At 38.4% G+C, this 144179-nt stretch overlaps 4 protein-coding genes across 7 annotated transcripts; 2 read left to right on the plus strand and 2 right to left on the minus strand.

The window, feature by feature from the left end:
• Window positions 1-3617: 3617 nt before the first annotated feature.
• Window positions 3618-35120, minus strand: txndc11.L (thioredoxin domain containing 11 L homeolog). 2 transcript variants are annotated; one of them, XM_018236305.2, is made up of 12 exons: window positions 34484-35120; window positions 31427-31643; window positions 30577-30674; window positions 27752-27881; window positions 24931-25024; window positions 19390-19502; window positions 18799-18999; window positions 14612-15362; window positions 12920-13065; window positions 11742-11851; window positions 9409-9489; window positions 3618-4289 (listed from the first exon to the last, which is right to left on the minus strand). In XM_018236305.2, exons 1-12 carry the CDS (start codon window positions 34606-34608, stop codon window positions 3680-3682), a joined length of 2676 nt encoding a protein of 891 aa, XP_018091794.1. In that variant the 5' UTR covers window positions 34609-35120; the 3' UTR covers window positions 3618-3679. The 2 variants fall into 2 exon arrangements, with proteins under 2 accessions (XP_018091794.1, XP_041431961.1); XM_041576027.1 differs by lacking the exons at window positions 30577-30674; window positions 34484-35120 and having other exon boundaries at window positions 31427-31561.
• Window positions 35121-43294: 8174 nt separating this feature from the next.
• Window positions 43295-89817, minus strand: zc3h7a.L (zinc finger CCCH-type containing 7A L homeolog). Its single transcript, NM_001093252.1, is given in 24 exon segments — window positions 43295-45734; window positions 47376-47539; window positions 49531-49652; window positions 50630-50738; window positions 52502-52604; window positions 53052-53185; window positions 60800-60873; window positions 61772-61953; window positions 62610-62710; window positions 64238-64431; window positions 66385-66540; window positions 68226-68415; window positions 70009-70076; window positions 71642-71813; window positions 72736-73010; window positions 75867-75900; window positions 79368-79406; window positions 79487-79567; window positions 80561-80719; window positions 85482-85671; window positions 85674-85679; window positions 85776-85815; window positions 86512-86609; window positions 89754-89817. Coding segments are annotated over 22 exon segments (2748 nt in total). The 5' UTR covers window positions 85781-85815; window positions 86512-86609; window positions 89754-89817; the 3' UTR covers window positions 43295-45544.
• A 2812-nt stretch (window positions 89818-92629) lies between these two features.
• On the plus strand, window positions 92630-113159 carry naga.L (N-acetylgalactosaminidase, alpha- L homeolog). 3 transcript variants are annotated; one of them, XM_018234292.2, is made up of 9 exons: window positions 92630-92720; window positions 98024-98061; window positions 102384-102554; window positions 106899-107073; window positions 107322-107499; window positions 108538-108632; window positions 108763-108924; window positions 110004-110201; window positions 112228-113159. In XM_018234292.2, exons 3-9 carry the CDS (start codon window positions 102400-102402, stop codon window positions 112501-112503), a joined length of 1239 nt encoding a protein of 412 aa, XP_018089781.1. In that variant the 5' UTR covers window positions 92630-92720; window positions 98024-98061; window positions 102384-102399; the 3' UTR covers window positions 112504-113159.
• An 11575-nt stretch (window positions 113160-124734) lies between these two features.
• On the plus strand, window positions 124735-136511 carry LOC121398146 (phospholipase A2-like). Its single transcript, XM_041576817.1, has 4 exons — window positions 124735-125042; window positions 131124-131289; window positions 134087-134193; window positions 136144-136511. The coding sequence occupies exons 1-4, from the start codon at window positions 125003-125005 to the stop codon at window positions 136314-136316; spliced, it is 486 nt and encodes a 161-aa protein (XP_041432751.1). The 5' UTR covers window positions 124735-125002; the 3' UTR covers window positions 136317-136511.
• The last annotated feature ends 7668 nt before the right edge of the window (window positions 136512-144179 follow it).

The raw sequence follows: 144179 nt of genomic DNA on the forward strand, positions 1-144179 counted from the left end.
ACCAGTAGCCTGTGCCTTTTAGGTCATAACAAGGTTACAGATATTTCTCAGTGAAAATTTCAAAAATATCTAGAGCAGAAAATGTAACTGATGATCAAGCTGGACTTACTAGGGGAACTAGTAGGCATCTTTCTAGGTGGCAACCTAACTGCCATTCAAGCTGATCCCCTGCCTCATCCCCTCCCCCAATGGGAACCTCTGCCCTGGACTTATAATATTTACCCAAAAACGAGTATCAATACATCACCAGGTGATCCTGCTTAATTTAACTAAGCTACAACCCACATTACTGCTAAATGTATCAGTGTGCCACAACCCTTTAATATCTAGGGACTCTCAAAGCAATTCAGTTTTTAGAAAAGAAAAGTTTGTAACCCCCTACAAACACACAGCATCAATCCTTGTATGACAATGAAGATTCAGGTATGGGAGAGGCCATCTCCCCTAGACTCCATTTAAAAAAAAGAATTCACACTTTTATAATGATTTCCTTTTTCCCTGTAGTAATAAAACAGTGCCTTGTACTTGATTCCAACTAAGATATCATTAATCCTATTGGGTTTAATTAATGTTTAAATCATTTTTATAGTTGACTTAAGGTATGGAGATCCAAATTACAGAAAGATCCCATATCTGGAAAACCCCAAGTCCCTTACCTGTCTACAGATTCAGGAGGTGCCTGTCTGAGCATATATTCACTAAGAAAAGACTGCAATAGGCAGCAACAGCAAAGGAGTTAACCCTTTCACAGTTTAGCTTCATCTTATGGCTTTTCAGCTGCTGAGTTCTGTTTGAAATAACAGAAAGGCAGAAGTTATCAGTAAGACCATGAAGATAAACAAACATGGTTTTCTACACGGTGATGTAATTTATTTATTGGGACAAAAAGATGCCCAGTTCCTGTGGGTTTTCTACCCAACGCTATTCACCTTAAGTCTGTTATATCTATTTCATATCTATTCAAAGAAGGTCATCACATGGTGGATTCTGCAATATAGGCTGAAGTTTGTAATCCAAGGTTAATATGTCTTGTGTTAAAGCTTAAATATATACAGTGGAGTAAATCACTGTGTTAATTTAAAGGGGAGGGTCACCTTTAAGGTAACTCTTACTATGTTATAGAATGGCCCATTCTATCATTTGGTCTTCATTATTTATTTGTCTTTGAGTTTTTGAACTATTTGCCCTTTTCTTCTGACCCTTTCCATATCAGAATACCACTCTCTACATCGTACTAAGGGGCAGATTTATTAAGGGTGGAATTGAAAATAGGAATTCGAATTTTCAATTTTTTTTTTTAATGTTCAAAACTGTCAATTTCGATGACATTCAAGGTTTTTTTTGGAGAAAAGACTTGAATCTAGTAGGATCGAATTCGATTAAAATTTTCGTTTGTTTAAATACGTCCAAGATTTGAAAATTCGATTTTATTAATACATTTAGACTAGTCTAATTTTGAATTTATGGGAGTTTTAAAAAAAAAATTCAAATTGGACCCTTGATAAATGTGTCTCCCAAAGTTAATTCAGAGGTGAAGAACCCCATAAACTGCTCCCCCTCCTGTGTTTCACAATAATCTTACAGCCAGAGCTCTGCTATACAGAAAGTGAAAATATTTGCTACATGATATCAGTGTTGGAATTCCACACCAGGAAAACACCCGGTGGGATGTTGAGTCAGTGGGTCTTTCTATTCTTAACCTTTTGGATTATTTCATAGTCATTAACGATTATTAGAATGGAACAAAGAGAAGAAATAGAGGAAATGATTCTTAAAAAAATAAAATAAGGTTAAATGAGGACAGGAGGAAACATATCTTGGAGACTGAGCCAAGGCTTTCCCCTGGCATCCCAGTCCTATACTGCTTAATACATAGCCTTCATTTCATAAATGGAGAAATTACTTTTTTTTTTTTACTAAAAAAAAAGAAATTCTTGGTAATTTGCGAATGTCACAAAATATTATATGTTTTTCACCAAGTGGCACAGATTATCATTTTAAAGGTACAGTTCACCATCCTACCATATGTTGTTTTCAAATAGATCAAAATTAATAACTTTTTTTCATGCCATTCATCAAAAATGTGTTTTTTACTTGTGTACAGGGAAGACAAAAGCAAATGATTTTCGAACGTATGCTTCACCATAGCAGCTCGGTAAGCCAGTTTACTGACATTTTGATACATTAGTTGCTGGCATATGCAGCAGTAGCTACAGACCCTACTGAGCATGCTCCCTGACTTACTTTAGTCCGTTACAATGAGATGAATTAGTGTCATTTACTGAATATGAGAATGAGAATGCTCCGTAGGACTGAAGCTGCTTAAAAATCCAATCAACTCGTGTATGGACTTGTAATAGTTTAGAGAGAGCTGATATGGAACGGATATTAAAGCAGACATTCTGGAAAAATGGTGAAAAAAAAAATCGAAAAGGAAAATGTATTACAGGTATGGGATCTGTTATCCAGAAAGCTCAAAATTATGGAAAGGCCACAGACTCCATTTTATCCAAATAATCCAGTTTTTTAAAAATGATTTCCTTTGATTTCTCTGTAATAATAAAACAGTAGCTTGTACTTGATCCAAACTAAAATATAATTAATTAATTTATTTAATATTTACATGATTTTCTAGTAGACTTAAGGTATGAAATTACGAAAATCATCCGTTATCTGGAAAACCCCAGGTCCCATACCTGTATTTGTGATGAACTATGTAAAAGCATCCCCCTTAAAGGAGAACTAAACCCTAAAAATCAATGTGGCTAAAAATGGCATATTTTATATACTGCACTTATTGCACCAGCCTAAAGTTTCAGATTTAAAAATACAAAGAAGGGAGGTAGTCCTTTAAGTTTAAATATTACCTCGTGGAGAATCGGAGGCGTGAATTACTGTTAACAACTATTTGAAAATGAGATCTTTTTCTCATTTTCAAATAAAGTTTCAGCTTGTCATTAGCAGCAATGATCCAGGACTTCAAACTTGTCACAGGGGGTCACCATCTTGGAAAGTGTCTGTGACACTCACATGCTCAGTGGGCTCTGAGCAGCTGTTGAGAAGCTAAGCTTAGGGGTCGTCACTAATTATCAAGCAGAAAATGAGGTTGGCCTGTAACATAAACTGATGCTACAGGACTGATTATTAAATTCTGATGCTAATTGTGCTGATTTCTGTGCTTCCATCTAGTAATTATCTGTATTAATTACTAATCAGCCTTATATTGTGACATTTATATTCTATGTGTACTGTATATTGTGAGTGGGACCATAAGCTCAGTAAGTGACATCAACTCAGAGCATGTGCAGGGAATCAGCAGAAAAGAAGATGGGGAGCTACTGGGGCATCTTTGGAGACACAGATCTTTACGGCTAAAGGGCTGTGGTTGCCTCGGGCTGGTACAGAAGCCCAATACATAATGTACAACATTTCTAGCCTACTTCTTTAATTAAGCTTTAGTTTTCCTTTAAATATTTAAGATTCAAATAATATTTTCCACTGAGAGCTGTAGACATAACACTGTTATTTTCTGGGGAAAGGGAAATAATGTGTCTGTGTAGAGTTTGAAGATTTTACCGTTTCCTCCCTTCTATAAAAATAGAGATTTGATTATCAAACCCCTTGCAAAAGCCCTTTATTTACAATATTAATAAAAATTTTTATAAATAAATGTCTGTTTTTACTCTGTTGTGTTTTCCTTAGTGAGTTCTGATGACAATGTGCCTGTTACGCTATCAGAATCAGAGAGATCTGTGTTTTTTGGGGCAGAACTGTTTTCTTCATCGGCATTGGCGCCCCCTTCGATCTCCGGCTTGGATTTGCTCTTAGACTCCAGTGATATCATGAGGAATTTGAGCATGGCATTTTCTGCCAGGAGACTTTGGGAAGCAGCTGCCAGTTCTGTCAGTTTATCTGCCATGGTCCCCACCTCCCTTTGCTTTTGTTCATACAATACTTGTAAGTGCTCTTTGTGTAACTCGAGGGCCTTGTTATGTTGTTCCAGTTTTTCCTTTTGTACTTTGAGGTCTTGCGTATTCTTCCTGGCATTTGAAATGTGACTTCGCAAGACATCCTGGGCCTGGTGTAGGACCTCGATTTCAGCCCGAAGCCTTTGCATTTGTCGCTCCAAATAGGACACGTGATGTTCTCTGTACTGAAAGAAATGCTCGGGGCAGGAGGATGGAGGGTCAGATGCAGTCGATGGCAGAGAGGCATGTTTTAGGATAAATTTTAGGAGGTTTGGAAGAGTGATTTGCTGATCTTCTGGGTATTTAACACTATGGTCCTTCCTGCAGGAAATGCAAAATAGACTAATCAAACACAATGAATCCGTTGGTAATAATTCTTAGTAATTATGCAATTATTCCTACTACTGGACAAAATCTGACTATTCTTAGTAAAGATTAATTTTGATAAGTGTTATGGTTACAGTGAGTCTCAAACATACAATAAAGGAACAGTACAGTGTAATAATTAAACTGGATAAATAGGTTCTGTAAAATAAAAACAGTATATATATATATATAGCCAAAAACCTAGTCTGTAAAGGCTGGAATGAAAGGATATTGAACATCATAGCCAGAACACAATTCCTTCTTTTTATCTCTCTTAGCTGTTAGTCAGTGGCTTGACAGTGGGCCACATGGGACAGAAATGTTCCGTTAGTTTGCGTCTGATCCTTAGCATGCAGGTGAAGATCAATATACAGTGTGTATACTGTATAAATGGCATATAACATCAGGTCTGGACTGGGACTCAAAAAAGGCCTTGGCATTTTGAGTACAAAGAAGCCTAACCAGTCCCCCCCCACCAGCCCACTCCACAGTGACTGTCTATGGCATCTTACAGCAGCCCCTCTAGCATTGGCCAGAACTCACAGATTGCCAGTCCAGGAGATGGATTCACTTTCTGCTAATGTTTTAATTGCCAGCCCAGAGCTCACTAACCATTGGCAGTTTCCCTTATGTTCAAAACATGGGCCAACAAGATCCAAGATGGGGAGCTGTTGAAGAGAACTTGTTACGGTTACAGGTCTGCTTAAACTCTAAATTGGCACATTAAGTTTAGTAATAAAATACAGCATTATTAGCCATATTCTCCTTTAACTAAATATTGGGCAGACAGCTTTAACAGTATAAAACATGAAAGCAGTTTGTCATTCCCATGTTGAATCTAATCTGTACCTATATGTAGGCGACATCCTACTGTGAGAACTCCCTGGCTCTGGGGCTCAGTATCCTCAGGCTTATGTCCCAGCTTCCCAACACACTGGCCGTGGAGTGGAAAAATACACAGTAGGAACTAGGAATGCACCAAATCCACTATTTTGGATTCGGCCAAATCCCAGAATGCTTGATGAAGGATTCGGGCGAATACTGAAACAAATCGAAATCCTAATTTGCATATGCAAATACGGGACAGGAAGAGAACAAGGGGGAAAAACCATTTCTTACTTACTTGTTTTGTGACAAAAAATCACGTGATTTCCCTTCCCACCCCTGATTTACATATGCAAATTAGGATTCGGCCATGCACATAGATTCTGCCAAATCTGAATCCTGCTGAAAAAGGCCAAATTCGAAAACTGCTGAAAAAAAGCAGAATCTTGAACTAAATCTTGAACTGACTACCTCCTCTCTAGTGCAGGCTGACAACTAGTAGCTCCAGTAATGGAGACAGGTGCATTAGCTAAACAGCCAATCCCAAAAATGAGAAGGGATGTCCGGATACTTATGGACACAGGGTGCAATCCAGACACATTTTTCAGTACCTACTGGGGCTGTTAATCACAAGGAGGATTGCTGGAGATTGCCTAACAAACATCAAGACTTTAAACATATTTGAAGACAAGGCTTTCCTTATAGTAGTGAGTTTGCTAAAATAAGGCTGATGTTAGACTTGAGTGAAACCTGTTGTTGCAAAGACATCTTCCTGTCAAAGCGTACTTGAGAGAGGAAATACCATCAGCTGTAGATTTTACTGTAAATGGTGTGCTGTAAAAGCAGAATATATGTATAGATTTTGTGACTGCCCAGTTTCCATTGCCAGCTGATTAGTATTTGGTTTATGGGCAGCTGATTACAAAATACATATATTACTACACTATTCAAGACAAGCTCTTCTTTATTTGGCTCAGTAACAACAGCTTTGCAGAATACAGTGCACAACATAGGGAGCTTGGAAACTAGACCTGGCTAGCACCTAATGTATCAATCATGAGTCGCATCCATTAATGCAAGCAAAACCCACAAGCAACTCGTTCACAAATTACCAATGTATGCAAATAAGTCACATTCCCATTAGTAATTAGCATATGTTGCAGGACGCAATGTTTAGCAAGCTTCAACTATTGTCCTCGGAATTTTAGGGAGAAGTGTCGCATTGTGGGCTAAAAAACATGGTGTTGTAAAGCTTTGTACCCATGTTCAAAAATGAGTTCTATGAGAAGTTCATATCACAGTGGTGCTTACTGTTGGCATGATATAATATGAAATTAGATACAAATTACAAGGGTGGTACACCTTTAAGTTAATGTTTAGTAACTTTTCAACTGACCTTCATTTTTTATATATATATATATATATATATATATATATATATATATATATATATATATATATATATATATATATATATATATATATATATATATATTTTTTTTTTTATAGTTTTTTAAATTATTTGTCTTGTTCTTCTGGCTCTTTCCAGCTTTCAAATAAGGGCCACTGACTCCATCTACAAACAAATGCTCAGTAAGGCTACAAATGTATTGTTATTTTTATTACTCATCATTCTATCTAGGCCCTCCCTTATTCATATTCCAGTCTCTTATTCAAATCATGGCATGGTACCAGAGTGCTGAAATTGCAAACTGGAAAGATGTTGAATAAAAAGTTAAATAACTGAAAAACCAAAAGTAATAAAAAATGAAAACCAATTGCACATTGTCTCAGAATATCACACTCTACATCATACTAAACATTAACTCAAAGGTGAACAACCCCCTTTACAGTTATGGTGATCCAAATTATGGAAAACTACAGGTCCCGATTATTCTGGATAACAGAGCCTATACCTTACCTGTAGGACTAGTATATGGTTGAAAACTAGTAGTTGGCTAGTATACGGCTGACAGAAAACGGATAATGACTTGAAGGGGTTGATCACCTTCCAAACATGTTTTCAGTTTAGTTGTTTTCTGATTATTCACCAGAAAGACTTTTTTCCCCAATTGTTTTCCATTTTTTATTGGGTTGCCTTTTTTTTTCCAAAATTGAAGTGCAAAGTTGAATGTACGTGTCTCTGGTGGTTTAATCTGGCAGCTCAGTAATTCAGGTGCAGATTCTTAACAGTTACCTAATATCTAATTGTAACAATTCTTATATTTTGCTACATTAGTTGATACATTTCTCAGCAGCATTTGTGGAGTATTAGCAACTATTGTATCAATTCTAACAGCTGCCTGTAATGAAACTAAGGGATTCTGCTAGCAGGGACAAATAAGAAAAGAAATGTGTCAACTAAAGTATCCGTTTAAAACAGTTTACAGGGTCAATGACCCCCCCCCCCACAGAGCTGCTTCAGAAGGTGAAGAGTTAATCTTTAGTAAAACGGTTGCAAATAGAAAATAGAAGGTCATTGAAAAAAAGTCTTTATTCTGGTGAACAATCTGAAATCAAAAAAATGTTGGAAGGTGATGAAACCCTTTAATATTCCCAAATCTCAGCAGAGTAGGTACGTAAGCATGTGAATAAACATAAAAGGACTATTAATGGCTGTACCATATGGACTAACTGGCCACATTATTAGGATAGTTATATGTGAATAAGAATAGATGTAATGTAATATACTTTCAGCCTTATCAAGGGGAAACACGGTTATCTGATAAAGAGTTTAGATAGAACACAAGACTTTCCAGAGTGAGCATTTTCTTTTCAGTTATTTTTTCACCTCCAGGCTGAACAATCTCTGGCAAATAATTAGAGATACTGTATTGCATTATTTATCTTCGGGCCAATGTCACTCACAGCTCGCTCTCACTAGCAATCGTTATATATCATCGCTCAAAGTAAAGTCATGGCATGACAGATAGGTCTCATAGAACAAGATCAGTTATTTATCCTTTCTGCCTTGGAGCCTTTAGATTTAGATGGAAGTGAAAGCTGCAGTGGGGGGAGGTTCAGCTTGTGAGACTTGTTGGCTTCTAAGGGAATTTTGACATTTACATAGAGGTTCCTGTAGGGTAAGTACAGTGGAATGTGTCACAGCTACAGAGTAGAGGCTATTTTGATTACTTTTGAATTATTAGTGGAAAAAATGCATATTTTTCCCTTTGCATTCAAAAGTTTGATGCACTTACAGCACAGGGTGTCAAGCTTGCAAACAATGGAGTGATAATGTCATGTGGCCTCTAGGGTGACCACCTTTTTTCTTGCCTAAAACCATCTTTTTCGTCTGGGAAGTAGGCGGTGATGTCATATGGGGTGGGGCTATAACATCACTGGGCAGAGTAGGTGGAGAAATGGGTGTGGAAGTGGGTGGGAAAATATGTAGGGAATAGGTGGGCCTCTCCATATAAGGGGTTATCTGACAGCCAGGGGCGCTTCGCCAATGAGGCGAGTTGAGAAACTTCCCTCGGGTGGCAGCGCTCCACTAGGTACCAGGGGCGGCAAAAATTACACTCCTGGTACTTTAAGAGCAGAATTTCCATTTTTCAAACCAGAAAATCGGTTCTTCTAGCACAGAGAGTGCAATTATGCTCCCTGTGCTAGCGTCCTGGCCCTCTCCACCACCCTCAGGTGGCGGAGGGGCCAGGATTGCCCCTGCTGACAATAGAGAAGGTCAGGGGAGAGAGAGATGCAACTCATATACAAGCAAATACATTGCGGGCAAATTTGTCATTCTGGCCCTAGCTGGTGAAAAGTACCAGCTGGGTGCCAACCATAATGGCCAAACATGGCGGATTTCACCTACCGATTTGAGCCCTTTAGACCGACTCCGACAAAAGTTATATATATATATATATATATATATATATATATATATATATATGGATTGAACATGCTAATCTTTACCCAGAATATGAGCAGAAGTAGGGCCAGACTGGGATTCAAAATAGGCCCTAGTATTTTATGTACACAGAGGCCCAAATAGCCCCCCACCAGCTCAATAAATAGTCCATCTATGCCCCTCCTGGCATTGGCCATAATCCACAGATAGCCCAGGCCTGAGTATTTGTGAATTGAATCTGTATTTTACTGCAGCCTACTAAGCCATTCCTACAAAGTAAATAAACTACACCCAGGTCCGGTTACCAGTTGAAGACAGGAGCCAACAACTCACACAGTGAGCTAGGGACTTCATCGACCTTCCTACCACCAAAATAGGTCTGCAAAATGCCAGAATTACCTGTTCTGCGGGAATAACAAGATTGTGGGAACACGATCCACCATAAACTGCCAAGGAAGGTCATTATGAGCGATATTGATCCTTTTAAAACAGAAAAGAAACAACATTTACACAGTGCATGTTGTAGGTTTCATATACAGCTTCCAATTACTGTACACTCGCACACGGTTATAGGAGGGAAATGACAATACTATAGGAATAAATAAAATATTTCATGAGGCCACTATGAATATGCAAGGCAGTCTAGCATAAGCATTCACATTGTCGCTGGATGAATGAGCAATTTCTGGTGCACGGAGGGGTGATTAAACTTGCTGTTAAACAATTGTATAAGAAAAGAAAACAGCAATAAAATGTCAAATTAGAATGTGCTTGGAAACCTATTAAGGTAACAGTAAAGAGGCGGATAATAATCCTAAACATACATTTCAGCTCTGGCTGAACTACTGGAGAAGAAGGAAGTTGAAACCAGACACTGATGACCCTAAAGGGATTCTGTCATGATTTTTATGGCGTTGTTTTTGTTTCTAAATTACACTGTTTACACTGCAAATAATTCACTCTACCATATAACATGTAATTCCTGATCCAATAAGTATATTTTTTAGTTGTAATATTGTTGTGTAGGCAGCCATCTCAGGTCATTTTGCCTGGTCATGTGCTTTCAGAAAGAGCCAGCACTCCATGATGGAACTGCTTTCAAGCAGGCTGTTGTTTCTCCAACTCAATGTACCTACATAATAATGCATTGGCCAGATTTTGTTTTCCTGAATATTTCACTTTTTTTTCTGGAGCCCTGAAAAATGTAAAATTGGGGTGCTACTGCATAAAAATTGATGACAGGAATGAACAGCTGGGGGTGTGTTAAAGCTTGCCAAAAATAAATACTTTTCATTTGTTCCCCAGACTTTTTGTCCAGGTGCAGATTCTGCACTTACAATTTGCTACATTAGTTGATACATTTCTCAGCAGCATCTGTGGAATATTAGCACCTATTGTATCAATTATAACCGCTGTCTTCAAAGGGGTGGCTCACCTTTAAGATAACTTTTAGTATGTTATAGAATGGCAAAGTCTAATCAACTTTCAAAATTGTCTTCATTATTTATCTATTCAGGCCTCTCCTGTTCATATTCCAGTCTCTTATTCAAAGCAATGCCTGGTTGCTAGGGCAATTTGGAGCCTAGCAACCAGAATGCTGAAATTGCAAACTGCAGAGCTGCTGAATAGAAAGCTAAATAACACAAAAAACACAAATAATAGAAAAACTCAAGGGCAAACAACCCCTTTAATGAAACTCAGGTTTTTTTTCTGCTCTGCAGGGACAAAGATAAACGTATAAACTAAAGAACCCCTTTAGAACAGTTTACAGAGTTGGAGCCCCTCCAGTTGCTTCAAAAAGAAACCTAAATAAGAAAAAACAGACAAATAGAAAGTAATTGAAAAAAGTCTCTTTTTCTCGAGAACTCTCTGAAAACAACTGAACTGAAAAAAGTGTTGGAAAAGTGAACAAACACTTTAATATATTTGGGAAAATTACTATAAATAGCTAAGCTAACAAATAATCCCAGAAGTTTGGAACTGTATTTAGCATGATACGCCAAAAATAGGCAGGGCCAGGATAGGCTGCACGACTTAAGTGATTACAATTGGATCTGTGTGTCCGTCCGTCTATCACATCATGCCTAAATGTATTTTTGCTCTTTCCCTTTTTTAAATTCTTTTAAATAAAATTTAGATTTATCCTATACAAAGGGGTATAAATAAGAAATATCTATATTTCTGCATAACGTTGACTTGAATGGAGTAGAGGAAAAAGATGAAATTATTCAAAAAAAAAAAAAAAAAAAAAAGAACCAAATCAAAGCCTATTTGAAGTTTGGCTAAAGCTCAGCAAAGAATTAGGATAGAAATGCTGCACATTCCGTTTCTGGCTTCTGTACCAGCCGGAAGCCACCACAGCTTTAGTAGTGATCCATACCTGAGCAGTAGCTCCACCACCTTTCTTTCTACTGATGCACTGCACATGCTCTAAGCTTAAAGACAGACTCACAGTACATATCATATACACTAAATAACATTCACAATTCAGACTAGTATTTTCTGAATTGTTAACTAATCAGCTTCTGTGTTCTAATTTATGAGGATTTTTTGATGATTACAAGCCCTAAGCTTAGCTTAGCCCAGGGCCTGCTAAATATGTGCCTGACACTTAACAAAATCCAAGATGGTTGTCTGCTGTGGACAACACTGAAGGCACGGATCATTACTGGTACAGAGATACTGAACCTCTGCACTGGGACAGAACATACTGGAACAAAATGCAGTCTTACCTTGTCACAATGAGGCTATCGGTAGCCAGAAGCTGAGCGAGACGGATGAAAACATGATTCAAAGCAGCACAAAAACCACACCAGGTTGTATAATACACCAACAATACATCCTGTGATAGAAACAAGATTACAGTATCACTCAATTGCAAAACTAGTGTGTGTGATCTTTAAGATATGGTCATAAACTGGTGAGGGAAATGTTCAATACCATTCAAGACTAACGGATTGATTTCCTGTATACTAACACTGTCACACCTTGCTGTTTGATTTTTGCTTTTTGGCCTGTTTAAGAATGCAAAGACAAGCTAAATTGCATAAACGGATTTCGGCTCAAAAAATGCAAGAATCTCTGTTCTCTAGAGACATACACAGGATGAGCAATTGTTGCTCCACATGCTGGACCAAATCGGGAAGATCCAATCGTTGCCTCGGGGGCCGACAGAGACTTGTCCTTGAATAAAGATGTCTACCAAATTCTACTCAAAAGCCTACACAAGTCTGCACATGTCTTTTAAGACTGTGATAGTGCAATTAGACTGTAAGCTCCAGCAGGACAGAAACAAACAGGATTAAGGAAAATTATTATTAAGTGCTTTGTAATATGTAGGCTCAGTGTAAAAAAAATAAGAATTCTTTGTAGAGGAATGAACTCTGGTTGGTTCTGTTAGTAACTGGATTCTGGGACTTCCAGCATATCTTACTTTTTGTGATTACAGATTAAATCTATTGGTATTTATCCTTAATAGGAAATGTTCGTAATTGTGCGAAATACATGCTGCAATGCATGCAGTCCCTTTTGCACTGTTGGTTCTGACTCTTCAAACAATGTAGCAGAAGCCAATTCTACTCCAGACAAGACTTTAGTTATCACAATTCCTTGCTTGCTTCTTCTCGGTCTGTTAATCAACGGGCTTCTGCTACACTGCTGCAAGAGTGAGAGGCAACAGTGCAGAGAATAGAAATCAACAGATACTGCTTTCAGTAGCAATTACCCACTGACATTTTCTAATGAATGTATAAGGAGTTGCTTAGAATTAAATGTTGTTTATTTATGCAGAACGTTTAATGGGTACAGTTACTCGTTAACATTTGCTTTAATTTGAAATACATGTTGCAAAGATGAATTGCCAATTAAAAAAGGTCACAGAAATAGTGATTATCAAGAAAGAACAATGCACCTTTTTGCTTTCCAGCACAACAGGATAAAATGTGCTTGATGTTACTTCAGTGATTAATTGCTGGCTGGATACATGGGGAGGAGAGTCCCCCACCAGATGCCTTTGTAAGGGGCTGTAAACTTTGCTGTAGTTCTGAATAAAAGCCTCTGCAAATAAAAGGAGGATATATATTCAGTGGAAATAAGCTTATAAAGGCAATAAAATAATCTAAAACAAGTAAAAGTGATTAAAACGTTAAGGGAAACTAAACCTCCTCCTGTATAAATTTTTAAAACTTCATGCCCCTGTACAGGCTACACTGGAACCATGTCGAATGGACTGCCAAATGGAACACAACTATTTTCAGATGCCTTCATTGTGGTCGGTTCAGGGGCACAAATGGTTAAACAACGATACAGTGGATTTAGTTCCCCTGTAAGATCTCTAAAATAGACCCACTTCTGAGAAACTCTTGCATTTGCATGACTCTATTTCAGTGCACATCCTGCCAATATCCCCTGTAAGCTGTGGGGTTCAGCAGGTGGGTACAACATACAAAAAAATCAGTGAGGCATACAGAACATTTTGCAGACATAGAACTTATAATCAGCTTTCCAAATAACATAATAAAACATGTATATGTATAACCCTGAACATCGCAGGTCACTATAAAAAAAGACCACATAAAAAAGTCGACATGTAAAACACGGTTTCCTATAAATAAAGCCTTTTCGTAAAAAATATGCTTTTCTAGCATTGTGCGTTACTGCATAATACCACATAGCAAAGCTACAATTTTTGGTACTAAAGTCTGTTTTCTGACCTGTATGAGGCACAGTGATGAGCAAAATTTTTTTGAAACAAAAAAAGTCCACAGATTCCGATGCATTTGCATAAAAAAAATGTTAATTAGCCGTTTTATAACATACAAAAAGTTAACATAAAGGTGAACCAACCCTTTAATGATTTAATTTCCTCTTTATATACTATAGAGGAGTCAGCTTTATATAGTGCTTAAACATTTTATAGTTTTTTGTATAATGAAAGTATAAGAAACTTTCCAATATAAAGTAATCATTTTCCCCAAGCGTCCACAATGACACTGGAATTCTGGGAAAAAAACACTGCATTGTAAAACATGCAGATTATGCTTGAAATTGGACTTGTTAGACAAAATGCTCACGATCTGGGCTTTTCCCAGATAATGGATCTTTCCATAATGAAGATCTTCATACCTTAAGACTACCAAAAAATCATGTATCAAGTACAAGTTACAGTTTTATTATCACAAGAAAAAAGGAAATAATTTATAAAAAAAAAAAATCTATCATTTGGATAAAATACAGTCTTTGTGAAACTTCCTTCCCATAATTTGAGCTTTGCGGATAACGGATCCCATACCTGCGTTAAAAATCATGGAAAAGAGAAGGCGGAATTGGAACAATAAAATCATTCAAAACTGTCATCAATAAGTACTCGTAATCTGGTTAGAATTACATTTTCTTTTATTATGCAAAAATGTTTTCCTCATTATTTTAAAGTGGTCATTACTGAATAAATCAGCATCTTATGCCTCTTTAACAATTAACATAGAGGTAAAGAAACCTGATGATATGAGGTATAAACAGGGAACAATGCATTTATAGATAATGAAGCCTAAAAACATTATTATATTAAATGAGGATAAAATCTACATGTTAATTTTTTTCCTACCTAGATTTGGTTTAATGAGGGGTTGCCAGTGGTTAAGGATGTAGTGCACTTCTTCTTTCAAGTCTACAATGGCAGCAAACTCTTTTCCAGAAGCTGATCCAGCGGCTCCGAGTCTTTCAGCGTATATCCAAGACAAGTTGGAATCCAGAAGATATAGATTTAAAGTCTTGTTGGTCCTACAGCTGAGGCCAGTAATACTATTACCGCTGATATGATAGCTAGGACTTAAAAGTGTCTTCTCCTCAATATGAGGCACTAAATGTGTTAGCTCTTCTTTGAAGTTCTTCCCATTGGAAGAAGGTAGAACGCGAGTGTTCTGAAGGAAGCTACTGGAAGCAATGAGTTCCCTGCTTAAAGTCTGACAACATGCGGTATAGTGATTATAGGGACTGTAAAAACTTGGGAAATTGCTGCACTCTCTAAATTTAGAAAGGAAGCCCATAAAGGAATGTTCTTTGAGGTAGAACGAGTCTAAAGCAGCTTCGATATCAAGAAAGTTGCAGCGGTGCATGTAGACCTTACTTGGCCTGATACCGGCAGATTGATTGACACACAGTTCACAAATATTGTGAATCCTTGACATTAAGTGCCATTGAGGGAGAACTACGGTATTACAACAGGAAAATCTTCCGGTATTATGGGAATCTGTATCTGATGAAGTCTTTCTATCTTGAACTTGTTTTTGATCATGGTCATCATTAACAGGAAGGCTTTTAGAACAACTGTTGTACTGCAGGGCAACTTCGGCAATCTAGAAGACAGAAAACAAAATTGTGAGCTACTTCACTGAGAATATTCAAATTGCAAGCAATCTTTCCTATAATACATAGCCGTCTGCTGCCTTCCGTTTCTTGATATTTATTAAACAAGTCATGCTGCCATTAGATTAGATTTTGCTAAATCTACAAAAAGCAGTGCTGAGATTTGTATATACAGTACATAGTATTAGAACATGGTCCTCTTTTGTCCTCACCTTTCAATATATTTACAAGTATAAGATACATTATTCGGAAACCTGTTATACAGAAAGCTCGGAATTGCGTTAAGGTAATTCCCCATAGACGAATAATTCAAATTTTGAATAATGATTTCCTTTTTCTCTGTAACAATAATGTTTAAATAATTTCTTAGTAGCCTTAAAGGGCACCTGTTGGGTGAATATATTTTCCCCAACCAAAGGTGTGGGCTAATCGAGCTCTATTTGGGAGTAACAGTAGTTTGTTTTTTTTAAATGGCCCGCCAGCGTTAGGACACCCGCACCAGGAGCTCCCAATGGCCATGTTGGGGCACACGCATGCACATAATGAGCTAATGACGCAACTTGCTCCTTATGTGCATGCACGTGGCATCAGAAGTTCATTATGCGCATGTGCTCTGCACAACATGGCTGCTCGCACTGGCAGTTCCCTCCTGGTGTGAATGTCCTAGCACTAATACTGTTACCCCCAACCAGAGTGCGGGCTCTATTAACCCGTACCTTTGGTTGGGGAAAATATTTTTTCTAGATTATTATTATTATTATTATTGCCGACTGATCCAAAATACATTGGTTCCCAAAAAAGGAGGTATAGGGGCCCCATGATGCCCTAATTAATGAGCAATTTAACATATATTGGTAAAACAGGTCAACCCCTGCATATGTTGGGGCCCTAAAATTAATTTGCTATGGGGCCCGGTAACATCTAGTTACCTAATCATTCTCCTCCTAGTGCTGATCCCCGAATAATCAACACAATAAAGTAACAAGCAGGGCCTTTTCTGGCTTTTATATTGGTTTCAATAAGGATATGGCAAACCTTTAAAATATTATTAATTTATACTGAACCTGATCCTGTTGAAAAATTGTGGTTACAGATAGTTCTGAGACTTACTGAATTCCATCCATTTGCATGTGTGAAGACTTAAATTCTAATGTAAATCGAGCATGGTGTTTATATTAGCATAAAGGCTAAAGGCAGACCAGGCTGTTTCCAGTAACTCAAGAACCTCTGCTGCACACGGAGTAGATTTCTGTGCCGAAATGCATACTTGATCCCTGAAGCCAGTGGAGGGGCTGATTCTCAGTCTGCATTTATATGCCGGCCCAGAATCAGACCATGTGGCATTAGCCTTAGTCTATGAACATCACAACTGATTTTATTTGTTTAATTTTAAGTAAAGAATTGCAATACTGTTGTAAAAGCTCTGAACAGCTGGCTTTCATGGGGAACAATATACCCTCCTTTTATGCTTCCCTCTTAGATGAATCTTATGAGCATAGTATAATGCTTAATGTTTCATAGACCAATAATTTCAACTACCGGTAGTTTGCAGGCAAATGCTGTCAGTTATAATAAGAGTTCAATGACCCAACAATTAAATTAGCTTGTAAACAAGCTCTGTAATCAGATGATAGATGTGTTACTTGCATATACAACGATATGCATTGAAATTCAACTCCACTTTCATCTTAAGGTTATATTTGGACATCTTATGCACCATTAATTCTAGTTGCTCATGATATAGGGTATAAAAAAAAATAATTTTACAAATTAGGATTTATGAAACAAAAGCTAGTTAGGACTGATATTCCTGCTTTTTCCCTGCCTTCAGGGAATGCTGCAATAGCCAAGTACAGGAGTTCAATAACACAAGATAGATCTTTTGATCATGCCTAAACCAAGTTTCAGTTAAGTACTAATGTCAAGATAAGATTCTGCTGCTAAACAAGTTCTTTGTGATTCTTGCTTCAAAGGTTGGGTTAAATCAGCACACTTAAAATAAAAAGTCTACATGCAGCCATGCAGACTTACTGCCCTTTAGTTTCCTCAGTACCCTGAACAATAGTTGCTGGAGGGTCATGAATTAAAAAAACAAAACAAAAAAAAAAACCTGTTCTAGCATTTCATTTATTTGATCATAAAATCAAAAATCACTGATTAAAACCACAATATGGACTGAACTGAACCGCTAGTTGTAATTTATTCACCTGCAATACATCTTCGTTACTGCTGGTGATTAATCTCCCCAAAATACCTTCCAACCGGCAAGAATGTGAATCGCCTGCGGGGTGGCATAAGCATCGTTTTCCGAAATCACCTAAAATTGCCTCACAAGTAAACTTCAGAAAACCAAAGCAATGCTTATGCCATCCTGCTGGAGAGTCACATTATTGACGGTGGAAAGGCATTTTGGGGAGGTTAATCGCCTGTTGAAGCAAAGATGTACTGTAGGCAACCCTAAAAGCAAACCAGAGATGGTAATTTGGAAGGTAATTTGGTTGATGTGGCAGATATTTCCCATCATTCTCTATGCAAATCACATTGCTTATGGCTTTAAAGATATATGGGAATGAGCTGAAGTGGTCGTTTTGCAATTCAACCAATTGGTTTCTTCGGAAGCCACGCTGCTTAATGATCCTTGGTCAAATAAACATGATTTACAAAAAGTTAAATTAGATGTTAACCTTCTAGTTAAGTCTGACTCTCGACCAGGCAGAAGCTGCAGTTCCTACAGGACAAGTTTTATTATAAGTAGACTGCTGAAACTGATAGATGGGTGCTCCACACCTCATTTATGGATTCTTTACATGTTCACGTATGTAGTATATGCAGTGAAGAATCCCTATATGAAGTTATACATGGTCTTGCTTTCCTGTGGAGAAAAACTCATGGTGCTTGCTAATCATGTGAAAGGAAAACAACTCATGTTAGGTAGCAGAGGTTTATAGAGCACAACAAGCAGTTATAATGAATCACTATTTGTGCCACAGCACTGAATAAAAACCATGACCTGCAATGAGAAACACTACAAATATTTGGAAGCAGTATATGTATGAGATACATTTTCTGAAAACCCATTATCCAGAAACCTCCGAATTGTGGGAAGTCCATCTCCCATAATTAAAAATGAACTCCTTTTTGTAATAATAAAACAGTGCATTATACCTGTACTTGAGCCCAACGAAGATATAATTAATCCTCATAGGAAGCAAAACAATCCTATTGGGTATTATTGGAGATCCAATTTACAGAAAGCCCCCTAACCTGTATTACAGATCCCATACCTGCATATATAGTATACTAATTTAGGATATATAAAAATATATATCCTATACTATTTATGTCAATTTGTTTCTCTTGCTGAAAGAGAAAAAAAAAGCATTACTCTCTTACTGCAATGCAAGTTACACCTATGTGTCCACTAACCTCATGCAAGAGGGGCTGTTTTTCAGCTAAAGGGTTGTATGGAATAAACATGAAGAGAGCGGGTCCTTTCTTCAGCTCATTGTGCAGCAGAAGGCTTTTGCCACCATGAGGTCGCAGCCAGTAAATAAGATTTTCCCTGTTGTCTAGTGCCCACTTGCAAATATTTGCAGCTGTGAAGTTCATCTCTTTATCCGGGTAGACCTGTTTCATACAAAAACTGTAGTCAGATTTATGTTTTTCAAGCATAAGATATCTTGACAGAATTTATAAGATCAGAGAAAACTATTCTAATGCTTGCCCTCTATTGAAAATGGAGATGAAATATTGTAGACTATGTATAGATCTTGCTCTTATAACCTGTCACAATACAGCAAAGGAACTGTAACAATACCTTTTCTAAAGCTTCTAAGATGGGAGTGGAGAAAGAAATGAATGTCAGTTACAGGAGGAGAAGAACTTGTGATGGATTAAATGAAGGAATAGAGGGGAAGAAAGAAGGCAAAGCACTAATACTGGCTACCAATTACAAACCTACTTCCCCTAAAAAGTCTATTCAAATTAAATGAATTCATTAAAAATGAAAGAACTCACTAAAGAAGAATTCAGGTTTCTGTGCAGGTAAATACTCCCTGGATTGCCGAGTGAGATTTCCTTTGCAACTTTTCTGTCAGTGATTACTCCGAATCGGATCGTTCCCAGATAATCTGCAAAGAGCACCACAAAATTGTCAGCTACATTATCTGGCCTTACAGCAGCTTGTTAAAGATGAACTTGGACCTAGAGGTTCTATCATCATTTATTAGCCTTCTTTTAAAACACAGTCATGTCATGTGTATCGTTCCTACTGGTTGCTTGCTAGCGAAGAGAAAAAAAAAATGCAATTGTAGAGGAAAGTGCACTTAAAGTGAAAATAAAAAATAAATATGTTATATACATTAGAATATTCAAAAGGTAGTTCACCTTTAAATTAACAATTAGTATGAGGCATGTAGGGATATACTGAAACCAATCTGCAATTAGTCTTCATTTTTTATTTGTGGTTGTTTTTTTTTAAATATTTAGCATTTCGATCAGCAGCTCTCCAGTTTGGAATCAGGCAGTGATTTGAATGAGAGACTGGAAGATGGCCTGAGTAGAAATAAAAAGTAAGCTATAGCATCAGAGTAGCATTTTTTCAGCTGCAGGGGTCAGTTGTAAAGAGGAGGAAGAGGGCCACAAATAATTGATAAACTATAAGAAATAAAAGACATAGGCCAATTGAATAGTTGTTAAGAACAGGCCATTCTATAACATATTAAAATTAACCTGAAGATGAACCAGCCCTTTAATGATTTAACATTTTCTATCTTTATAATGGAATGAAATAAAAAGAAAAATCATGACATGTCAGCATTTACAACATAGTATTTTTTAACAATAGCTCCCCTTCAATTTATATGCAGGGAAATAAAAGTAGCGACAGCCATTAACCATCATCCTTGAAAAAGCCACCAGGAATGTGTCATACAGTATTGTAGTCCAATACTACATATAGGGTACATATACATATATAGGGTTTTTAATACTGATATAGACATGGATTTATAAAGCGGCGCTGTACAATAAATGGGTATATACAGAAAACATACAAAAACACAATGGATACAAGAGGGCCCTTGCTTAGAGCTTACAATTTATATATGGCTAGGATAAGCCTTGTTTTTTTCTTTAACAAAATGCTGGGTTTTGGGTAATTATTGCATGAGGATTGAAAATGCACACGCTGCAAATTACAAAGGAAAGGGGGTTTTTAATAGACACTTAGAAAGAAACTTAACAGAACATTGTGTAGTCCAAAATTTGCAGTGCTGAGTATTTACATATTTCATGCATTTGCAAATCATTTACTGGATGCTAGCGAAGGGGGATTCTATTTAGGGAGAAAGCGGTGTGGGTGTTCTTGTTTTTTTAGTATGTCCTTCATTACAAATACAAAGTGTGAATTATTTATTTTTTAGCACCCTAACTTGTATAGTCACAAATCAAAGTTTGATTTTGAGATTTGCTTTAGACAAATCCCAAATAATTCTTGGCCTTAACTTTAAAATACTGTATGCAGCAAAAAAATATTTAAATTAAAAAGGATATTTATAAATAAAAACGCCAACCAACTACACCCAAAGGCAAAGGATCAGTAATGAATTTGTCTGATTTTAATAGCCTAAATCAGAATGTTAAAACCCAAACAAAAATGTATTTTTACATTTCTGTACCACCTTTATAAACTAATGGTTACCATAGGCACTGAAAAAAATAGTTATAAACCTTTGCTCCACAGTCTATGAACAGATAGTACAAATATCCAGTACACATAAAGCTTTGTTAAATCCTAAGTGCACCATAGAAGAAGTGGTTCCTCACCCCCTGCTGTTAAAGGATAAGTAAACCTTTACAATAAGTGAATGTAAAATTGATGAGGGTGCTATTCTACGCACTTTTTTAATTTACATTCATTATTTATTTATTTTTAATTACAAGATATTAAGGGATACATGTACTGTTAATATGAATTAATTTTGTTACAACAGCGCCACCTGCTGATCAGTTTCTGACCATTTTGACCACCAAGCAGTCAAGGAAGTTGTCAGGAGAAAGGAAGAGTCTGCTCTGATGTTCTTCTGCTTAGGAAAAAAATTAGAAACTGTTCTCACATCTTTCCTAAAATAGCATAGCACCCTCATCAATTTTACATTCACTTATTTAAAAGGTTTACGTATCCTTTAACGCCTGTTGAATGATTCCTGGAGGGACTGTAATACCCTTAGAGAAAGATGACTAGCTACCACCTGCTGATCAACTCCAATAACCTTTTCTACAGGAGGCTTATTATCTTGGATAGCCAGGCATTTTAAATTAATAAATATTCTACATGCTGTGAACTAAGGAACACTCCGCTAGTCTGTCAGAGGGAAAGGAAATCAATCAATTCTAAAAAAGGGACACAGACATTTTCTACAAAACTTGCCACAGCATTCAGCACAACATCACTTTCAAACAAGCTTGAAAAGTAAAGAAAAAATCCCCCGATATAATACCATTTATTTTCCACTCTAAATATGCCCAACAAATAAATACTATGGCAAAATATAAAAAAAGTTTGAATAGCATGAATCTTAACACGAACAACGTGATATTAATATTGCGTATTAAGGTCTCCCCGCACAGCATATCATTCCAGTACTAATGAGAACATGGTGTAAAAGCAGCAGTGAATAAATTGCACACATAAATGAGGAAAGGCTTGGATATTACATTTAAAATGTGTTTCTATGGTTACAGAAGATGCGGGGTCAGAGAGCAGCATACAAGAGGTTAATGGTGATCAGTGGTTCCACTTTGGTTCCCATATAAATTGTAAATGTAGCTCACACATTATTATAAAAAATAAATGTTAATGATGTGAAAAATCACTTATTTTTCCCTTTCTTTATTAAAACTTGGGTTCAGAGAGATGAATAACCCTGGATATACTTCTGCTGATTTATGATCAAAAACAGTGCTCCATTAGTACCAGCTTGAAACAGATACATAGGGGTTATTTTATATATAATATTTTCTGATACCAATTCCAATCAAATCCACTCTGGTTTTTTACGCTTATTTATTATTACATTTTCCTGAAAATTTTCATCTGATTTTCGCAATTCTTTTGGAATTTTCATCCGAAAACTTTGTGGTATTGCACTAAACCCAGCACACATCAAAAAATCATTGGGACTTCTCCCATTGACTTATATGCAACCTCGACAGGTCTGAGATGTCTGATTTTCAGATTCAGACTTTTCCATCCTTTTTTTCGCAAAAAAAAAAATCTTGATTTTTTTTATAAGTCAGATTTTATAAGAAAATCACGAATTTTTTGTGATTTTTGCATTCAGAGTTTAGTAAATAACCCCCTAAGCCTGTGTATTACAAATAATATTCTGGCCATATGCAGGAGGAAGCAGTTAACATACGGGTATGGAAGCTTTTATCCAGAATGCTGGGACCTGTGATTTTCTGGATAAGGGATCTTTCTGTCACTTGGATCTCCATAATTTAAGCCTACTAAGGAATCATTTAAATATTAATTAAACCCAATAGTTAGTACTGTACCTAAAAAAGATTAATTATACATTAGTTTGGAGTACAAGGTACTGTTTTATTATTACAGAGAAAAAAGGAAATTATTTTTAAGAATGTGAATTATTTTATTAAAATGGAGTCTATGGGAGACAGCCTAACTGTAATTTGGAGCTTTCTGGATAAAAGTGGTAGGAACAAGGCAATTTATCAGCCTCAAATGTCAGATATAAGAAGTAGAACGCTCAGTTTTGATTGTGAATGGCCCCATGTTTATTGAGGTGCCACAGACCCAGCTAAAACACTTCTGTCCATACAAAAGCCCTTTGCCAAGTGATAGTTTAGCCGCAAGGAAACTATTTCATACATGCATGCATGATGCCATCATGTGGATGATTTCAGTACTACAGGTGCACACAATAAAAGCATATTACAGTAGTTGTTTCATGCACAGAAGTGAAATAAATGATATTAATCTATAAATGATATAAATGATATGAAGATTACACTGACTTGAATTGGCTGAAGCAAAGATGTTAAGCATACGGCATATGCAGGCCTATAAGTAAATGTGCCCAGTCTACACAACACTCTATTTATATGTGTCTATGTCAGACACTAAATTTTGCAGGAGAAAAATGTACAATTGAATTCAATGTTAAAGGATAAACTGAAAGGTGCTTTTCTAAGCACTTTTGCAATGTACATTAATTGCTAAATTACAAAATAATTTTTTTTAGTTTCAGAGCTATTTACATTTTTATTTAATATCAATGTAATAAATGTAACAACAGCGCCACCTGCTGGTCATGTATAACTGTACAGTAAAAAAAAAAAGGAAGGACCTGAGCACAGCAAGAACACTACTCTGTTTTCCTTTTAAAGGTATCTCTCTTTGATTGTCTGTTGTTACAATATTCATTATATTGGCAGTTAATAAAAATATAAATATCTCTAAAACCTAAAAAATGATTAATGTAACTTACGGAAGTGCTTAGAAAAGCATCCTGAGCAATTTTACATTTAGTTGTTTTTTTTTTTAATGTTCACTTATCCTTTAAATCTGAGTGAGTTATACACTGTGTTATGGATATAGAATGAATCTGTGCCAAACACAGTTGGCCTGCCAGAGTACCAAAAGTTATCCTAGGAAGCTCAGGCCAACAGACTTGGAAAATTTCAATTAGATCTTTGTTAATGGAATCATAAGCCTATATAACTCTATACAATTTGGCAATGTCTCCCTCTAATTGTTGTGAGCTTGGGCCCTAGAATTCATATTCTGTGATAGGCTTAGCTAGATATTGGTTTCCAATTATTACGGATATGATACAATGCTGATATGATACAATGCTGATTTTGATTCATAAAGCAATAACTTGTGTAAATAAGGAATCTCTCAAACATATGGTAGCTTAGTGCTTAGTGCTTGCAGCACTGGAGTCCTAGATTCTTCTCCATTCAGGGCTCTATCTGTAAAATCTAATCTCTGACTGGTTGCTATAGATTACCACCCAGGTGCATATTGTTTAGCACTGATAAACTACCCTGCATATATCATTATACAAAAATAAAGTAACATTCAAAAATCAGTACAGGCAACTGTAGAAAACATTTTCACTTTAAGTTGTAATAAAAATGATTATTATTTGTAATGTTAAAAGGTAGGGATGCACCGAATCCACTATTTTGGATTTGGCCAAACCCCCGAATCTTTTGCGAAAGATACGGACTAATACTGAATCGGATCTTTGCATATGCAATTTAGGGGTGGGAAGGGAAAATATTTTGTTACTTCCTTGTTTTGTGACAAAAAGTCACACAATTTCCCTCCCCATCCCTAATTTGCATATGCAAATTAGGAATCGGATTCGGTTCTGCCGGGCAGAAGGATTCGGCCGAATCCTGCTGAAAAAGGCCGAATCCCGAACCGAATCCTGGATTCGTTGTATCCCTAGTTAAAAGCCATTCAACTATAAAAAAGTTTTCGAGTCAACCCTATTAAAAAGGTTAATAGTAAAAGCTACTTACCGTTCTGTAATGAATGCAATGCGGACTTAAAATATGTCATATAACCAGGAGGCTGAGGTGAGGCATTGAACTCAAAGAAGCCCAGAACACCAGGCTGGTGGAAAAACAAATGTATCAGATTATAGCCCACCTGGATAACCAGTGCAGCACTTAATATGCACACCATGCATAAAAATACAAGCTATAAAAGGTCTGCAAAGTGCAATGTTAGTTAAATTTACATTTTTTTGTTAGAGGCAGAAGTGGGAAATTAAAGCGAGAAGTGTTTTATTATTATGTGATACAAAATGGTTCTTCTCAGACCCATAAACTATTAATTGTAAATATCCCCAGCCCCAAAAATCCAGTTGCTAAAAGCCTGGGGATGTTTCCTTCCATACCACACCAATTCTTTCTTGTTTTCATCAGCCTCAAGCTGGACCAAAACACTTATACATACTGTGGATTGCTTTCTAGTGCCAGGAACATCACAGGTTACCTAGTGTCCTTTGCTGCCAACTGAATAAATATGTTATTCTCTGTCACCAGAGTGCTGCCTTCATATGTGTCTTTGAATTGAATGTAATCTGTGGCAGGTAGGTGTGTTTTGTTTGTCATTTCAAGGATTAAGAATTAGCCTCCCGGATACCTTCATCCGACACTGTATTATTTACCATCTTGTAGCTACGATGGATTTGTGTGAAGGGTCACAAGGAAGGTGTTTGTTTTTTTTCCCATAAGACAAAAAAAGATAAAATAATACTTTCTAGTTTTCTTTCTATAGGGTCCAGGTTTATGATATCTGGAAAGCGTTATCCAGAAAGCTCAGAATTACGGGAAGGCCGTCTCCCATAGACATTTTAATTGAATGATTCAAAATTTTAAAACAAATTTCCTTTTTCTCTGTAATAACAAAACAGTACCTTATACTTGAGCCCAACTGAAATGTTATTAATTCTTATTGGTGTTGAAACCATTCTATTGGTCTTTTTTTAATGTTTAATTGATTTTTAGCAGACGTAGGGTGTTATTTAGTAAACTCCGAATTTATCTGGTCAGGCTTTTTGGGGCAAAACTTAAATTTTTTATTTATTTATTTTTAAAAATTCAAATTTTTTGAGATTTAGTAAAGCCCAATGTTGCAAAAAGCCAAAATCCAAAAATCTGCCCTTTCTTAGACCTGCTTATATTATTTGGAAGTTTCTGTGGTCTGTGCTGGAATTAGCCCCAAAATCCAACCATTTTGGGCTTTTTAGGCAAAGATCTGAAAAATTCTGGCTTTTCTGAAAAAAATGGAGCAATTCAGGAAAACCCCTGAATAATTAGTACGATTCGTGTATTTGCTTGATTTTATCGGGTTTTTACCCGCACTGATTAAATCAAGCTTTTTTAATAATAAATAAGGCAAAATCAGGTATGGGAGTTTGTGGTTTTTCTTTATTTAAATAATGAGATACAAATTAGAATTTCAGTAAATAACCCCCTTAATGTGTAAAGTTCCAAATTACGGAAAGACCCCTTATCTGGAAAACCCCAGGTCCCAAAGGTCTCATGCCTGTACTATATTTAAGAAAAGGCAAGAATTCTTATTGTTTTTATCTTTATTTTTTTTTTAGTACTATTACCAGTATACAATGTTGTCACTGATTCAGGCACTTTGAGTACCTGACTCATAGAAACTACTGTCCAAGTCTTAGATGTCCGAGGATCTGTGAGATAAAAGATGGCCATACACACCAATCAAACCCAGGTAAGAGCTCAGAATTGTTAATTAAATTGAACACCAAACTGAAAGATAATTTTAGATAATTTCCACATTGATCCTATCGATCAGCCCATAGAGAAAATGGGCAGATAACTGCTGTTTGGACATCCAAAAGCCATAAAATTCTACACAGCTGCAGATCAGTATATTGAATAATCCTTAAGTATACTTATACGAATATACATGGTAAATTAAGTGCCTTTCCCAACAAGGAGTGAACACAAGACACCATCAGGAGGAATAAAACTCAGTCCTCCCAGTCTGTCAAAAAAACAATCCTTTTATTAATGAGATTTTTTTTACACACTCCTTTGCTCAACTTATTTCATAACTTGGATGATTTGAGTTCAACCTAAAATGTACTTTTACATTACGGATGCTCTCATTTATTTTTAAACTACCGACATGGGATCCGTTATCCAGAATGCTCCAAATTAAGGGAAGGACATCCCCCATAGACTCCATTATAAGCAAATAATTCTAATTTTTAAAAATTATTTCTTTTTTCTCTGTACAGGTATGGGACCTGTTCTCCAGAATGCTCGGGATCTGGGGTTTTTAACGGATCATAGATCTTTCTGTAATTTGGATCTTCATACCTTAAGTTAAATTAAATAAAACCAATAGGCTGGTTCTGCTTCCAATAAGGATTAATTATATCTTAGTTTGGATCATGTACAAGGTGCTGTTTTGTTGTTACAGAGAAAAAGGAAATCATTTTAAAAAATCTGGATTATTTGGATAAAATGGAGTCTATAGGAGGCAGCCTTTCTGTAATTTGGAGCTTTCTGGATAACAGGTTTCTGGATAATGGATCCCATACCTGTAATAATAAAATAATAGCTTGTACTGTATCCACACAAAGATCTAATTCATCCTCATCGGAAGCAAAACAATCCTACTGAGTTTATTTAATGTTTAAATTATTTTTTTTAATGGACTTTGAATATGAAGATCCAAATTACGGAAAGATCCCCTATCTGGAAACCCCCAGGTCCCGAGCATTCTACATAATAGGTCCCACACCTGTACCAGAATACTATACTGCCAACTATATTTCTGATTACATAAACATACCTCATAGTTTGATAAAAATTCCTGCAGTCGTTCCCGAGAGGAGATGTACAAAAGGGGACTCATCACTCGCCGAACAAACTTCTCAATGTATGCAGCCATTATTGGGCCTTTGTACTCAATAGGACCAAAGCTAAAAGAGAAAATATCACAGGCTAAAAACATGTTCATTTGACAATGTTGTTATTTATTTAAAGGCAGTAAATATGGCTGTATTTAAATATGTTTAAATATGGCTCACTAAAAGCAACTGTGGGCAAATTTTGGAGAGAAAATTATGCAGCTGAAGTTCACAGGTACAGGTTTTCCAAATATCTACTACAACTAGCAAGTCGAATCGAATTAAACCTGGTGCAAATTTTTAGTTTAGCAAAGTTCGGACCCAGAAATATATTGATCTAGCTCAGAATCTTGGATCTGTCGCTTGTAAGAAAAATCCAGTTAACTCTAGTAACTGCATTGGACGTTCAATAAAGCAGTTTGACAAACCGTTTACTAGTTTTTTTCATAGTTGATACATTTATTAATTTATTTGTGAGTTATTTCTGTATGATTTCCTCAAAATCAACATTTTTTTGCAGCTGCAAAATTCTGTCCCTGACAAATTTCACCTGGTCTAACCAGCCGATTCCAGCAAAAGTCAGCAATCTGCACTGCACAACTGAACTATTTGTTAAATTTTTGTAGGCATCCAGTATATATCCATTACAAAATTGCTTGCATTGCACATTTTTCTTCTTTAACAAGTTTTATTATATTGTTATTCACTTCTGCTTTTGTATGAAGACAGATGTTAAGACATTTTCACAATATGATACGGATGTTTTAAAATGAGGGTAAATTTACGGTAAGTGATATTGACACGTTCTCATAAAAATCCATAGGAATGCGTCAATACAGGTATAGGACCAGTTATCCAGAATGCTCGGGACCTGGTGTTTTCCTGATAACGGATCTTTTTGTAATTTGGATCTTAATACCTCGAGTCTACTAGAAAATCATGTAAACCTTAAAGGAAAACTATACCCCCAAAATGAATACTTAAGCAACAGATAGTTTATATCAAATTGAATGACATATTAAAGAATCTTATCAAACTGGAATATATATTTACATAAATATTGCCCTTTTACATCTCTACCATTTCGTGACTATCTGTGCTGACTCAGAGATCACCTGACCAGAAATACTACAACACTAACTGTAACAGGAAGAAGTGAGGAAGCAAAAGGCAGAACTCTGTCTGTTAATTGGCTCATGTGACCTTACATGTGGTTTGTATGTGTGCACAGTGAATCTTACGATCCCAGGGGGCGGCCCTTATTTTTTAAAATGGAAATTTTCTATTTATGATTAACCAATGGCACATACTACTAAAAAAGTATATTATTATGATAATGGTTCATTTACATGAAGCAGGGTTTTACACATGAGCTGTTTTACTCAGTATCTTTTAATAGAGACCTACATTGTTTGGGAGGTATAGTTTTCCTTTAAACAAACCCAATAAGCTGGTTTTGCTTCCAATAAGGATTAATTATATCTTAGTTTTGATCAAGAACAAAGTACTGTTTTATTATTACAGATAAAAAGTAAATTTTTAATAATTAGGATTATTTGATTTTAATAAAGTCTATGGGAGACTGCCTTTCTGTAATTTGGAGCTTTCTGGATAATGGATTTCCGGATAACGTATCCCATACCTGTATCTTCGTTTGAATCAAGTACAAGGTACTGTTTTATTATTACAAAGAAAAAGTAAATAATTTTTAAAAATTTGGATTAATCGGATTAAAATGGAGCACGTAATTCAGAGCTTTCTAGTTTTCGGATTTCCAGATAACAGATTCCATACCTGTATTACTAGAGGAGTTTCCGGATAACAGATTCCATACCTGTGTTACTAGAGAAGTAGAGGCATGACATTCTTTCCATACACAAGTCCCACCAAACCCCTCCAAAACAGCAGAACTATTGCTGGTGAAATGGTTTAAAGGATAAGTAAGCCTTATTTTTTAAAGTAAAATTCCCTAAAGACTCCTCCAGAATAATATACCTTTTCCCCTGCATTCAGTCTCACAAACAGATCAACTGCAGCTCATTTCACCAAATTCCTGGTCTAGCGTGAACCCCCGCCATTTTTCTTTCCTGAGCTCTTCTTCACTCTGACTGTTAAGACAGTAAAAGAGGTGTCTGCTGAGCATGCTTGCTGCCTCTGCCCCAATAGAAACCAATCAGTCATGCGCAGCAGGTACCTGTACTGTTTCGTTTTGCGGTCAGAATGAAGCTCGTGCCTCTACTTAAAGGAGAAGGAAAGCTACAAAGGCATTTTATTGCCAATAGAATGTTTTACCATACCGGAGTAAAAAGCTCTAAAAGTTCTCTGTTTGTTTAGGAAAGCAGCTGCAGTATTAGCTTGGTGTGATATCACTTACTGTCTGAGTCTCTCTCTGCTCACTTATAACTCTGGGCTCAGATTACAGCAGAGAAGGAGGAGGGGAAGAGGAGCAAACTGAGCTGGCTAACGCCTGGGGCAAGGAGGTTTAAGCTGAAGGCAGGAAGTCTGATACAGAAGCCCATGTGTACACAATAGAAGGAAAGAAATGCAGTGTTTCTTTTGACAGAGGACTCAGAGCAGCACTTCTTTGAGGGTTTACTGGTATATTTAGGATCTTTCTGACAAGGCTTACTTAGATTAAACCTTTCCATCTCCTTTAACGACATGTACCTATAGATTTTTTTTATAGGAACATGCCAGTATCAGTTCAAATATTCACACACATGCATGCATAATGCGAATACCAAGTATCAGTCTCAAGTACACATACTTCTTATGGTATAGATTAATCACGGGAAAATAGTAGAAAGTTTTCTGCTTCTTGCACTTTCCCTGGTGCCACCAGCAGTTGACAGCTACAAAGAGCACCTACACAAAAAAATAAATGAGGCATGAGGCTTGATTTCACAACATTATATCTAATTAGTGACAGTTGTACTGTGCATTGCTAAACATGTCTTGGTTTCATAAGGCAGTGTGTCTTGAATTCACATCCAGCCATGAACATAGGGTAAGGCTTGCACATTTGTAGCTTTGCAATGGAAGAGATTATCTACAGTGCAGGAAACAAGAAGCTTGTCATCTTGGGAATACTTAAATGTTGTGGGAGATGCTTGTCACTCAGTATGACTTTAAATTAATACTAACACGGTGGCATTAGAGCTGTACACCAGTTGGCTGCAGGCATCTAGGTGTCTGTGCAATATTTGAGAAAAGTACAAAGTCACATATGAATTCCAAACAATGCATAGTTTAAGTTTTCATCAATATTTGTCCTACCTAAGTAATGTACTTCCACTATCTACAACATAAAATAATAGTTCACATGTCTACAAAGCCGCAAAAATGAATATGAGCAATCAGATGAACACAAACACCAAATTTATATGTACACTTACATTTTTGCATGTTCTGGCCTCTTGCTCGTGTCTCCTTCTGATGCTAAGCTAATGTCTCCTCCATATTTTTATGGAAACTGGTGGAGCGACTAACTTCTTCCCAATCTATCAATACATCACTCTTTGCTCAACAAAACACTCACTAATATTGGTTTTAGGCATAAATACATGTAGGCAAGTACACAGTTTCCACATTCTTGTGGTTGTAGCTCTCTCTCATACCTGGTCAGACAGTTTGCTTGCCACTTGTTCTATTTCTGCCCTTGCAGTGATAGACTGTCCACACCATGGAGCATACAGGAAGAACATGGTTATCTCAGAATCCTGGCGAATATATTCTGCGTAATCAAGCTGCCCAAGAAATAGATCAATCACCGGAGAATGGGTAGAGAAGAAGTGCACAGGGGTTTTTGCTGGCATGACGACATCTTTGGCTCGGCTGTAAAAAAGAAACGACAAGAAATTATACTAGAGGTATAGAATGCATTATCCGGAAACCCGTTACCCAGAAAGCTCCAAATTATGGAAAGGCTGTTTCCCATTGACTCCATTTTAATCAAATAATTAAAATTTTTCAAAATGATTTCCTTTGTCTTTGTAATAATGAAACAGTACCTTTTACATGATCCCAGCTAACATATAATGATTCCTTATGGGAGCCAAAACAATCCTATTGCATTTAATGTTTAAATGATTTTTTAGTAGACTTAAAGGAACAGTAACATCAAAATATGAAAGTGTTTTAAAGTTGTGCTGTACTGGTATAACTGGTGTGCTTGCTTCAGAAATACTACTATATTTATATAAACATGCTGCCGCATAGCCAAGGGGGCAGCCATTCAAAGCTTAAAAAGGATATAGTAGATAACAGATAAGTAGTATACAGTATATAGTACAGTAGTATAAAATAGTATTCTTCAGAACTTATCTGTTATCTACTGTGCATCCTGTGCTCAAATGGCTGCCCCCATGGCTAAACAGCAGCTTGTTTGTCTTAACTATAGTTGCGTTTCTGAAGGAAGCACGTCATTTTTAACAGTGCAGGTCAATAGTACATTATATTGTCATTCCACTAAAACACTTTCATTTTTTGGTGTTACTGTTCCTTTACGATATGGAAGTCCAATTAATGCAAAGATCCCTTATCCAGAAGGCTCGGGACCTGGGGCTTTTCAGATAACAGGTCCCATATCTGTACTATTATATTAGAACAGTTCCTAAACAGTTACTAAACTTTAAAAAAATGGAGGCAATTAAGAGCATAGTCACCATGTACTGAGTTAGAAATGGCTGGAAAGACAAAAACTCTGAACTGTCCCATTGCCCCAAAGTTGATTGCTAATTAGCTGGATGAAGTGCATTCAGCTCAAAACTGCAACCTTGTTTAATGTCTAGGGAAGAAATACAAAACAAATTGTGGCAACATATGCCAAACAAGAACAGACTTCACCGCAAAGGGAAACAGTGACTGGAATCTCACTAACATAGAAAGGCTGCAACTTAACAGGATAGTTGCTAAACACCACAAAACTTCTACTTGATAAATTGCACTTCTGTGACCCAGTCTCAACACACCCTGCACATAGTGACATTTAGAGACCTGGAATTTATACCAGGGCTGCCATTAATAAACAGCTTATACCCAAGGCCAATCTACAGACACAAAACCTTGCAGAATGAGCACTAAATGTAGGTCCCCAATTAATTAAAGTTATATGTGAATATTAAGTAATATGGACTAATGAATCATCTTACTCCTTTTCCCCCCACCAGATGTGTGTGAGATTGAAAAAATCTAAAAGACGTCTACAACACAAATATAATGTGACTGTGTGTTGTCTAACTAGAAAGGTGAGCCTGTATTGTTTTAGCCTTAGCTCACAATTCCCTCCATATTTGAGGGGTGAAATTCCTTCCAAAACCATAAATTTCAATTGGTCTGCATTATGACCCATATTCAAAATATGTTTTGAAACATTGTATATAATGTGCCTGTGGCTTTATTTGTGTTTCACTGTATACAGAGCACTTGGCATAGCAGGACTCACTGTCCCTTTTTGTATAGCTTTATTTGGAGGAAGAATATTGCTGTATTTAATGAACCTGGAGGCCCAGTATCCACTACTGTTCACTGTATGTACATATAATACACAAAAGCCATGAATATCTTGTAAATGATTTCCTTATAAACAGTGAGCAGTGATTTTTTTGTCACATGACTCACTGAAACTTGTGTATTATAATAAATAAAGTACCCCCTGTTACAAAATATGAGGATATTAGAAGTTACCTCGGAGTTCCATGACCTGTATAAAAACACTCACCCTTGTCTTTTTATATGGTCATGAAACTCCTCGGTAATTTACAATGTCCTTATAATTTACACGAGGGGGTACTCACTTACTGGAGAAAAAGCCTGGGTGCACACTGCAGAAAAGTCATATATAATATCTTGTAAAGCAAGGCACTTACAGGTCTTATAATATGGTGAAAAAAAGATAAAGTTTATTTGTTATTCCAAAGTTTCTGCCTTTGGTCTTCTCAAGGAAGACCCAAACGTTTAAATAACAAATAAACTGTATCTCTTTTTCACCATATTTTAAAACCTGTGAGTGCCTTGCTTTACATGATAATATATATATATATATATATATATATATATATATATATATATATATATATATATATATATTATCAGTGCTCTTAACAACAAGAACAATGAATTAGGTTTAAGAGAATCAGAACTTGGGGGTGATGTTTGTTGTCCTTTACTTGATGGTACCACATAAGGTGCCACAAACAATAGGAGGTCTCACTAAAAACAGATTAGAATCAGCACTATAATTGCTACGACTGCTCTGGATTAGATCTGACTGGAAGTATATCCCATAATGCTAAAGAGCTTATGTGTATGACAGGGGAAACCTCCCATAAAGCAAGCCTGTGTAGTCGTAGGCTGAGCTCAGAACATGTGTATCTCCCACACTGCAATAATGGAAGCAGTTCTATCCGCAAGCTCAGCCCTGATAGATGAGTAACAGTGGCAGGCAGTGTATGTGTATAATTGTAAGCTGTAACTGCTGGCCAATAAACAAAAGGTGTATCCCATAGAGCAGACTGTTATTAGCTCTGTGTCCCATAGTGCTAACATGAGACTCTACTGACAGCCAGGAATGCCCGCGGAGTCGCAGACCCTCTATCCCGATTCCCTGTGGCAGAGAGATGTGTGCGTCCCTAGCAGCCGAATCGGTGCCTGACAGAAGCCCAAGGGAGAGTTACCTGCATGTAAACCTGAGAGCAACGAGGAGGGCGAAGCTCAGAGCTATGGCCCCGCACAGCAGCTCCGGCCTGCGGCCCATCACTCCCAGCAGCCGCTTAACGTCAAGCCGGCCCGGCCTCTGCATTCCGCTTATACAGCTGAGGGGCGGCACCAGCCGGGAAGGGCAGGACGGAACTTCTCATCACACCCCGGACCTGTCAGTAGCACAAACCGAGCGCCGCCACGTCTGTTCCACTACTTCCGCGAAGCAGCCACTGGGGGATTGGGGAACGTCTGCAAAGCGCACGTCGCAGCCTGACACGCAGCCAGGCACCATGGTCAAATTTGCATCCTGAACAAGAGACGAAGAAGTAGGGCGCCGCCCTCAGGAGGAATGAGTAAGTGTTACGCTATAACAAGCGCACACACGTGGCCAATTTATGCACTTTGCTCCTATAACGCGTCCAGTCTATTGTACTTTTCCACAGCTGCGGGCGTACTACTGACAGATATGTAACACACGAGGCGTTCTTTATGGCTCTTCCTGCAAAGGATCACGGGAGGATGGCACTGCTTCCTCTCTGGCATTCTGAATAATACAGCATTGTCATTGGAAATAACTTAAAAAAGGCAAACTTCCAGTGAGTCAAATGCTATAATGGTTTATACAGACTGTAATGGTTTTGTATAACGCTAGGAGGTCTGTCCTGGCAGCTAGAGAATGTGGCCAATGCTGCTCCAGGTCCATACCTCCCAACTGTCCCTTTTTCGGAGGGACAGTCCCTCTTTTGACAGCTCAACCCGCAGTCCCTCATTTGTACTGGAAAGTCCCTCTTTTCTCTGCACTGAACAGCCAGAAAAAGAAACAACGTTTCTCACTTAATTGGCTTTTAGCAGAGAGCCCAGAACAGCCACAGGTGCAAATAAGATACTTTGTAACAATTTTAAGACACAAAAACACAGTTTAGATAAGGAGAAATATTTTCAAACTTTCATAGCCTGCCAAATTTTGTAAAACAAACATGGTAATTAGGGGGTGTGGCCACAGGCATAGTCAAAAAAATTGCTGCGCTACGTGCGGAAAAAAATTTTTTGTCCCTCTTTTTACTTCCAAAATGTTGGGAGGTCTGCAGGTCTGCAAAAGTGAAGCAGGGACTGAGTCTAGTTACAGCATACAGAGAAGGGCTTCTGATGTACAGGACAGGTATTCTACAGCATAGCTTAGCAGAGCCAGCGACCTTAGGGTTGCCTCCTGTTCAGCTTTGACCCAAACAGTTCGGTTTTTCTAAGGCCTGTTCTGGTCTCAACTTTCTGTTGGGTTTTCAGCTTTATGAAACCCGAACAACAATCTGGCCAATAAATAAAAACATTTAAATGGCCTATTTATTATCAAGTACACTTAATTTCCTATTTCAGAAAAAAAAGCAAATCAAAGTTAAGCTGGGTTGGAAAAAGACCAATGCCCAATCAATCAAAAATAAGCAATTGATTTTCTAAATTAGCATTTCTGTATTTCAGAACTTTCTTGATAACCAATTTCTGTATAATGTATCCCAAAACATTCTGAAAACGGAACAGAAATCGAACCATTTGCATCTAAGTGATGCACTAACCCCACCCCGGCGTCAGAACACCACTGACATCATTGTGCCTTCCGCTGATGTCATCATGCCCACCCCAACATCACTGCACCACCCCCAAAGCTATCTGCCCCGCCCCCTGTTCGGGTTTAGCCTCTGGCAAAGGTGACAACCCTAAGGAACCCGCTGCACTAAATAACACAAGTTACCTATTCTGATCATTTGTTTAGGGAACACAGAAAGTGTTAGAAGCATATTAGTGCACTTGGAACAGGGGTCCCACACTGAACACCTCTTATTACATATGTTTCACAGATGTTTTCATAGGTGTGGTGTAGTTGTTCTGGGCACCCAGGTCTGGATGGGAGTATAAAAAAAAAAGCTCTTGCATTCCAAGTACACAGTCTGTGGTACAGTTGCCACCTGTCCATTTTTGACCCAAGTTGTCTGCCCAAATTAGGAAAACCAGGCAGGATTCCCTAAAATTGACACAGTGATTGGCCATACGCCGGTTGCCACATCATAGCCCCGCCCCTGACATTACAACCCAACCCACAGCATCAGAGCACCGCCCCATTGTGTCACATCTCTGCCCCCAAAAGGTGGCAACCCTATTAACACAAATAGGCCCCCACCAGCCCACTTAGTAGTGACTGTCTATGAGAGCAGCCCATCTGGTACTGCCAGAACCTACAGATTGTTGGTCTGGGCCTGTGGGCATCCATTATTGACCAGAATAAAGGTCCTGCTGAACTGGACACACCGCAATGGCACATGAGGAGAAGACCATGTTCATATCATATAAGTGCAGTAAAGTAGTCCCACAGAGACTACTATGTAACCTTCAACACATCGTTCAACAGACCTGACCCAGTGGCTGAAACAAGAGGACTATGATGCCTGCAACACAATACTGACTAACTACCCAATCATGAGGACTTGGTAAAACACAGACCCCTGCAGCATAATAGCCAGCCAACTCTACAATGACTAATTCTAAACAACTTTTCAATCGGCCTTCATTTTTTCATTTATATAGTTTTTGAATCATTTCCCTTTTTCTTCTGACTCTTTTCAGTTTTTAAATGAGGGTCACTACCTCATCTAAAAACAAAAGCTCTGTAAGGCTAAATATGTGTTGTTATTGCTACTTTTTATTACTCATCTTTCTGTTCAGCGCCCCCCCCCCTTACTATTCCTATGCCAGCCTCCTATTCAAATCAATGAATGATTGCTAGGGTAATTTGGACCCTAGCAACCAGATTGCTGAAATGACAAACTGGAGAGCTGCTGAATAAAAAGCTAAATAAATACATCATACTAAAAGTTAATCTAAAGGCGAACAACACCTTTCGACTCTCACAGATTATGAAGTGAATATAATAATTAATTTCGATTGAGTGCAAATGATGACTGCACATTCCAACCATTGTCATGGTATCCACAGTATAGAAACAGTAGTAAAATGAACTATAATGTTACTAAAAACTAACAAGACATTTTTTTCACATAGAGCTGCCCAAAAATACAATCAAAATGCATATTTTGACCCTGAAAGTACAACTCTACAGAACAACAGTAGTGTGTAACTTTGCTTCTCATGAGCCTGGAGTGAATACCCATGGAAACACCTTTGGTAGAAATAAACGTACACGTTTACAATTAGGATCCTATCTCCAGAGCTCTTCTTGGTGGGACAATTGTAGCTCCATGTTCTTAGCAGAATAGTTCAAGTTGTACCTTATAGTGGCAGGGATATTTGATGGCTGTAGGTCTGGCTAAGGAAGGGACATGCAAGGACATCTACAATGTTGTTGCTGAGTTACACCACTGTTGCTTCACATTTGTGTGTTTGATTTATGGGCCGTGGAAAGATGGTTATTTGTAGTGATGGGTGGGCCGGTCCGATACCCGTGGGTCAGGCTGACCCTGCACTCCCATTTGCGGGTGGGTCCGGGTTGAGCTCTTCTTCCTGCTTTCCCTGCCTGCCACCTTGAACTGCCAGCTTTACACTTTCAGCTTTATTTTTTAAAGACGCGTGCGTGCTCGCCCTGCCCCTTTTGTGAGGTCATCTGCGGGGCGCGGGTCTAAAAATGGAAACCAGGCAGGTGGTGGGAGGGCGGGTTAGGGTCGGGTTTTACCCGACCATCACTATTTATTTGGTCTTCAGAAAGTTTTTTTTTTTTTGGATGACATTTAAAATATTTTCCATTTCCTTCACAAGGCATCCAAATCCCTGCAGTAGCAAACTATACCAAAATCACAATGCCACTAAAAAAGGGTAGTTCACCTTTAAGTTAACTTTTATTATGTTATCGCATGGCTAATTTTAACCAACTTTTAAATTGGCCTTCACTTTTTCTATTCTATAGTTTTAATTATTTGCTTTCTAATTCTGACTCTCTACCACTTTCAAAAGGGGGTCACTGACTCCATCTAAAAGACAAATACTCTGTGAGGCTACACATTTAGGGGGTTATTAAAACTCATTTTTTCTGGTTGGGCTTGTTGGGGCAAAAACTAGAATGCTGGAAAAAAAACCAGGATCTGAAAATGGCAGCTATCCCAATATGAAGATGGTGTGGGTGCTGGGTTAAGCCAAATAATCTGAAAAATATGGAGTTTACAGGCAACCCCCCCCAAAAAAACCTGAGAAATACAGTAGAAAAGTCAGAAAAAAATCGTATGATTCGGGTTTTCACTTGATTTATTCGAGTTGTTTTAATGATAAATAATGCAAAATCTAGAAATGGGAGTTTGTTAGAGCTCTTTTTTTTTAAAATTAGATAAAATCGGATTTTAGTAAATAACCCCCCATTGTTATTGCTACTTTTGATTTCTCATCATTCTATTCAGACCATATTGTTGAAATCGCAAACTGGAGAGCTGCTGAATATAAAGCTAAATAACTCAAAAACCACAAATAATAAAAAATGAAAACTAATTGCAATTGGTTACTCTCTACATCAAACTAAAAGTTAATTTAAAGGTGCACAACCCCTTTAAGGCAATTGTGCAATATCAGCAACAGGCAGGGTCGGACTGGGGGGCCCGGGGCCCACCGGGACTGCTGGTCCAGGGCCCCCCGCCCCCTACTGCGCCGCACCGAATTCGGCCGCTGGAACGCCGCCATGCGCATGCGCGATCGGCGCTTCTCTTGCGCATGCGCGAGCGGCGCTTCTTGTGCGCATGCGCGAGCGGCGATGCGCATCGGCGAAAACTTTTTTTTCCCGAAAATTTCTATATGTACGGGGGTCTGGCCCGGCGGGGGCCCACGAGGTTCGGGGCCCACCGGGTTTTTTCCCGGTGTCCCGCCGGGCCAGTCCGACACTGGCAACAGGGATTGGAATCAGATAAGCTGGAAGGCAGGTGTCATACAAACACAAAAATGGAAAAACAGTTAACGATTTGTTCGTTATTTACAGCTCTTACTGCATGGCACTCTAGCAGATGATTTTCGGTATAACCAAATGTAACCAAAACTCTGGAAAATAAAATGTTAGAGAGCAAGGCAGGCTTGTTCCGTTAAATCCATGCAGAACAAAAGTTCATAACAGCCAGTCCTGAAAAGGGTTGTTCACCTTTGAGTTAACTGTTAGTAAGATGTAGAGAGTGATATTCTGAGACAATTTGCAATCGGTTTTCATTTTTTATTATTTGTGGTTTTTGAGTTATTTCGCTTTTTATTCAGCAGCTCTCCAGTTTGCAATTTCACCAATCTCATTGCTAGGGTCCAAATTACCTTAGCAACCATGCATTGATTTAAATGAGAGACTGGAATATGAATAATAGAGGGCCTGAATAGAAAGACGAGTAATAAAACGCAGCAATAAAAATAAATTTGTAGCCTAACAGAGCATTTATTTTTAGATGGAGTCAGTGACCCCCATTTGAAAGCTGGCAGAAGAAGAAGGCGAAGAATTAAAAAACTAATAATGAAGACCAGTTGAAAAGCTGCTTAGAATTGGGCAATCTATAACATACTAAAAGTCAACTTGAAGGTGAACCACCCCTTTAATCATTGTGGCCATCATAGTGTAAACCCCGTGGGCGCCATTAATGAAACAATCTATCCAAAATTCCAAAAAAAAAAAATGAAGGATCAGGAGACATGGTTGATATCGGAAGATATAAAATACAAAATTTATTGCAGGCATATCAGGATAACAATGCACATTTTTAATGATCCACACAACACTATCAATACAGATTCAACAAAACGATTACAAAGATTATTTATTTCACAGAACGTTAAACATTTAAACTGGAAAAGAAAACATTTTTTCCCTCTCTCCGTGTTGCACGTGCAGTACTGAGGTTTAGGTTCATCTTTAAATCACGAATTTTCAGTACAAATGAGAAGTAACCCTTTACAAGCAGTTTTATACCACCATGTTTAGCACTGTGACAGTACTGGTTTAAAGGAGAAGGAAACCCGTTTGGCTTACACCTACAGGGGGGGAGGGGTTTTGCACCAAAAGGGTTTCCTTCACCTTTAAAATGGGTTTCTTTCATTGCTTTTTAAAAACACTGACCAATCTCCGTCACATGACATGTTCATTAGTATGTAGATACACATTCGGCATTAAGATTTAGTTCACACCAATTTAAACAGCACGTACAAGCAAGCAGTTCTAGTAAGATTTATAGAAACACCACGAACTGTCTCACAAAACAACATTGCTGCAGCGGGGCTAGGGACATAGTGGGTTTGTTATTTGTCGTCCTACAGGTGGGATCTATTATCCAGAAACCGGTCCCTTTCTAAATAAGGAGTCTCTTCAAAATGTGATTCATCTTTCCTCAAGTCTAAAACCAATGATGGATTTATAATAGCTGAGTAACAAGTGTCAATTTAAAAAGCATTAAAAAAAGAGAGCATTAGTGAACAGGATTCTATAGAATTTAGCCTTGCCGCATGTCAGAGCTCTGCAGATAATAGATCCCACCATTGCATTTATGTTTTCTCAGTGTACTCCAATTCCTATGCTGCTTTCATAGAAGAGGTGCAAAGAAAGTGTGGCTTGATTCTCAAAAACATTCAAAAGCATGCTTTTGTATTAAAAATATATTTTATTGCATCGTCTTAAAATATCAACACAACCCCGCATGGAGCCTAACGCGTTTCATGCTTACCTGGCACTTAGTCATAGGCAATCCATTGGCATGAAACGCGTTAAGCTCCATGCGGGGTTGTGTTGATATTTTAAGATGATGCAATAAAATATATTTTTAATACAAAACCATGCTTTTGAATGTTTTTGAGAATTCAGCCATACCTCGGTTTGGTAACTAGAGGTCTACAGCATGCCACAAATTGAGATTTACTTTATTTTTGTATCCAAGGTTTTTGTATATATCAAAGAAAGTGTCGACTTACTGTTTGAAACGACAACAAATTATCCTTCAACGTTACGTTGTCTGCTTGTTACTACAGAATTTACAGTTTATTTATGACTACTCTACACAGCAAAACACTGCTTCAGACTGGGGGGGTTAAAAAGAAAACCTGCATCTACCACTTATATTTCAAAGTAAACCCTCAAATGTTAAAAGGTGAACTATTGCAAAAATGAACTAAAACTTTCTTAATACAGTCAATTAAATATTCTGTATCGTCTCGGAAATATTCAGGTTCAGCATCTGTTTCTCTTCATGCAGGAGTTGGGTGTCATATATTCATTGACAGTTAGATCCAATATATCTTATAGGGGGGTTCCTTTTGCCTAGAAGATGTATTAGAGCTCACTCTATTAAAATAACCAGACATCATGTCTCTCTACATGCAGAATTTGTGCAAAAGGCAGTTATTTTGTTACATTTTGTTTGTACTGGAATCAGTTATTTGAGTGAGCTCTAATTCATCTGCTAGGAAAAGGAAAGATGTATTGGATCTAACTATCAATGAATATCTGACACCCAACTGCTGCATGAAGACAGAATGAGGAGAAACAGATACTGAGAGGGGGACAGTGAATATAAACTTGAAACAGTAAAGAATATTTAATTGCCTGCATTTAGAAAGTTTCTTATTTCAGTATGCTGAAGCTTATATTTCTTTTTCGCGATAGTTCCCCTTTAATATAACATTGTAGCATCTTTAAAAAAAACCATTTCCTAAGAGTTCCTTACACATTAAATATATCCCAGAAAGTACATTTTCGCTAGCATGACACTATAAGGCCATTATCAAAACATTTAGCTTAACAGCTATGGGGCAGATTTATGAAAATGCTTTGAGCAGTTGAACACTATTGTGTTCAGTGGAGTGCTAGCGCTCAATGAACACCGGCACCCATCTTAAGCCTTACTCCCTGATGCATACTGTATGCAGAGACAAAGGGTCACGACAATTATTGAAGTGGGTATAAATAAACTGTTCAATCTTAAAGGAGGGGTTAACCTTAAAATTGCTTTTCCATTTTAGAGCCAATTAACGGGGTGGTTCACCTTAAAGTTCATTTCTAGCATGTTATATATTGGCCAAATCCAAGCAACTTTTCTTCATTATTTAATTTTTATAGTATTTGAATTGTTTGCCTTCTTTTTCTGACTCTTTCCAGCTTTCAAATGGGGGTCACTGACCCCATCTAAAAAACAAATTCTGTGTAAGGCTACAAATGTATTGTTATTGCTACTTTTTATTACTCATCTTTCTATTCAGGTCCTCTCCTATTCATATTCATATTCCAGTCTCTTATTCAAATCAATGTATGGTTGCTAGGGTAATTGGGCCCCTAACAACCAGATTGCTGAAATTGCAAACTGGAGAGCTGCTGAATAAAAAGCTAAATAACTCAAAAACCACAAATAATAAAAAATTAAACCCAATTGCAAATTGTCTCAGAATATCACTCTCTACATCATATTAAAAGCTGACGCAAAGGTGAACAACCCCTTTAAGTTTTTATTGACTACTGATATAATGAAGTATGTATCAGCGCCACCTGCTGGTCAGTTCCTGTAACTGAACAGTCAAAGTGATCTATCTTTAGAAACAAAACAGAGAAGTGTTCTGATGTTACTCTTCTCTTTTCTGAGCCGAGAAACATCAAAACACTTGTTTTCTATATCTCATTGACTGTATTACAGGAACCAGCAGGTGTTGCCTTTGTTAAAAGTTTGAATATATATGTTGCACCCTAAACAATTTTACACCAATTCTTTTTTTTGGAAGGTCTACTTCTGCTTTAAATGCCTGGAAATGTTTATCTGACCAGTAATAAATGGGCCCCTATTACTACAGTGATCTTTTTTTTTTTTAAGTAGCAAAGCAGTTGGTACCTAAGGTATTTGCACAAATTGTGTTTTTATGACTGAGAAAACACTGATTTGGCCCACATCTGGCCTGTCCGTAGCAGAAAATGCACGCATGAGGACCCAGATAGAGCCAAGCTTGTTGGATCAGTGTTTTCTATGCCAGTGCAGAAAATGCAACATGTGCAACAGGCCTAAAACATGTGAATTAAACCAATTTCAACTCACGTCATACTATGTTAATATCTGACCGGTGGACAAAGGTTTATTTTTAGAACTACAAATGAAAACTTGTTGGCACAAAAAACTTGTGGTTCAGTATGCTGGTGAAAGGTAAATGCTGGAATGATTATATTGTACCCAAGGGTTACATCTCAAGCGCATACATCTCACTGTAGATGTTTATATCCACCACACCCTACTCAAAATGCATAGACACCATAATAGCTGGATATCTAACCTGGATTTGGAGGCAAGGTATGTTGTGAAAAACCCTCATTTCTTTGTATTGCTGTACATTGTAACAAGGTTTACAGTGCTATGGTATTGACTCCATTATATAGAATGAACACTAAAAAAACAAAAGCTACGCAAAAGTCCATCTGATTAATCATCTGTATTAAAGCATACTGAAACCAAGTGTGTTTATGTTTTTACAGGTTGAGCACTCCATTATCGTGCATCTGTTTTTTACAGTTGTGACTTTCAAACGGTGTGGTTAACAACAGTGGTTTATGACAAAGATTAGGGAATGATACAGAGGACTTAGACAGAACTAGGGATGCAGTGAATCCAGGATTTGGTTCGGGATTCGGCCTTTTTCAGCAGGATTCTGATTCGGCTGAATCCTTCTGCCCGGCCGAACCGAATTTGCATATGCAAATTAGGGATGGGGAGGGAAATCGCATGACTTTTTGTCACAAAACAAGGAAGTAAAAGATATTTTCCCTGCAATGCAAATTAGGATTAGGTTCGGTATTCGTCCGAATCTTCCGAATCTTTCGAATCTTTTGGCCGAATCCAAAATAGTGGATTTGGCACATCCCTAGACAGAACCGGAAAGGAAAGAGACTCTCCTCTAATAACATTGCATCCAAAATAATAAAAATTATGTTTTGTTCTAAAACGCAATAAAAACAAGTTAACGAACAAGTGTATAAATGTAAGAAGACTAAATGACATAAAGCACGTATAATGTTATTTTTTTAGGAAAGGACACTTAAAAAGTAAAGTGATATATACAAACGTGAACAAAAAGTGACCTTATAACAACTAACAGTAGGAAAAGCACACGCCTAAATCACAATTTGGTTCTCCTGCATTTTTTCAGGATGTAGTTGTAAGAATAAACTTATAATTGTTTAACAATTTAAGGAATATTAAGGAAAATTAAAAAAAAAGTTCAAAGAACCTAGTTACCCACAGAAACCAATGAGCAGGTCAAGTCAAGGCAAACATCTGATTGGTTGCTGTGGGTTACTATACCTTGAACATTTTTTCCATCTGTTATCAATTTACCCCAAACGATTGTATCAGCAGGAGGAAAAACAGCAAATAAGATGCTACGGTGCATTCCTGAGGCCTTGGAATATTCAAATGTTCTTCTCAATAGGGTGCAGCGTCATAGCACAAGGGCTTATTAGAAATATTTCTTAAGAATATATATATATAATTTTCTGCTTTGTGTATCAAGGATAGCACATATAAAATTTGCCCACGTTTGGCAAATTAGATTTTTGATTTATTGCTGCCTCCACAAATAAGAGAAAAAAATGAAATGAAAAGAATTGCGCTGCAAAATAACAAACAATATTATGGATCATGCATCCACGCTAAACACATGGTTGAAAAATATTACATAGAACTTTCAGATTTCTTGACTAACTCGGGAGTCTTCTCACAACCAAAGTGCTTTTATGGCAATTTATAAATATATAAACATAAACTTTAAATGTGATTGGTGGGTGATTATATTCACTTTTTTCCCTACAAAATCTGGTAATGATGGTGATATTAGGCCTGTACCTTTATTGTCCCTTTGGTCTCTTAACTGCCAAGCAGACTAAATGTCATACAGTAAAGATTCTCTGTGGTACTTTCCAAATCTGCCCAGTTCTGCTTAGCATGGCCCATAATATCAAGAGAATCAAAAACATCTTTTCTGACACAGCTAGATGTGTCTCAGGTCTATGGGATTTTAATCCATCAGGTCATTTTTATCCATCATTTGTTATTTTCTGCCATTTAGTTTAAATCATTAATCAGAAAACTATATTTTCCAAAGTCATTATCATCTGGGCTAATGAGCTTATCTTTGCGTGCTTTGAGGAGTTTTTGCCGTAGAACTTGAGTTCGTTCCATCCATTCTTCGAGTTCGGCATTTCCATGGGCAAAACTGCAATCTTCTCCTTCAGGACATTTGCCAGATAAGAACCTAGTTTGAGGGAAGTTGAACTTGTTTAAGCAGGTTTTAACACACTATGCCACTCAACTATAAATATATTAAGCCTAGGTCTGTTTGTTGTGAAGTCTCCCATCATGCAAAAGTGAGAACGATCACCTGCCACAATATACTCTAACTGCTAGAATAGTGGCTGCAAAAATTCAGTAACCCAGAAAGGTACTTCAATGTCACCGGCAGTTCAATAGCAGCTAAAGCAATACTAAGAGCTTAAAGGAACAGTTTGGTGTAAAAATAGAAAACTGGGTAAATAGATGTGGCTGTGCAAAATAAAAAATGTTTCTAATATAGTTAATTAGCCAAAAATGTAATGTATAAAGGCTGGAGTGACTGGATGTGTAACATAATAGCTAGAACACTACTTCCTGCTTTTCAGCTCTCTTGGTTTCCACTGATTGGTTACCAGGCAGTAACAAGTCAGTGACTTGACGGGGACAACATGAGTCATAACTGTTGCTTTTGAATCTGTTAGAGAGCTGAAAAGCAGGAAGTCGTATTCTGTTTTCTGTTATGTTATGTTAGACACCTGAGGAAGGGGTTTTGACCCCGAAAGCTTGTGCACTCAATAAATCTGCATATGAATTAAGGCATTGCCTGGACATTTTAGTGTGCTCCTTCCCACTTCATATATATGTTAGACACCCACTCACTCCAGCCTTTATCCATTACATTTTTGGCTAACTAACTATACTAGAAACATTTTTTATTTTGCACAGCCTATTTACCCAGTTTTTATTTTTACAAGGAACTGTTCATTTAATATTGACTTTGTAACAAATGCAACAGTGTCCTAAAAATCCAATATCCTGGAAATGTCATTTAGTTTTCCTTAAGCACAGAATTGAAGACTACAACAGCCCAAAAATAGACCTGATGTTTTACAGAGCACCCAGACTGCTGCTCATGCAAAAACCCAACTGCCTAGAGCATTCCATAAACAGTCAAGTCTATTTTTTGTAGTTTTTGTAGTGCTTTGGACAAAACGATCATCCCCAGAATAGTGGATACAGGTGGTGGCACTTAATTCATTACAAATTTGATATCGAGCGGTCAGTATCACATAAAGAATTATCATAAGCATTATGTATAGTAATGGCCCAGATACTACCTTAACTAGTCTTCGACTATTATCCAGTGATATAATAATCTTTGCTATAAAATCTTTGGGGTGTTGAGCAATTACCCAAATACCCTATATGTACACCAGATGCTTGGAGGTGGAATGTCCAGATGAAGGATCAAAACTACACACGTTTTTAAAAAAAAATTGAACATCAGTTGAAAATGGGCAGCTATATAGCAGCTTTCTCTCATGAGCAGTCATCAGTAAGTAGCAATGCTCTGATACACAGCAGCTAATGTGCTTGATTCACTCACAAGTTCCAGTATTACTTAGGTAAACCTTTCTCTCTTATTTACTGAAATACTGTCCCATAAATTGTCACATCACATCTAGGGATCAAAGATTGTGCCAACGTTGCTGATTATATCCAAATACAATGGTAGATAAACTCTGCTTCTAAGCATCATGCATTTGCCTTTAGAAGCAGAACAAAAACAGAGGTAAGAGAACTTTCCCAATACACCTACACAAACGTGAAAATATATTCCTACCTTTTGCATACAGTAAATTTCCCAGTTGGGAAGCGATGCTGCCAAATATTCTGATCCTCTTCACAGTGAAATACTTTTTCTTTATGCTTCTCTGAAGAAATATGCATGTTCCATTGGCGCTCGCTATTGCAGTTTTTACCACACAACCAGCAATGAAAATCAACCTAAAGAAGTAGTATTTTTCTAATTAGTTTTAGCATGCTTTTTTTTTTTTTTAAACGGATTCGTTTTAGCATGCTATTATTTAAACTGAATGTATAAGAAAACTATGTAACAAGGAACATACAGCCAGACCAACCCCACTGCAAAAAAAAATTCAGTGGAATCAGAAAAACCTATACCCAAAGGCTTGTGTGTGTGTGTGTATATATATATATACATACATATATATACATACATATATATATATACATATATACATATATACATATATATACACATATATATATATATATACACATATATATATATATATATATATATATATATATATATACATATATACATATACATATATATATATGTATAAAATTATGACTTTGTAATAAAATGCTTGGAACTAGCCATGTACTAAAAGTTAACGAAAGTGAACCACCCCTTTTATCAGCACCATAAGAAATATTTCTTATGGAAAACCCTTACCTTGAGGAAGGCACAAAAGGTCTGTATTGAAATATTTTGTAAATAAATAGTAAATAAAGGACTTTGTAATTGTTTTTGAATTTGAAAAATGTATTTTATGTATCTTGCTTTGTTTTTAATATATTTAGAAAGTATCTAAGTGATATTGCTCTCCCTGGATCTTTCAGGCTTATAGTATGCATCTTTTTTTCTGTGCCAATTCAAACCTCTCCCATACTATAGGCGTGCAAATACTGGACTGGAATCGGACAGTCAACATTCACACCAAGCAGATTGTGGCCAGAAAAAGCCCAAGTGTGCATTTTCTAGTTCAATCGGGTGTGCCAAATCTGTATTTTAACTCTGGAAAATAAGTTGTGCCATAAGCTTTAGGAAATAAGTCAGCAGATAATTGTAGAATAATTCTTGCATGACTGGTATTTCTTTGAGTAGTTAGCACTACAGGGGGATCAAAAGTAGGGGAACTAGTCACAAAATGGAAAACTTTGCCATCCATGTCAGATATGTAATTATAACATTTCTGTTGACATCTTTGCTGCTGGCATCGCTGCTGGGCTGATTCTCCGGTTAGCAAAACTGCACTGGCACGCAGTAGAAGCTTGGTGTTGTGCTCTTCCTTCCTCTGCTCTCTACTTTTCCCCAGGCACAGGCAGATGCATGCACAGTAGCTTAAAAAAAATAACTTTTTGTGACTACATATGACTTTTACTCTATTGGCTATGTGCCTGCCCAGACCAGAAGGTCAAGAAGAAGAAAAAAAACAAAGTCGATGGCAATGAGGATCTTCTATAGAAATAACCCAGGTGGTGCAGTTTTAGCAAACAGGGGCACTGGCCTGGGGTATCAGGACAATGATTCAAATCACTGTGGGGTGACATTTTGGCACTAGTGATTTAAACATTATTTCTCCTTTAAAGAGAAACATAACTTAAGCTTTTTGAAAACTAGACAATATCAAACAACTTTGTAATATACATTAATTAAAAAATATGCAGACTTTTCATGATTTTTAAAGGTTTGGAACAGTTCTCTAAGCCTAGTCCCCTGCTCTCCTGCTGATCTGTCTGACTACAGTTAATTTGTATCGGCAGCCATCTGTCCTTAGTCTTCATCCTCCAAACCCCACAATTCCTTGCATACGTGATTTCAATAAGAAACAGAACATCACAGTGCAATGCATTGTGGGTTATGTAGTTCCTGTATGCTGTCTGTAAGCTGTGGAGAAGTTGTTACAATTTACAACATCAGTGTTTAGTCCCTCCTTCCCTGCAAGGATTTCAAATGATGCAGAAGGAGAACTACTGTTAAACAGCTGGATTTCAGCATAGAAAATTACATTTATTCATACTTTTTGAAGAAACCATTAAGTGTGATGGTATATTAGGGTTTTTTGTGTTATGTGGGCCTCTTTATCAAATTTTGGTTAGGAAGCCAGAGTTCCCCTTTAAAGAACTTCAATGATTTCTTTACATTTTGGTCAATGCAAGAAATAGCAAGGCATGGCTATACTTACGGTTGTTTCTGCATAGTCAGTAGGAAGATGAATTTGTTTGTTTACTTGAGCTGAGGCTCCATCCCATTTTTCAACTGTATCTTTTTTCATCAGTTTTTCATATAGTTGCTCCATGTCCTGAACTATTTAGAAATACAAAAAATGTAAATGAAAGAGCCATCAGAGATTTTCAACTGAAATATACTTTCGTGGAGAGACTATACTTTTGAGGAGGACTGTGAGGACCAATCACCTCCAAAAGAAGACACTTTAACAAAAGACTTGCTGAATCATACCTGAACCTTAAAGGAAAACGAATATTTAAGCAACAGTTTATATCATATTACCGTAAGTGGCATATTAACGATTACCAAACTGGTTTATATATTTAAGTAAATCTTGCCATTTTACATCTCTTGCCTTGAACACCCATTTTGTGATGGTCTGTGTGCTGTCTCAGAGATCACCTGACCAGAAATACTACAACTGTAAAAGGAAGAAGTGTGGAAGCAAAAGACAGAACTCTGTCTGTTGATTGGCTCATGTGACCTAACATGTATGGTTTGTTTGTGTGCACAGTGAATCCTAGGATCCCAGGGGGCGGCACTTATTTTTTAAAATGGCAGTTTTCTATTTATGAATACCCAATGGCACATACTACTAAAAAAGTATATTATGAAAATGGTTTATTAACATGAAGCAGGGGTTTACAAATAATCTGTTTTATGCAATATCTTTTTAGAGATCTAGATTGTTAAGGGGGTATAGTTTTCCTTGAAAAGCAACAGACTACTAGAAAAGAAAAATGTTGTTCCAGCTAATGCAATTTTTGGGGACATACATCCTAATATTAAATTGTGCAAATTAGGTCAGGTCTCATATTTAATTTTTGCCCAAATTCAAAAGTTCAGCATTCAATTCCCATATGTCCTCTGGACCCTACTGAGTTGACTGATGCCGTGGGAATGATATGTGACTGACCGCTAACCCCATCAACACTGATTTCTTGGAGGCCCCTGTAAACTTTTCAGGGACTAAAAGTATTGAGAGGGTGACACCAGATTTTACTTAAGAAAAAAAAAAATCATTGGGCAAAATCAAAATATTAAATAATACATACGCCCAAGCTCTTTCATAGAGGTCCAGATTTCTTTTTCTTCTGGGCTGTGAGCAAAAGAACAGTTTCCTATATACTGACATTTTTTGCCACTCGCAATATGATTGCACATCTGGAAAATAAGAAGCAATAAGCCTCAAATGAAAAGTCTTCTCTAAATGGAAATAAGAAAATACATAATTTTACCCAAGGTAAAGGACACTGCTAAACAGGTGGGTTAATAACATCTTGCAGTTAGTGTGAAAACAGCAACACCATGAGACACAGCTTTATAAATACATTCCTGTGATTGTTTTTCACTATACTTCAAATACTGCAAAAAAAAAAAAAAAAAAAAGTGATTAAAAAGTTTGACCTATAGCTCTACAGCTGCTGCTGAGCATGCCTTGGTTAATAAGTAAGGGAGGAGTAACTGGAACATAAGGCGTGATTAACAGGGATTCTAACTAGGGATGCACCGAATCCACTATTTTGGATTCGGCCGAACCCACTATTTTGGATTCGGCTGAACCCCCGAAACCTTTGCGAAAGATTCGGCCGAATACCGAACCGAATCCTAATTTCCTTGTTTTGTGACAAAAAGTCACGTGATTTCCCTCCCCACCCCTAATTTGCATATGCAAATTAGGATTCAGATTTGGTTCAGCTTGGCAGAAGGATTCGGCCAAATCCCGAACCGAATCCTGGATTCGGTGCATCCCTAATTCTTAGTTAACTTCACCTTTCAGTTAATTTTTAGTATGCTATAGAATAGCTAACTCGAAGCAACCCTTCAATTGGCCATCATTTTTTGGATTATTTGCCTTCTTCTTCTGACTTATTCTAGCTTTCAAATCTAAAAACAAATGTTCACTAATGCAACAAATGTATTGTTATTGCTACTTGTTAGTACTCATCTTTCTATTCAGGCCTCTCCTATTCATATTCCAGTCTCTTATTTAAATAAGTAATTGGACTTTAGCAACTAGATTGCTGAAATTGCAGACTGTAGAGCTGCTGAATAAAAAGCTAAATAACTAAAAAAAAACAAATAGTTTAAGGAAAACCAATTGCACATTATCTCAGAATATCACTATACTATAAGTCAATTTAACAAATGAACAACCCCTTTAAAACACAATGAAATAAATATTTGTTGTTGCTTTAATCAGAATTTACATAGTTTTCTGCATAGTGACTTGTAAAAACACTGCCTTGATTTTAAAGCCCAGTCTTACACTTACTAAAAAGAACAGAAAATATTTTAGAAACCCATTATTCATTATTTGATAGTCTGGCTGAAAACAAGTTCAAAGTACTAGACTGAGCTATATTCTATAACTTTATTTTATCCTATACTTTGTGACATGCTGGTAATTTTCCTAAATTAAAATAATGAACATGCTTTATATTTACCCATTCAACAACTTTCTGTGGCACATGAAAGCATGAGCAACAGGCAATCACAGTCTGTGTACGTATACAGATATGGGACCTGCTATCCGTAATTTGGATCTTCAAGCCTTGGGTCTACTAGAAAATCATGTAAACAATAAATAAAACCAATTGGCTGGTTTTGCATCCAATAAGAATTCATTATATCTTCGTTTGGATCAAGTACAAGGTACTGTTTTATTATTAGAGAGAAAAAGGAAATCATTTTTAAAAATTTGGACTATTTGGATAAAATTGAGTCCATGGAAGACAGCCTTTCCATATTTCTGAGCTTTCTGGATAATGGGTTTCCGGATAACGAACCCCATACCTGCACACACAGAATAGAGCACCAGAATAGGAAATGCAAAGAGCAAACTATCAATTACAAAACGGTGTTATTATGTTCATAAAATAAATATTTTTTAGCAAGAGAATGAAAAATAAGAAGAAAAAAAAAACCTCAAACTGCAGAGGAGCTGGTTTCTTTGCTGGATAAGGGCGGATGGCTATCCACTTTTTACGCTCAGACATCACTAAGACAATCCGGTGGTCCTTGCTCCACCTAAGAAAGAGGAGTTTTACCAACAAAAATATGTCAAAGAAATAAATATAGAAACTGGAGACTAGTGGGATTAAATGACTCCCAGGATACCCAAACTGGCAGATATAGTGGCAAACGCCCTATGACATCTCCTCTCTTCAATCACTACTGGACACTATTATTGATGGAAATTTACATATACAGGTATTTATAATACATTGATTGTTCGAAATCAATCCTATCATCTGTCCATCCATGTCCATTCAAAGGACCCGTCCTGTTATAGTTAATTTGTGGGCAAGTCAAGGATATGGTGCTATAGAGGACATGCTCAGTTTTTTTTGGTGCTCCAGGTTGGTACATTTATTTGAATTCCTGATGATTAAGTTGACCTTTAATTCAAACAAGGAATCAGATCTATAGTTTTTATTGCACTCTGTGCCATCTAATCTTTTTACATCTACTCACTGGTGTCTCGCTTTTGCACTACAATATTTCTTGTTTTTGTCTGCCTCGATGACTTGTCCATTTCTCCAGCACTGTCCACACACAAACTTTATCTTGGCGTTTGGATTACCTGCATTAGTTGGGATATTAAGCACCTAGCAAAAAAAAACAACAAAATCAATAAACAAAGTTTGGCTCATTTCTTTTGTGTCCCTTTAAATGATGGAACTATTAACCGAAGTTAGATGATTTTCAATCATTTTAACTCCATTTGGAGACAATGGTTTAAATAACAATTTAAACAGCAACATCATTGAACAAACATCAATATTCTCAGCTTCAATATGAAGTCATAACCCTTCCAAGCAGTGTGGCAATTCTAAAGTCAATCTAATAACAAAAAAAGTAAGTATGGTATAAATAAAATAAGGAAACCTTGGATAGGTTGATGGCCATATATATCACATCAGGCAACACATACCGTATATACTCGCGTATAAGCCGAGTTTTTCAGCACCCAAAACAAGCTGAAAAACGCTGCCTCGGCTTATACGCGGGTCAGTTACTGATGCACTTCCGACCGGCAGCTTCTGACCTGCAGAACCCCTGCAGAACCCCGGAGGGCTGGGGGCGGAGCGATCCTTCCATATAAGGATCGCTCCGCCCCCAGCCCTGCGTCAGTGAAGCAACCCGGAAGATCAGTCAGTGCAGGAACCGATTCGGCTGAGAAAGGTGCGCAGGGCTGGGGGCGGATTTGCGGGGGGGGGGCCTTTGCAGGAAATATTTTACCGGTATGTGCAGCATAATATTGCAGAAATATTTTATGTGCAGCATTTTCTTCATACTGACACGTTCCTATGATTTTTATAGGAACGTGTCAGAATCGCTTTAAGCATACTTAAGCATACTTAAGGGAGCCGGCAGTGGAGTCCCTTACCTGTACCTCACCAACATGGAGATCTCTGTACAGGACCTGCAGGTGAGGAGGGGGAGGGGAGTCACGTGACTCTGAGAGCTGTCACTGAAGTGTTGTTTCAGTGAGCACAGCACACAGAAGTGAGACACAGAGAGTCTTTAGCTTTATTTCTCACCCTAGGCTTATACGCGAGTCAATAAGTTTTCCCAGTTTTTGTAGGTAAAAGGAGATTTTGTGTACTCACCGTTAAATCTTTTTCTCTTGGTCACTTGGGGGACACAGGGACAGTGGGGTATAGCTGGTACATCCAGGAGGGCAGGACACAACAGTAGGAAAAAGTTAGCCCCTCCTCTACTGGCTATACCCCCAGCAGGCGGAGCTTAGATCAGTTTGTTCCAAAGTCAACAGGAAAAATCTTAAATTAACCGTAAACTTAACATTAAACATGTCTAACGGAAAGATGAGGGCCTCAATCAAGGGAGGGAAGCCCTGTGTCCCCCAAGTGACCAAGAGAAAAAGATTTAACGGTGAGTACACAAAATCTCCTTTTCTCTAAGTCATCTTGGGGGACACAGGGACAGTGGGGACATACCAAAGCTGTCCCCTTAAATCTCCGGGAGGGAGAGTGAGGCCTATGTGGAAGTAGCCACGGCGGCTTGAAGCACCCTTCTGCCAAAGCGAGTGTCAGAAGCCGCAAAGGTATCGAAATGGTAAAACTTTGAAAAGGAGTGGACAGAGGTCCACGTAGCTGCCTTGCACAGCTGTTCTGCTGATGCTTGATTCCTGAACGCCCAGGACGTACTCATTCCCCTAGTAGAGTGGGCTGTGAGTTTAGATGGTGGCGATCTTCCACGTGCCACGTAGGCTCGTTGAATCGCTTGTTTGATCCATCGTGAAATGGATGATTTTGTGGCCGCGTCTCCTTGGTGAGGGCCTGAAGGAATGACAAGTAGGGAGTCTACTTTGCGAAAGTCCTGTACTCTGTGCAGGTAAAACTTTAAGGCTCTGACAGGATCCAGGGTATGTAGAGCCCTCTCCTTAGGATTGGAAGGTGATGGGCAAAAGGTCGGAATAGTAATCTCTTGGTTTAAATGAAATTCAGATACAACTTTAGGCAAAAAAGATGGAATGGTGCGTAGAACCGCCCTATCATGGTGAAAAACAAGGAAAGGTGGTTTGCATGATAGTGCGCTGAGCTCAGAGACACGTCTTGCAGTGGCAATGGCCAGAAGAAAAGTAATTTTCCAGGTAAGCCAGAGAAGCGGTACAGATCCTAATGGCTCGAAAGGAGGGTCTTGGAGGGCTCGTAGAACTAGAGTGAGATCCCATAGTGGAGCTGGTGCTCGAACTGGAGGAGCCAAATGTAATACTCCCTGCATAAAAGTCTTAACATCAGGTAGGAGAGCAATTCGTCTTTGAAAGAGAACAGATAAGGCAGATACTTGTGACTTTAGAGAACCGAGTGATAGACCCATGGAGAGTCCGTCCTGAAGGAACTCAAGTATGTTTGGAATAGAGAATCGTTTGAACTGTTTCTTATGACAAACACACCATTGGTGGTAGGTAGACCAGACTCTATGGTAAGTTTTTGCCGAGACAGGCTTTCTAGCTGCGCACATGGTATTAGCCACTGACTTGGAAAACCCCTTTTGGGTCAGGATTTCGATTTCAAGAGCCATGCCGTCAAACTTAGATTTGTTGGATTTGGGTGGCAAATTGGTCCTTGAGTTAGAAGGTCGGGGACTTGAGGTAAGGTCCAAGGCTCTGCTACGGACATGTTGAGAAGGTCTGTGTACCAGGAGCGTCTCGGCCATTTTGGGGCTATGAGGATGAGAGTGGTCTGCTCTCGCTGAAGCTTCCTGAGAGTCCTGGGTACTAGAGGTAGTGGTGGAAATGCATAGGCCAGCTGAAATTTCCATCTTGCTGTTAGAGCGTCTGCTGTTATCGCCAGTGGATCTCTGTAACGAGCCATGAACGCTGGTACCCTTCGGTTGTGCCTGGTCGCCATTAGATCCACTTCTGGAGTGCCCCACATCTGTGTTATCTCCTGGAAGATCTCGTCCTTCAATGACCACTCTCCTGGGTCTAGAGATTGTCTGCTTAGATAATCCGCTTCCCAATTTAATAGGCCTGGAATGTAAACGGCTGACAGATAGGTCTGGTGAGACTCGGCCCATTTGAATATTAGATTGACCTCGTCTAGTGCACCTCTGCTTCTTGTGCCCCCCTGGTGGTTGATATAGGCGACTGCGGTGGCGTTGTCGGACTGTATCTTTATGGCCTGACCCCGAAGAATTTGTTGCCAATGTATTAGGGCTAGACGGATTGCGCGAATCTCGAGCAGGTTTATCTGTAATCTCGCTTCCAGTGAGTTCCATTGACCCTGTGCAGAGAGGCCCTCTAGGACTGCCCCCCATCCGAAGAGACTCGCGTCCGTCGTGAGTATGCGCCATGACGGCTCTCCCATGGGTTTGCCCAGGGATAAATGAGTGCTGTCCAACCACCAGAGAAGTGATGCTCTTGTCCTGCCGGACAGTCGAATCTCTCGAACAAGGGATTTCTTCTTCTTCCAAGATCTCAGAATATTCCACTGGAGCTCCCTTAGATGGAATTGTGCGAATGGTACTGCCTCTATAGTGGATACCATGACCCCTAACACCCTCATACAGAACCTGACTGAGTGGAGGGGTCTCTGAAGAAGCGACTTCACTAAGGCTTGGAGATGACTGATCTTCTCTTGAGGTAGGTAAACCCTCTGTGTTTGTGTATTGAATTTCATGCCCAGGAAGACCATGGATCTGCTGGGTGTTAGGGAAGACTTCTCTAGATTTAGGACCCAGCCTAGTTCCTGGAGTTTGTCTATGGATATCTGGAGAGATCTCTGAGCTTCCGAAAAGGAGGGTGCTTTGATTAGCAGGTCGTCCAGATAGGGTGTGATGGAGACTCCGGTATTGCGAATCACTGCAGTTGCTGCTGCCATGATTTTTGTGAAGACCCTCGGGGCGGACATTAACCCGAAGGGAAGGCTTGTGAATTGATAGTGGCAATTTTGGAAGGCAAAGCGCAAATATTTCTGATGCGGAGGGAAAATGGGAACATGAAGGTAAGCATCCTTTATGTCTAGGGAAATCAGAAATTGCCCTGGGGACATGGCCGCAATTACAGATCTGAGAGACTCCATCTTGAATCTTCGATGACGAAGAAATTTGTTTAATTCCTTGAGATCCAAAATGGGTCTTACTGATCCGTCCTTCTTGGGCACTACAAATAGGTTTGAGTAGTGGCCCTTGAAGAGTTCTGTGGCTGGTACGGGAACGATCACCTGAGCCTTTGAAAGTGTTGATATTGCGCCCAGGAAGGCTGTCTTTTTGTCTGAGTTTTGTGGCAGTCTGGACATGAAGAAACGATTGGGGGGGCTTGAGGCAAATTCTAGATGGTAGCCCTGGGTTACTACATCGTGTATCCAGGAGTCTTGAGTGAGTGCGGTCCATACTTTGGAAAATTTGCTGAGCCTGCCCCCTATCGGATCTGTGACTGCCGGAGTGCAGGAGCAGTCATGTTGAAGCAGTCTTGTCCCCCGATTTAGGGATATGTTTCTTGTTTTGCCAGGAAGACCTCTGCTTACTACTAAAGCGTCCTCGGTTTGCGAAAGACTGTCGAGGTGGAGAAGATCTCGAGTGCTTGGTCTGGGAGCCACGAAAAAATTTTCCCTTGCGGAACGAGGGACGAGCCTTAGGTTGTGGTAGTAGGGTGCTCTTGCCCCCTGTTGCTTGGCTGATAATCTTGTCCAGGTCTGGACCGAACAGAAGCTTGCCTTTGAAAGGGATGGAGGTTAGAGACTTCTTTGAGGAAAGGTCTGCTGACCAGAGTTTCATCCAGAGTGATCTACGGGCTGCTACAGAAAGTGCAGAAGATCTGCTGATGACTTGTAGTGCATCCAGTGAAGCCTCACATAGGTAATCATTCGCTTCCTTTATTTGGGAAGCATATTGAGAAAGCTCATGGCGAGGTGTTCCGGCATCAATGGCAGTCAGTAGGGAGTCTGACCAGGATTGGACTGCTCTGCTGACCCATGCCATGGCAAGGACAGGTCGTATTGAAGTGCCTGAAGCTGAGAACACGGAGCGAAGAAGACTTTCCAGCTTTTTATCCATCGAATCTCTGAAAGATGAGGCATCCGGAACAGGAAGAGCGGTGTTCTTGGAAAGCCTGGATACCGGAGGATCCACTGAAGGTGGCATTGACCACTTTTCAATAAGCTCCTTAGGAAAAGGATAGAGTCTTTGAAACTTTCGATTTGTCTGAAAACGCCTCTCTGGAGTGTCCCATTCCTGTTGTATGATCTGATCAAGTTGAGCATGAGCAGGAAAAACAGGTGAGTTCTTACTATGACGTTTAAACAGGCTCTTAGTGGTGTCCGATGATGCCACTGAGTCCTGAAAGTTGAGTGTCTCAAGCACAGAGGTAATTAGAGCATCTACAGACTCGGAGGAATTCTTGTGTGAATCCTCATCCTCCCTTTCTGAGTCAGATAAGAGTTCGCCTTCTGATTGTCCAAATTCGTCACCGGAATCAGGTAGAAATGGCGAAAAACCTCTAGGAGGAGAATCGCTCTCTTCATCGGATGGGGAAGGAGCTCTGCGTTTTGAAACCTTCCCCTTTGGTTTATCAAGGCGGGAAAGCAGCTTGTCTAGAGATTGTGCCAACAAAGGTATCCCAGAAGCTAACTGTGATGCCCACTCTGGAGTGGCAGGCAATTTATGAGATGGCCCTGGAGGAGGAGAACTTGTAAGTGGAGACGTAGGTTCCCCTTGAACACCCTGGTCTACCTGGGGAAGAGCAGGTGCTGGGGATTCAGGACCAGCAACCGGTGGCTTACATTTATTGCATAGAGGCTCTTTGTGCCCAGGAGGCAAACGTTTGCGGCAGGTGGCACAGGCTAAATATCTGACCTGAGAAGGTGCCCCCTTAGAAAAAAGCCTGTCACCAGTTCCCTCAGACATGTTAATAGCAGAGAATAACAGTATATGAGTAGTATATATCTATATAATTATATAAATATATAAGGAAATCCTTATCTGAACGCTTGCTGTGGTAAACCCAGCAGAGGAGGCTCTTTCTGGGGACTTGCGGAGAGCTGCAGCGTCTCCCGCACTATCCCTGTGTCACAAGTGAGTGAAGAGAAAATCCGGAGTGCAAGGAGTCTTCCAAACTGCCTCCCACACGCGTGTGCTGTTGCGCTATAGTGTGCGCAATAAACTCCGGTGCGGCGAAAAAACAAAATGGCGGCCGCGATTGAGGTAGCGCTAAATCTCGTGAGAACTTAGCGAAAATGCGCCACGCTGAACCGTTCCATTTGTGGCCGCGCCTCCAGAAGCAGCAGCGCACCGGGAAGAAACTCCTGCCATTGCAAAGGCAAGAGCTTATCCCTGCTGCTGACCCGTGCCATTGCTGAAATAATAAAGAAAACAGCTGACAGGCTGCTGGCTCACCTTCTCCCTCTCACTGAAAAACAGTGCAGCGTTGCCCCTCTAGTGCACCCAGTGCAATCACGCTAGCCCAAGGGAGCCCCCAGTAACCCTATAAGGAATAGTGGAGGAAAGGTAATAGGGAGGGGTTTAGCAGTTTGCGTTGCCCCTCTAGTATAAGTCGGCTGAATCTCGCTTCCAGAAGCAGAATTTTCCCTCAATGAGCCAGACCTCCTTTCTAATATGTAGATAGGGGTAACTATAGAGGAGAGAAGATTGCACTCTATACTTACAGAGTCCTGTTCGTCTCCTCTGTCCTCCGGCCAGTCAGTCTCCACCTAAAAGAGGGGAGACTAGAATGAGACTGGGTGGTGCACATAAAGACCCCGGAGTCAGGTCCCACGTTGTAGAATGCCTATTGGTAACCTCTGCTCAGTGTAGAGGGCCTGGGCATTCCCTGGTGTCAAGCAACTGACAAAAATGAAAATAATAAACAGAGAAAAAATTCTTACGTCCTATCCTCCTGAGGACACAACAAAAACTGATCTAAGCTCCGCCTGCTGGGGGTATAGCCAGTAGAGGAGGGGCTAACTTTTTCCTACTGTTGTGTCCTGCCCTCCTGGATGTACCAGCTATACCCCACTGTCCCTGTGTCCCCCAAGATGACTTAGAGAAAATTAGGTACCTCGGCTTATACACGGGTCGGCTTATACACGAGTATATATATTTTTTGATATTGTGTTTTTAAAGAATGCAATTGCAGAAAAAATATTATAACTGAATTAAGAATAACTTGAATTAATTGCAATGCAAGCAGATATCTGTCTGACTGCACTTCTGGTTCTGCCTCCAATCAGAAGGCGGATGACAAACAGACCTGGATCAGCTGACCTGCTACACTCTTTCAAGACTTAGAACCAGAAAACAATAAGGGATAAAGGAAACAGATAATTTATGTATGTATAATGAAACGATGCTTTGAATTTCTTTCATTATGCAAATAATGTTCACACGGGGAAGTGCATTTTAACATTCATTTTACATCCTTAAGAAGAAAGTCTAAACTCAGTTATGCAGAAGATATTTTTTTTGCTTATTAATATCATGTAAAGGCAAGATTTGAGAATGAACTGGAAACCAATTCATTTTGCAAAGGGTGTACACATCTACTTTATAGACACCTTCAACTTTCAATTTCTAGCTAATCTTTTATTAGGTTTTACAGACGATGGTTGTTGCAGAATTATTTTAATAAAACAATCGTGCACTCAAATTTATTGCAAAAAAAAGTATATCACACCATTCTGTAGCTAGGAAAAGGCTCTCTCTGTTAGTATGCATGATTTATTGCAATCTTTATCACATTGCAAGACATATTGGCATACCTGAGATCTAGGGGCAAATGACTCCGCTGCTGAACTCTTTCTTGATTCCTGAACAATGGCATCAAGAGATATTCCTAAATGAGAGGTTATATACATTTATGTTTAAAATGAAGCCAATGCCATATTTTACACGCACGCGCACACACACACGCACACACACGATAATTACGGCTTTAGTACTGCAATACAAAACACAAAAAAGAACACTGGAATTCCCTAATATCAATGCCATAATCCTATTAAAGTCTATTATATAATAAAAAATTCACAGTGGAAGTAAATGCACACAGAACCTGTGAATTATTCAGCTTAACTGAGATACTTACTGCCCCCACTACTATATGTGCCCTCTCTATCAATGAACAGAGGAAGTATGAAATAAGAATAAAAAAAATATCCTTCAATCACACTCTCAACTCTGACCAGTGACTGAGTGGGTGAGCAGAAGTGCTCCAATATAAGAAATCTGTAGCTCTGGCATCAATTTTAAAACAAAATAGAGGTTATGGGATGGAATCACATCAATCTAAATACTCTAGATTCCAGGCAGAGACATAAAGCATTATGCTGGATGGGGGCCTCCCTTCCCACCATAAAGTTCAGAATTAAATTGGTCAATAAAGTTATCCCTATGTTAAAACTGACCACAGAAGCTTTAGTTACACTTACTACTCTCATTCTGTTTAGCTACCAAATGCAATATCATATGCTACATCTCTCATCTGCTTATTTCTGATCTTGCCTACTCCCACATCTTGTGTCTCATTCCCTTCCCCTTTTAGATTGTTTTTGCACAGGGTCTTCTTTGCCTTTTGTACCAGTACTGGTCGCTATGTGTGTAATTCATGTGACTTTTTGTATAAACATTTTTTTTTTCTTTACAGTGCTGCGCAATACGTTGGCGCTCTACAAATACATGTTAATAATAATTAAGTAAATTATAATATATAATGAAATAACATTTTGACTCACCTGTCTCCTTCTGTATGACCCAAACCCGGAGTTCTACCAAACTATGTGCATAAAAGCAGCAGTCTTCTCTCAGACATCCATATCGAACCTCATGTCGACATAAGTCTAACACAAAATTTAATTCAAAAGGGCGGATCTTTGAATATTTTACAGTCACCCCTAGGTTTATGTGCACAAGGCATCTATAAAACACAATTATAAGCCAAGTCATTATTTGATTTAAATAATGGTTACTTTTAACATGAGAACATAATTAGCGCAATAAGCTAGCATTTGAAAGAAAAATGAGAGAAGGCTTGGAGTACACGGGTTTACAGGGGCTGGATTATTTCATACATACACTATATGGGGCAATAACAACTGTGTAAAGTGTCCATTTTTTGCACTTTGTATTCTGCTATTGCAGTATTGCTGCTCCGTTCGGGTACAGAGGCCTGCAGTTTGCCCCTTGAATACAGCACTGTCTATGGCAGCATCCTATTCAGGAGGGACAGTGTGAGGTAACTGGAGTTACCCTCGGCCTATTCCTATCCCCTATGTCAGAACCCGCTCCTAAATCTACTATGCTGATGAAACTTAACATCTAGCATTGGTTGGCTGGAATCAAAGCTCTTTTGGACAACTAGGCTAACTGCAAGCAAGTCAAAACACAAGTGAATGGGCCACTTATTTTGTTAAATGTCATATAAGACATAGGGGTAAGATTATGTAACTATTCTTTCAAAGTGGAGTACTTCCCAGTTCCCATCCCTTTCACTATCATCTTCTTTCCTGTTCAAAAAAAGTAACAAGCAAAAACCTTCAATTCAGGTGATACAGGTACAGGTAAAATACTTACTTGACATCTTGAAAAGCATGCTTTAAACCAGGGTGTGAACAAAAAAAAGGGTTGTCCATATTTCCCTTGCTTATAATTCTGGGCTTGTGATCAAAGCATTTCTGGAATACATAATTAACAGTACATTCAATAACACACAACACGTACATTTATATGCATGGAAGGAAGTTCAAGGTCTGGGACACAACCACAGTGCAATACCCTTGAATGTGCAACTATCTGTTCTTCAGTGCAATTATGCGCATTCCACTTCCTTAAACTCCCATAAATTAAACTAATCGAAATGTATTAATAAAATAGAGTTTTTTAAACTTGAACAAATTTAAACGACCCGAAAACTCGAATCTAATTAGATTTGAATTTTTTTCCTGAAAAGGAAGGCTACAAACATCACCAAATTGATCCCTGGAACTCTCCCATCGACTTCTACAGTAATTCGGCAGGTTTTAGGTGGCAAAGAGTCAAATTTGAAGTTCTTAAAGGGCCAGAGTATGATAAATGTCGAAATTCGATTTTAAACTCAAATCGAGTTTGGATAATTCACAATTTGAGTTTGAGTTTTGACCAAAAAAAAAAAAGTCAAAAATTTGAATTTTCACTTCGACCCTTAATAAACCTGCCCCTTAATGAAGAACTTGGATGATGTTATTAATAAACTTAGAGAAGTAGATAGGAACACCCTTCTAGTCCCTAATAAACTGAAAATGAAATGGGGTGAATTAAGTGAACTAACTGCAAGGAAAAAGTTAAGTAGTCCTTGTTTAACAAGAGCTAGTGTAAAATATATGAGATTATAAGTAGGCAATGCCACACAGAGTTAAATGTTTTTGGATAAGAAAGGCAACCTTATTTTTTTTAAAGCACTCCTGTCACCGGAAAACATGTTTTTTTTCAAAACACATCAGTTAAGCAGCAGAATTCTGCACTGAAATCCAATTCTCAAAAGAGCAAACAGATTTTTTTATATTCAATTTTGAAATCTGACATGGGGCTAGACATTTTGTCAATTTCCCAACTGCCCCTGGTCATGTGACTTGTGCCTGCACTTCAGGAGAGAAATGCTTTCTGGCAGGCTGCTGTTTTTCCTTCTCAATGTAACTGAATGTGTCTCAGTGGGACATGGGTTTTTACTATTGAGTGCTGTTCTTAGATCTACCAGGCAGCTGTTATCTTGTGTTAAGGAGCTGTTATCTGGTTACCTTCCCATTGTTCTTTTGTTTGGCTGCTGGGGGGAAAAGGGAGGGGGTGATACAGCAGTAAAGAGTGATTGAAGTTTATCAGAGCACAAGTCACATGACTGGGGGCAGCTGGGAAATTGACAATATGTCTAGCCCCATGTCAGATTTCAAAATTGAATATAAAAAAATCTGTTTGTTCTTTTGAGAAATGGATTTCAGTGCAGAATTCTGCTGGAGCAGCACTATTTATAATTCATTTTGAAAAAAAAATTTTTCCCATGACAGTATCCCTTTAAAAAACTGCTTTACAGTGCTTGCTTGAAAATATTTGTGTATGCATCTCATGCCAAAAGCATAACTGGAGATTCTCATTCCCTTACATAGGAAATACTCAGACAAATTATGCTTTTCTATTTCACATATTATTTTGTATTTAGCGGTGTAACTTACCCCACAGAGAAACACAAACGTCCCAGGGTGTTCCTGTAGTAGATGTGGTATTGTAAGGCTGATCTTGCCTTTACCCCCAAAAAGGGCTTCTCGGCAGAAGGTTCCCATTCTTTCTTGTGTCCACACATCAATTTCTTCTTGGGAGTATGCAAAGGTACAGTTTGGATATGTACAATCATTTCCTTGGAGGACATCTGATGAGATAGGAAGGGTTACTAAATATGACAAGAGAATTCACACACATGTGTTTATAGCCAGATCTTGGATGCTGGAGTATTCTGGAAGGAACAGGCAAGAAATATACTCCGATCCAGTAGTACAGCTCATGTATTGGAGCTCACTTTCCACATGAAGGCTGTCCTGTGGAAAAGTATTTATTTAAAGTGAGACTATTAGGAAGGTCTCTCTGTGCAGGGCACAGCAGGAACTATAACTGCCTTAAAGTGATACTGACACAAATATAATTTCTTTTCAAAATATTAATCTCCATTAAAAGTTACATGTAAGTCAAGTTGATCGTTTTTTGCCGATAGTTCTGCTTTTGTGAGTAATTATTACTTGAAGTTCTTTGATGTTTAGCCAACCTGAATATCCCATTAAAAGTTACATATAGGTCAAGTTGATCGTTTTTTGCAAATAGTTCTGCTTTTATGATTGAAGTGCTTTGTTGTTTTGCCAACCTGACTGTCCCATCATCTCTGTCTGTCAGTTAAGAGTTTCTAACGCTAACCGACTACTGCCGCACAAATATGGCAGCCCCCTCATAGAGGAACATGGGGGTAAGAAAGGTAATGTAAAAGCATCAGGCAAATATTTTATGACAAAATTATAAATAGCATTCAGGGGGGGCTGGGGGTGTTGCCTGCAAACTGCAAGGAGCAGAGGGAGCCTGTGACCAAGTGAGGGTGAGTGTCTGATTGAGAAAAAAGCCAGGAGGCTGAGCAATCCCCAAAAGGAAGTATCATACACACAGATATGGGATCGGTTATCCGGAAACCCATTATCCAGAATGTTCCTAGTTACGGAAAGGTCGTCTCCCATAGACTCCATTTTATCTAAATAATCCAAATTTTTAAAAATGTATTTCCCTTTTCTCTGTAATAATAAAACAGTACCTGGTAATGAGCCAAACTAAGATATAATTAATCCTTATTGGAAGCAAAACCAGCCTATCGGGTTTATTTCATATTTGCGTGATTTTATAGCAGACGTCTGAAAGTTATATATTCTATATAAATTATATATATTTTAAAATAAGTAAAATATTTGTTTCCAAAACTACATTATTTACACAATATTTCACATTGTGTTCAGGTAAAAATAACACTTCATATCATGACAACAGAATGCTTTTAAGGCTATTATGTTGTCCAATGTATTATTGCATATCTATATAAAAGATAAAGAGAAAGACAGCCTCTATTTCTTTGGTGCCTTTAACAGTGATATTTTACAAGAATTAAGCAAATGGTTTATCTGTAGTGTGCAGACCCTGTTCACCAACATTTATAATGTATGGATACATACATATATATATATATATATATATATATATATATATTTAACTAAACAGCAAGAAGTGAAGACAATCTGTGAAAACAAATATGACTATATCCTATTGGGAGCAATATTGTATTAATTCTGTCATATTCCACATTATTAAGAACTAAAAAAGAATCAAATCTGGAATTTTTTAAGTCTTCATGTATGCTTTTACAGTTGCTTTAAGCTGTTCTTGTTAACTGCCACCAGTCCTTGCATTAGAATACGGCTGCCACCTGTCCGGTTTTGACCCGGACAGCCCGGTATTTTGAGGGGCTGCCTGGGTCTATACTTCCTGGCCGGTTTTCCAAATAAGGAAAACCGGGCGGGATTCCCTTGATTGACACGGCAATCGCCGCATCATAGCCCCGCCCACTGACAGCATGGGTCCGCCCACTGACGTCACGGACACACACCCCCTTGCCTCAGCCAGACATAAAGGTGGCAACCCTACATTAGAACCATACGAGTACTGGAGGTGCAATTAATGTCTCATAAATTTCTGTTCAACCTAAACGTGGACATTCCCACTTTCACAGATTGCTAGTTACTAGATAATTCCACACAACAGGAATGACAAATATAAAATAGTGAATATACTATACCTTTACATAAATAGAAAGGTCCCAAATATTGATTTTTTGGCCTTGGTCTTATTTTCTTCCATGATGCATCCACAGAGCTTTTAATCCTTCCAAGTAGTATATCCTTTTTACATTTATGATTTAAACCAGAATTAAATACAAAGGCCTGGCTTGTCCCTAAAATGTAAAGCAGGGCAAAAATTACTTGAGAACCACAGCAATATTCCCCATTGCTGTTGCTCCACAGCTTTTTTTCTTTTTTTTTTTTATTAAATCCGTAAATCGCATTCTCAAAGATGAAAACATCAAGTTAGCTAAGGAAAGTTGACAGTGAATTGACAGGAAGTGACAAGAAATTACATCCTTGTGAATGAAACCATGGCATTTTACCCAACTGATAACAGTACCCCAAACCGGCAACTATTTAAAACTTTATGATCAGAGTTGCACGTACCATAAGGAATTAATAAGTTATAAATTAAAACACTTACTGATATCTGACAAGTGCTCAGGCTTTCAGGTAGATAATTAAGTGCTTCCCTACTCAACATATACATCCCTATAGCTGTGGTTGTGCTACATTTATCTGCCTCCAACAAGCTTCACTTGGTTACTACTTTATGATTATATGGTATGTAAAGGGTATGTAAAGACAAAGATCTAAGATGACTCTCTAACTGTATGGGAACATAGCACTGGATCTGTAAGACAGAGATCTGCATTTATTACAGATATTAAGGGTGTTATTTACCAAAACTCAAACTGATCTCAGTTTTTTATGAAAACAAAGTAGACCAAACTCCCTTCCACAAATTGAAATCATGTATTAATAATTTTTCTCTGATTTAAGAGAAAAATTATATCTGAGTGACAAAAAGCCGGATTATTGGAAGAAAACCCTGATTTTATAGGATTATCCAGTGCAGATAACGATGTCAAGAAACAACTTCAGGGATATTTGCCATTGACTTCTACATGACCGTGACAGGTTTGAGATGGAGTATTTTTGGATTCTGATTTTTAGCAGCTTTGGGGTATGATAAAGCTCTACTAATTCGAGTTTTTATTTTTCTATGAAAAATTCAAGTTTTCCCCCTAAAAACCTCATCCAGAAATAAATTGAGGTTTAATAAATGGGCCCCTAAGGGTAAAATGAAACAGCATTTATGTAGATTTTACTTCTAAATTACACTGTTTACATTAGATACAATTTACTCTACCGTATTAAATTTTATTTCTGAACCAACACATGTATTTTTTATTGGTGTGTAGTCAGACATCTCAGATCATTTTGCATGTCCATGTACTTTCAGAAGGAGCCAGCACTTCACAATGGCACTGCTTTAAACTATTGTTTCTCCTACTCAATGTAATTAATGGAGTCGCAGTGGGACTCGGATATTTACTGAGTGCTATTATGTAACAGGGAGTGGGTCAGGCGGCTATCCGTTTACATTCACACTGTTCTGTTCATGGGCTGCTGGGGGGAAAGGGAGGGGGGTCGATATCACTCCAACTTGCAGTGCAGCAGTAAAGAGTGACTGACTAACAACATGTCTAGCCACCTGTTTGATTTCAAAATTAAATATAAAAGAAAAAAAAATCAGCTTTTTTGAAAAAGTGATTTCAATGCATGAGTCTGCTGGAGTAGCACTATTAACTGATGCTTTATGAAAAAAATGAAAAAAAAAAAACCCTTCATAGAACACATATTGGCTTAGAACAGATATTTATGTAAAATTATCTCAGCATACTGTGATAACATACAATAGGAAATATCGAGGAAAAACCAACAACAATCAGCAGGGTAAGAAGAGTTCAGTGTGTTATTTTATCTGGTTATTCAGCATATCTTTACTTACCAGATTTGGAAAAGCAGAACTGGCAAGCCTGTCTAAATTCATGGGTATCTTCAAGAGGGTTAATGCCTTTCAAAGTACACTGTGAAATGGACTGGGCTCCATTAACTAAAGAGTCTGGTAAGGATATCTTCAGAGAAGCCCCTAAAATATCAGGACTATTAGGTCTGAAGAGATATGTGGAGTCCTTCCCCTGAAAGGGAATAATAAAAATTAATAATTGGTACACCGAATAAACTGCTTTAATACATATTCATTTGTGTTTTAATCACCATATCTCCATATCTCTTTAAGAAGACATTGTGCATATAGCAGAAAGAAGATGTTCAAATGCTACCAGATGTGCTTACTGATGTAATATAACTTTTACTAAGAGATTTTGATTATGTTGCCATCCGCAAGTGAAGTGAGCAAAGTGTGATTTTTAGTACAATTATCATGCTTTTCCCCCCAAAATGCAGCGGGGAAAAAATTATGCCCAATTTAGCAAAATTGATGCAATTGCACATGTGCTCTGTTGCAAATCAGCATAATTGCATCTGATATTTCCAGTAGCACCAGGATTCAGTTCAGGATTCAGCCTTTTTCAGCAGGATTCGGTTGAATCCAAGTGCCTGGACGAATGAAAGCTGAATCAAAAAATCACATGACTTTTCATCCCGCAAAAAAGGAAGCCAAACAATTTTTTTTATCTGCACGCTCAGTTCTCTTTCCCCCCTTGTTTCCCTAATTTACATATGCAAATTAGGGGTTGGATTCGGTTTGGTATTCGGCTGAATCCTAAAATTGTGGATTCAGTGCATCCCTAATTTCCAGTGTCTGTCAGGATCACTCAATTCAGAACAAAATGCAGGAAGGCACCAATCACAACTATAAGGAAGTGGAAGGAGCGCATTTTAATGCAAGTATTTTAATGAAAGTGGTGTTACGTGCAACTGACAGTGGGGAAATTCCAGGGATCGCAACTGCATTTGTTAAAGAAACAGTTCCGTATAAAAATAAAAACTAGGTAAATAGATAGGCTGTGCAAAATAAAACATGTTTCTAATATAGTTAGTTAGCCAAAAATGTAATATATAAAGGCTGGAGTTACTGGATGTCTAACATAATAGCCAGAACACTACTTCCTGCTTTTCAGCTCTCTAACTCTGAGAAAGTCAGTGACCTGAAGGGGGGCCACATAGAACATAACTGTTCAGTGAGTTTGCAATCAATTCTTAGCATTCAGCTCAGATTCAAAAGCAAACTGTTATGACCCACATGTCCCCCCCCTTCAAGTTACTGATTGGTTACTACCTGGTAATCAGTGGAAACCAAGAGAGCTGCAAAGAGGAAGTAGTGTTATGTTCTGTTTGACATCCAGTCACTTCACTTTTTATACATTGCATATTTGCCTAACTATATTAGAAACATTTTTTATTTTGCACAGCCTATTTACCCAGAGTTTATTTTTACACTGAACGGTTCCTTTAACTTACATGAACTCTATAGCTTGTTCTTTGCAGCGGAAAATGCCCAAAGTTGACCATGCCATTGACAAATGAAATTCAGCCTACTACACAATCTATAGAATGTTTTAGTCATCATAAAGTAACCTATTGTAATATCAACCAGTAAATGCTATCCTGCTGACTGGTTGCTATGTGTAAACCTCAGTGCCAAACGTTATGCTGTTTATAACATTACCCCTTTGTGCTATTTTGATCTGAATGTGGTGTACTGTATAAAAGCTGGTAGGCTGGGTCTACTATATGACAGAGGCAGATAGTTACAATACAATACTTACTATGAAGGAAGATGTGTCTGATATACTTGTTTTGGATGTTCCATTTATTTGTCCTAAAACCGATGGGTCTGCATTAAGAGAGAAAATATACACTATTTTAAGTGGAAACACACAGGGCAGTGTATGAGACTGCAAGACACAGTAACTTGAGTTTTTTTCACCAGTCATGCACCAATGATCTCCAGACTGCTAAGGCCAAAGGGCATTACTCTATCTATATCTCACTATACGTTCCTGTCGTCTTCTCCGCTCTTCACAGAGCCACCTGCACACCATCCACATCCACTGCCACCTCTCATCTCAAACCCTTCTATCTTGCTGCTCCTTACCTCTGGAATTCCATCCCTGACTTTCTTCATAAGGAATCCTCTCTCAATCTCTTCAAGAAAAAACGAAGAGCCTACCTTTTGGACGACTAGAACATTAGCCTAGTCCTGTCCCGACTATGCCTTACCTTGTGCACTTTTTCATCTCCAATTTGTACCTGTATGTTAGTCTCCCATCCACTTAGACTGTAAGCTCTACAGGGCAGGGACCTACTTTCCACTATGTCTCTTACCTCATAGCACTTAAGCTCTTTGTCCTATGATTCTGTATATATTTATTATGTGAATTGTCTCCCCCTTGTATACTTTTATATATTGTACTTTTATGCACTGTGGCTCCTTAACAGCGCTTTACAAATAAAGTTATACATACAATGCAGAGGTCAGCAAAAAGTAAATAATGTAAGCAACAAGTGTCTTTGGGTAACTGAGTACATATCAATATCAAAGAATACCAAAGCTATGAAAAGCACAAGCCACTTTTTACAGTCACAGATAAGTGACAGCATAGTAACGTTCATTTTATCCATGACTGTGAGTTTTAACATAATTCCATAAATAACTGGGTATGAATTTGTAGTTTGGAGCCACAGTGAGGCAAACTTTCAGAGTATACAGGAAACTGCAACCCTGAAACTGGGTACATCATACTAGAATTCAGATATCCCAATGTATAGTTGTGTGTACACTGTAAAATGCCCAATATATAATATTATGTGTACATAAATGTTTGATTTATTCAATAACCTGGTAGTATATTGTGTATGTACAAGAAGTGCACATGATTAAGGGATTTGATCCCGAAACACGTTCTTGTCCAGCAACCTGCTACATTAAAAACTTTGTCCAGAAGTGCAGTCTACCTCGAGTTTTGTTACAAGAAGTGCACATACTCCACTTTTTTTTGTTTATAAAAGCAAACAACAAATATTTTTTCCCCAAGTGTAGGATAAGGGTACACATTGGGCTCATTTATAAACACTGGGCAAATTTGTACCTGGGCAGTAACCCATAGCAATCAATCAGTGATTAGCTTTTTTTCAGGCAACTGCAGGTTAAACAGTGAATGCAATCTGATTGGTTGCCAAGGGTTACTGCCCAGGTGCAACTTTACCAGTGTTTATAAATGAGCCCACTATGTTTTTTGTTGCTGTTCCATCTAGATTTGATAGGGTATTTAACCTCAATATTTTGAGTAATATGTACAGATGATGTTATAACTTCTGAATTTATCTGATACACTCTGATAGAACAAAATGAGAGAACTAAAATAGAATGAACTTCAAACAAATTATCATTTTTCTTACCGCCTTGATAGTCGGTTACAGTTGCAGAGGTCAAAACCATAGATTCAAAGGATGAAATCAGTGACGGGGAGTATTGATCAGTTGAAAATCCAGGAAAGACAGGTATATTTTGTACTGGAGATCCTGAAATATTTTGTTTACTGCTTGGGAAGAGTCCAACAGCAGCACTTGCCTGTAAACCCATATGCAAATGCTTGAAAAATAAAAGCACACAACACCTGGTGCAACATTTAGGTTTTAAATTCAAACTAAAAATGTGAACAACATGCAGAAAATACAAAGTGGACATGGTTTTTTTTTAGGGAAAAACCACTAAAGCAGGGTTTAAGTGCTGTATGGTAAATATGACAAAAGTGCAAAAGTCATGTAAACATTATCATTAATGTAACAATGGACATTGAGCATCCACTTTTTCCGTTAACGGATAATATATTTTATATTTTAATATGTGAAATCGGGCTGGTTCAATGTTCGGCCAAATCTTTTGTGGAGAGCTTAGTATTGACTATATTTGGTATATGCCTAAAATAAAGATATTTTATGCGGTTTATTTTTTTTGCAGTTAATCAAAAGCACGGTAAAAGAATGTATTCCCTGCACTTGAGGGTCCGGTATAGAAATATCAGCATACAGTTACTTAGGTTACTTATATCTGGTAAATATGGTTACATTTTGCATTTTCAACGTAACACCTGTGACTGGCTCAGCAAAAACTGTTCAACACACCACAGGTCATACGATCCTAAGTCAAGCAGTCCATAAAGAGGAGTCAGAATCTGCATCAAGCATGCGGCTGAAAACCACTGAAGACTCCACAAATACAAAGTGAAGACAAAATTCTTGTATCTGTCAACATATTGCAAACGAGACCCGCCTGAATTTTTTCTGAAAGGGTCAATTAAAAGTTCTATTATTTAAAGGATAGTAAGCCTTTCATTTTAAATCCCCTAAAACTACTCTAAACAGCTCCTGGAATAACATACCCTCTCAGAGAGAGAAAGAGAGCTCAGAGGGGCAGAGCTCCATGCTAGACAAAGAAGTAATTAAAAAAGCCGTAGAAGTACAGTAAAGTGCATGCAAAATCGTTACCTTACCTTATGAATGTCATTTGATCCTGGCACTGAATCAAGAAATTTATCCAGTTCATCACCTAGAATATCTCCATCTCCATAATTCATACATGTGATAGAAAATGGAGATGATACGCCATTACTGGCAATCGCAGAAGGAAATGTTCCCACTTCTGCAATGGGAAACACACTGGGGGAGATGCAGGCTGAAGATGAAGGTGTTCCACTGAAGGAGTCAGTAGCAACAGCAAGTGATGAGAAGGGCAAGAGAGGGCTTTCAGAATTAAATGCAGGTAGATCTGGAAAAAAATCAAAATATGAATAAATTTTGGGTATCTAGAGTCAGAGTCGCCTAAATGTACCGACTGACTCCTAAAAACTTTCAATACAAGCACTGAAAATAGTCAAACAAGATTTAAGAGCTCCTATGAAAAAGAATATGGCAGAAGCAATTCAGTTTCTAAGAACAATACTTTATTTAATCTTGGATTGTATTTACCGTATATACTCGTGTATAAGCCGACCCGTGTATAAGCCGAGGTACCTAATTTTACCTACAAAAACTGGGAAAACGTATTGACTCGCGTATAAGCCTAGGATGAGAAATAAAGCTAAAGACTCTCTGTGTCTATATATTTTTTTTTTTTGGTGAAGAGAAACGGGTCAGATTTGCCCATCACTAATCAGAAGCCATTAGCAAGTACAACTTGACTGCATTTTGGGCCAGAGGGAAAGATAAGCATGCAACGCAGCACTGTCTAACCAGCAATTTCTCCAGCTGAACTTGAACTACAACTCCCAGCAAGGCTTTGCCATAGGAAGAGACATCAACGAATGCTGGAAAACTATTCTCTACGCCAGATATGTGACACTTTCAATAGAGTATTTCCAATATAATTTAAGAAACGTACGAACATTGACTGAATTTACAGCCAGATCAGCAAAATTTGGGGTGTTAAAGCGGGTTACCTGCCCCCTGCTGTCATTGAATTACAGATGTGTGAGCACAGGGCCATTGCTATGGTGCCAGCATCTTTCTACCCTAAACCACTTTGTGTACATATAGAGCAGTTTTCGTCCCAATAGAGGCGACTGGATAGCCTGGGGCTAAACTTCACCCTGTAATCCACGTGACATAAATGCACAGCTCCGCTTTCCCTTACACTGCCCGTAGTCCCAAATCGCTACTTACACCTTCTCCAAGGCTGTAAACTCCAAACCTTTTCCGTCTATTAAAAATCGCGCAAATGTCATCACGCGAGACTGGCGTCACAACTTCACGTACGCGTATTACCTAGCTGCATTGTGGGAGCGACGAGCAGATTGTGTAACTAAATGAGAAGGGGCTGGACTCAGTGTGGTGGATAGTTCCCTCAAACATTTTACCTGTGCCCGCTGCTTTTGTTAGATACAAAATAAAACTTTCTGTGGTCTTAGTTACACATCTCAGCTCCCTATATTTCCTCAAAAGTCGTTTATAATGTCACAGCAGAGCTCCGAATTAACAGGGAAATGAAAAGATACATGTTGGTGGTTGGCAACAATACCTGCCGCCAGCTGCTGCTTCCAATTTGACCAACAAAGGAAAGATTTTTTACACAAACTTGGGCCAGGTGAAATTAACAGCTGTCAACCATTCTTATTTTTTTCTTTATTTCTACTTTTCTTGTGCTCTGTCCTCAGTTCTCCTTTTATGCATTCCTCTGATTTCCAAGTTTTGCAGGCAATATTAGAGTTGGCCCCAGCAGGGCTGGGGGCGGAGCGATCCTTCCATTGGCTGTAATCGGCCAATGGAAGGATCGCTCCGCCCCCAGCCCTGCGTCAGTGAAGCAACCCGGAAGATCAGTCAGTGCAGGAACCGATTCGGCTGAGAAAGGTGCGCAGGGCTGGGGGCGGATTTGCGGGGGGGGGCCTTTGCAGGAAATATTTTATGTGCAGCATTTTCTTCATACTGACACGTTCCTATGATTTTTATAGGAACGTGTCAGAATCGCGTTTTTTTAACTGACCCGCATATAAGCCGAGGCAGCGTTTTTCAGCTTGTTTTGGGTGCTGAAAAACTCGGCTTATACGCGAGTATATACGGTAACAGCTATTCTACAGCTAGCCAGGTTCAATTCATATATATGTTGTCTTAGGTTTTCCAGTTTGATTTTGGTTTAGAATTACCAAAGGATATGATTTATATTTCTGAGATAAAATGCCTTGTATGTTGTATACTTAACATGGAAAATACATTGCTATATTAAAGGAATAATAAAAAACAAAAATCAAAGCGTTTTTAAAGTAATTAACATATAATACTGTTAACATGCACTGGTAAAAGCCATGTGTTTGCACAGATTACGTAACAAATAACAGATAAAACACCATTGTATTGGACAGGGCTTATTTGTGATGTGCTATGTAACCTGTACAGTTACATGCAGCAGAGGTTAAGGGCACACACAAAAAAAAAACAGTTTTAAATAAATGTAAAATAAATTTGACACATTGCTTGTTGGCAAAGTTATTTTTTTTATTGTTTTGGAGGTATAATTAGCCTGTGCTACAAAATAAACGATAATAATAATAAAGTTATTGTAAAAGCAAAATATTAAAATGATAAATAAAAGTTCCAAGTGTAAAGTGCAAAATCAGAGTAAATTAAAAACAATACCATAGAACCCCAACTTCACGTTTTTCAGCGGAACAGAAAAAACACTGTGTATAATTCTAGAAAATGTAAAATCAGGGAAATGTATTATATAGGTCAGTGATCTCCAACCAGTGGCTCGTGAGCAACATGTTGCTCCCAGTGGCCTCAAACCAAGAGCTTATTTTTGAATTACTGACTTAGAGGCAAGTTGTTGTTGCATAAAAACCCCATATTCTGACAAACAGAGCCTTAAGTAGGTTGACAGTCCACGCAGGGGATACCAAATGGCCAATCACAGACCTTATTTGGCACCCCAAAAACATTTTTCATGCTAGTGTTGCTCCCCAACTCATTTAAAATCTGAATGTTGCTCACAGGTTCAACGGGTTGGGGATCCCGGATATAGGTATAGCATTACTGCTAGATAAACGCATGTTCCTGAAAAGCGTGGAAAGTGTTGCAATCGCTTTCATTTTATGTGTACTGAGAGCTCAGCAGACAATTAGCATTTGCTTACCTGGTTCTATATGTTCTGCAAGAGAGTCCACATTCTGCATATAACAAAGAAAATGTTACAGATTAGCCCAACTGAAGCACACATGCTCACTAAAATAAACAAGAAATTTCTTACTGCCAGCATAAAGCTGGCTATACACAAACAAACATGCATCTATAAGTAATTAAGGAGAAAATTATTTTCCATATTTGAATGAAAGTTGAACACACGGACATATAAAAATGTCATCACATTTTGTATTTTCATAAATGTATTGAATAAATAAAATTTTTAATGGGTTTGTTCACCTTCCAACACATTTCAGTCTTGTTTTTCAAAGGTAGTTCACCAGAAATACTTTTTTCAATTACTTTTTGTTTATGATCATATTTTTTTTTAATATTGAGTATAAATTTTTATTTTTGACACCTATGTCTTTCTAAAGCAGCTAGGGAAGTGGGAGGGAGGGCTCGCTGACCCTGTAAACTGTTCTACATTGATACATTTAGTTGATGCATTTCTTGTCTTTGGCCCTGCTGAGCAGAATACATGAATTTCATTAGGGGTTGTTTAACTTAAAAGGGGACCCATCACCCAAAAACATTGTTCCAAATCCTATTTTATCATGTTAGTCAAGCAAAATGAACTTTAATTACACTGTAGAAATTATTTGAATCTTGTTTCCTTCAGTCTTGGAATTCATAATTATAGCAAGCAGGCAGGAGCCATTTTGTGGCTTATTAAGGCTAGCCTTGTATCATCTCAGAATCTTGTTTGTGCACCAGAATGGGGGACCCAATGTCCATCCCCATGCCCTGGCTACACAATTAAATGGTGAAGAGAACGGGGGAATGTGGGGAGAGCAGTGACATCTAGGAAGTGCTGAATAGAAAGTGAAAGTAATTGTCTGCCCCGCCTCTATGCCTAAATTTGATTGACAGCTAAGATTTTTAAATTAGCTTACAACAGCTATGAATGCTTTAATAAAATTAAATGTTTAATTTGAAAAGGACTTTTGTTGTACAGTTTTTTACGTCTGGGTGATAGGTCCACTTTAAGTTAACTTTTATTAAGGTGTAGACGGTGATATTGAGACAATATTCACTTGGTTTTCATTTTTATTATTTGTGGTTTTTGAGTTATTTCGGTTTTTATTTGGCAGCTTTCCAGTTTGCCATTTTAGTAATCTGGTTGCTATGGTCTAAATTACCCTAGCAACCATGCACTGATTTGAAAAAGAGACTGCAATATGAATAGGAGAAGGACTCAATAGAATGAGGAGTGATAAAGTAGTAATAATACATTTGTAGCCTTACAGAGCATAAAAAAAAGAAAATAATGAAAACCAATGTTGCGTAGAATTGGCCATTCTATTACATACTGTTAACTTAAAGGTGAACCACCCCTTTTTTACAGGCTACTGTTATAATTGATACAATAGTTGCTAATATTCCACAGATGCTGCTGACAAATGTATCAATGTAGCAAATTGTAAAAGTTCAGAATCTGCACCTGGATCACTGAGCTGACAGAGACAAGAACATTAAACTTTAAACTTCCATTTTGGAAAAACGAAAAAATAAATAAATACATTGGAATTGAAAAAAGGTTTTATTTCTGGTGAACAATCTAAAAACACGTGAACTGGAGAAAATGATTTGAAAAGTGAACAACCCCTTTAAAGGAACAGTAACACTAAAAAAAGTAAAGTGTTTTAAAGTAATGGAAATATAATTTAGTGTTGCACTACACTGGTAAAACTGTTGCGTTTGCTTCAGAAACACGAATACAGTTTATATAAACAAGCTGCTGTGTAGCCATGGGGGAAGCCATTCAAGCTGGAAAAATGAGAAAAGGCACAGAATACACAGCAGATTGTTTGCTTGAATGGCTGCCACCGTGGCTAAACAGCAGCTTGTTTCTATAAACTATAGTAGTATTTCTAAAGCAAACACACCAGTTTTACCAGTGCATGGCAACAGTAAATTATATTGTTATTCCTTTAAAACACTTTCATGTTTTGGCGTTATTGTTCCTTTAAACAGTTTATCAGAAAAAGCACCCAAATTCCTAACTTTACTCACAGCCAGTATAGAGTGAGAACATAATAAACAGGTCCAAGTATATGTGCTGACTAGCAACTGTACCACAACAATGCTGCAAAATAAATGTTGTTAATCTTGGCAACAACAAACCTTCCAATGCCTTATATGCTGTTGCATTTTAATTGTTTAGATTTATGAAAAAAAATATATGCTAGAAGTCACCAAGAGGACCATTAGCCAAGGGGTTGGGACCTAAATAAAGTCAGTGTTACAAAATGCAGGTCACCATGATTTGCTTTCATACAGACCGTTCCAAATACAGCATGAATGCATTTAATCTGTTGAGAAATATTAATATAAAGTTATGTAAACCGAACATTGAACCATAAAAGTGGCTCCCAGATTTAACTTGTGCAAAACCATTTGGAAACACAAAGGTAAACAATTGCTGCGTTTGTCTGAAACACTTAGTTCCAAGTTATTGCACAAGAGCATACAGTATTTATTTGGCTTAAGTATCAGGAATAAACCAGAAGTATTTTCAACAGCCAAGATACAATGATACTTTGTTTCCCTAACAAGAAAAAAAAATAAATAAAAAAATAAAAAAATCGACAAAGCAAATAACCCAGGTGGAAAAGAAATTTAAAAACATGTAAGTGTGCATTTTCTCCACTGGCACTTTTACGTTGTGGAGAAAATGTTACACAAGGGTAAGGACACACATTGGATTGTCCACTCTCCTCTGTCTGTTTACCCCCATAGCTACATGAGGAGCCAAAGTAAGCATTTTCGTGCCTATATCCACTCTGTGTAGCTCCATACAGGCCAACACTGGGCCTGTCAATGGAGCTATGTGGATGAGCTCATCAAAGTGGATATGCTATCCTCTGTCTGTATATAAAGTGCAGGAAGAGTAAAGTGGACAATCCTCTGTGTGCCCTTGCTCTTAGCCAAAAGCCAATGGTACATGGGGCTCACATCCGTTAATTCGCACTGGCAGGCACATCGCTGACCTGCGCGCAGACACACGAAGCAGACTTCAAAGGAAAAACTGTTTTGCGACTAAATCTGCTCCATGTGTATGTACATGGGCTGCCTGCACCTGTCTGCACAAATACACAAACAAGGAGATGGGAGCACATTGGCGTTTCCCCGCCTGCAGAGAAAACACAGGTGGAGAAAGGCCAAGGCAAAGCTCAGGTATGCCCTTAGCCTAAAGCATCTACAATCTGAAAAGTGCTAGTACTGGCCCTGGCAGGTTCTTCCTATTCAAATAACTGGGAGATGACAGGGGGAGTTTTGGGAACCCATGTGTTTACATTACTTTAGCCTTTAGAGCCCTAATACGTTAAATAAATGTTACAAGACAGCCAAACAAAGTATTTAAGCAATGGAAACATTCACAAAAATGTACTGCATAAAAAACAAATATATTTATTACAGGATGATCATATCTTTTTAAACTAGTACTCACCTTTCTTCCTTCTTCTTCTGAAGCCATGCTTAAACTCGTCTGCAATTGCAAAAATGTCAAATATTAACTGAAGAAAAAAAAAAACATGAATATTGTCCAACAGTAATAAAAGAACATACCTTGGCTCTGATATATGCTTTTCTGATTTTCAGGCCTAGCTTTACAGCAATATCTTGGGATAACTTCACCACACTTTCATCCTAAGGTAAAACAATTACATTAGAAACAATTATAAAATAAATCCTTAAAGTTTATATACAGAAATAAAAATAAATACACCAACATCCCTGTGAAAAGTAGTTCCCATTCATATAGGTACTTACAGTAAATATACTCAGCAGTCCCCTTTGTTGTACCATATTTACAGATACGGCGAGCAATATTTGAAAAGTATTATACAGAGGTATATTCAGCCCGATGTGGAACTAAAATCATGACAACTAATAAGGCTGATTGGACATTTTTTTACATGCATTGATTGAAATGGAAATGCTGGAAAAATTGTAAATGTTCACTTCCAGGTGGTGGCAAAACGAAACCAAAAAGGAAGAAAAAGTCATGGATAGTCAGTATAGACACAAGAGATAGGATACTTTATGGATTCTCTTATAATAATCAGACCCATAAGGCAAATAATCCACTGATAAATATGATACTAAACCCTATAGAATACAATAAGAGCATATACATACTCCACTAAATGGAGTAGGGTTCACAAATACAATAATGTAATCCAATAATCTAAAGGTTTATTGAATTTTTTTTTGTTTGCCACTTTCCCCACCCCTAATTAACTGGTGGACTCTGGGGCTGCCTCTGCTTTCCAGAGAATCTGTGCACCAGCCACCATGGAGAGACTTCAAGTTCCCGAATTCACCACTTTACAATGGACCAAGGTGTGGGAGGGGTTGCATTACACCGTCAGCCTAAGGGATTTGGGGAAACGGTTCATCAGGAAACATGGGCTCCTTTCAATCTGTGGAATCGGGTATGTGTCCAACTGAATAATTTCTTATCAAATGGGGGGGATATATTTTCCCTTTAAGGCAGTCTAAAAGTTGAAAACAAAGACAACATTTTGGCGAGAAAAGGTAGAACTGCCGTGCAGGTTGAAGAAGAAGAGTGTAAATTGTTTTTTTTTCCCCTCACCTTCTGTAGTGCAAAAGTAGGAGTAACTTTTACATGTATCTTACCTGTGGAGCACTCAAAGAGCACTTGGCTACAGAATCATAAGCTTCCGTGTATCTCTCTAACATGAATAAGGCTTTGGATTTGCGGTACAGAGCTCTAAGATTGCAGTCATTTAATTTTAGTACATCTTCGCAGTCTTTTAAAGCTTCCTTATATAAACCCTGTAGGCAGAAACAATGGCTAAGTTAGGAAACTATGAAAAAAGGTTAGATCGTTAAAAAGATTAAGTGTATACTATAAAGTATTATTTTGGTTGAACATCATGGTAACTAAACAAAACTAGTTTTGATCAAAAATCTGAAGTAAAGTTAAACCTTACAAAAATAATAGATTACGTGCCCCTGATAAAAATATTATAATTATATTCTGTGATTTTTTTATTCCACTCACCGATACATTTGTTTTTTTAATTTAAAACTTTTTTTTTTAATTTTCAATCATAAAAATGAAGCAGTAGCATTGACATTACTCAGAGGCTGCAGTTATTGGACAATTCACAGACTGCAGAATTATGAAGTCACATTACAACATGTATTGAATTCCTGAGTTATTTAGGTGAATAGCAACGAACAATAAACATTTATTTCCATTACTTATGAGTACTGCCATTTTTCTGCACTTATAGAATGTGGGCTATTTATTGGGTAAATTTGGGTTCTCTGCTAAGTCAGAGCGGGAGTGCTAAAGGGATAAGACCTTAGTTTACTGTAATATTCCTGTATATCAGCCATGGATTCCAGACTTTATTGAAAGATTTTTGTGAGTCATTTTTCTGGCTAGTTAGTTTCTTCAGTATAAGTACATTATCCAACCTTGTTTTGACTGCAGGAAAGTCTAGGATGGAGGATTTCCATGCTGCTGCTATGACTTGTTTTGAGGCTGAGAAAATACCGTAAGCATTATCAGTTTATACATTTGTTTTTTAATTAAAATGTGAAATTAAGTAAAAAAATTCACAAGGGGGCGTCATTATGACATGGATCTGAGCAGACGCAACTTTTCATCTCTCCTATCCCAGCTGTTCCCTATAGAGATAAATTGAGCACAGGCTACCCAACAGTGGAAGTTCAAAGCCAGTACTCCTGACCATGAACAGAGGTGGTAAAGCAAAGAAATCGGTCTCCCTGGGCAAAGACTCTGCAAGCACCGAAACCTCACAAGGTCGCAGCAGCCAAGATGTCCGACGATGTCCCTGACCTCCTCTTCAGTCCGACTGGGACTCGGAACCAGTGGATTCAGAACCAGAGGCAACGCTGATATTCTCCGGAGACACGCCGGTTTAAAAGCTATTGCAAACTGAGCTATCTACAGTCACAGCAAAGATCACAGACCATGTGATGCAGGGACTACGGGACATGGGGAACAGAACCGCAGTGGTCGAAGACAAGGTTGACAACATGCTCAGCAAAGTCATCTCAAACGACCAGCTTATTACTAAATTGCAGCAACAACTGATCAACCTCCAAGACCGCATGTAGGACTCAGAAAATGCCAGAACAATATAAGGATCTGCGGTTTACCGGACTCCATGCAAGACCTCCACTCAGAGATCCCACAACTATTAGCAGAACTACTATTGGATATGGCACCTGACCAATTCATACTGGACAGGGTCTACCGGGCCCTAGGACCCAGACAACAAGGGGCTCCTCCGAAAGACCTCATAGCCAGAATCCATTACTTCAAATCCAAGGAAGCAATGATCCAGGGCACTTCCCAAATTGAAAACAAAGGCCCTAAACACACTATGCTGACCTGGCTTCTGCATAGATTTAGTAAACCAGTAAACCAGTGATGACGATACTGATCTCTCACAGCATCAGATGGGGTACCCCTATGAAAAAATGATCACTCCCATACACAAAATTACTTCTCCACACATCATTAGCAACCTTTGAGGCGAATACGGACTTTCTTCCAGGAGCAGTGAAAGGTTCTTTTTAATAGTGGACAAAACAATTTGCATTCTATCTACTCACTGACCAAGTCAGATCCATCTATTATCATGGCAACAACTCCAGGAATCCCATAACACCCCACAATGTGAATTCTTACTGTACCACCAAATAAAATACTACATAGGCACTTTATGGAAACATAAAAAGATCCCCATTTCAATGCTATTTGAATCAATCTGTCTACAAGTTTTCCCCCAAAAGCGAGCACTCTCAATAATATATGATCAGCTAACCCATAAGACTCCTTTAAAAGATTTGAGATTGATTCAGCTTTGGCAAAAGGATTTACGCATATGTATGAAGGAAGACCAATGGTCCGACATCATTAAAGACACTGCTCTAATAATATAGCCATTCAAGAAACCTTCAAGAAAGTTTTGCACCAATGGTACTTAAGTGCCCAGGCGACTTGCAAAATGGTAACCCTCTTGTTTTCCCCTTATGTTTTAGAAACTGTGGCCAACAGGGAACCTTCATGAACATCTGGTGGGAAGGTCCCAAAGCTATTCTGTTCTGGATTTGCATCTATACATTAATCACAAACGTTACCGGTTTAATGCTAAGAAAGGACCCAGCAGAAGCACGAATACATAAACGTATCTCAAGAGGCAATAGATACCTTAGGAAACTGATAACCAACATCTTCTCTGCCTTGAAACAAGTTATAGCAGCTGCCTGGAAATCCCCAATTCTAGATTTCACTCAGTCAAAGCTAAATTAGACACTCTCTTGGTTTTAGAGAAGCTACCCAGCCTGAAAAATGATTCAGAAAACTTTCCATAAAGTTTGGAATTGCTGGCTGACTTATAGGAGCCTGCCCCACGGCTAACTTCCCATGAAGTACAGTAACCCTACCATAACCCATTTCCAAAAGGAAATCCCACCTATTCTCCCCTCTCCCACCATGTTAAAGGAACAGTTCAGTGTACATAAAAACTGGGTAAATAGATTGTATGTGCAACATAAAAAATGTTTCTAATATTGTTAGTTAGTCAAAAACGTAATGTATAAAGGCTGGAGTGACAGGATGTCTAACATAATAGCCAGAACACTACTTCCTGCTTTTCAGATCTCCAACGCTGAGTCAGTCAGCGACTTGAAGGGGGGCCACATGGGACATAACTGTTCAGTGAGTTTGCAATCGATCCTTAGCATTCAGCTCAGATTCAAAAGCAACAGTTATGTCTCATATGGCCCTGCCCCAGGTCACTGATTGATTACTGCCTGGTAACCAAATGGTAGAAACCAAGAGAGCTGCAAAGCAGGAAGTAGTGTTCTGGCTATTATGTTAGACATCCAGTCACTCCAGGCTTTATACATTATGTTTTTGACTAACTATATTAGAAACATGTACCCTGAACAATTCCTTTAAGCACTTACCATATTGTGATTATGAATGTCCGCATCAATGATGCTTTGTTGTATCTGTTTATTGTTACTATGTTTATTTGGTTGAGGATATTTATATTTACCAAACCCTGCGCGCTAAAGGAATACTATAGCCCCAAAATGAATACTTAAGCAACAGATAGTTTATATCAAATTAAGTGGCATATTAAAGAATCTTACCAAACTGGAATATATATTTAAGTAAATATTGCCAATTTACATCTCTTGCCTTGAACCCCCATTTTGTGATGGTCTCTGTGCTGTCTCAGAGATCATTTGACCAGAAATACTACAACTCTAACTGTAACAGGAAGAAGTGTTGAAGGAAAAGACACAACTCTGTTTGTTAATTGGCTCATGTGACCTAAGAAGTATAGTTTGTTTGGTTTGTGTGCACAGTGAATCGTATGATCCCAGGGGGCGGCCCTTATTTTTTAAAATGGCAATTTTCTATTTATGATTACCCAATGGCACATACTACTAGAAAAGTATATTATTATGAAAATGGTTTGTTTACATGAAGCAGGGTTTTTCATATAAGTTGTTTTATGCAATATCTTTTTATAGAGACCTACATTGTTTGGGGGTATAGTTTTTTTTTTAATATCTCTGCAAACTGGTGTTTATCCACTAATTGCAGTCCCTGGACCATGTTTGTTTTTATTTAAAACAAATATAATTAAAAAAAAATACTTAATTATACTTAAGTGGTCAGTCCCCACGCTATAATATTTTGCACAGCCAACAATAACAACTTTGAGTGTTTTGGATTGAGTAAGTAAAAGCTTTGCACAATGTAGAAGGTTGGCCCATTCTTCCTGGCAGATTTTCCTCAGGTTGTTCAAGTTATTAGGAACTTTTATGCACTTCAGTTTTCAAACAGTGTCCGAGACTGTCAAATGTATTTAGATAAAGGCTTTGACTCATAGTCATAGAAAATGTTTTTTGTTCTTAACCCATTTCACTCATTTACAAACATGGCTTACAATAACTATAATTTTTTTTTTTAACTTCCAAAGCAAATTATGTCATGTTTTTTTTTTGACTGAAAAACTACCAACCTAACCTGATGTTTGCTTCTGATACAAGACACAGCATCCCCTGTCTGTGTTCTCTATTAGCTAATGTTCAGCTTCCTCTTTCTCAAATCTGCACTTTCATGGTCATATGGATTTCACAGAAAGAATTTGTAAGTTCATTTTATATAATAATAAATCTCCCCATGGGGATTCTAGGAATAAATACTGGCCTACCATTTTCAGTGTAGGGGGTCAAAATCTTAAACTAAAATCTTTACTGGAATCCAACAGCACAGTCCAACTTTTTAAACATAATATGTTGATTATCTGATTGAAATTAAAGGCCAGATTAAATTAAAATGATGATCCAACAGAACTAAGGGAGTTCTTAAGCAGGCTGGGAGCCTCTAACTTTCTTCAATTGGGCAGCTTTGCATGAATACTCTGTATACGCTACAGTTGCGTGGATGTATATGCAAAACAACATAAAAAAAAAAAAAATAACCAAATTGCTTGATTGTTCTATACTGCATATGAAATAAACAAGTTAATTTTACCATTTCCAAGTAGGATGCAGCCCGGTTCACGTACAGCCTTTCCCAAGTCTTGCTGGGGATGTTGATATCATCAGAAGATGCATACTCTGCTATGCTTAGAGCTTCAGTATACTGGCTTAGGGAATCCTTCGCACAGTCTTCTCTATATAAATCATTGCCTTCATTGTAAAGATCTATGACAAGCTTTTTCAAAAAAATCTGAGAACAGATGAAAAATATAATATTTAGCCTTTATACAGATAAATGTACTGAAATACAAGAATACAATTCTTTCAAACAAGTGAAGCAATTTACCTCATAATCTTCCTGTGTTCCTAAGTAAGGCAGTGAAGACCTGCAAGCAAATATTACATTAAATATCAAGTGATAAAGGAAATGTTTAGTAACCTCTTTAGGCTTTACAAATAACCTCTATAAATCAGTGGGGATGAAATATTTTTCAAAGTGGTTCTTCCTAAGTGGAAAACAGCATAACACAACAACATATTATTAATATGTTAAGAACAACTTAAAAGCTAAAAACTAAAAATCACAAACATTTTCTAATTGTTTCTAAAGAGGGATCAGACCCCCTAGCTATTGTATTTGTCACTACAATAAGTTTCCAAACCAATATTTTCTGCAATTCGTATTCCTTCAGTGCAAATTTGTATTTATGCTATATTACTTACTTACTTCATCATTAATGAAAATACAAAACAAAGGTTTTACCAATAATATGGGATTTTACAGGGGCTCGCAAGATGGGTAGTCATGATTTATTGAGCTAGTATTGGTTGGGTTTTACAAATAATAGATTCCATTAAGATGTCCTGAAAAGAAACAAATAACTCTGCCCTTATATGTTATGGTCTATTTATATTATCATATTATGGACAATATGCAACGTTTATGAAACATATGTAAATTTAAGTCATTATCAAACAAAACAAACAATACAAAGGCCCACTTCTATACCAAAGAAAATTCTGCTACGATACCAAATATCTAAATATTCAATATTATGAATATATTGCCAAGAAAACCTTACTGAATAAACTGCAGTCCTTTCTTAATGTCCTCCTGTCTGATGCTTCTGATGTTCAGAACATGGGACATGTTGTCCTCAGCTTCTTAACAGTTTGGATTCTGTTGTTAAAAAAAAAAAACCTATCAGGTTTATCAGTGTAATTTCTTTATAATCTCTGGCCCATTTATAACCTTGCTAATTAATTGTTTCCTTCACGAGTTCAATGAATTGAGCTTGCTCTGGACATATGTTTTGTTATTGTTTAAATTATAAAAGTATTCTGGTCTTTGTTATTTCTTTCACTAAACAAAATTAAACCATTAATTTCCTGAAAGAGTCTATGGGCAGAAAGAAGCATATAATCGACCTACCCGCTGTGTTTACAGGCAGCTAGGCAACCAAGAAAACCAGCCTATGCATTCTCACAATATGAAAAGTGTGAAGGTTAAAACGTGTACAAGCACCTTTTTAAAAGTAATACAATGCAATAAATTCAAAAAATACCATATTCCACTTAAAAGTATAAATTGCTTCCTTCAAGAGTTATTTTATTATGTAAGTGTACTTTTGTTAAACCTTCAGATAACTTTGAGCTCACTCAGCTGCTTGGTCAGGCCTCAGACTTACTTATATTGGTGTGTGAGGAGGGGGTAAAACTAGTTTATACAAGGCAACTGTAAGAATAGTCCATTGACACCTTCAGATGAGACTGGGAAAAGGTAAAGATTAAAGTCTTCCATATAATCACTAGATAAATCCTAATGGATAAGCTCCCCTGACAATGTGTACATGTTACTTTTAGGCAAGAAACACAGAGATTTCACATATTAATCTTCATACAAGATATTTAAAACAATGCTAGGGACCAAAAAGGTTGCAGGTTTAAAGAAGACATATAGGATATATAAAAAAACAAACTAATTTTGTAGTCAATAATACATAGTGCTGGTTTACTTGGGGCTAAAAATTAATATCTTTAAAAATGGCCCCTTTATTGGAGCTCCCTATAGATCTGCTACTGTCCATGTCTGTGCTTCAAACGAGGGGTGGGCATGTTCTAACAGTCCCTGCCAGAAGTACAGTAGGAGGGGGACAGCCAATCACAGCCCTGCAGTCACACAAGCAAAGACAGGCTTCAGTTCCCTATCTGGTCAGCCTAGCTGCTGATTGGTTCCTAACCTACAGTGCTGAGTGCCACCAGCTCCCCTGCACAGCCTGGGAAAGGAGGCAACACCTGCAAACCAGGGTTGATCATTACAACAGTTCCCAACCTAACGAATGCTTTTGTGCATAATTAAAGCAAATCCTACTAATGAAAGTTCTGAATTTTAGTGGAAAGTATTTCCAGAGAGTAGAGGCTGTTAAAGGCATAAAATGCAAACAAGAGTAACTTGCTACTGATAAAATTGGCAACACTCTTTGTTTGTGCTAGTAATAGGGCACTGGCATATATATATATATATATATATATATATATATATATATATATATATATATATATATATATATATATATATATATATATATATATATATATATATATATATATATATATTTGTAAGTGGCTTTACTATTTGTTTTCTTATTGAAGGGGTAACAACATATTCACAGGAAGATCTTCCTAGGCCTGATCACATCCATTCACCATGAAGAAAAAAGGTGGCCAGAGAAGAATCAAATAATTGTGTCAAATCTTAAAGAAGACGTATAGGATAAATGAAAAAAAATTTTGTAGGCAATTATAAATAATATGTGGTGTTGCTTTTACATGGTGCTACAAGTTAATATTATCTTTAAAAATAGCCCCTTTATTGGAGCTCCACTTACTTATGCCCCTGAGGAAGCCATAGTTTTGGCGAAACGCGTAGGGCAGGTGGCATAGGTGGACGGTGGGGGACTAGCTCCTATTTGCTCCCCACGTAGACAGGTAGAAACTTGTGTTTTGAGGGGCATTACTTGGAAGGGAGGGCTCTGGGGTCCGTATCTAACCTTAACTATGTGTGGTCAGGTGGTGACCCTCTAACTGCATAGACTAACTGTTTTTATAAAAAACTACCATTGGTCCACCTATGCTCTGGCATTTCATTCTATTTTATTATATGTTTTTTAGGGACACTGGTCCCACACATCCTCCTGATGTAAGAAGGAGTGAATTTGTTGGTGTGCTGTGTGGGCACTTGCCCAGTGTGTTTTTTTGATTCTAGTCTTTTTAATGGTCCTATTAAAAGTTTAAACATTTTTTTGCAATTGACTCTTAGTGTATACTAGGGAGTTGGAGCCTGAACTGGTTTGCTGGTGGGTGGGGGATTGCTGTCCAACCACTGTGGAACTGCAATTCCCCACATCACAACATTTTCTTTCTTTTAGCTCCCTGTCTGTGTTTTAAATGACAGTTAGGCGTGTACCAACGGACCCTGCCAGAAGCACAGTAGGAGGGAACAGCCAATCACAGCCCTGCAGTCACACAAGCACAGACAGGCTTCAGTTCCCTATCAGGTCCTGCTAGCTGCTGATTGGTTCCAGTCCTACAGTACAGTGAGTTGAGAGCCACCGGCTCCCCTGCACAGCCTGGGAATTCAGGAAGCAGGAAGTGGAAGACAAGGGAGGGATTATTAGGGTTTTTGCAGAAATATTCAATGAATCAGCCTGAAAGCACAATTCTGCTATACCTTAATGAGTAGAACACTGGTACATTCTTATTTTTACACAATATGTCTCCTTTAACTGAAGCACCTTTATAAAGGTAGCTAAAAACCCCAGCAATAAATGATTAACAATGCTACATGGAGTGTGTACTTTATGGGTAAAAGCTGGAAACCCTATGATCAAGTAGGAACATGCTTCTTGCGCTGAAGTTCTGGCTACAAAACTGGCAGCTTCTTGCTGAATTGGTTACAGCACAGAGACATGCGCCGGCTCCAGTGCGCGCAACCTTTCTCTGATCTGTGAGTCATGATGAAACCTACACGTTCCCTTACACTGCTCGTTTTGTCACAGAAGTTGTAGTGCGGTAAAGTCGCATGGCAACGGCATAGGCTGGGGATTCAAACTTTACCCTCCAGCCTATCCAATTCCTTTGCATCACCTGCTGGAACAAAACGAGGCTTTGTAGGTAAAAGAGCCTACAGGCAGCCTGACTCCCGCCCTCGCTTCCAAAGTCTACACATGAGTGACAGCAGGGGGTCCGGCTAATGTAAGTAACTCATACTGCCCAACAGTCCCGCTTTTCCTAACACACCCTCCGATCCCGGGCAGCTACTTACACCTCCCGCAAAGCTGTTACACCAACAAGCGCCTTGGTTCCCTGTCTTTCACACAATCCCGACGAAACAAGTCACCTCACGCGAGACTGTGTCAGCGGCGGCGACGATTACACGTAAGCGCAGTGACGCGCCACGTAGCCGCCTTGTGGGCGTGACGGGCGGAGGCGGCGTAACTTAGCGTTACGCATTAGGAAGCTGCTAGTGAGAGGCTGTAGCTCTGAGCAAATTCTGATATTTCTCTGCTCGAACTTCTACATTTGTTAGAGAGGAAAAAATAAGTGACACCTACAAAGGGCCTGTAGGTGTCACTGTGCACAAGAGTCATACTGTGTACATAGTACTTTCTATACTGCTTAAAAGTATTAGAGAGGAAGCTATTGTTGAAGTGTAATGGCTGCTTGAACCTGCTAATAAAGCTTTGTTATACTCTACTCATCCTCAGCTACCAAAACACAATTGTCTTTAGTATTAATCGCCTGTAGGGTTGCCACCTTTTCTGGAAAAAAATACCGCCTTCCTATATTCTTGCCGTTTTTCCCTATTAATAACATTGGCATCAAGCATCATTTTTACTGGCTAGGTCGGTAAAATACTGACCAGGTGGCAACCCTAATCGCCTGCCATGCCCTCCGTCACCTCAGCTCCAATATTTCCTCAGGAGTCATTTATATTTCCTACTCATAACCCCCTTCTTATGCCATAATGCCAGGAACCTTAAAAGGGTTCTTGACCTTTGAGATAACTTTTAGTGTGATGTAGAGAGTGATATTCTAAAACAATATGGAATTGGTTTTTATTATTGAAGGTTTTTGAGTTATTTAGCTTTTTTTTAGCAGCTCTTTAAAGGACAAGGAAAGTCTAAAATAGAATAAGGCTAGAAATGCTGTATTTTGTATACTAAACATAAGCATGAAATTACTGCACCACAAAGAGTAATCAAACAAATGATTTATGCTTTCAAAGTTGGCCACAGGGGGCTGTCATCTTGTAACTTTGATAAACATCTTTGCCTGACCCTGACCCTGCACATGCTCAGTGTGGTCTGGGCAGCTTAGGGATCGTCATAAACAAAGCTGCTTGAGTTCTGCATGGCTGGGAAGTAAGGTGGGGGCTCCCCCTGCTGTTCATAAGTATGATTGTTTCCCTGCTCAGCAGTTAGGGACCATCTTGCAATTCCTATCCACAGCAGTAAATGAAGGGAGAATTTCACTGCATACAGTCAGGTTTCTTATAAAAATGGTACACATTTTTCAATTAAAGTATATTGGAGATAGGTTTATTTTTCATTAAAGAAAGTAAAAATGGGATTTTATTTTATTGCCTTTCCTTGTCCTTTAATTTGCATTTTAAGCAATCTGGTAACTAGGGTCCAAATTACCATAGCAACCATGCATTACTTTGAACAAAAGACTGTAATATGACAGGCCTCAATAGACGGATCAGTAATAAAAAGTAATAATAACAATACATTTGTATCCTTACAGAGAATTTGTTTTTTTAGAAGGGAGTCAGCGACGCCCATTTGAAAGTAGGGTTGCCACCAGGCCGATATTTTACCAGCCTAGCCAGTAAAACACCTGCCAAGGCTGGGGCCAGTATTATAAATTTACTGGCAATGTAGTTGCCGGTAAATTTGTAATACAATTTAAAAAAGCCCTTTGCCCCGCCCCCAATTCACTCAGAACTTACTTTTTTTTGGCCTTCTGGCCATCTCACAATGTGGCTCCACCCCTTTTTGCATCACAATGTATGGCCCCACCCCCTTTGCATCACATACTGCCCCTTTTGTTCCCGCCCCCCACCGGCCGGTAAAACCTTTCAGAAAAGGGTGGCAACCATATTTGAAAGTTACAAAGAGTAAGAAGAAAAAGGCAAATAACTATAAACTATAAAAAAATAAATAATGAAGACCAATTGAAAAGTTGCTTAAATTTGGCCGTTCTATAACATAATAAAGGTTAACTGAAAGTCGAACAACCCCTTCAAAAAAATACTTTTTCCCCAGGTTTCCAATAGTACCTGCAACCAGTGTCGGACTGGCCCGGCGGGACACCAGGAAAAAACCCGGTGGGCCCCGAACCTCGTGGGCCCCCGCCGGCCAGACCCCCGTACATATAGAAATTTTCGGGAAAAAAAAGTTTTCGCCGATGCGCATCGCCGCTCGCGCATGCGCAAGAGAAGCGCCGATCGCGCATGCGCATGGCGGCGTTCCAGCGGCCGAATTCGGTGCGGCGCAGTAGGGGGCGGGGGGCCCTGGACCAGCAGTCCCGGTGGGCCCCGGGCCCCCCAGTCCGACCCTGCCTGCAACCATCAGAGCCTGTTTTTTAAATTCACCAAAACATAAAGGAGTATTTATGCAAACTAAGGCCTTAGGAGAAAAAAATGGGCAACATTTTTAAAACATGTGGCGTGTGCTAGTAAGAAGTTATGGGGTCCCATACTATATTGCGGGCTGGCCCTTTCATCTAGAGGCCAATAGAATTAGCCTGCTGCCACTTTGGCCCCTTGGGGGGTGGGCACAGCCAATATACAAAAAAGAGTCTCAATAAAAGAGATTCTTGTTGCTATGAAAATACCAAAGATTCAGACTACATGGGGCCCTAGGCAGAGTAAAAATGATGGTTGATCTCACTGTTATAATAGGGAAAAAAGATAATTATGTAGGAAGGCCGGTATTTTTCTCCAGAAAAGTTGGCAACCCTACTTGGGGCCCCCACCATTTTGCTCAACTCAGTTGTAGCCTTGGGTGTGGGGGTCATTTATAAACATTGGGCAAATTTGCACCGAGGCAGTAATCCATGGCAGCCAATCAGATGTTTGCTTTCAGTGTTCAACCTGCAGCTGGCTGAAAAAAATCTAAACAGTGCTCGGTTGCTGTGGGTTACAGCCCAGGTGCAAATTCTCCTAATAATTATAAATGTGACTCTGTATGGAAGGCTACAGGCCGCACCAGAGGAGCAGTCAGAGGTTAAGGAGATTCTATATTTGTGCACTTTACCCAATGAGTTGACCATGTCTGTGTTTTAATTTAGCCTGCCCCTCTCCTTTATCATGTTTGTGTCCGAACAAAGGAAAGGGAAGCCAGCAGCAGCTAAGTGGGTTACGAGTGATGTGATGGCATCCATGATCACAGTGTGCACCAGATTTTTTGCAGTTCAGCCAGGGGCACTGGGCCCCCAAAACTAGGTAAGCCCTAGGCAAGTGTCTAGGGCGCCTAGTGGGGAATCCAACCTTGCTAGGATTGTGTCCGTATTACTAATAAGAGTGGGCACAATCTTCTTTCTGCTGACAAGTGCCCCCAAGCAGAACAAAGGTGACATTGCAGAATTTGATGGCATCAATCACACATGCTTGTATTAAATGATGGTTAGAATTAATTGTTAATATTCGTCTATAATTTACTTGTAAAGAGTAATCATGTCCTCTTGCTAGCTTATTTATTCCAGAGAACAACCCCAACCTTGACAGTCTACCCTCATAATTTAAATCTTTTGTCCCTTTTACCAGTTTAGTTGCACATTTCTGCACTCTCTCCAGTTCATTAATATCATCTCTGCACTCTTTAAAGATCATTAAAACCCTTAAAGACTGGAACCCAAGACAATACATTTTAGATTTTTCTAGCAGGAACATTTGATGCTTTGTGTTCCAGCTTTCAGTTGTGCTTCTTTGACCTGCAAAGGTAAAACTAGTCCTCAGACTAATAGCAATTCTCACTATAGTAAACATTTACTCACTAACTGGTACTATAGTAAACATTTACTGCAACTCCCAACATTTTTGGCCATCTGGTTTGAGTTGTTTACATGGAACAGTTAACACCTGTTTTAATTATTTTAAAGTTATATTTAATTGCAATTTTTGCTATATTCTTTTGTTTATCTGACTATAGAAACAATGTTCAAATCAAAAATCATCTCAAAACCAGCCTAGACTCCCATGTCCCATAATGACTTGCACACCTCAGTTCTTTGCAGGCTTGCTGATCACAACATGTGAGGCATTGTGGGAATTGGAGTCTTGGCTGAAGGGGAGCTGACTTCTGTGATTCAATATTTCATTTGCAAGTCAGAGGATGAAATTGCAAAAATGAAGAAAACTGCTTCAGCTGCAATTATATTTACAAATAATGTCAAAACCCCTTTAACCTGCAACAGAAAATACAAAGACCATACAACTTTTTTGGCCAGGTGATGCACTCTCAAGTCTCAAGGTAAACTAAACCGCTCTAAATCTGTGAGAGTCAGGTCTTCACTACCCAAGCTCGTGCACAGAATATAATTTAGTATTCAGAATTACTATATAGAATCTCCTTTAGAGGGCACTAGAGGGCACTAGTAACAACATCTACAGAAAATATTAACTGAGCCAATGGGATTTGTCAAGTAGCCGGTCTGGTCTTGTGATCTGTGTGTATTAGTCTGTACTTCCTGATTTTTATGAAGCTTCAGTATAACCTGGAGTTTGTGGCTGCTAAAGTGCAGTTTATTGGAACAGAGACTGATCTGTGTTTCTCCTGCCTGTTTTGTGCCACTGACCGCAGATTTATTCACAGGTAATTGTACTTTCTGTTTGTGTTGTACAATGGCTTTGTTTTTCTCTGCTCTCTGCCTCGCTGTGGGTGTTAGATGCACCAAAGATTACTGGGCAGCCGCACCTGCCTCATTTACAGAGCTACTTACATTTTCATAAGGGCCCTTACACACGGCTGTTTTTTCCTCCCCTGCACTGCGCTTTCTTCTGTTCAGCCGCAGGGGAGAGCAGGAGTAGACGCACTCAATTATTGTGAAAGGAGCTGTAGTCGCACAGACGCATGTAAGCGGCAAACGCAGGTGTGACACAGCATGTTGCATTTCACCTGCGTTTGGCGCATACATGCATCTGTGTGAGTACAGCCCCCTTCACAATAATTGAGTGCGTCTACTCTTGTGCTGCCCTGCGGCTGAACGAAAGAAAGCGCAACGCAGGGGGAGTGCAGGAAAAACCACAGTGTAAGAGCCCTAACTTTGTTGAAATAATGCCTGCAGACAGATTTCTGCTGCTTATAATACATTCCTGTATTTTCTGCTCTTTATCATCAGTTATAAAATATCATAGCAAAAGGTCTAAACATCAGCTGTAGGAGTCATTAACTATGGGTTTCAGGTCCCACATAAATTGCCTTGGATTTCATTGCATGCAATAGGTTGCCACATTTTCTGGAAAAAATATTCACCTTTTTATACCTGTTTGTTACGCTATTAAGAGCACCTGCCATTCAAAAATTGTTTCCCCCACCAACAGAGCCTGCATTGTGGTAGGGGAAAACAATTGCGGGGGCAATACAGTTCTCCTATGATAGGCGCACTTTAATCCTATTGGCACCAGGTGTCATTTTACCTGCTGGGCCAGTGAAATACTAGCCAGGTGGCTACCCTAGGCAGGCAAAGCAGAATTTATTTTTGCCACACGACCAGGGTGAGGTCTGCCATTATTAGTTATGCTTATTTCAAACAAGAAAAACATAGTCATTTTCTAACCCTACTGCACCCTTCTCTTGTGTAAACTAATTTGTAAATGAAAGTAAATGAGCAACAGAACAGCATTTGTCTTTTTTAGACCAGCCTGAAATTGTGTTGCTTAACTATCTTAGTTCAGTTGTGCAAGGGTTAAAGCAAATCTTCAGTACTGTATTATATCATATGAAATCTTACTAAACCCCAGATGTTTTTAATTGGTTGTACAAATGCAAACAATACAGAAAAGTTCAATAGGACAGCTGGGTATATAGCTGTGAAATTACATACAGGCTACCTGTCCAAATTAGTATTGTGGCCTTGTTACATACAGGTTGTTCAAAACCACGCATCGGACTGCATCACAGTAGATACAGGCTGCATATAAATGTATAGAATGGAACATATAACTGTGACATTATTGAACATAGGCTTCTAGCATAAAGCTAAATATAGAACTGTGATGTGTGGAAATATCACCAGGGATATACAGTAACTAGTACATGCTCCCTGGGCAGGATACACAAATACTGGACAACCCTAAACACATCCTGTATAGCACAGATCTACTAACCCCTTCCCTTTTGAAAAAAGACAGTAGTAAATCCAGTTCTCTGTCTACATTTAACACCTACTATTGTCTTCTAAACCACTGTTCTTAGAGTAATGTCACAAGAATGTAGTTTCCGTGCCTGGGTAGTACTGCAGGTGGAGAAAAAGCCAGTCTGAGAAAAAGCCAATTGCCAAGTCCACAGTAAATAGTGGCTTGTATTTATTATTATGCAGATTTATTATAAATGCAGCTCTGTGTATAAATATGTTTTTAATAAAAAATATATATATATTTTTTATTGAATGACCTCTGTTCTTGAATTCTCATAATCAGGAATCCTTTTGTGCCTATGTGTATATGAATAGATATGCATTCATTTATGTATATATTATTTTGTAAATCATCAGAAGCTTTTTAGATACTTTGATATTTCTTGGGTTGTATAACTGTGTCTAAACAGCGTAATCAATCTCTGAGCTTGGCTATTTCCCTGCTGGTCATATGTGGATCTTCCCAATTTGGGTTTTTTTGTTTTTTTTACAAAGTTTAGCTTGTGACTGTCATGTGACTTGATTGGCTTATGTGGCAGGTTCCTTAGCTAAACGAAAGAGACAACTCCCTATTTGTTACTGACAGTCACCTGCCCTAAAAGAGCCTGATGACTGTCCTACAACCTGATTAATATAGGCACAAAGAGATCTGTTAGACAGGAATACTTCCTTAAAGGAGTGGTTCACCTTTGAGTTAACTTTTTTGGTATGTTATTGAATTACATGTTCTAAGCAACTCTTAATTTTTTCTTTTTTGTGATTTTGTAAAATTATTTTCCATCTTGTTCTGACACTTTCCAGCTTTCAAATGGGGGTCACTGACCCCATGTAAAAAGAAATGCTCTATAAGGCTACAAAAGTATTGATATTGTTACGTTTAATACTAGTCTTCCTTTTCAGGCCCTCTCCTATTCATATTGCAGTCTCTTGTTCAAATCAGTGTATGGTTGCTAGGGTAATTTGGACCCTAGCACCCAGAGTGCTGAAATTGCAAACTGGAGAGCTGCTAAATAACTTGGGGAAAACACTGAAAACACAAATAAAAAAAAAAAATCTAAGTTGCAAATTCAAGAATTTCATGCTCTACATCATACTTAGAGTTAATTTAAAGGTGAACAATCTGGATAATGGGTTTTCGGATAATAGATGCCTTGCCTATACATTCTTTAGTTATTTTATAGTTCTATACAGGATTTCTCAGCATGGATAATTCTATTGACCAGCTGTGGACCACAATGTGTTTCTAATTCTTCATTCAATCATTCATTCATTATTATTGTTATTTATATGTATTTATAGATTACAAACATATTCTGCTGTTGTATTTTGGTACACATAGACTGGACAAAAACAAGTTCCATATACAAACCCTTTAATTTTGCTTCTTCTTCCACTTTTTCATAGCCTCCTCCTCAGTCAATATACTAAAGGAAAACTATACCCCCCAAACAATGTAGTTCTCTATAAAAAGATATTGCATAAAACAGCTCATGTAAAACCCTGCTTCATGTAAATAAACCATTTTCATAATATTATACTTTTTTAGTAGTATGTGCCATTGGGTAATCCAACAAGGGCCACCCCCTGGGATCGTATGATTCACTGTGCACACAAACACACTAAATAAACCATAAATGTTAGGTCACATGAGCCAATTAACAGAGTTCTGTCTTTTGCTTCAACACTTCTTCCTGTTACAGTTAGAACTGTAGTATTTCTGGTCAGGTGATCTCTGAGGCAGCACACAGACCATCATGAAATGGTGATTCAAGGTGATTCATTCATATGCCACTTAATTTGATATAAACTGTTGCTTAAGTATTGATTTTGGGGGTATAGTTTTCCTTTAAAAAAAGTTCTGGACAGTAGCAGTCTTACTTTGTATTATAAAAGTTTTCATTTATAGGCACAGTTGGATATCCATAAATCATTTTTGACCCATCATTTCTTAAAACCATTAAATTCAAACTAGCTTAACTTGGGACAGTAGGGGGTTGAAGCAGCGAGTTTCCAGTTTCTGCATGTAGCCTTGGGGTTTCTGAAGCAATTTTTGACTATTGTTGTGTATTACTACATTATATTTAAATGCATATTAAACCACTTTAGTTTTTTTGTGTTACTAGACCTTTGATTATTTTTTCTAATTAATGGTTATGCTTTATTTTCTTACAGATAATCTGAACAAGTTCTAGCCAGACACTCATCATATGGTATAGTATTTATCTATTCCTGACATTGGATTTTAGCTTTAAACTTATGTATTCAAACTTACCCTTTGTATTTATCACTATTTTATGATCAATGTTCTTCCCCAGTGAGCATAAAGCCCATTCCATACTAATTAGCTACTGCATGAAGCACTTTTACCGGGACACTTTTTTTTTTATTGGGATAGGAATCAATTCATGCAAGGTGCATTTATGTAGGTGTCCCCTACTTTAAATTACATTTTAGTGTGTTATAGAGTGGCAAGCTACAATCAACATTTCAATTAATCTTCATTATTTATTTATAATTTTTTAATTATTTGCCTATTGCATATTCTAAGCAACTTTTCAGCTGGCCTTCATTTTTCTTTTTTTGTGATTTTTGAATTATATTCCATCTTGTTTTGACTCTTTCCAGCTTTAAAATGGGGGTCACTGACCTCATCTTAAAATCAAATGCTCTGTAATGCTACACATGTATTGATACTGCTACTTTGTATTACTCCTCTTTCTATTCAGGCCTCTCATATGCATGTTCCAGTCTCTTATTCAAATCAATGCATGGTTGCTAGGGTAATTTGGACCCTAGCAACCAGACTGCTGTAATTTCAAACTGGGAGAGCCACTGAATAAAAAGCTAAATAACTCAAAAACCACAGATAATAGAAATAATAGAATATCACTCTCTACATCCTACTAAGAGTTAACTCATAGGTGAACAACTTCTTTAAGGGGTTTACCACCACATTGGCTTGTTTTCATTCATGTTTTGTGTTGCATAAATATTTATTAAGCCATTAAACCCAAGTCTGTATATTTTATACCTGTTCTGAATATTTGGCAACACTAATACTTTATAACAAATACAGTACAACTGCTGGAGGGCTGACTGATTATAAATTAATATTTGTACTGCACAAGTACATAGAGCCAGGCCAATCTTCAGTATATATTTATATATCAGAGCTTTTTATCAGCATAGTGGTTTGTTTTTCTTTACAAGTACATAAAGGGGAAGCCAGCAGGCAGAAGTTTCCCGTTTGGTATATTCAGAGTAATAAAGTTAACATAAGTTAAATAAATCAGCCACACTGTGTAAAATGATAGTCATTTGGGTAAGTGAATGAACCTAAGCTTCTCCAGATCCTAGCAGCACTGAATACAAATCTTGATTAAATAAAATTATTTAAATATAAAAAAACCCACTTACAAATGTATAGTTTTCACACACTAAGGGGCACATTTACCTACCTCTGAAGTTGCACCAGCGTTGGCTTTGTTGCACTTTGCCAGGCATAGATTCGCCAGGGCTGCAGAAATTCACGAAGATCCGAACTTGCGTACAAGTTAACGATCGTTTGCGAAGTTGTGCTAGCGATATTATGATCAGCGGTTCGAAGTTACGCTAGCGATGGCAAGTTTGAATACAGTGTGCAGTTAAAGTACAATGGCCGTATATGCCGCTGCAAACACATTACACTACACAAGGCCAGGGAGCCTTAATAAATGTGTTCTATTGCCCTACACATGTGCCCACAGTATAGTTTAGGTGCCATATGTTATCAAATGTAGGGGGGAAGGAGGGTACCCTAAAAAACAAATTAAATCTTTTTCAGCCTATCACCCTATAAAAAGTAAGACCCCAGCGTTTTTTTGGGACTTAAAAAAATTCTACTTTTTTTGGAGCAATCCTTATCTACTCTATTGCACTTTGCCTGGTCTGAGGCGGTGAAGTAAAGTCTGGCGCAAGAGGTAACATTCACGAAAATCCGCAACTTAGTGAATTAGCGTAGTTACGTCCCTTCGCCAGAGTGCAACTTGACCTGGCATAAGGGTGCGATGTAGCGCTAGAGTAGGTCTACTTCGCTAGCGAATTTACACCAGCACCCGCTAGTAAATGGGCAAAGTGGCAAAATTATGTCACGCTGGCGAATTTTCGCTAGTGTTAGCCACTTTAGTAAATTTGCCCCTAAGTGATTTGATGAAAAGTTGATCTTCCCCTTTGAACTATATTCAAAATGTGATTCTCTCCTTTGAAATGATGATTAAACAGGGGTTACCTTATTCAAACATCACTGCTGGAGGTGACCAGCTCCCTGTTGTAGCTCCCCCCTTCCAGCTATAGTCAGGTGATCCCACAGGTGGCTAATAAAAGGGCAACCAAGTCTGGGAATTTTACTTTGAAAGCAGTGAGTAAGTTGCAGGTAAAACTTAGTCCCTTTGTAAAATGTATAATGAAGCAATTGAATTCTTAATGAATCAGGCTGAATGCAGGACTTGCCATATCGGGGATGACTTTGTATAGTTGGTCAGCTTTAATATATTGCAATATATGGACAAACAATGCTTGTGTTGTTTAATGGGGAAGGCATTTTTAGTAGCCTTAGGCACAAAATGTTTCAATGTCCTTAATATATTGATAATGGGTTGAGTGCAGAGGACCTTGTTATGTTTTGGATATCCGAGAATGAGTAGAGTATAACAGTGCTGTATTAGCAGAGACTCATGCAGCCATTACACAACAGTAACTTTCACTTTTAAGCTACCAGGAAGTATGCACAGTATAAGTCTGGGCACAGTGACATCTACAGGCCATTTATATAAACACCACATATTCCCCCTATAGTAGGAAAGCATTTGGGCAAATGTAATGTACAACAACAATGCATCTTAAAGCAATTATATACATTCTTCACATGACATAGTCCTTGGTCCATGCAGGTAGTTTTCTGAATCTCTCAGTACACCTTATAGGTTCACTTTCTTCAGGCCTATTACAGTTGACATCAGGAGTAGGAAAATGTCCTTCATCAAATGGAGCTTCTCCAAAGTCATATCTAACAGGAGCAAGACGACTTGCATACCATATCAGACAGTTCATATGTGTATGGTCCTCGCTGGCGTCTCACTTCAAGTGATGTAGTAAATTTAGTTTGTCCAGGTAGATCAGGGCCAGAACTAGGGGTAGGCAGAGTAGGCACGTGCCTAGGGGGCGCAAAGCTGGGGGGCGCCAGGCACGTACCTGCTCTGTCGCCTACCCCATTGTCTGGTCCCGTCTCTCCCCGACTGGCGCTGATAGTCTCTAGGTAATTGCGCTTCTGCGCATGCGCACCTGAGCGTAGTTTCGCGCATGCACACTCCAGCATGCACTCAGCCGGCGCCGTGTCCGGCCAGGTTGCCTAGGGTGCCTGGCTGGGTTGGCCCGGCTCTGCTAAAGATCCAGGCTGAAAGTGTACTTCTCTTGCACCACGTTTTCTGTCAGTATAAGCCTTGCATTTGGCTTGTTGACATTTAACAACATCAGCAGTAGATGATTTTGTAGGCACAGTATTTTGTGGAAGTTTGATGTCTGCAACATGTAACTTAGTGTGAATCTGGAATCTGGATTACCTTCTCTGCTGAAGACTGTAGACAGTAATGTTATTACTGTAGCTGATGTTATATGAGAAACAAATGCAATTTCAGGCCATTTACTGTAATAGTCTATCAAGCTTATAGCAAATCTGCAGTCTATAGGAGCATCTGTAAAAGGACCAACAATATCAATAGCAAGTTTTTCCCATGCTGAATCAGGAAATGGTACTGGTTTTACATCTGGTCTCACCTTAACTTTGTGTACAAAGTTCTTTGCACAGCCCAGTGAAGTGCTGCTTTGTGGTGAAATTTTAGACACTGGCTGTGTGGCAGGCACTGGTGCTGTAGTAATGACAACTAATTGTAGGTTTAATGCAGCAAAGGGATCCCATCCTCGTTGCCGTTTGTTATGTTTTGGGTAGCCGAGGATGAGTAGAGTATAACAGTGCTTTATTACCAGAGACTCATGCAGCCATTACACAACAGTAACTTTCACTTTAAAGCTACCAGGAAGTATGCATAGTATAAGTCTGGGCACAGTGACATCTACAGGCCATTTCTATAAACACCACATATCTCTTGAGTTTATCAATGCTGGAAGTGTACTTTATTCTTGCCCTGGCGTAATAGAAGGGCCTCAAAAGACAAGAGGCTCAACAATTTAAATTATAGGCTACTGCTTGTTGAAAGCAATACAGCAGTTCTATGCCTCCAAATAAAGAAAAAAAAACATGGTTCTTAAGCCTTTAGTTTGGTATTTTATAGTTAGTGTGTCAGAAAGGGAAGCTCTTCTTTGACAGTGCTGAGTTTCTCTGGTAGTTGTCTAATTTGTGGTTTAGACATGTGAGCCCTTCAAACTTTCCTAATACAGAAGTAATATGAAGATTAGCTTGGCAGAGTACTTGAGTAAATAACTGCAATATTTATGACATACATATAGCTGATAACAATCTTTTTAATTCCACTTTTAGGTTATTCTTGAACAAAATGCATTTCACATCCCTATGTATCCTGTTGACCCTGATGGCCCTTTGCTGGTGTTTGGACAATGGCTTAGTAAGAACTCCACCAATGGGCTGGATGACATGGCAGAGGTATAGATGTAACATAGACTGCAAAAGTGATCCAGATAATTGCATTAGGTAAGCTCTTCTACAAAAGTCTATAACCAGTACACATTACGTGCATTACTACAGAAACAACTTCCTTGTCAGTGAGAGAGACTTGTCTTTATCTCTGAGGGCAGTTCTCGCTGTTTTTAGTGTGCCCATCTATCGGTATTCAATTTATGACACAAGGTGGACTTTTAACATATTTAGAAGTAATCAAATGAACTTTATATCCTCTTTTTGGTGTTGGATTTTTTTTCCTTAATCTTTTATTACTTGAAGTATAACACTTTGTTGTGGCTACAAGGGCCAGTGAGCCCTTCCATAAAGCATATAAATTGTGAGGCTATAATAATAAATGTATTGTTCTTATTATTGTTTATTTTCTTTTGATTTTTGTGTTGGCCCTCCCCTATGTATCTCCAACTGGAAAAAAACTATGTGGTTACTAGAATCGTTGGAACACTAGTAACTCATTAAAGAGATAGTTTACCTTTAAGTTAACTTTCAGCATGTTATAGATTGGCCAATTTTAAGAAACTTTTCAAATGGTCTTCATTCATTTTTTTTAAAGTTTTTTTAAATTAAAAAAAAAATTTGCTTACTTTTTCTGACTCTTTCCAGCTTTCAAATGGCGTCGCTGAACCCATCTAAAAAACAAATGCTTTGTAAGGCTAAACATGTATTGTTGTTGCTACTTTTTACTATTCATCTTTCTATTCAGGCCTCTCCTATTCATATTCCAGTTTCTTACTCAAATCACTACATGGTTGCTAGAGTAATTTGACCCAGCTGGAATTGCAAACTGGAGAGCTGCTGAATAAAAAGCTGAATAATACAAAATCCACAAATCTTAAAAATGAAAAACAATTGTAAATTGTCTCAGAATATCGCTTTCTAAATCTTACCAAAAGTTAATTTAAAGGTGAACGACCCCTTTTAACAGGTTTTTTTTTTATTTTAAATCATGAAATGGGAACCTGTAGAAAAAGAACTTTAAGAAGAACAAAGACCTGTGGCTTTAGAATACTGCTGTCTGCATTAAAAAAAGGTTCCACTTCCTCTTTAATTGAGCTGAATTTAAACTATTCAACCTATTTATTTAAAAAGATGCATATCCCTGTATCTGAGATTGGAATATTTGTATTTTATTCATCTTAAATTGCTGTGGTGAATGTGGGCTCCATCGATCCCCAATGTGCACCTGAATTTATATTTAGCAATAGAATGCAAGTGTCGCAGTAACCAGCATAGGCCAAGAGTTCCCTGAGTTAAAGGGGGTTGTTCACCTTTGAGTTAACTTTTAGTATGATGAAAATAGTGATATTGTCAATTATTTATGGTTTTTGAGTTATTTTGCTTTTTATTCTGCAGCTCTCCATTTTACAATTCAACAATCTGGTAACGAGGCTCCAAATTACCCTAGCAACCATGCATTGATTTGAATAAGAGACTAGAATATGAATAGGAGAGACCTGAATAGAAAGATGGATAATAAAAATTAGCAATAACAATACATTTGTAGCCTTACAGAGCATTAGTTTTTAGATGGATCAGGAGTCAAAAAAAAAAAAAATGAAGGCCAATTGAAAAGTTGCTTAGAATTGACCATTCTATAACATATTAAAAGTTAACTTACAGTAAAGGTGAACCACCCCATTAACAAGAGCTCACCACCACAAATAAAGGCACCTATGATCAGGGCCGCCATCAGGGGGGGACAGGGGGGACAAGCGTACCGGGCCCGGGCATGAAGGGGGGCCCGGCAGCGCTGCATTTTTTTGAAGATCCGGGCCCCCCTTACGAGCGCCCGAGCTGTACGTCTTGCCTCTTGCGTGCCGAATGCGGAAGTGCCGAAAAGCCGAAGCCGATGCGCCGAAAAGACCCGAAGTCACGGAAAAAGCCGAAGTCGCGAAGCGCCGAAAAGACCCGAAGTCACGAAAATTGCCGAAGCCGAAGTCCTGAAGCAGCGCAAAGACCCGAAGTCACGAAAATAGCCGAAGCCGAAGTCCTGAAGCGGTGAAAAGACCCGAAGTCACGAAAGGAGGCGAAGTTGAAGTACTGAAGCCATGAGTTCAATTCTACTGAACACCAGTTTGTGTTTTTTTTTTTTTTTAATCCCCTGGCCACCAATGTATTATTTTAATATTCTATAGGCCCCTGCCACCAATCTTTTTTTTTAAAACTTTTTTTTTGGGGCCCCAATTTTTTTTTAACTCATAAGGGGCCCCTTGCCACCATTGTTTTTTTTTAAAAAAAAAATAAATACATTTTCTTTTTGGTGGCCCCAAATTTTTTTAACTTGTAAGGTGGCCCCTGCCACCAGTTTTTTTTTCAAAAAAAATTTTTTTTTTTGGGGCCCCAATTTGTTTTTAACTTATAAGGGGGCCCCTGCCGCCAATGTTTTGTTTTTTTTCAAAATTTTTTTTTTTTTTTTCAAATTTTTTTTTGGGGCCCCAATTTGTTTTTAACTTGTAAGGGGGCCCCTACCACCAGTTTTTTTTTTTTATTCAAAAAAAATTTTTTTTCCAATTTTTTTTTGGGGCCCCAATTTGTTTTTAACTTATAAGGGGGCCCCTGCCACCAATGTTTGTTTATTTTTTAGTTTTTTTTACATTTTTTTTTTTTTGGGGCCCCAATTTTTTATAAGGGGGCCCTGACCATCAATAGCTTTTTACAACTTGTGTGGGGGGGGTTACTTTTTTAGCGCTGATGTCTGTGTGATCTTTTAACTGCGATGTGGAGTGGGCGGGATATGGGGTGGAGCTTGGTCGTCAGTGTGGGCGGGGCCCAGGGGGCCCCAAAAATTTTGTTGTACGGGGCCCCGTGATTTCTAATGGCGGCCCTGCCTATGATAGTTACCGTAAAAGGAATATGTGGAAGAGAATTTATACTATAGATAAAATAGTAAAGCGTTAGTGTCAGAATATTAGTCTTTGTCTAATTCTGTACTAAACCACTGTTGTGTATGTGACTATACAGTGAACTATTTTAGATCATCCATAATCTGAAATGAATAAATTTTAACCCCACATGAAAAAGTTAAAGTACAAGAAAAATCTAAATCACTGGGGTAGTGCCAGTTTGCACATCCTATGAATAAAATGCCTTTTTTTTTTTACCCTTGACCAGTGGTGGAAAAACATACCAGCCTGGGGTATTTTCCATCTCCTCGTCACCATGTTTTTTTTTCACTTTCCCAGAATTCCCTTGTACCTGTGCATTCCTAGTACAGATATGGGACCTGTTATCCAGAATACTTGGGACCTGGGGTTTCATACCTTAAAGTAGAAGGAAAGGCACGTTATACTTGGGGTGCCAAAAGTTAGGCACCCCCAAGTGATTGTATTTACTTACCTGAAACCCGGGCCTGTGCTCCTATCAGCAGAAAACTGCATTAGCCCAGGGTTCTTCCAGCGAGCGCGACAGAGCGATCTTCCTGCTTCTTCTTTCTTCTCGCGGCTGCGCATACGCAGTAGAGCGAAAAACCGAACTTTAACTAAAGAAACCCCTATTTCTTCTATTGTGCATACATCTGCCCCAGGAAATTTGAAGAAAGAAGAAGCAGGAAGATGATCGCTCTATGGTGCTCACTGGTAGAACCCTGGACCGGTATAGTTTTCTGGGGTGTCGGGTAAGTAGATACAATCACTGTTGGAACCCCAAGTAAAACTGCTTTTCCTTCTCCTTTAAGTCTACTAGAAAATATGCAAATATTAAACCCAATAGGCTGGTTTTGCTTGTGATCAAGATAAATTATATCTTAGTTTGGATCAAGTACAAGGTACTGTTTTATTGCCACAGAGAAAAAGAAAATCATTTTTAAAAATTTGGATTAAATGGGTCTGAAGGAGATAGCTTTTCCATAATTTGAGCATTTCTGGATAACTGGTTTCTGTTTGCAAGTAATTCAGGGAGAAAATTGAAAAAACAAAACATAGTAGACTGGCACCGAGTACGCAATTTAATTGGCTAACAAACTGGCAACCCCCAATGAATTTGACTTTCCTTGCTCATTAAAGATGCAAACATGATCAATGGGAGAATGTATATGAGTTAGTTGTTGTTGATGAAGTTGGTAGTTTACAGAAATTTCCAATTTCTACAATCACATGAGTCGGCAATGAAAATGAGGAGGAAGATATGCAGCATTTCCCAGGTCCAAACTGTGTACTGTAAAAATACAAACATATTGGCAATTAATACATTTATTAAGTAGAATGTAGTCCCAGCAGCATAGTCTAGGAAGCACCTTCCATGCCAGGGTGGTCTTTTTTTCCCAAAAGGACAATGTTTTACATTATTCCCAGAGTCTTTCTTTGGTGATTATTAGGGATTTTTAAATATGTATCCCCTACAGTAATTATTTACTTTTAGTGAGAATTTAATCAAAAGCATGGCTGACAAGATGGCTGACAGTGGCTGGCGAGATGTTGGTTATACTTATGTCTCCATTGATGACTGCTGGTCTCAGAAACAAAGGGATTCTAATGGAAGACTTCAGCCTGATCTTGAAAGGTTTCCAAGTGGAATGAAAGCCCTAGCTGATTATGTAAGTGGCATATACTGGTGTATCCCTTTTATATTATCTCTCTAGTCTTCAGTATATTCTCATTTAGCGGACAAAGGAAGCTACAATTCATTTGAAAACAACTCATACTTGAGGCAAACTATAGTCACCTCTAACATAAAAGCAAAACAAATGCCTGTCTAGTATAGGTTGTATTCTCATCCCATCACAGGTTCCATCAATGGTACACCATTATTACATTTGCCCTTTTTTATTTTTCATTATTTTAGGTTCATGCTAAAGGGTTGAAACTGGGAATATACAGTGACATGGGTACCTACACATGTGGCGGGTACCCCGGAACAACCCTGGACACCATCAAGATTGATGCTGAAACTTTTGCATCCTGGGAAGTTGACATGTTGAAATTTGATGGATGCTATTCAAATTCCACTGAAAAGGCTTTAGGTCTGCTTTTGGGGTTTTTTTTTTTGATTTTGCAAACATACATTTCAGGTTAAAAGTGAACTAAACAGCTGATATAGTATACATCAGCCTAGTGGAATTCCCCTCATGCTTCCTGTAGTTTGTTGTGCTTCCTTGTTGAACACCAGAAAAGTGAAGCAGTCTGGGTCAGTAAAGGAGCCTGTATATGTTGCCAGCAGGTTGTTTTGCACATGCATCAGCCTTGTCTATATTATACAGGTGTGAAACCTTTTACCTAGAATGCTTGGCACCTGGGTTTTCTGGATAAGATGTGTGTTTTTTTGTTTTATTTTAGTTTTTTATTTCTTTTGTAGTTTGGATTACCATAGCAAAAGTCTACTTAAAAAAAAAAAAATAATTAACACTAACAAACCCAAAAGGATTGTTTTGTCTCTAATAAGGATTAATTCTACTTTCATTAGGATCAGATACAAGGTACTGTTTTATCACAGAGAAAAAGGAAATTAATATTTGGGTATTTTGATTATTTGGTTAAAATGGAGTCTATGGGAGATGGCCTTCTCATAATCCGGAGCTTTCTGGATAACGAGTTTCTGGATAATGGCTCCTTTATCTGTAGTATCCATGTACAGGGTCGGACTGGCGTAGTTGGGGCCCAACGAGAATGACAGGCCCACCATGCGCAAATGGGGCATACATCACTGCACCACTTTTTTTTCCATACGGGGGGGCCAATCTAGGACCGGGTCTGGGCCGGCGGGGGGCCACCGGGTTTTTTCCCGGTTTCCCGCCGGCCCAGTCCGACACTGTCCATGTATGATGAAAATGTCAGTTTTGACTGGGAGATTCCAGATGTTTCTGTGTCACAGAGTTACCTGGCCTGATCCTTAATAAATAAAGAAAAAGAGAGAATGCATTACTGTCACCATTATGAAGCATAGTAAGCAGACAACTTTTTTTATTGTATTACAAATGTGAAATGGAGTTTTAGGTCGATTCATTCTAGTTAGAACTTTTGGGATTTGGTCATTTCACTGAGGTCTTTGCTTTGTGATTCAGGATATCCTAAAATGAGTGAAGCTTTAAATGGAACTGGGAGGCCAATTCTCTATTCCTGTAGCTGGCCAGCCTATGAGGGTGGGCTTCCTCCAAAGGTATGTTATTTAGTTTTTTTTCTTTATTTCAAATTTCTTTTTTTTTTTTTTAAAATCTCCATGGAAAGGACCACGACAACCTAATTTCGCTGATCCTGTATGTCTTTACATGTTGTTTGCATTCTAACAGGTAAACTACACTCAGCTGGGCAGCATCTGTAACATGTGGCGAAACTATGGTGACATTCAGGATTCCTGGGACAGTGTGCTGGATATAATTGAGTGGTACGCTAAAAATCAGGATGTCTTACAGCCAGCCGCAGGCCCTGGAAGATGGAATGACCCAGACATGGTAATTGCATACTCTACTGGTTCCAATAGATTGCTCTCACACTTGAAGTGCCACTATGTAGACCACCAAATAGCATAAAAACAAAAACATTATGAAGCGGAGTCAAAACAGTATTTTTAACCCTTTATTGTGGAACAATTAAATGGTTGCAGTTAAAGCACTGCTTTGAATGTTCCAAAGGAGAAGACTGCAACCCCCGGAAATTGCCTTTTTTTGTTCTTTTGTATGATTTTGCCCCTGATGAAGACCTTAACGGCCTATATGTTTTTTTATATTTTATTTGATTTAATAAATAATTTTTTTCAATTTCTGAGTGTGCAGTCTTCGCCTTTGGAATGTTCCTTACCCTTGGTGACTCTACTGGGGAAAGTACTGCTGCACCTCACTCTTGTTAAATTGGGTTTGCGCTGTCTAACTTTGTTTTTAATAGAGCACTGCTTTGAATCCACTTTAATTTTTTCCCTTTTTTATGGTGAGTTGTTTTGCTTTACATAAGCTAAAGTAAACGGTTCCAGCAAATCATTTTGCAAAGTTACCGTGTGCCTTTTTCTACAATAGTGTACAAAACAGACAAGCTTTCTAAATAGATGAGTGTAATAAACATTTTTATATACGATTATTATGCATTTTTATGAAGTGGTAACACATTTCACAGTGATTTCTCAGAGTCCGAAACAAACTTACTTTAAATGTTTTAATTGTTATTTGTAGCATCATTTCTTTTATAGCAACTGGCTTAGATTATATTTATACACCCTGTCAAAAATCATGTTTTCAATAAAGTGGTACTGAGTGAGTAGATGATGGGCCTATCCTTCACTCTAAAACATGATGAAGTTTGATATAAATGTATGCTATGTTCCATAGTCATAAACACGGTATTGTAGAGGAGAAGAAGTCAAACACGTGATGTTATAAATAACTGATGGCTTTTCATAGATCAATGCATTTGCCAAATTCTGTGTTGCCCATTGGTAATAAAAGCATATATTTTAAGAGACTTCAGTTAGGCATATACATGTCCATTAATTCTGGTTACCACCATGGAATAGTGATGTATTTAATGGTCTGTCTTACAGTTGATAACTGGGGACTTTGGCCTAAGCTATGAACAATCCAAATCACAATTGGCTATTTGGGCAATTCTGGCAGCACCTCTTATCATGTCTAATGACCTCAGAACAATATCGCAAGATGCCAAAGATCTATTACAAAATCGCTTGCTGATTTATATAAACCAAGACGCTTTGGGAAAGCAGGGAAGTCTCATCTCACAAGTACGTATTTCTAACATTTTGTATGATTCATGTTAAGCATATTTCCACAGAAGCATGTTCTTCAAACATCAGAAAATGAAATTGTTTGGTGTTAAATAACAGTCTGTAGATTATGCCACACTGTTAGATCCGTCTCTCATCTGTGCAGTGTGGAGATGGATGTATTTAGGGAGGTGTTCACCTTCATTTTCTAATTGATGTTCATTGAACAAAAAAGTTTAATGGCATTTGCTGATCATATTCAGACATTTTGTCCAAGGTGCCTAATGAAAGTTATATAATTCTGAGCGGCTTTTCATAACACATTCATTACAAATGTCACTGTCTTTAAAATTATTCAAATGTTATTGTAAAATTACAAGTAAATGTAGTTGCTATTAATCTGTCTGCGTCTTGATATTCACTGCACTGCTGTGAAATTGTGAGACATGGAGTCATAGCTGGAGGATAGCTGACATTAACATTGGTTCACAACCAGCAGTTACAAAAAATACTGCGCTCAATTGCATTTACCATTAACATAAAATCTTTGAACATTTATAATGTGTTTTGGAAAGTCACTTAGAATTGCATCTTCTTTCATTAGGCAAAGTTTTATGTTTGGACTTGCATCCCTTTTAAATGAATTTCATAACCTCTTTCAGTTCCTATTGTTTTTTTTTGTTTCTGCTGTTTTTGTATAGATTTTTTTGTTTAAAATCTCTGCTTGACAAAAGCTGTTTGCTGTTAGGAACAATGTTAAGCAACATTGTTCTTGTGTCTAAAGCCACTCTTTGCATTTTCAAATGGTTGTGATCAGTGCTACGGTTTCCATCTTTGATCCTCCTTGCAAACAGTGTATCTGACGCAAGAGAACCCTGGAACAACCACCCCCAGTAACCCAAGGGTTCACACAGTGGTAGCAAACTTACAGTTAAAGAATTGGGCAAATATATAATTTTGATGTGGAGCAACACAAATCCAGACATCCAAACAACAAAACTTTACAGCGCGATTGTGTCCAAATTGAAGTGTACAAGCAACTGTCTCTTTTTTCTTACAGCTCACAGCCACATTTATGCAGGAATTGTGGGGAAAATGTACAAATACCTCGCTATACTGTTCTGCATAGAGGTTATCCCATCACATCCTTAATATGATGTAGTTTTCAAAGCATGAAAAGGGGTATTTTCTAGCTTGTTCATATACCTGCTCCACTCGTGTGGCACTTCAAACCTAGTCACCATTTATGAATCCAGAAATATTGTTTTTTGTTCTAGTGTTACTCCATGATACCTGGTGAGAAAATACTACTTGGAGACTGGGCATATAAGAAAGATTGTGAGGAAAGCAAGGAGAAGGAAAGGCTTGGTGCACTTGGGGGTGCCAAATGTTAGGCACACCCAAGTGATTGTATTGACTTACCTGAAACCCCGGGCCAGTGCTCCTATCCGCAGAAAACTGCACAGGCCTGGGGTTGTACCAGTGAGCACCATGGATTGATCCTCTTCCATTTTCCTCTGTCTTCACGCAGCTGCGCAGTTGAGCGAAAAGCCAAACTTTAACTAAAAAGTTGGCTATTTCTTTCAAATGTGCATGCGTTTGCCCCGGGACTTTTGAAGAAAGGAGAGGACGGAAGTGGATCGCTCTGTGGTGCTCACTGGTATAACCCCAGGCAGGTGCAGTTTTCTGCTGATAGGAGCACTGGCCCGGGGTTTCAGGTAAGGTAAGTAACTACAATCACTTGGGGTGCCTAACATGTGGCACCCCCATGTGCACCAAGCCTTTCCTTCTCATTTAAATGAATTGACACTTGAAAGCAGCTTAATGTATCTGTTTCAAAATGTGTCCCACTGGTATGAACAGTGAAACAATATTCTGCTCTCTGGTAGCTTACAGCTCAGCTAATATGTATGCAATATTTATTTTCTTTTCCTCCTGTTACCCACCGACACATTAAATCTGGAGTTTTATTTTTGCAGTGTTTTTACGGTTTAGATAGCATATATATATTTATATTGTGCATTATTCCCTTGTTTTAATCCAGGTTGGCAGTCTGGAGGTGTGGAAGCGAGAGCTGATAAACGGACAGTATGCAGTGGCCGTGCTAAATAAAGGAACAGACGGATTACCCAGACCTTACACTACCAGCCTTGGCCTGCTCAACATCACCCAGTGTACTGATGGATATAAAATGTACAATGTATTTGAAAAGGAGTACATAGGGATGTTTAAATCTGGCACACCAATCGATATGAGGGTAAACCCCACAGGTGTTATTTTTCTGTTCATAAGTCCGGTATCTAGATCATATATGCCATAATCTCACTGCCTTTCAAACTGTCTTAGTAAAGGGATGGTGCAACTATCACAGGATGTGTATAAATTGCATTCAGTAGTATAAGATGACATTCTGGACAATATCTTTTTCGTGTACAGAACTAGATATGCCCAGTATTTTTATATGTATTTTTCATGCCACTGCTGTCGTACAATCAAAGCAAATTATCGAATAGCTGTACTCTATTATGGGTGATTTCTCATACTTAAGTTAGTATATTACTGACTCACTGATTTACACCAGTTTCCTAAAGCTCTTGGCAAAATTTAAAGGGAAAAAAATCATTCAGCCAAATACCAAATTCTCAACACAAAAAAATGAGGTTGTATGCTGAACTTTAACTTGCATGTTAAAATGTTAGTAAAAATAAAAAGCTTCAGCCAGGAATTAAAAATGTTGCCTTCAGCTGTAAAGTTGTTTGACTTCACATGACTTAAGAATCATGGATTTAGTTAGTCTGAATACAGCAGATTTGAATGTAAACCTGAAGTCTGCAAAAAGCACTTGGATTAAAGCCAATTCTGGATTTGGTCTCATTCTTGTTCATGTAATAGTCAGAAACATTGTCAAAAGTAAGCCAAACACAGGGAACATTTGTATACTCAATAACAAATATTAAAGATTATTAGACACACCTATACAAGCCATTTTTTTTATTTGCTTTAGCCAGCCACACCATAGGCTTGATTGTGTGTGTGTGGAGGCTGATGGGCTACAATTACAATCAGGAAGGCCCATATAAACACCAAATGTTATCCTGAAAGCTGCTGTTTCTGCCTAATGAGGTGGATACGATTTTGTACCTCATTCCACAGTACAGGTATTGGTTCCGTTATCCAGAAAGCTCTGGATTATGGGAAGGCCTTCTCCCACAGATTCCACTTTATCCAAATAATCCAGATGTTCTAAATTTATTTCCCCTTTCTCTATAATAGTGGAAAAAGTACTTTTATTACATGATCCAATTTGAGATATCATTAGCCCCTACTGGAGCCAAAACCAGCCCACGGGTTAATCATTTTCTAGTAGACTTAAAGGAGAAACAAACCCTTAATAAAAAAAATAAAAAACCCTACCCCCCCCACCCTGCATAGACCGCCGCCCCGGGCAAATGTCCCTAACTCTTTACTTACCCCTCCATGCAGATTCTGTCCAGCGGAGTTCACGGGCGCCATCTTCTTCTCTTCGGTAATCTTCCGAATGAGACCGGTGAAGCGGCGCATGTGCAGCTGGATCGATTTTCTGACAACTGCGCATCCGCTGAAACTCCTGAAAATTGCTGAAGCGCCGGTCTTATTCAGAAGATTACTGAAGTGGCTGTGACTTCTGCTGGACAGAATCTGCACGGAGTGATAAGTAAAGAGCCACTGGAGCTGGCGTCACAAGGCAAATTATTATATTCTTTCTTCCTATTATCTTTCTTTTCATCTTTGTGCCAGGCACTTAAAGCCCAACTTGGTTGCTGGTGGATGTAGGGCCTTAGCCAGCAGATGGTGCATGACGTCTCTTTTATAGTTTTCATTTATGATTTGGTCGCTAGAGCCTCACTCACCGAAGCAACAGAATAACATCTAGCATAAACCCTAAAGTGCAAATGTAGTTTCACAATTAACCTGCTTTCTGTATCTCAAATTTATATAACAACCAAATTGCCAAACCAGAAAGAATAAGAAATAAGCAATTTTTGCACTGCGTGGCCCTATGTGGCCAGATTCCACACTGATGTGGCCTTTCATACAGGACAAGAGTGATCTAAAGTCTCAGATCCAACAAATAATAAGCTGGGTCTGTATAGTGAAATACCATACTGATTTGCCTGTGCTCCAAATAAGGAGAATGGCCTGTAGATCCCATATTGATATATTTTGAACCTCACTAACTTTGCAGCCAATAACATTTGAATATGGGTGTATGTAATCACTCAAAGTGTGAATGTGAGTCATTTCTGTGAACAGAGGTGAGTGCAGCTTCAGGACTGGATTTGTGGCAAGACCACAAAGGCCTGGGCCTAGCGCAGCACACTTTTAGGGGCAGCATGCCACCTAGCCACATCTATATTTCCAGGTTCCTACAGGACACCCGCAGTGGAGTTACAGGGGGAGCAGAGGACTGAAACCAACTGGAACAGGCACATTATTAACTTGTGCACGCTCACATTGGGGAAGGGTCACAGGAGCCAGCTAGCCTAGGGGCACCTCAATCGCAAATCTGGCACTGTGGAGCTTACATGCACTTTGTGGCCAAATGACTTTGTGACCAAATAAATTAAATTAAATATAATCAACCTGTCAACAGTGTGTCAACTTCTATGGTACCCAGTGCCAGAATGTTTCTGGCCTACATGGTGGAGTGCTGATAATGGAAGCCAGTGTTGAACACTCCCTTTTGTTTTTACCACCCCCTTGCCTGGGTGCAGAGCCACAGCAGCATTATTCAATTTGAAAAGAAGTCTGCACACTCCGGTCTTAAAGAACAAAAAATATATTTAAAACTTAGTGGGACTTCTTTTCGAATGACATATATATATTTTTTATCTCCTGCCATTTACTGGAGTTGCCATGGAGGTGAAGTGATTGTCCTTTGATGCTAGATCTCAGGCTGGTTCAAAGCTGTATGGCAAATCCATGGGACCTTTGACGCCAGTGCTCGATGTCTGGAAAAGATAAATATAATGACACACTGCTTCCAAAAAGTTCTTCATTTCACAGTTCTTAATTTTTCTGTGATTTTTATATTATACTTTATATTATACTGTGTTCCTTAAAGGGTTGTTCATCTTTAAATTAACTTTTAGTATGATGTAGAGATTGATATTCCAAGATAATTTGCAATTGGTTTTCATTTTATTATTTGTGGTTTTTAAATTATTTCGATTTTTATTCAGTAGCTCTCCAGTTTGCAATTTCAGCAATCGGGTTGCTATGGTCAAAATGACCCTAGCAACCATACATTGATTTAAATAAGAGACTGGAATATAAAGAGGAGAGGGCCTGAATAAAAAGACGAGTAATCAAAAGTAGCAATAACAATACATTTGCAGCTTTACAGAGCATTTGTTTTTTAGTAGGGATGCACCAAATCCAGGATTCGGTTCGGGATTCGGACAGGATTCGACCTTTTTCAGCAGGATTCGGCCAAATCCTTCTGCCCAGCGGAATCGAATCCGAATCCTAATTTGCATATGCAAATTAGGTCAGGGAGGAAAATCGCGTGACTTTTTGTCACAAACCAAGGAAATAAAACATGTTTTCCCCTTCCCACCACTTATTTGCATATGCAAATTAGGATTCGGTTCGGTATTCGGGGGTTCGGCCGAATCCAAAATAGTGGATTCGGTGCAACCCTATTTTTTTAGATGGAAATTTGAGAACTGGAAAGTTTCAGAAGAAGAAGGCAAACAATTCAAAAACTATAGAAAATAAAGAATGAAGACCAACTGAAAAGTTGCTTACAACTGGCCATTCTATTACATACTTTATATTGAACTCATTGTACCAGCCTAAAGTTTCAGCTTTTCAATAGCAGGACAGGAGGTCACCATCTTGCAAAGTGTCTGTGACACTCACATGCTCAGCGGGCTCTGAGCAGCTATTGAGAAGCTAAGCTTAGGGGTCGTCGCAAGTTATCAAGCAGAAAATAAGGTTGATATAAGCTGATGCTACACGTCTGATTATTAAATTCTGATGCTAGTTGCACTGGTTTCTGTGCTGCCATGTAGTAATTATCTGTATTAATCACTAATCAGCCTTATATTGTGACATTTCTATTCTATGTGTACTGTATATTGTGAGTGGGTCCCTAAGCTCAGTAACTGACAGCAGCACAGAGCATGTGCAGTGAATCAGCAGAAAAGAAGATGGGGAGCTACTGGGGCATCTTTGGAGACACAGATCTTTACGGCTAAAGAGCTGTGGTTGCCTTAGGCTAGTACAGAATCCCAAAAATAATGTACAACATTTCTAGCTACTTCTTTAGTTAGGCTAAAGGACTATGGTGTGGCATGGGCTGGTCTAACACTGCTGCTTGAGTTCCTCATAGTTTTGTTGTGCCCTCAGGCCAAGTGTTGCCAGCTCTGCCCTGAAAACACAAAATGGATTTCCGTGTTTTTTTTAAATTAGGGTAGGGCAATACTGTGTGACCTCAGTTTTGCATTGTGTAACATGCATCAAAACGATTGCTAATTATTGAAATAACTTCTATTACATACACAGACATGGGATCATGCTTGCAAAAATTGTTTGTTTATTATTGTAACATGAACAGCCAATACATTTATTGGCATCCACAAGATAAATTGGATCTTTTAGTTGACACTAACAGGTAATGACTTGGTCGTACTTGTGTCTGACAGTTGTTGAGCGTTTGTTGTGCATGCTGGACCAAAATAAATTTGTAGGGGTGCATTGGATGGTTTTACTTTTTTAAATGGGGTCCAACAAAATCTGTTGCAGCCAGGGCTCTTGCTACTACTAAATATAAACGTTGGTTTATAAGGTTCAGCTTAGAGCATGGGCCAATGGGATAGGTGAGAAGGGGGTGAAAACTTTGCATTAAGAAGGAACCAAAAAAACATACTGGTTAGCTTTAATCTCGATGTAATTTAAAAGCCTTTATTCACATTTAGTGAACAGAATTAAATTCGATAAGGTGAATTTAGTGTGAAACTACCAGTTAGGCCCTTTTATGGCTTGTTACATGGTGACACCTTGTGGTGAAATGAAGTTTTTTTTTTTTAAAATGACAAATGGTAAAGGCACCAATTTATTCAATTGTATTTGTTGAAAAGTGCACTTTTCTGAAAAAGGTTATCCTTCCCCTTAAGTTGATGTATTTCTAAAAATAAATAAAAAAAAAAAACATAAGGGTTCATTTAGAACTGTAAGTGGTGTGGGCTAAGTGCAGTTTCAAGTGCAATTACCATATTTTTTTTTATACACAATGCAGGTTTTCTGCATGAAAGTGAAGTGTGCCCCCCAGTCTCACAGCGTAACTGCACTGTACCAATTCCTATGGGCTGCTGTGGTGATAACTCCAGGGTTCCCCTGCATCAATAGGTGTGCGTGAAATTTGGAACATGAGGCAGAAAGCAACTCTAAGCGCAACTATATAGAGGTGCAAGTAGCACAGCTCCACTTGTGGTTGTAAATGACCCCTATTGTATTTCATATCTAAAAATCACATGAAAGTCATATTGTTTACTATAAGCTTAGGCTTATTATATTGTTTACTATAAGCTTAGGCTAAGGGATACTACTATTCTTTACTATATTTTTAGGTTAGGGCATACAAATTATATATATATATATATATATATATACATATAATAAACAAGGGAAAGTTGTGCTCACCACTATTTTTTAAAACCATTAGGCGGGGGTGCAATGAGGGTGTGACCACAAAATACATATAGTCAACTACAAGGGTTCTCTGCACTCAACCCATTATCAATATATTTAAGACAGCGACATTTGTAGCAGTATGTACAAAATGTCGCTGTCTTAAATATATTGATAATGGGTTGAGTGCAGAGGACTCTTGTATTTGTCTATATGTATTTTGTGGTCACACCCTCATTGCACCCCCGCCTAATGGTTTTAAAAATAGTGGTGAGCACAACTTTCCCTTGTTTATTATAGTTATACAGGAGCAGTGACCAGCTCCATGTTGTAGCTCCCACCCTTCCCAGCTATAGTCAGGTGATCCCACTGGTGTCTAATAAAAGGGCAGCCAAGTTGGGAGTTTTACTTTGAAAGCAGCTAGTAAGTTGCAGGTAAAACTTAGTCTCTTTGTAAAATGTATAATTAAGCAATTGAATTCTTAATGAATCAGATGAAAATTAAGCGTAGGACTGGCCAGATATGGAACGTAGTTGGCCAGCTTAAATATATTGCAATATATGGACAAACAATCCCTGTGTTGTTTAAAGGGTAAGGCATTTTTTAGTAGCAGTAAAATGTCGCTGTCTTAAATATATTGATAATGGGTAGAGTGCAGAGGACCTCTTGTAGTTGACTATATATATACATATATATATATATATACACATATATATATATATATATATATATATATATATATATATATATATATATATACATACATATATAGAGAGAGAGAGAGAGAGAGAGAGAGAGAGAGAGAGAGAGAAGTGAAGAAGCTCGCACTCACAGGACTTATCAAAATCAAAAATGGTGTTTATTTCAATATAAGTTACTTATATTGAAATAAACACCATTTTTGATTTTGATAAGTCCTGTGAGTGCGAGCTTCTTCACTTCTCTACTTAATTTTTGGGCATATTGCACCCAGGCAGCGATGACTTTTTGACGTGCTGTGCCGGCTTCCTGATTATCTTATATATATATATATATACCAAGTCCAAAGGTGCACTCAGTTAACTTTGTAACAACCTGGGTGCCAGCACAGAGATAATATATATTTGCAAGAAGAGCGACACTCATAGGATTTTCTTTGCAGGCAAAATTGTGTTTATTTATGAGTGGAATAAACACAATTTTGCCTGCAGAGAAAATCCTGTGAGCTCTTCTTGCAAATATATATATATATATAGATATAGTTTCCCCCATCACCTCTGCATTTTTTATTCTCACTAGTACAAATGAACTGAGTTACTCCATGGCTCCACTTGATCGACTTTTTTAGTATTGAAGACTGAATTCTCACATATACATTCACTTACACTTTCTTTAGTTTTTGACTGAAATAATCAGGGCCGGATTTGTGGCGAGGCTACAAAGGCCGGGGCCTAGGGTGGCAGGTTATAAGGAACGGCATGCCGCCCAGCTGCTTGCTGAGAAGCACTGGGGACGCGCAGCTCCCCAGTGATCCGGTGCGCCTGCACTCGCGAGAGTGGTGCAGGTGCCGGGCACTAGGACTGCATGCATACCTCCCTACTGTCCCGTTTTGAGTGGGACAGTCCCGCTTTTGACAGCTCAACCAGTAACAGAACTAGAGGGGGGCAGGACATGCAGCTGGGTCCCCACCCCCCTCCATACGCAATTTTGTGCCTGAAATCAGCGGTTCGCCGTCTGGAATCAGCAGTGCGTGAGCTGCCAGGGGGACCTGCGGGGGTGTGGACCCCGACCCAATCACACCCTCTGCTCCCCGGTAGTTCCGCCACTGAGCTCAACCAGGGGCGATCCTGGTAATTTTGCCGCCTGAGGCGACCTTCCTTTTGCTGCCCCCACCCCTCTCCACTGCACTCACCTCTTCAGTGCCCAAGGGGGTCGGGGGCAGTCCACGTTGCACCGGAGGGGTCGGGGGTGGTCCATGTCACTAGTGCAGAGAAAGCGATTGCGCTCTGAGACACATTCAGTTACATTGAGAAGGAAAAACAGCAGCCTGCCAGAAAGCATTTCTCTCCTAAAGTGCAGGCACAAGTCACATGACTGGGGGCAGCTGGGAAATTGACAAAATGTCTAGCCCCATGTCAGATTTCAAAATTGCATATAAATAAAATCTGTTTGCTCTTTTGAGAAATGGATTTCAGTGCAGAATTCTGCTGGAGTAGCACTATTAACTGATGCGTTTTGAGAAAAACATGTTTTCCAATGACAGGATCCCTTTAAGATTAAAAGACCATATCCAGGCTGAGACCTTGAGTTTTTCTGGTTGAGGTTTTGAAGGGGAAAACTTGAATTTTTAGAGGAAAAAAAAAACTAGAATTATTAGAAATGTATCATACCCCAAAGCTGCTAAAAATGCTACTCCGAAAATACTCCATCTCAAACCTGTCGAGGTCATGTTGAAGTCAATGGCAGATGTCCCTGAAGTTGTTTCTTGACATCGTAATCTTTGGTGGATACTCCGATAAAGTTGATTTTTCACTGCGACAATTTGATAAAGTCAAGTTTTTGGAGCATCCATTCAAATTGATTTTGGATTTTCACTCAGACTTTTTTGAGATGAATTATTGATAAGTGATTTCAATTCACTGATGGGAGTTAGGTCGACTTTGTTTTAAGAAAATAAATGTGATAAATTGGAGTTTTAGTGTTAAATCCTTTATTCCTCCATGGGATCTTAATCTGATCCTTAATAAACTATATCTATACTTTTTGAGCCACTGGGATAAATTTCCCTTAAATGGGTGGTTGACATTAAAGTTAACTTTTAGTATGCTATAGAATGGCCAACCTTTCAATTGGTCTTCATTATTTATTTTTAATAGTTTCTGAATTAATTGTCTTTTTCATTTGACTCTCTCCAGCTTTCAAATGGGGGGTCACTGACCCCATTTAAACAACAATTGCTCTGAAATGCTACAATGTATTGTTACCGCTACTTTGTATTACTCAGCTTTCTATTCAGGCCCTCCCCTATTCATTTTCCAGTCTCCTGTTTAATTCAGTGCATGGTTGCTAGGGTAATTTAGACCCTTGCAACCGATTGCTTAAATTGCAAACTGGAGAGCTGCTGAATAAAAAGCTAAATAACTCAAAAGCCACACATAATAAAAAATGAAAACCAATTGCAAACTTTCTCAAAATATCACTCTCTACATTACACTAATAGATAATTTAAAGGTGAACATCCCCTTTAAGATGCTTACTTTAAAAAACATCTTAACTGCTATAACTTCAGCAAGAAGAAAGGGAGTAATCCAAGTATTGGAAGCTTCGGAAACCTTGTGTGTTTTTTTTCTTAAGATAAATTGTTTGACTAACCCTCATTTGTGCCTAAAGTATCATCTTCTTGGTGAGTTGACACAGAAATTAATTTGCCCACTTTCATTTCCAAGCCAAAGGATCAAGAGGAAGAGCTTGTTCATAAATAAGGTCTAAAGAGATGTTTAAGCATGCACCTGGAAAAAACTAAACTAAAGGATTTATTTTTATCTGTTCATTATTTTTGCTGGAAAGAACAAGGGGAATAAAGCTTCAAAAGCTTCTATTGCAAGATGTCTTACATTTGTGAGATCTCACTCCACGTGAGGAGCTGCTACATTATGGGAAGAAAGGTGCAAGGTGGCCACATGGTCAAGTTTGCATATGTTTGTATTACAAGCTAAACATCTTGTCCGCTAAAGATACAGGGGTATATTTATCAAAGAATGAAGTTAAATATCATCAAAGTCCACTAGTGTGATATTCCACCTCTCTCCATTCATTTCTATGGCATTTTTAAAGGCATATTTATTAAAGGGTGAACTTTCACCCATTGATAAATACTCTTTTAAAAATCCCATAGAAATGAATGGAGAGAGCCGGAATATCACATTAGTGGGCTATGGTGATCTCTAACTTCACTCTTTGATAAAAGTTCCTGGAGCTACTTTGCCCCCAATCCCCCCCGATTAAGGAAGCTAGCAAATTCCTTTGGTGTGCTGCCTGTAGGACATAATGGAAGTATAAAATTACCATTGAAATTTACTTTTCTATTAGTAAGTAAGGCAGCACAAATATCCCTCCTATTAGTGTTGCAGCATTATGTTGTTGTGTTTTTCTTGGGCAAAGCTATGGAAATAACATGCTGGGGGCTTTAAAGGAGAACTAAAGCTTAACTAAAGAAGTAGGCTAAAAATGTTGTACGCTATATTTTATGCTTCTGTACCAGCCCAAGGCAACCACAGCCCTTTAGCAGTAAAAATATGTGCCTCCAAAGATGCCCCAGTAGCTCCCCATCTTCTTTTCTGCTAATTCACTGCACCTGCTCTGTGCTGCTGTCACTTACTGTATAAAGAACACATAGAATATGTTACAATATAAGGCTGATTAGTAATTAATACAGATAATTACTACATGGCAGCACAGAAATCAGTGAAATTAGCATCATAATTTAATAATCAGACTTTATATTAAAGGCCAACCTCATTTTCTGCTTGATAATTTCCGACGACCCCTAAGCTTAGCTTCTCAACAGCTGCTCAGAGCCCACTGAGCATGTGAGTGTCACAGACACTTTCCAAGATGGTGACCCCCTGTGACAAGTTTGAAGTCCTGGATCATTGCTGCTAATGACAAGCTGAAACTTTATGCTGGTGCAATAAGTACAGTACATACAATATGGCATTTTTAGCCATATTCATTTTTAGGGTTTAGTTCTCCTTTAAAGACTGCTAATTATTATTTTTTATGTATTTAACCCTTGGTGTGCTGCCTTATGGACTAATGGAAAAGAACATTTCAGTGGTAAGCATACCAATTTTCTACATACGTATCAAGGACCCTTGACATCCTTAAGAGGGACCTAATTTTATGTGCAAACTGTACCCCAATTATAGTTGAACTACAATTCCTAATATTCTCAAAAACACTGAGCCTAGTGGGAAACTAAGAGTTGCAAATCAACAACAGTCAGAGGGTCACAGGTTCAACATCTATGATCTATACCAGTGCTCTCCAACTTCTATGGTACCGAGGGCCAGAATTTTTCCAATCTACATGGTGGAGGGCCGATAACGGAAGCCAGTGTTAGCCACTCCCTGTTTTTAGACCACACCCACTTTAAACCACACCCATGTTACCGCAAGACCATGCCCACATTAATAGCACACCAAAAAACCAAATGGTTGGTGCTCACTGCAGGGATCAGGGCCAGAACTAGGTGTAGGCAGAGTAGGCGGCTGTCTAGGACGCCATCATTGAGGGGCGCACTTTTTTCAAGCGTTTATTTAATAATTTGTTTCAGTAATCATGGTCACCCAGTTGGATGGAATCCATCTCCTTCCCCTTCTCCCTCTTGCCGGCAAGTAATAGCTCCTTCTGTGCGGTGCACTGTGATGTGCATACACGCGTCAATGACGTCACTAATGTGTTGGGTGACAGAGATAGGCAGAGAGCTGGGGGGCTGCTTGGTGTGGCTCTTGCTGCTCTCAGCCTTGCACAGTTGCACTGAACTGAAGACATTCTTTCTATTACTGTGAAAGTGTGAAGCTTCCTGCTGCAGTGGCGTAACTAGATGTTGCTGGGCCCCACAGCAAATTAATTTTAGGGCCCCCAACATATCCAGTGTTTGTCCTGTTTTACCAATAAATGTTCAAATTGCTCATCAATGAGAGCCTCATGGGGCCCCCTGTACCTCCTGGGCCCCCCTGCAGCCGCAGGGTCTGCTTCCTCTGTAGTTACGCCCCTGTCCTGCTGGCACAGCCAGGTACAGATTTGGGGCCCATATGTTTGCTGTTGCTGCTGGGCTGGGCGCTGGCACAGGTACATAAATACTTGGGGGCAATATGATGTGATCAGATTTATTTTTGGCTGCTGCTGACTCAGGTAAAGATTGGGGGCAATATGATGCTGCTGGAGGGCTGTATGATGGATGGCTTCAGAGCTTGCTGGCACAGGTACAGGGGGCAGTAATATAAATGAAAAAGTGTTGTACACTTTCTTGCTCTCTTTATTTAAAATATTTACCATCATGGTAAGGAGGGAAATGGTAATGCAGGACAGGGGGCACTGATTGAAGCTCTTGCCTAGGGTGCCAAACTACCTTGTGCCTGCCCTGGCAAGGATATCACTCATATGTGAAAAAATCTAAGATATATTAAGACATACCCACAAATCCATATGCCTACTCCTCTCCTGTGTATAATACAGTACCCCAGCATATGATTAAACACTTTAGGGGGCACTAACAATAATTTTCAAATGCTAACAAACCCCCAGAAGAAAAACCAAAGTATGACACACACAGGGAGCATAGGGAAGGCAGAACAGAGCAGGAGACAGGAATCAGGACCAGTCTAATATGTACTACCTAGAGTGACACAGTGCTGGTGCACCATTAGCATTTTCTATAAGGTGTGAACAGGTGAACAATGTGGGCAGTTTCAGTCTGGGTCCTAGGTGGAACAGTACAGGGCTTTAGGGGAGTGAACAATAGAGGTGTCACAAGTGTGAACAATACAGGGGGATCACAATTTGTGGTTTAGACAATGCAGGGGGTATCTAGTGATACCTTTTAAATCTTACATATGGTAAACAGACACAGCAGGCAGACTTTGATATGGGGGGCCACATGAGGGGGGGTCGCGGGCCGGATGTGGCCCACGGGCCGCCAGTTGGACAGCCCTGATCTATACTGTATATAATCAAAATAGCCAACATTTATGTCATAGTATGCCCTTTCTGTTTTTGTCTTTCTCCTTTTAATGCCAGAGGGCTTGGGGAAAATGCTTTCATTTCCTTACCCTAAAAGCAATGTTACTTACAGTCTTTCATATACTTTGTAAAATTTGTAACATTGAACAAAAAGGCCTCTGTGTAAAATCCAATAGGAAATTTCACCAGCTCCTCCTAAAACTAAGCTTCAGAATCCTGGGCTAGATTCCAGAAATACTAGCAGTTTCGTGGCACACGCAGGAGGAGGCACAGACCAACTGTAGCTTTGGAATTCATAGAAGAGGTTGTCTGAAGGGAGAAAGGTGCTATGGTGCTATGAAGAGGAACTGCAGTCCTTGTATATTGTACATAAAGAAGGTGCAATCTAAATAGACAGAGAGAGAGCCTTTGCCAGCTTCTCAATGGAACTCAGGATAGTCACCTTGGTTTTGCTGTTTAGCTGTAAGTAACATGCAATTTACAAACATTCAATAATTAAATAAATTTGGAAGTAAAAAGTAAAGATTTGGGGTTATTTTGTGGAAACCATAACCAAAAATGCTAATACAAAATAGTCGCTATTGATACATTGTTGTTATTAAAACTGATTTTTTTTTCTGCAAACCATAAACTTGGTGGTTATAGCAAGTGTATTGTTTTTAACTGGTTAAAGCATTATGATTGTTAATACTTAATGCTTCTTTCTTGATGAGAGAGTTCATCAAATGAAAAAGGATTTGGTTGTGCCTCAATTGTTACGTGAATAAAAGTAGAGTTTTACTATTTACTTTTAACAGCCTCCATCAGTATCAAAATGAGACGTCATTCTAATAGAAATTGGTGAAAACTTGCCAATCGGGTCAGAAGTTGCCCAGGAAAACAAAATATGAGAACCCGACTGTGATATAATAGCAATCTGATTGTATTCCTAGTATAGTACTTCTGTTTGTGATTCCTTTCAAATATGGAGATTTTTGGTGACTGTGTTTGAAATTTATTAACATTAACATGTGTATTTTAAATAAGATTATGTACCTACTGACATGGATATTAAAATTCAACTTGGAATTTTTGATGCTGTATACAAATACATCAGCACCCCCAGGCCACTTATAATACCAGTAGAATATTATGTACTGATCCACTGTAAACTCTATTTCCTCAAACAGAAATTGTTACTTCTGCTTTATATTTACACTCACAGCTGCAAGCACATACCTTAGCAGAAAAGCAAAAACATTTACATAAAAACAGTGTTCTTGCTGTTCATGGCATTTGTTCCTGGAACTACCAGGTCTTATATATAGGCTTGTTTTTGCAAAGAAAAAAAATAATGCCTTACCCAGATGCAATGCCTCATACAGCTAATTGTAATTATATTAAAAACAAACGCACACTCTCACACTTAATCGGCAAAAAAGTATTTTACAGGACCTGTTATCCAGAATACATGGAACCTGGGGTATTTTGGAAACAGATTTTTCAGTAATTTGGATACTTTAAAGGAGAAGTAAACCCCTTATTAAAAAAAAACTTTGAATCGAATTAGATCGAATGCACTATTCCTTCGATTTGTACGATTCAAATTCAGCCGAATACGGACAAATTCAATCGAAAACTGACCTATTCGACCAAAAAAAACTTTAAATCCGAAATTCGGCCCTTGATAAATATGCCCTTAAGTGTCGAATTGAAATTCGAGTTTTACATTTTTATGATCAAAACTGTCAAATTCAACTAGGGAATTATCCAAACTCTATTTGAGTTTTGTAAAAAGTTTGAATTCGATTTATCAAAATCTGGCCTTTTAAGAATTTGAATTTGACTATTCGCCACCTAAAACCTGGCGAATTACTGTATAAGTCAATGGGAGAGGTCCAATTTGGAGCTGTTTGTAGCCTTCCTGACATTCATTTTTTTTTTCCGGAGAAATAACTCAAATTGAGGTTGGTCGAATTTCGAGTCAAATTCGATTACAGTTTTCAGGTCAGTAAAATTCATGCGAGTTTTAGATATTACATTTTTTTTACTAAATAACCCCCCAGTCAAATTTTGAATATATTCGTATTTCAGGTAGTTTAAAACACTAGAAATTCGACCCTTGATAAATGTGCTTCCCCTTCTAGTAAAAAATCATGTAAACATTAAATAAACCCAATAGGCTTGCTTTGCTTAGATCAAGTACAATGTACTCTTTTGTTTGTTTTACAGAGAAAAAGGAAATCATTTTTTTATAATGTGAATTATTTGATTAAAATGGAGTCTAATGGAGATGGCCTCCAATAGATGGCCTTCCTGTAATGCAGAGCTTTCTGGATAAGGGGCTTCAGGATAACAGATTCCATACCTGTATACATCACTACAAAAGTAAAAAGTGCTAGCCAAACTTTTTGTCCACACAGGGTCTTCCAGGGTTAGACTGGGCCAGTGAGACACCAAGAAAAATCCTGGTGGGCCCTGCTGACCCAGACCTGTCCCTGGCTCAAACTATGGGCACTGCCCCCAACACCCCCCCAAACCCGATCATGGTTGTGGTGGAGGGGGGTTGCAGCTGGGACGGGGCCAGGGAGGTGAGGGGGAGCTGTGGCTGGGGTGGGGTGCCCAGGGGGGAGTTCGGGCCTCTGAGGTGGCAGCCCTTGCCATCCCCAGTCTGCCACTGGGGACCCCAAGGAAGGACCCTTTGTTGACGAAAAGCTGGGCTTTGAACTGTATACAGTGCTATTCATAATAAATAATGCCTAGTAGTGAAAAAGCCATGCATAGGTCTTTTTGGTGCATTTGGTGTTTGCTCCTTACAAATCAGGGAAAATAAATAATATAAATTATACATATTTATAGATATAAGTACATGTTGCGGAAAATAAACTTTAAAGGTACAGTTCAATGTAATAATAAAAAGTAAACAGATAGGCTGTGTGAAATAAAAAATGTTTCTAATATAGTTAGTTAGCCACAAATGTAATGTATAAAGACTGGAGTGACTGGATGTCTAACATAACAGAACAGAACACTACTTCCTGCTTTTCAGCTCTCTAACTCTGAGTTAGTCAGCGACTCTAAGGGGGGCCACATGGGACATAACTGTTCAGTGAGTTTGCAATTGATCCTTAGCATGCAGCTCAGATTCAAAAGCATCAGTTATGACCCATGTGCCCCCCTTCAACTCACTGCTTGGTTACTGCCTGTCAGGGCTGCCATCAGAAATCGCAGGGCCCCATATGAAAAAATTTCCTGGGCCCCCTGGGCTGCGCCCACCACAAGCCCCACCTACAGGTCCGCCCTCCCCACCCCATAGGTCCACCCCCCACCACACACTAAAAGAAAAAAAAACATTGGTGGCTATTGTTCCCACATGTTAATAAAAAATATTGGTGGTCAAGGCCCCCCCATCGAAAAAAACATTTGTGGTCAGGGCCCCCCCCCCATTAAAAAAAACATTTGTGGTCAGGGCCCCCCATTAAAAAATATTGGTGGCTAGGACCCCACATGAGGAAAACGTTATAAGAAAATTGGTGGCCAGGGCCCCCCATAAACGTCCATGTAAAAAAACTTGCCCCCCCCCAGAAGTTTAAAAAAAATTGGTGCCCCACCACACAACAAGGACCACAAAGGGTTACCTTTAGGGGGGCCCTGCCATGTTACACTTACTTCATTAGTGTGGCCCACCTGCTGCCAACTACAGAAGGGAGGAGGCGAGCACAGGTGGCTGCATCTTCTTCCAATGACAGCATTTTCTTCCCTTATTGGTCACAGAATTTCAAGTCTTGGTAAAGCTGCATGGTGATTGGATGAGCTGGAGGAGAAGTTCAAACCTCAGCTATCCAATCCCTGAGCAGCTCAACCGGAATTTAAACTCAGTGACCAATAATGGACAGAGGATACCTCCCCTTGTGCTCCCGCCCTGCCTTCCCAAAGTCAGCAGCTCTTAGAAAGCAAGGGGGCCCAGCTAATCAAGAAAGTGCGGTGTGGCCGGGCCCTCCTTACCCTCGGGGCCCCCTACAACTCTCCCCCCTGTCCCCCCCTGTCCCCCCCTGATGGCTGCCCTGCTGCCTGGTAACCAATCAATGGAAACCAAGAGAGCTGTTTATTATGTTAGACATCCAGTCACTCCAGTCTTTATACATTACATTTTTGGCTAACTAACTATATTGAAAATTTTTTTATTTTGCACAGCCTATTTATTTACCCAGTTTTTATTTTTATACTGAACAATTCCTTTAATAATAGTGTTATTTTATTATAGTATAATACTGATGATATGGTATTGGGGAGTTCCTAAATGAGCTGGGAACTTGTGAAAAACCACATATGATGATATCACTAACATATAACAACTATTCTTTTAGTTATTCCATTCAGCACTTCCTAGATGCATCTGCTCCCTACATTCCCCCTCCCTCCTCACGCTCTATAATTGTGTATCCTGTGCATGGGTATTGAGTCCCCCATGCTTGAGCATTCACAGGATTTTGGGGTGATATAAAACTTGCCTTAATAACTGTGTCCACAAAATGGTGCCTCAAAGTTATTTAAGCTGTTTTTTTTAATATATTCATGTAAAAGCAGTGGATGTCAATACATTTAGCAGAGTGTTTTCAGGCCTATAATTCAGCTATGTTTTTGTGAATTCAAAATGAAGACGTTGTCATATTGAAGTAGCTATCAGATGCTCAGATAAATTCTTTTTCAGATTCCTGTGCAAGTCACACCTGAGCAGGTTCATACATTCAGCTTTTGTCTGGTATAAAAACACTAAATCATTGTATTCGCCTTTCTGTAAAGTCTCAGTTGTAAATGAGAATTGTGGAGAATTTCTCTAAACATATATTTTTGTGAATGTGCTCGTGTTTTGTGCCTAATTCTTATTAAAGAGGCACTTTTCAAAAGGCAAATTTATTTAAACGGACACCAGGAAGGTGTTCATGCTTTTAAAAGGAATGAAAAGCCTTATAAAAAGAATTACACATGTAAACTACTTTCCTGAGCAATTCTTCCATTTTCTTTCTTATTTTTTTTAAAGGTATTATTTATTTAACATTTAGCTCAGTGGCTTTGAGTGATTTACTGACCAAAAACAATGTTAAATGAATAATAGCACTGGGTTCTTTACAGCACACACAGTATGCCTTGCTAAGTAAATATCAGGGATATACACATAGGGGCCGATTCACTAAGGGTCGAATATCGAGGGTTAATTAACCCTCGATATTCGACTAGGAATTAAAATCCTTCGACTTCGATATTCGAAGTCGAAGGATTTTAATCCTGCGCAAATAGGCTAACATTGACTTCAGTAGCTTTTAGATGGCGAACTAGGGGGTCGAAGTTTTTTTTAAAGAGACAGTACTTCGACTATCGAATGGTAGAATAGTCGAACGATTTTTACTTCGAATCCTTCGATTTGAAGTCGTAGTCGAAGGTTGAAGTAGCCCATTCGATGGTCGAAGTAGCCCAAAAAAAACTTCGAAATTCAATGTTTTTTACCTTCGAATCCTTCACTCGAAGTTAGTGAATTGGCCCCATAATGAACTTACTGTGTCAACAAATTCATTGATCAACTTAACACTGATATTGTACATTATAAACATCATCATCATTTTAAGAAAAGGGGTTGATCTCCAATGACTCAAAGAGGTGTTTAGTGAATAAATCTCAGATAAAAACATTATTAATAAATACATTAATGAAGAAGAGTTAACACTATTCTCTTTTATACACTGCAATATTTTATACACTGCAATTTGTTCTGTAGAAAAGCTTGTTAAGGTGTTTGGTGCAGTCAAGTCTAATGTCCAGACAGTGGTTTTCTAAGACAATTTGTTTTTTACTTTGCATTTAACTTTGACAGATGGAATTCCAGGCCTCCATTTGTGTGTTAAGCAGCTCACAAGAAATGTCATACATGTCTTATGTTAAAGTGATATATGATAAAACGATAATTACGTTTTCATTGCATAGTCACATAGTTAAATTGGGTTGAAAAAAAGACAAAGTCCATCAAGTTCAACCCCTCCAAATGAAAACCCAGCATCCATACACACACCGCTCCATATTTTCACATAAATTCTATATACCCATACCTATACTAAGTTATACCTATACCTAGTTATTATCACAATAGCCTTTGATATTATGTCTGTCCAAGAAATCATCCAAGCCATTCTTAAAGGCATTAACTGAATCAGCCATCACAACATAACCTGGCAGTGTATTCCACAACCTCACTGTCCTGACTGTGAAGAACCCCCTACGTTGCTTCAAATTAAAGTTATTTTCTTCTAGTCTGAAGGAGAGGCCTCTGGTACGGTGATTCTCTTTATGGGTAAAAAGGTCCCCTGCTATTTGTCTATAATGTGTAAAGTGTAATCATGTCCCCTAGCAAGCTCCTTTTTTCCAGAGAAAACAACCCCAACCTTGACAGTCTTCCCTCATAATTTAAGTCTTCCATCCCTCTAACCAATTTGATTGCAAAACGTGATGTTATATCCTTTATATCATTTTATGCATAGAGATAATTTGATGCTTTGATATATGATATCACAGCCTTGAATGGAGAGTTGAGCAAACCTCACAAATTGCAGCGGCGAGGTCTTCTCCAGTTGGCTGGGGCTATTTACTGTGGAACTGGTCGCTCTGCTGTACATTACATTGGATATGGATGCCACTGTGGACTAGGAGGAAAAGGAGCACCAAAAGATAACACAGACTGGTATGTAACATAAAACAGTATGCAATAATAGTTCATAATGATATTATTTTGCATTTACCAACTCTACTTTCCATTTCTATGGCTAATTTTGTTTTATCTATTAGGGCAGGTAATACACAGTTACAGTTAGGGTTGCCACCTTTTTTATGTGCGAATGTGGGCAGTGGGCGGGCCAGTGATGTAGGGGGGGGCAGTGATGTGGTGGAGCACAAGAATATAAATAGTGAGGGCTGGAGGCAGAAGTGGGGCATAATGGCACTGTGGGCAAAGTACTGGCATGCACATCACTACCTCCTTCCCATTGTCTGATCTCTCTTTCTTCAAGTAGCTAAAAGTTGTAACCTGTCCGGTTCTGACCCAGACTGCCCAATTTTTCAAGGGGTTGTCTTGGTCAAAACCCTACAACCAAATTTATAGCTGTGCCTTTTTGGTCTCTTATTCTCTCTTGTTGTCACGTACGGCTCCATAAATTCAGAACTTGTGCTAAGCGGCCTCCTTTGGCCTCGGGAGGAGCATTCAGCTACTCAGATGCCCCCAGGTGTTACCTGGGGAGGAGCAAAGCAGATGTTCTGAACGAGCAAAGGGGCACGTGTGGTTCCAAGGTTTTGGACGGAAGGCAACAGTTTAGGGAATAGATGAAAAGCGTAGTCAGGCAGTCAATGGTCAGTACGGGCAGAGTTCAAGCAAGGTCAATCAGGCCAGGGTCAGTACAGGCAGCGTTCAAAGAGTAGTCAGAAAGGCAAGGGTCAATACCAGTAGCGTTCAGAATCATCAGGTAGGCAAGGGTCAGGATTATCAGAGTTCAGAATAGTCAGGCAGGCAAGGATCAAAACTGGAATCAGACAGGACAGAAATGACACCCAGGATGCTAACAAGTTAGACCTAACAACAGGCAATGAGCTTGAGCTCAAAACCCCTTTAAATATTCGCAGCTATGGCAGCGTTTTTGTCCTTGCTAGCATCTCGAGAATAACATCAATGTTATACACCCACTGCCTGCTCAATGGCTGGTATACTGAATTGGGTTTAATACTGTATAACAAAATGAGGTACTGAATAAGAAAGATGGTTTTTGTGCTTTGCTTAATAAAGCTGTGGCTGACTTTCTCCCACTGAAAAGCTGGTGTCTATGTATTTTTTTGTGGGCAATGTGGTCTGGATGGGAGCATTTAGTGTTACTAAACGGGGGGTGGGAGTGGCTGGTGGCAGGGGATGTATCACCACAGTCTGAAAGGTCCACTCATTTGGTACAGTCAGCAAACAAGCAGAACTATGCCTGATTCAGGAACCCTAGTCAAAGTTCATTGCATCAATAGATGCATTACAGTTCAACACAACTTCCTGGGTCATGATAAAGTACCTTTACATATGTTTCTAATAAATAAGGAATCATGCCCTTGCCTTGGCTGTACCATGTTAATTCAGTTTTTTAATATGCTTTATTTAAATAGAGGAAGTGGCCTCTTTGGGTTCAACAAATTGGAGCTCAAAGTCTTTGGTGTTGGATCTACAGAATAATTGTACTACTTAAAATTTTTGTATTCAAGAATTGAAAACATTGTTATTCTGAGGAAGCATATTGCCATTGCATTTCAGGCTTCTAACACCTGCTCGCATCTATATACCTGGTGCAGAAGTCCTTACTTTTGCATACACATATATATCATATAAGCCTCTTAATTTAAGCTTGAGTCACAGAAGCAGAGGGGCTAACAGGCTAGTTGAGGACAATTTGCCATAAATACAGAGCTGCCTGAATTTGGCAGCAATGGATTCATGTGGGACAGCCTTGCATCTGCCACCACTGAACTGTCCCAGGTACAAGGGATGGGAAAATGTACCTCATTAAAGGGATCCTGTCATCAGAAAACATGTTTTTTTCAAAACGCAGCAGTTAATAGTGCTACTCCAGCAGAATTCTGCACTGAAATCCATTTCTCAAAAGAGCAAACAGATTTTTTTATATTCAATTTTGAAATCTGACATGGGGCTAGACATTTTGTCAATTTCCCAGCTGCCCCTGGTCCTGTGACTTGTGCCTGCACTTTAGTAGAGAAATGCTTTCTGGCAGGCTGCTGTTTTTCCTTCTCAATGTAACTGAATGTGTCTCAGTGGGACATGGGTTTTTACTATTGAGTGTTGTTCTTAGATCTACCAGTCAGCTGTTATCTTGTGTTAGGGAGCTGTTATCTGGTTACCTTCCCATTATTCTTTTGTTTGGCTGCTGGGGGGAAAAGGGAGGGGGGTGATATCACTCCAACTTGCAGTACAGCAGTAAAGAGTGATTGAAGTTTATCAGAGCACAAGCCACATGACTTGGGACAGCTGGGAAATTGACAACATGTCTAGCCCCATGTCAGATTTCAAAATTGAATATAAAAAAATCTGTTTGCTCTTTTGAGAAATGGATTACAGTGCAGAATTCTGCTGGAGCAGCACTATTAACTGATTCATTTTGAAAAAAAAAATTTTTTCCCATGACAGTATCCCTTTAATTCCTTAGCATTTGCACTTAGAGCATTGGTAAATGATTCCTTTTATGTCAAGTGTGATACATTAAATAGTGTCTTCAAAGGTGAATACAGATATTTAAGTGAAAAACAATATGCCAAGCACACAAAGACTATTGGACAACAATATATATTAGAATATTAGTATCTGCTCATTTGTCCATATCAATAAAGGCAGTCTGTTACAGCTATGTAATTAGTACCACAGGTCAGTACATCCAATGAACTGATTCTTGTGAGCAAAAGAATAAAGTCAAAATAATAAAAATATTTTTCCTCATTCAAAGGTGTTGCCATAGTCACGACTGTTGCTATGAATTTGCAGAAAAATATGGGTGCAAAACCAAAATGGGACAATACAGCTGGACTTGTAAAGACAAGACTGTAAAATGCGGTATGTATAAGACCCAGTAAGAGCTGCCAAAGCGGTGTATGACTTATTCAGGTAATTCTACAGTTAATAATCAGCATATAGTTCATCATATAAAATGTACTTTTTTTGTTACAATATAGGATAATTAATTTCATTTTAATTTGCTCTACACAAACCCTGAGATTTCCATGATGGTATGCAGAGGGGCTCAAGGACAGCCTATAATTTTAAAAGAAAATAAAACCTGTTAGGCACCCTAGTGTTTTTACTTTCCTCTTACCCAGCCTGGCACTCCTCTCCTTTTAAAAGGTTGCGACCCGGGTAGTTTTTTGCAGGATAGGCCACAATCTTGCCCAGCAAGATGGTAGCTCATCCAACCAGGTTTCCGTGTTCTTCAAGTGAGGTGGTCCATGTGAAGATATAATGAGCTTTCATAATAAAGTATAGTAAATTACTGGCTTTCCAACCAGCTAAAGATGGTTGTATAAGGTACCTTGACCTGAAACCTTAATATAAAGAGTTTAGTTTGATTTTTTTTTTTTAAAAAAAAACATTGTTATGCCACAAGCAATCCAATGGTTGCCTTTAAGCTTACACTTTTCCTTTGCTAATAAGCACAATATGTTGGCGCTACATAACATATAATAATCATATAATAGCAATGCAACACCAAGTAAGCTACAGGGCGGTCTCAAAATATCATAGCTTCCTTGTTGTAATGTTGCTCTCCTCTTCTAGATTTCACCAAGCAACCATGCCACATGTATGGGAAATTCTCCGTTTTTGTTTATTTTAACCAAGCCAAACCCTATGACTTCTAAGAGACAGCAGAGGGAAATTCTGTAATAAAATAAACAAGCACAATGACCTTCTGGTACCTTTAAATTAAAGGTTGAAATAGTTACTGAACTGTTTTTAGAATGAGCCTCCGCTGGTCAGAACTGACTGCCAATTTGAAGGACTTAGGAAGGAAGTCAGTAGCAGTAATTACAATGAATTAAGTCCAGAAACAGCCGCTGTCTTGTCAAAGACGGATACTCTGGTTTTACACGTGCCCCTTACTTTATATTTGGTAAACATGCATTTCAAGCACACTTAAAATCCGAAATATATATTAAAAAAAAATATATATATATATATATAAATAAATATATATATATAATTATTTTTCAGTTTTTGACTCAAAATACCTTTCTATTCAGCCTTCTGCAGACTTCATGAACAAGTAAGAGAAAAAATGAATTTCAACATTTATTTGGGCATTCTCCAGCTTTGCTGTTCTTATTCTAAGAGACCCCTGGTGGTTTTCAGCTCTCCCTTCCTATTACTGTTAAGTAAACTCTCTGGGGCAAATTTACTAAAGGGCGAAGTGGCCGTTGCTAGCAAAAATTTGCCAAAACGGCATTTCACAGGGACATCGCCAATTTACTAAAAGGTGAATTTTTGCTTGGGCGAATGATTGTTACTCCACAAATTCATCATATGTAAAGCTTCCTTTTCACCAGAGTCCAATAGGCTGTTTACTAACAATCACAATGCGATTATTAGTAAATGTGCTCCTAAATGTGAGTGATTTTTTATTTAGCTTAGCTTATTTAGTGATTTTTTTTTTTATTAGCTTTTTTTTTTTTAGTGTTCTACAGCTAGCCAGTGCTGGGTGGTCCCTGACTATAGAAACGGTTCAATGATTTACCCAGCAGACTAAAATATGAATAGTAGAGGGCCTGAACAGTACGTCTTTGAGGTGTACTCCATGTACTACAGTTTCCCCACACACTCAAAAAACATAGAGGTTTATTGACCCTAGTGTGAGTCCTAAGCTCCACTGGGACAGGTACTTAATGTGAATAATGCGCAATCTCTGGGAAGTGCTGCATAGATATCATTGTTATAGGATAATAATAATATTAGGAATATTTTACACATATCTGTCCTGAATTCGAAGTCTAAAACTTTTGTTTTGCCTTTTAGGTGACATGCAGGATTGGTGCCAAAAAATAGTGTGCAAATGTGACAGTAAATTTGCCAGATGCTTAAGTAAAACCAGATTCTACTCCAAGCACGTCTTGTATCCTAATCTACTTTGTAAGAAACGTACACCGTCATGCAGATCAAGTAAAGACTGGTTTTCGGACAGAGAGTAACCAGCTAAGGAATGAATTAAGATTTAATTTTTGGTTGGGTTGCACAGGAGATGGAGTTGCTGAATTGGTATATCCAATGCCATAATCTTTTTCACTTTACTTTGCTACTATACATGTTTTGTTACGCACCTAAAGCAGGGGCGATCCTGGCCCCTCCGCCGCCTGAGGCAGCAGCAGTTGCTGCTGCCCCCCCTCCCCCGGAAATTCACTCTTAAAGTACCAGGAGTAGCATTTTTGCTGCCCCTGGTACATAGTGGGGCGCTGCCGCCTGAGGTGACAGCCTTAACTCGCCTCATTGGTGAAGCACCCCTGACCTAAAGCCTACAATATATGTGTTCTTTTATTTTTCAATATTTCATTCAGTGCTGCCTTCTTAGTTCAGTAATGCAATAGATTTCCATTATAGACAGGCACTAAATAACACTGGTGTATTTACCAGTTAAGCTCTCCAGAGTGCAGGCTCTATTAGCCCGCACCTTTGGTTGGGGAAAATATTATGAATTAATTAATTACTTAAAAGAACTTTCATTTTTTGACATTATTGTTCCATGAGGTGTTTTGACCACTGCTCTTCTCAGACAGTAAACAGCAATCACCCCTTTCCATTTAGATGTATGGATGGGGCTGTGGTGCTGGCTGGAGTGGGGGGCCCAGTGTCGGACTGGGGCCCACTGGGTTTTCACATAAAAGGGCCCCACACACCCCTGGGCCCCCCACTCCAGCTAGCACCACAGCCCCAGCCATACATCTCAATGGAAAGGGGTGACTGGTTACTGTCTGAGAAGAGCAGTGGTCAAAACACCTCATGGAACAATAATGTCAAAAAATGAAAGTTCTTTTAAGTAATTAATTAATTCATAATATTTTCCCCAACCAAAGGTGCGGGCTAATAGAGCCTGCACTCTGGTTGGGGTTTACAGTAGTTTTAAAAACAAAAAATTGCTTCCCTGCCGGCTCTAGGACATCCACACTGGGAGGGAGCCTCTGGTCCGAGCATCCATGTTGGGGCAAACATGTGCGGATAATGAGCGAATGCCGCAACTTGCTCACTATGCGCTTGCTCCTGAAGTCAGAAGGTCATTATGTTCATGCGCTCTTCCAAACATGGCCACTCACAGTGGGAGCTCCCTCCTGGTGTGGGTGTCTTATCGCTGGAGGTGGGCAATTTAAAAAAAAAGAACACTGTTACCCCCATCAGAGTGCAGGCTCTATCCTTTGGCCGGGAAAAATATTTTAACAGGTGCCCTTTAGGGATGGGCAAATTTTTTCACCTTTCGCCTCGGAATTAACGCCCATAAACTTGTATGACGTTGTGCAACAAAGAAAAAATTTCGCCGGCGGCGAATTTTTTGTGAAACTAAACGGGTCAAATTCACCCATTCCTAGTGCCTTTAAATACCATGCGTAAGAAAGTACCCCAATACATAGGGCTGATTTCACAGCTTCAAGAGGCAGTCTGTACTTCTGTTTGGTAAGTGTCTGAAAATACTCAGCTCGGAAATCTTGTGCAATCAGATTTGCATACATTCTCTCCTATTTCCAGGTTAATTACGAAAGACTGCTCCATGGAAATACACAGTGCCCATAGCAGGAAGCCATTTAAAATCTAGTGGGAAGCAGAATGCAATTTAAAGCAAACTTTATATAATGTATTTGTATAATGTATATCATTTTTTTAAAAAAAACAAATGGTTTTCACTGTGTCTGTTATTTTACGTGTCATGTTACCGCTCTCTATTATATTATCTCTTGAGAGCTGCATAAAGAATATTTTTATGTTGTCCATCATTTTATTTAGCCGCATTTGTAATTGTAATTTCTGTTTTACAGAAATGTTATTATTGTATTCACAATAGTGCTATACAATGTCTAAATATTTTATACAAAACTTGGCAGGTGCTCAACGCGATCACTTCAAATTAGTGTTTTGTGCTGTTACCTATTATGATTATTACTCATAATACCATGCATTTATAAAGTACCAACATATTCCACAGCACTGTACAATAAATACAAAGACCAATAGTTGATATAACAGCTACCACTTATTCATAGGCAATGAATGTTGCCAATGAATATGGGCTAGGTAGCATGAAATGCATAAGGCCAAGCTGATGCTGTTAATTTCCAAGCCAAATGTTTTTGTATGCACAGTTAAATTCACCCCCTTGCTGTGAGCTTAGGGGAGTTTGCCGAGCCCTCCATTTCACTGGATGTGATTGACTAAAACTTCTCATCATACACCAATTCCTCTCTGAACTGTTTGCATTTCATTGAGAGTTGTGATGCACCGAATCCACTATTTTGGATTTGGCCGAACCCCGGAATCCATTGCGAATACCGAACCGAATCAGAATTTGCATCTGCAAATTAGGGGTGGGAAGGGCTAACAATCTTCAGGTCCTTTTGACAGCTAATATCTCACACTGTAATGTTGCTATAGACATATTGCCAGTTCTGGGTGACCCACTGTGATTCAGCTCAGTTGCTTAAAGGGGTTGTAAACCCAACCGTACTGCCTTCCCACAGTTCCACCTACAGTAGTTTTCTATGGAAGTTGCAGAAAACCATAATTACAGATGCAAGAAAATTCACCAATATGAAGTTTCACTTTGGGCCCACCTAGAAAATACTTTTACTCAATCCTATAATGCTCTATTTTGTATACATAAATCTCAGCTATTACTTACGACACTACTAATCACTCTGCGGCTTACTGGCATATAAGCATATCCTCTTCTCCTCATACATACCAGTAGCATTGATATTGAAAAACACTGTTTTTATTTTGGACACTTAACCCAGGCTGTTTCAATGGTGGATAAACCATAAACTAACCAGAATATATTCTATATTGACATCCAGAGGTTCCTATACTTTGAATGGAAAGCCTCCTTGCAGGACAATTTTTCTCTTATATTCTCATTTTTATATCAGTTACTAGATGTTAGGCAGGTTAAAACAGAGTTAAAAGGTTAAACTTGATGGATGTGTGTCTTTTTTTTCAACCTATGTTACTAATCTCTCATAAGCATAGGAGAATAAGTAAGGCAGTAGTACAGAGGAGAAACAATGATGTAAACATTGGATACATTTAAAATGCAGCTCGATTATTATGCTAAAGGTAGAAGCAGATAAAGTACTCTTCAGATGGTACTTGACTTCAGCTACAAGTGTGAAATTTACCTCAATTGCTAATGGTAATTGTTTTCATGCACATTCTGATCTGGGTAATATGGGATATATATGGTGGACCCAAGCAATTCTGTATGGATCTAGGGTTTATAGCCTGAATTGTTTCTGTATTACATGTTAACCTGAGGAAAAACACATACTGTATAAGACCACAGACAAGTTTAGGGGGGAAATCTAAATTAACTACCCAAACTTTAAATCAAAAATAGATTGGATAGTTGTTAATGAAAAACTGGCCAGTATTACACTAGATAGACAAGCCCAATTTCGGAAAGTCTGGCAGCCTTGGGTCGCTTACAGATACCTATTATTGTTTTAAGGTTGCTCAACAGAGAAAAGAATCCTTGTCCCTTTTTCTACCTTCTTTTCTACTTCTTTTTGTTTGTTGTAATATATACTTATATAATCAATGTACAATCCTGAGGTATAATTTTGCTATATTTAAAGCACATTGAAGGGCACATTTACTTTGCTTGAGTGAAGGAATAGAATAAAAAAAACTTCAAATTTCGAATGTTTTTTTGGCTACTTCGACTACGACTTCGAATCGAACGTTTCGAACTAAAAGTCGTTTGAATATTCGACCATTTGATAGTCGAAGTACTGTCTCTTTAAGAAAAACTTTGACCCCCTACTTCGCCACCTAAAACCTACTGAACCTCAATGTTAGCCTATGGGGAAGGTCCCCATAGGCTTTCTAATCATTTGACCGATTGATTAAAATCCTTCGAATCGTTCGATTCAAAGGATTTAATCGTTCGATAGAACTAATTGCGGTAAATCCTTCAACTTCGATATTCGAAGTCAAAGGATTTACAGTTGGCAGTCGAATATCGAGGGTTAATTAACCCTCAATATTCAACCATATGTAAATCTGCCCCTGAGTGTGCAAAGTATTTTATATGTTTGTAAGCTTTATATGATTCCTTGAAAAACAAGAACATCCAATATAGCCTTACTGAAACCTGAAAAAACTGTGTGAATTTTGTTCAAACTAGCACTGCATTTGCAGTTAGAAATGAGCCCTAATGTGTAATAAAAGTCTATTTCATTGCTTACTGTGCAGACCTACAGTAAAATTCAATAAAATAAAATGAATTATTGATAAGACAATATGATTAGTGGTCAAAATTCTTGATCCACTAGTCAAGTTGCCTACTTACCAGTTTTTAGGACAAAAACAAGTCACTGAATGGTAAATACATTACAGCCAATAAGTATATATGTGTGTGTACATGTCTTTGTCTATTCTTGGTCAATTTTATGATTTGCTGAAGTACAGATTTATAGCAGGGGCAAAGAGAATGAACCCAGACTAGGCAACCCTACTGATGCAGAATTAAAAGCGCTTGCCTAAAATCTGCAGCTTTCCAATATAATTTTTAAGATTGCTTTCAACTGCAGGTGCATTCTAACTAATGCTTTTAATCTAAATTAATGTATATTGCATAAAATGTGTCTACATTAGGTAACATTTTATTTTTTGATGGGCAAAGATTGTTCTAATCTTACTTTTGACTTATACAGTGCTACAGGCACTTCCAGGATCACCACCCATTGACTGGAACACTCCTTGATAACAAGTTAGTATGCTAATTATAAAACATAGCATCACTGCCAATAGGTTTGCATACAACAAACTGCTGAAAAAATAGTGGTTTCAAACTAGGGGTGCACCAAATCCAGGGTTCGATTCAGGATTCAGCCAAGGTTCGGCCTTTTTCAGCAGGATTTGGATTCGGTTGAATCCAAGTGCCTGGCCTGAACCTAATCCAAATCCAAGAACCGAATCCAAAAAAAACGTGACTTTTTGTCAAAAAAATGAGGAAGTAAAAAATGTTTTACTTCTTTACCCTCATTTCCCAAATTTGCTTATGCAAATTAGGATTCGGATTTGGTTAATCATTTGTCCAAATCGTTCGTAAAGGATTCAGGACTCAGGTTAATCCTAAAATTGTGGATTAGGTGCATCCTTATTTCACACACCATTTTTCATACGAACTGGTTTTAAACTAGTTTGTATCAAACAAACTGGTTACAAATTAGCCACTATTACCCCTATTAAACAAATGTCTTTTCCAAGCTAACTGGTTCTAACAAACCAATTTGTGTCAAACAAACTAGTTTATTGCAAAGTGGTATTCAAATAAACCAGTTTATTTCTAACCAATGGGATTATTTTACACTGGCTTGGTTTTAACTAACTGGTTAGTTGAAATTAGAATATAAATTAATTGGTTAGTCTGAAATAAACCAGTTTGTTTGATTTAAACCACTGAAATAAAACAGTCAGAAATAAATATTTACTGGAAATAAATCAGCATTAAATAAAACAGTTTGAAATAAACCAGCATGAAATTTACCAGTTTGTTTGAAAAAACAAGTATAACACTTAAAAAGTTTTTTTAATACGCTTATTTGCCATTAACAAGTTGGTTATTGGAAACAAACAGTTTGGAATAAACTACTTTACTCAAAATAAATCATCTGAATAAACTGGTTGTTTAAAAGAAACCATTTTGAAATGAACCAGTTTAAAACTAGTTTGAAAGAAGGTGATTTGTTTGAACTAAACTAGTTTTAAATACACTGTTTTTTTTTTTATTTATAAATAATACCATTTATTTAAAATACGCCAGTCTGAGATAAACCAATTTGTTTGAAACAATATAATATATATATATATATATATATATATATATATAATAATACAAACTTGATTATTTCTAGCAAACTAGTTTAATAAAATGGGTTAACTGCAAACAAACTCATTGAAGCTGATTTATTTGAACCAACCCAGTTTTAAACGAAGATGGTTAAAAAAATGGTTAATTTTACATTGCTTTTTGTTTGCAACCAGTTTATTTGAATTAAACCAGTTGATTCCAAAGTGGTTTCTTTTAACCAAGTTCATTTCAAATTTAATACTGGATTATTTCGAACAAACCAGTGTATTTTAAACAAACTGCATTTTTAACAAATGGTTTATTTCCTACAAATCAGTATATCTAAAAAAATGTTTGAGGCAAATCAGTTAAAAGCAGTTTAATTCAAAGGAAGTTTTTCATTTGAAACTGGTTTATTCTACTTTGTTTATTTCACCACTTGTACGAACCATGTCTTCTTGCTTTTGTGGTCCAAAGCTGCCATGTTTCAACAACCATAGCGTTCATAAGGAAGACATGTAAATATTTTAGGGTGCTTTTTGATACTTAATTATTGTATATTAGATCTGTCCTGTATGGTAAGTATAAGACATATTCAATATATACTTTTCAATCTTTGGATCAAGGATAAGTTGCTTATAAAGAGTACAGTGCCATTAATCCTTTTTCAATACAAGATTTTTAATCTGATTCATATTCCGACGATTGTTTATGCACAGCTTTTATAGTTTTCCCCAACCTGCCACAGGTATCTATTCTGAATGTGGAATTCAACTACTCCCATTGTAAAATTGCATTGTAAACTCAAGGTGAGATCTTACAAGAGATCTATAAACAAATGTTTTCATCAAAGCCTTTTTTATGCAAGGGAGTACTTTATTTATTGTAGTGGACACTGGCTGACACTGCCCAGAATTGGTCAGACTGTTATCCACAAAACTCCCCAAATCATTCTGAGATAAGGTAACCCCAACAGCCAACACTCTTGCTTTTAGTGTATAACTAGCATTTATGTTATTTTTGCACAAACTTGCAGTTATCAACATTGAACCTCCACTTGTCAGTTTGCTTCCCAGTTCTCCAATTTATTCAAATATCTCTGTGGCAACATCCTGCATGGAACTTACAGCCTTGCGCAAGAGAAAGTACTTCCACCTTCAAGGTTATTTATGAACAGATGGACCAAGGACAGAGCCTTGAAGTATTCAATTAACAACACTGGCCCAAATAGAAAATTTTTCTTTTACAACCATTCTTTGTAATCTAACCTTCAACCTTCAACCATCCAAATACATCGACATGCCTGAACTGCTGATCTATGCTTGTTTTATGACAAATTTTACTTGCTTTAACAAACATATTTGTTTGTAATTTGCATGTGAAACCCAATAAACAATCAAAAAATAAAGTAAATTACTTTTAGTAGACAAAGGGGTTTATTTATCAAAGTCCGAATATATCTCAATATTTTCTGCTACAAAATCCGATCACACCCGCTCAGGTTTTTTCCACTTATTTATTATTACATTTTCCCGACAATTTGCTTTGCAGGAAAAATCAGATTTTCCCGATTTTTTCAGATATTTTATCAGATTTTCACTAAGTTTTCGGATTTTTCATCCAATTTTCACCTGAAAACTCCGAAAGTTTCGGGGTATTGCGAAAACCCAGCGCACTTTTGAAAATCATTGGTCTTCTCCCATTGACTTATATGCAACCTCGGCAGGTCTGAGATACTGGATTTTTCACGAATTGTTCAGCAGGTATACACTATTTCATGTTCTTGGGGCCAAACTATTATAAAACAAGGATGTTATAGAAAGTGGTTTGTGGTGCACTTGAGTATGTTGTATACCAGAATGTATCCGGACCTACATACAATGTCCTTCAGGATCTTAAATGAGAAGCAAACCAAAAAGTTAAAAAACTCCACCCCCTACCCTACATAGAACCCCCTTCTCCCCCCAGTCTAAGTGTTACCCCAGGCAAATGTCCCTAAGCC

This window comes from Xenopus laevis, chromosome 9_10L (genome assembly GCF_017654675.1).
Source record: "Xenopus laevis strain J_2021 chromosome 9_10L, Xenopus_laevis_v10.1, whole genome shotgun sequence".
Lineage (NCBI taxonomy): Eukaryota > Metazoa > Chordata > Amphibia > Anura > Pipidae > Xenopus > Xenopus laevis.

Coding starts and splice junctions, on each gene's coding strand:
- LOC121398146 (XM_041576817.1), top strand. CDS start 125,003: ATGGAACTCAGGATAGTCACCTTGGTTTTGCTGTTTAGCT. Junction 131,290..134,086: donor CCAAAAGATAACACAGACTG/GTATGTAACATA, acceptor CCTCATTCAAAG/GTGTTGCCATAGTCACGACT. Junction 134,194..136,143: donor AGACAAGACTGTAAAATGCG/GTATGTATAAGA, acceptor TTTGCCTTTTAG/GTGACATGCAGGATTGGTGC.
- txndc11.L (XM_018236305.2), bottom strand. CDS start 34,608: ATGCAGAGGCCGGGCCGGCTTGACGTTAAGCGGCTGCTGGGAGTGATG. Junction 31,644..34,483: donor GCTCTCAGGTTTACATGCAG/GTAACTCTCCCT, acceptor TCTTTTTTACAG/CCGAGCCAAAGATGTCGTCA. Junction 11,852..12,919: donor TTGTGCTGGAAAGCAAAAAG/GTGCATTGTTCT, acceptor TTTCTATCACAG/GATGTATTGTTGGTGTATTA.
- naga.L (XM_018234292.2), top strand. CDS start 102,400: ATGCATTTCACATCCCTATGTATCCTGTTGACCCTGATGGCCCTTTGC. Junction 102,555..106,898: donor GATCCAGATAATTGCATTAG/GTAAGCTCTTCT, acceptor ATTTACTTTTAG/TGAGAATTTAATCAAAAGCA. Junction 107,500..108,537: donor TTCCACTGAAAAGGCTTTAG/GTCTGCTTTTGG, acceptor TTTGTGATTCAG/GATATCCTAAAATGAGTGAA.